The sequence below is a fragment of the Aegilops tauschii genome, chromosome 5 (assembly GCF_002575655.3).
Source record: "Aegilops tauschii subsp. strangulata cultivar AL8/78 chromosome 5, Aet v6.0, whole genome shotgun sequence".
Lineage (NCBI taxonomy): Eukaryota > Viridiplantae > Streptophyta > Magnoliopsida > Poales > Poaceae > Aegilops > Aegilops tauschii.
Window position 1 is genome coordinate 572478632 of NC_053039.3, and position 144179 is coordinate 572622810.

Consider the following 144179-nt stretch of genomic DNA (forward strand, 5'->3'; position numbering starts at 1 on the left):
TTAGCTGCCGGCCTATATGGTACCAGCTACCAATATCCTGAACAGTGAGCAGATATAAGCCATGGGATGAAACTAACCTCGATGGAAAACAGCAGTCGTTCTCAAAATTGTCCTGTGTAGGTACATCGAGAAGCATGTTAAGCAGAACAGGCTAAACATCAACCAAAATTATCCATGGCAGACAAAATAATCTCCAAAAGATAGCTTCAGTGTGCAGGTTTAAGCACGCTAGTAAAGCAAAACAAGTGGAAAGGTGTGCTAACTACAACAGGCCTAACATTTAACAACAAGCAAACATAGTCATTCAAACTGGTATTGTGCCGGTCTAAGTACACTGGTTATTGTTAAATAAAAATGGAAAGGCGTGTTAACTACAAGATGCAGCAACCAAATGTAGTCATTCATAGTGGTATTGTTGAAACTGGTACTGATGAAATTGAACTGCACAGTTCATACTTGCACATATAGAACATCACGTTGTGAATACCTGGAATAAACAAGGCATACTACGAACAACCAAAGATAGCATTTGAAACTGGACATATGCTAACTACAAACAACCAAACAATAAAAAAACTTTAAAAGAGGCATATGCTAGCTATAACAGGCTTAACAGCAAGCAAATATATGCATTCCTATTGGTATGTTTAAAACTGGATTGATGAAATGTACTGCATAGTAAATAATTGCACATATAGAGCATCACATTGTGAACAACTGAAATAAACTAGGCATACTGCAAACAACCAGATATAGCAATTAAAACTGGACATATTCTCACTACACTACAAAAGGGACTCGACAAAACAAATCATGGGTTTCCCCTGTGAAGAGGCACGGCAAAACAAATCATGGGTTTCCTCACTTGTAACAGATGGGCTCGTTCCCGTGGGAACAGCACGGACCCTGGATGCACTCCATGTTGTCGCAGATGGGCTCCTTCCCCTTGGAAGAGCACGGCTGTAGGGTGCCCTCCCTGATGTCGCAAACGGGCGCTTTCCCCTTGGAAGAGCAGATGGGCTCTTTCCCCTTGGAAGAGCCGGAGAGGGTGCCCTCCTCGTGGTCGCCATCGATGAGGTCTGACTTGGAAGTTGTGGCTCCCAAGCCAGCGATGCAGAATGTGTCCTTCAGAAATTTATAAAGGGGCTCGATGGCAATGTAGAATGGCAAATTGTTGACAGCGAGGCAGAGGAGATCAGCGGCGGGGCCATGGATGAGATCGATGGTGGTTGAACCCGAGGGGTTGGGGTGGGGCAGTTAACCTGTGATATGACCCACCTCAGGCCATCGCTGTCGATAACCTCGATGTCATAGCCGGCGGCCGAGACATGCCCGCATACTCTAGCCCACTGCTTGAGTGCCTGCCACTAGTAATGGTCGTCAGCTTCCTCGGCGACGTCGGGCGAAGAGACCGCTATGCACCTCTTTTGGGACAGTCGCTCCTCTAGCTCCACGGGAAGTGTAGCTGGACTTAGGATGCGACGCTCTGGAGTGGGGGATGGGGATCTGTGGGAAAGGGGGCATTTGGCAGGCGTCATCTAGGAAACTCAGGGCGGCCTGGGTATGGAGATCGGTGGGTAAGCTGCACGGGTGAACCGGCAGATATTGAAAATGGAGGCCTTGCGGCGGCGGCGGCGGGGACCTTGCTAGGGTTTCGAGTGAGGGAGGGGGTGTGTGTGTGCGCGCACGCACGCCCGAGGAGGTTTTGGTGTGTGTGTGTGTGTGTGTGTGTGTGTGTGTGTGTGTGTGTGTGTGTGTGGAGGGGGGCAGGGGGTGTTTGAGGAAATGACGCGGGTACTGAAAATTTTACTACGCGGGAGTCAAACGCGGGAGTGAAACGCCGGGGCTATTGAAAATTTTGATGATAGTGCATCGCACACGGTTCGGAGATAACAACCGTGTGTTATGAAACAGAAAAACCCTTGAGGTGGGCAGATATTTTCTAGGGATGCAGGCGGGATTAGGAACAAGAAACATCGCACACGGTCCGAAGATAACAACCGTGTGTTATGAAACAAAAAAACCCTCGAGGCGGGTAGATATTTTCTAGGGATGCAGGCGGGATTGGAAACAAGAAACGTCGCAGACGGTCCGGAGATAACAACCGTGTGTTATGAAACAGAAAAACCCTCGAGGCGGGCAGATATTTTTGAGAGGGGGAGCCTCGTGGAGCCTAATGTACTGTGCGGATGTGTGCGCGACAGGGGCACCGGCGTGGCACACAGTTAGTTTGAGTGAACCGTGTCTGTTGCGTCATCCTACTTGTCTAATGTTCATAAATTTGGCGAAAAATGATGCGGGAGAGGGTCAGAACACGAACACACTTGCATGTGGACCAAATTTATGTATGAAAAGGGTGGTTTGATTCTCAAATACCAAATGCAACTTCGATGTGGCACCTCTCTCGCAAGCGCACGGTATTGCTTGCCCCCACCCCCCTCGTGTCAGCACGAAGAGAATCCTAAGCTATGAATGCATGCCCCCTCCCCCCAACCGAGGTTCACCTAGCAAAGTGCGAAGTAGCTAGCAGCCCCCCTCCTCCCTCGTGTCGGCACGAAGGGAATCCTAAGCTATGAATGCATGCCCCCAACCGAGGTTCACCTAGCAAAGTGCAAAGTAGCTAGCAGCCCCCCTCCTCCCTCGTGTTGGCACGAAGGGAATCCTAAGCTATGAATGCTTGCGCCCCACCAAGCCAGGTTCACCTAGCAAAGCGCGAAGTAGCTAGCAGCCCCCCCTCCCTCGTGTCGGCACGAATGGAATCCTAAGCAATGAATGCATGCCCCCCCCCAACCGAGGTTCACCCTAGCAAAGTGCGAAGTAGCTAGCAGCCCCCTCCCTTGTGTCGGCACAAAGGGAATCCTAAGCTATGAATGCATGCCCCCCCAACCGATGTTCACCTAGCAAAGTGCGAAGTAGCTAGCAGCCCCCCTCCCTCGTGTCGGCACGAAGGGAATCCTAACCTATGAATGCATGCCCCCCAACCGAGGTTCACCTAGCAAAGTGCGAAGTAGCTAGCAGCCCCCCTCCCTCGTGTCGGTACGAAGGGAATCCTAAGCTATGAATGCATGCCCCCCCCCAACCGAGGTTCACCTAGCAAAGTGTGAAGTAGCTAGCAGCCCCCTCGTGTCGCCACGAAGGGAATCCTAAGCTATGAATGCAATGCCCCCCCCAACCGAGGTTCACCTACCAAAGTGCGAAGTAGCAACCCCCCCCCCCCCACACACACACACTTTCAGTCGGCGGGCCAGAGAGGCATATCTCACCAAGATGGATCGTAAAACAGAGCAAGAATAATCCACCTTGGTCGTACAACCTCTCTCTTATTGTTGGTCAAAGTGATGGCCGTCCATGCGACCCCGAAGATGGGCTAGCTCGCCAATAATCACGCAAGTAGCTAGTCCCCGAAGACAACCACAGCATGTGTGTGGCCCAAACATCTGTATGCACTGGTAGAAAATGGGCCTTTAGTCCCGGTTCGCAAAGGCCTTTAGTCCCGGCTGTGCAACCGGGACTAAATATGCGCGACTAAAGACCCCCCCCCCTTTAGTCGCGCCTCTTACGAACCGCGACTAAAGGCCCGTCCACGTGGGCGCCAGGGGTCCGTCGGGGCGGAGGAACTTTAGTCCCGGTTCTCGTGGCTAACTGGGACTAAAGGCCCGTCCATGTGGGCGCCAGGGGTCCGTCGGGGCGGAGGACCTTTAGTCCCGGTTCTCGTGGCTAACCGGGACTAAAGGCCTCCTCCGCAGGTTTAGGGTTTTAGCCCCCCTAAACCTGGTTTCTTTTTAATTTGTAGTGTTTTATTTCTTTTATATTTTATTTTGTGTTTTGTTTTAATTTTGATGAAGTTTCAGTACACATATTCTACGCTACTATATACATGCATATGAAATTTCAAACAAGAAAAATTCAAGAGGAATATATAATATATATTCAATCTCGGGTGACCATATACAACTTCGAACAAGTTTCCATACACAATTAGGATGGATGACCATATACAACTTCGAACAAGTTTCAATCTCGGGTATGCATATAAATGTCTTCGTCCTCGGTATAGTGTTCTCCTTTAGGATTGATGACTTCCCTCATGAAAAATCCTGCTAATTCATCTTGAATTGGTCGGAAGCGAGCTTCTGGACTAAGCCTCCTCCGCAAGTTATCCGTCGCCTTCCGCACGCTATCCGATGCCTTTCGCTCAGAGGTTTGTCTCCGGATGTTCTCACAAACATAGTATCCACATAGATTGGTCCCCGGTGGCTGCTTATCCACATTAACTAACCTTCTAAAATCTAGCTCATGTTTGAATTCACCGACAATTTCTTCTGAGAACCGTCTCCAAACCCTACAGGGCAAAGAAAATTAAATGAACAAGGGAGTTATTAGTTACTTGATATTAGGAAATGAACGAAAGAGACCGATCGATATAGAGCTCAAATGATTGAAAATAATTACTTTTGCAGCATTTTTCTCATGTCGGCCCAACGCTTTGGATCCGAATCCGTAGAGTCCATGATTAGAACTCTGGAGGTGTGAAGTTCAATATTTAGCAGAATCCAGTGGAACCTGCGGACACGTTACATGCACAGTCATGCATAACTCATCGATTAGACATACCATGCATGGAGTAAACAAAAGAGAATGGGCACAAGAGAGAAACACTCACCCAAAATGGTAAGGAAATAGAATATGACTTTTGAGTTGATGCTTTCTAAGAAACTTGTACAAGTCTTTCTCCACGTCTTCGGGGTGATATTGTAACACATGTCCATTAACGATATGTGGGTCAATGGACCCAACATCATGGATGTTTCTTATTTTGCATTCCCAAATCTTCAATCTGCATAATAGCGTACGCAACAATATAGTTAGGACAATATATATATATATATATATATATATATATATATATATATATATATATAGTGCAGGCAATGAAGAACGAGATGAGGTAGAAATAAATCACTTACAGAACGTAGCAACTCATGATAGATTTGTCGAGCTCGCGCAGATTGAACAGCTGGAACAATTCACTCATATGAACTTGTAGAGAGTACCGTTTGGTGTGATGCTCCTCTGTAACATCCGCATAAACATATTCTTTGTTGGCCCATGTTATGAATTGCTTGTACCAACGTAGCAGATTTCGCATTTGTGGTGGTAGACTCTTTTCCCGCGCAGGCTCGACGAGAGGCCCATTCCGCACATATTGTAATGCTATCTCACATACTGGCGCATCCTCAAGGCCTAAGAAGGCATGAAGAGTCAAACCCATCTCGGACGCTTGTTTCATGGCACTCGCTACAGTCAATCCAAGTGTTGCCGCAGCTGCTATGATCTGGGGGTCCTCTTCCGGACCGGCTTTCACTATGAGCGGGGGGATCGATTGTTTATTCTGCATCCCGAGCTGGTCAACTTGTTTCCCGCTTTTTTTACTTTCTTCTTTCTCCTCCTTCAATATTTTTGCTTGCCTACGAAGTTCATGTCCATAGTCGTCAGGCATATTCAGCTCGGCTTGGGACGGTGATGTCAAAAAATCCTTAGCCCACTTCTTTTGCTTCTCAGTGAATACTTGCTTGGGCTCAGGCTCTTTTATCGCCTTCATATCCGCCTTCCATTTCTCATAATGAGCAGACGCGGCCAATTTGGTTTCACCTTCACTAAGTTCCCAAGGCCTTGGGAGGAGAGGCTTCAGTGATGGCTCCGGTACCCTTGTGGTCTTAGGTACATAAGGGTCCGGGTTAATAGTCCAGGAGCGGGTTTCCTTGCTGTCCGCCTGCTTCTGCTTCTTCGCCGGAGGTGGATTGGGGGGCGTCATACCCGCCGGAGGAGGATTGGGGGGCGTTGTACCCGCCGGAGGTTGTGGATCGGGGGACGGCGTCGAATGGCGTGAAGGAGGTGTAGGTGAACCACCACGACCACCACCACCGCCACCACCACCACCAGCAGCAGCATCGGAGGGGGGTGGACTTGTTAGCCTTGGCGCCTCGCCTGGAAACACTATGTACTTATTTTTCCATAGAATGATCTGGCGCTTGACATCTCCAAGTCTTCTCTCCCCTTCGGGTGTAGCTTTGTCAATCTCCAGGTCCTCAAACCCTTGGACTATGTCTTCCACCGTGACACGAGCATAGCCATATGCAATGGGGTTGTTGTGGTGGAGTGCTCCAGGTGTACAGGGTAAAGCACTGCCGCTAGCTACCTTCGTGGAAACGTTCCCCACGGGATAATGCAGATCACATTCTTTCATCTCCTTTACATCATCCACGGGGTAGTGAGGCTCCAGTGCACGAATCTCGATCATCGGTGCACTAGCACCAGGCGGGGCATCCGTGGAAGCCACGCTGCTTCTCCGCTGCTGGCTTCCGCGATCCGCCTCATGATCTTCATGCGGCCCTGCAGCCGATTTTTCTTTTACTAGTTCATGCACGGTCTGCTTCAACTCATGGAGTTCCGATGCAAACTTCGCCATAAGATCTGCATCCCGGTCCGTCTTTCTCTTACGGCTTCTGTAACAGTACGGGTCATTGTCCTGGGAAACCCCTACTTTCCACGGGACTTGGCCTTTGCCTCGTACACGTCCTCCGTGTTCATCATTCCCGAGGGCTGTTGTCAGTGCGTCTTTCTCTCTGTTGAACTTGATCAAGCCCTCTTGAGCTTGGGTCATTGCGTCAATAAGGGCTTGGGTGGGAGCAAACTTTTTCTTCCGGTGAACACACACCCCTGTCTCCGGGTCTAGCGATCCCCAATGCCCGTACCACCAGCTTTTGGCCCTTGGGTCCCATCCCTCTGTACCTAGAGGGATTCCTCGCACCCTCAGGTCCTCCTCCATCTTCTGCCACTTAGGCTCCGAAAGGCGGTATCCTCCTGGCCCCATAATATGATGGAACTTTTTCTTACTCGCATTATCCTTATTTTTTCGATATTTCCTTGAAATGGTCCGATTGCTTTTGCCTCACAAATTCTGGCCAATCATATTTCAGTTTCTCATGTTGTCCATTGAAATCCGGAGTCTTGCCCTTGTTGACATAGTCACGGGTTAAATTTTTCTTGAAGTTCCGGAATGCTTCGCCCATCTTCTGAAGAGCGAACTCTTTAACTAGCCTCCTCCTCTCACGTCCACCCGGAACCTCGTTACCGAATTCATCGACTTTGTTGTATTCCGGAGGTAGAATGAAATGTTCCATAAGCTTTCTCCAGCAATCCTTTTTCGTTCTCTTGTCGACAAAACTGAAACCAAGACGTGCCTTCTTTGGCTCCTTCCATTCCTGGACGGTGATCGGGACGTTGTCTCTAACAACGACTCCGCATTGGTTGATAAACTTTGAGGTGTGCTGTAGGGGCTTGCCGGTTTCACTGACAAACTCAATGGCATATGTTTCTCCTGTTTTCATCGCCTTGGATTTGCCACGCTTTGTCGTACTCGATCCGGCCGAGGGCTAAAAAAAGAAAGAGAGTCGCGCGCGTTAATACATATGTATTCACATTTCAGTAAGTTTGTATCACGAGAGGCTCAATGTATATATATACCTCGCCGGAGGTGGTTGCTACTTGCAATTCGAGATCGTCGTTTGTTGACGGTTGACCTCCGTCGACAATGTCCGTTCCTTCACCTTCTTGATCATCGACAATGTCTGTTCCACCATCAAGGTTCAGAAAAGAAGAGACTACATCCTCTTCTTGCTCATATTCTGAGCCCGGCACATAAGGAATCTCGTTGTTGATGATGCCCATTAAATAACGTTCAGCCTCCGGATCCCTAAGCGGCTCGGCTCTATCGTCTGCCATATGTCACTCCTGCATGTAGTAAAAATTCTTTAAGTATAAAGAAATTAAAAAATAAGATTAAGGGGACATAGAGGAGGAGGAATTAAAAAATAAGATTATTGAGCACTAATTTGCATAGAAGTTTTTGTTTTGCCCTTTTCTTCTTCCTTTTCTTCTTCCTTTTCTTCTTCCTTTTCTTTTTCCTTTTCTTCTTCCTTTTCTTCTTCCTTTTCTTCTTCCTTTTCTTATTTTGTTTTTCCTTTTCTTCTTCCTTTTCTTTTTCCTTTTCTTATTTTCTTTTTCCTTTTCTTCTTCCTTTTCTTTTTCCTTTTCTTATTCTGTTTTTCCTTTTCTTATTTTCTTTTTCCTTTTCTTATTTTCTTTTTCCTTTTCTTATTCTGTTTTTCCTTTTCTTATTCTGTTTTTCCTTTTCTTATTTTCTTTTTCCTTTTCTTATTCTGTTTTTCCTTTTCTTATTTTCTTTTTCCTTTTCTTATTCTGTTTTTCCTTTTCTTATTTTTCCTTTTCCTTTTCTTATTCTGTTTTTCCTGTTCTTCCTTTTGTTCTTCCTTTTCTTTGTTTCAGGAGGACGGCGGCGGGCGGGCGGCGGGAGGCAGGCGGCGGCAGGGGCAGGGGCAGCGGCGGGAGGCAGGCGGCGGCGGCGGCGGCAGGGGCAGGGGCAGCGGCGGGCGTTGGCGACGGCGAGGAAGAGCGGGCGGCGACGGGGCAGGGCGCGGCAACGGCGACAGCGACGAGGAGCAGCCTGGCGGCGTCGAAGCGCAGGGGCGTTGGCGTCGGGAGAGAATGTGGAAAAATCCTAAGTGCCACACTTATATAGGAAAAGCATTAGTCCCGGTTGGGGACACCAACCGCGACTAAAGGTACCCTTTAGTCCCGGTTGGGGACACCAACCGCGACTAAAGGTACCCTTTAGTCACGGTTGGTGTCCCCAACCGGGACTAAAGGTTCTTTCGCGCCGCTTTCGTTCCCGCGCGGAAAGAGCCTTTAGTCGCGGTTCGTGTCACGAACCGCGACTAAAGGTCCTTTTTCATATAAAATAAAACTAATTCATTTTAAAATCTTAAAAATACAAATAATATATCAAAAAAATCAGAAAAATAAAACTAATTCATTTTAAAATCTTGAAAATACAAATAATATATCAAAAAAATCAGAAAAATAAAACTAATTCATTTTAAAATCTTGAAAATACAAATAATATATCAAAAAAATCAGAAAAATAAAACTAATTCATTTTAAAATCTTAAAAATACAATTATATATCAAAAAATCAGAAAAATATAACTAATTCATTTTAAAATCTTAAAAATACAAATAATATATCAAAAAATCAGAAAAATAAAACTAATTCATTTTAAAATCTTAAAAATACAATTATATATCAAAAAAATCAGAAAAATAAAACTAATTCATTTTAAAATCTTAAAAATACAATTATATATCAAAAAATCAGAAAAATAAAACTAATTCATTTTAAAATCTTAAAAATACAAATAATATATCAAAAAAATCAGAAAAATATAACTAATTCATTTTAAAATCTTAAAAATACAAATAATATATCAAAAAATTCAGTTCATCGATCCCTTGAAGGTTTGACAAAAGGTTTGATACATCATTCAGTTCATCGACCAAATACAAATCATCCGGATTCGCCATCGTACGTTTTAATTCACATGATCCATTCAACAAAGTTTGGTACAATAAATTATTACACATCAATTTTTCCCTTGTGTCCCTGCTTGCTTACGATTGTGCCGTATCCATGGAGCATCCTCATCATTTAACTTAATGCTTGGGTCAGTGTTCACTTTGAAGGGCGGAATTTCACCAAACATATTATAATCTTCTGACATGTCTGTCTTGTCCTCCACTCCCACGATGTTTCTTTTCCCTGAAAGAACAATGTGGCGCTTTGGATCATCGCATGATGTACTGATCGTTTTCTTATCTTTCCGTTTCCTCGGTTTGCTACTCATGTCCTTCAAATAAAAAACCTGAGCGACATCTTTGGCAAGGACGAATGGTTCGTCAAGGTAACCAAGATTGTTGAAATCCACCATTGTCATTCCGTATTGCTCGTCCACCTTTACCCCACCTCCTGTTAGCTTGAACCATTTGCACCGGAACAAAGGGACCTTAAAGGAGGGTCCATAGTCAAGTTCCCATACCTCCTCTATGTAACCATAATATGTGACCTTTTTCCCATTCTCGGTTGCTGCATCAAAGCGGACACCACTGTTTTGGTTGGTGCTCTTTTTATCTTGGGCGATGGTGTAAAATGTATTCCCATTTATCTCGTACCCTTGGAAAATCGTTATAGTCGAAGATGGTTTCTTGGCCAACATGTACAGCTGATCTCCAACATCATTGTCATTCATTAAATGTTTTCGCAACCAACTGCCGAAAGTCTCCATGTGGGCCTTTCTAATCCAGGATTCAGGCTTCCCCGGGTTGTCCGAGCGTAAAATATTCTTGTGTTGCTCGAAGAACGGAGCCACCAAGCTGGAATTTTGCAGAACTGTGTGGTGTGCTTCAGTCATAGAATGACCGTCCATACATATCGTTGATTTCCTTCCGATCTTGCCTTTTCCACTTAGTCTCCCCTCGTGCCGCGATTGAGGAATACCAATCGGCTTAAGGTCAGGAACATAGTCAATACAGAACTCAATTACCTCCTCATTTCCATAGCCCTTGACGATGCTTCCTTCTGGCCTAGCACAGTTACGAACATATTTCTTTAATACTCCCATGAACCACTCAAAGGGGAACATATTGTGTAGAAATACAGGACCGAGAATGGAAATCTCTTCGACTAGGTGGAGCAGGAGGTGCGTCATAATATCGAAGAAGGATGGTGGGAACACCAACTCGAAACTGACAAGGCATTGGACCACATCGTTCTGTAACCGTGGTAGATCTTCTGGATTGATTACCTTCTGAGAGATTGCATTGAGGAATGCACATAGCTTCACAATGGCTACTCGAACATTTTCCGGTAGGAGCCCCCTCAAAGCAATCGGAAGCAATTGCGTCATAATCACGTGGCAGTCGTGAGACTTCAAGTTTTGGAACTTTTTCTCTGCCATGTTTATTATTCCCTTTATATTCGACGAGAAGCCAAACGGGACCTTCATACTGCTCAGGCATTCAAAAAAATGACCTTCTCTTCTTTGGTAAGAGCGTAGCTGGCACGACCTTGAAACCATTCCGGATGCCGGTCATCTGGGTCTTTCAAAAGTTGCTGGTCCTGCCGTGCTTCCTTTGTATCATTTGTCTTCCCATACACGCCCAAGAAGCTTAGCAGGTTCACGCAAATATTCTTCGTAACATGCATCACGTCGATTGCAGAGCGGACATCTAGGACTTTCCAATATTCTAGCTCCCAAAATATAGATTTCTTCTTCCACATGGGTGCGTGCCCGTCAAATCCCCGCGGAACTGATTGTCCGCCAGGACCCTTTCCAAAGATGACTTTCAAATCCTTGACCATATCAAATATCTCAGCACCAGTACGTTCCGCAGGCTTCGGCCGGTGATCTGCCTTGCCATCGAAATGCTTGCCTTTCTTTCTTACGTTATGATTTTGGGGAAGAAATCGACGATGACCCAGGTACACGTTCTTCTTACAATTAACCAAACGTACACTTTCAGTCTCATGTAAGCAGTGCGTGCATGCATTGTATCCCTTATTTGTCTGTCCCGAAAGGTTACTGAGAGCAGGCCAATCATTGATGGTTACAAAAAGCAACGCTCGTAGGTCAAATTCCTCTCCTTTGTGCTCATCCTAGACACGTACACCAGGTCTGGCCCACAACCGTAAAAGTTCATCAACTAATGGCCTTAGGTACACATCGATGTCGTTCCCGGGTTGCTTTGGACCTTGGATGAGCACTGGCATCATAATGAACTTCCGCTTCATGCACAACCAAGGAGGAAGGTTGTAGATGCATAGAGTCACGGGCCAGGTGCTATGGCTGGAGCTCTGCTCGCCAAAAGGATTCATGCCATCAGTACTTAGACCAAATCTTATGTTCCTTGCGTCAGCTGCAAAATCTTTGAACACTCTGTCGATCTTTCTCCATTGCGTTCCATCAGCGGTGTGTCTCAACTCCCCGTCGGACTTACGGTCCTCTTTGTGCCATCGCAACGACTTGGCATGCTTTTTGTTCCTGAACAGACGTTTCAACCGTGGTATTATAGGAGCATACCACATCACCTTGGCGGGAACCCTCTTCCTGGGTTTCTCGCCCTCAACATCGTCACCAGGGTCATCGCCTCTGATCTTATAACGCAATGCAGTGCATACAGGGCATTCATTCAAATTCTCGTATTCACCGCGGTAGAGGATGCAGTCGTTAATGCATGCATGTATCTTCAGAACCTCTAAACCTAGAGGGCAGACAACCTTCTTTGCTTCGTACGTACTGGCGGGCAACTCGTTATTCTTCGGAAACATATTCTTCAACATTTTCAGCAAATTTTCAAATGATGAGTCACCTACACCTTCCTGTGCCTTCCATTTTAGCAAATCCAGTGTGCAGCCCAGCTTTTTCAGACTATTATCGCATCCTGGATACAACGACTTTTTGTGATCCTCTAACATGCGATCCAAATTCTCCCTATCCTTGTCAGTTTCGCAGCGTCTCCGCGCATCAGCAATGGTCCGACCAAGATCATCAGCGGGCTCATCATGTGCCTCTTCTTCACCTTCACCTAACCCTTCCCCACCTTCAGCATCATCCTCCATGAAAGTATCACCGAAATGATCATGATAGTTGTCATCGATATCATCCCCTTCTTCATCTTCTTCCATTCTAACCCATCTTTCTCCATGCTTGGTCCAACAATTATAGCTTCGCTTGAAACCGTGCCGAAGCAGGTGCATGTGAACGTCTCTTGAGGAGGAGTAACCCTTCTGATTCTTACAGACAGCACATGGACAGATAATAAAACCTTGCTGCTTGTTCGCATTTGCCACTACGAGGAAATCTTTCAAACCCGTAGTGAACTCACCGGAGAGTCGGGGACCGTACATCCATTGCCGATTCATCTGCATTATTATTATATAAAGTATATAATTAACCATCATGCATTTGTTAAACTAACTAGCTAGAAATAATACAAATTAAAAAATGAACTACACACATGCATATTTTATCAATGACACATGAAAGGTTCAAGTTGCTAACCGCGATCGCGGAGGAAAAATAAATGAGAAAGCTCAAGTGTGGCTCGGACACTTCATATCATGTTTGTTTCAGGCTCTCGGGCATTTCATCGAACACCTTGTGTGCATAGGAGGAACCAAAAGCAAACCCACCACCCCCTTCTGAATATTGTGAAGTGAGCTGAGTGAAGTGAAGTGAGCTGAGTCCTATATATAGGGATGGGCCTTTAGTCCCGGTTGGCCTGGCCAACCGCGACTAAAGGTCGCCTTTAGTCCCGGTTGGCCAGGCCAACCGCGACTAAAGCCCCTCCCGTCCGCCAGCTGTCGACCGAGCGCGCTGGGCCCAGATAGTTGGTCGCGGGTCTCCTCCCGAACCGCGACTAAAGACCCCTTTTGTCGCGGTTCGATTATTTTGGGGACTAATGGGGGCGTATGGAAGCCTCTTTTTCTACTAGTGATGGAGAGGTGTGTTTTTGAGTAACAATGGAACAACTTTGATGTGGCACCGTGATTTCGAACTAGAAATCCCCGCATTGAGTGAGGGTTAGGTTGACGATGCATATGTATGTTACACCACACTTCAAGCCAACGACGGGGATTCATGCATGCGTGCATAGTATGTGCGCTCAAACTTAAGGTCTGAATCTCACCATGACCTATACTACGATAACACGAACCAAATGAAGAATCCGCCATGGTAACATATCTTGTTGTTGGTCAAGGTGATCATGGATGTCCACGCGGGCCCACGAATATATAGGCTTGTCGCCAATAACCACGTGAGGGAGTGTACCGTTCGAAAGCAACCACTACATGCATATGTATGGAGGTGATGTGTGCATGCATGTTTGAATACCATTTCACAACATTGATGTGGCGCGTGCGTCAAAAATCATACACTAGCTCCCCACATAGAGCGAGATCGGTTCATGACGTGTCGTTGTACTAGCCACTAGCTCCCCACATATATATATATATACCGTATTACAAGCAAAAATAATAATCCCCTCCTAAGTCAAATTAACCTCTCTTGTTGTGAGGCAAAAAGTAGTGATGGACCAAGAGGGCCCACAGATGGAAAGCATCGATATCGCTGATAACCACTTAAGTGGGTGTGAGAGGACAACCACCTCCGCTTTGCATGTGGGCCAAACATATATATGTTGAATACCCAAAATGCACAACTTTGATGTGCCACATGCCTCAAAAACCGTAAACCATGCACCCACATAGAGCGAGGTTCATGAAGCGTACTACATATGATGGTCCCCTTCCCCCTCTTCACCGCATACTATATGCTCCTGTCGTAATATGTAGAACCCAAAAGAATCCTCATCGATGGTGAAATTAATTAACCTCTCCCGATGTAGGTTAAAGTGATGCATGCATGCATCGACGATGGCCTCGTGGGCCCACAGATGGAAGCGTCACACGTGTGTCCTAGCTAGGATAACCACCGCGTGCATGCATGTGGCCCAAAAAGGTGTTGTGTGATGTTTGAATAGCCAATTTCAGAATTTTGATGTGGCACGTGCCTCGGAAAACGAAAAGTCCCGACACTAAGTGAGGTGTACTTGTTCACGGATGCGTACGTATAGTATATATGCTAGTCCCCTCCCACCTCTTCGACGCGTACTATATACCACCATAACACAAACAAAAAAGATTCTACCTTGCTGGTCAAATTAACCTCACTGCCGGCTGTTCGTCAAAGTGATGGACGATGACCTCGCGGGCCCACAGAAAGTGTCACACGCGAGTATCGAGTGTTGTGTAGGACAACCATCGACTGCATGTGGCCAAAACATGTATGTATGAAAGGGTTGTGTAATGTTTTAAATAACGATTTCACGACTCTGATGTGGCATTGGCCTGCCTAACAAAACGGCCAACCCACACGGTGGCTCACAACTCGTAGTGTACTGCGAGCCACCCGCCACCCCCAAACGCACACACCCCCACACACACCGCGAATCCACCGCAACTACGATGCATGTTAAATTAATTATCCCGCGGTGAACATATGTTACCAAAGGAGGGACGTTTTAATTTCAAAATACCACAGAGATCATAAAGACGTTTTAGTACATTAATTGATTGATTTTCTACGGGTATAATGTGCAAAAATGTAATTTGAGCTACATGCACACGTGACAGTGCACCTAAATGGATTGCAAAAACACATGTGTCTCACTGGGTGCATGTACTCCCCGTGCAACAAATTTCAAACATTGAGAATCTTGATAAATTCTACTACATCCAAAACTTATTTGAAGTTCATGAAACTTATCGTGTTGTCATATGGACACCAATACAAAGTGGCATTGTACTTTTTTTGTCAAATTTGAGACTAGTTTTGATGTAATCTTTATCTAATTAAAAACGGGAGATTATTAATAATTGGGAACCAATATCCCAAACAGATTATTTATTCGAACCGTGAGCGTTAGACCAACAATGGATACGTGCCATGCTTCGGTTAAGCAATAAAGCGGCATCATAAATCATCCAAATAGAAAAACAATATACGTTCTGCCGCGCAACCCGTGTGCCGTGCGAGCAGGCGTGAGTTGACGGGTCGCATGCGAGCAGTCCGCCGCGCAGGCAGACAGGGAGGCGTGCTTGCAGGTGTGTGAATTGACGGAGGCGTGCTCGCTGCGCAGTGTCATCGGGAGGCGTGCGAGTAGCTGTGTGAAACTTTGGTAGGCATGCCAGTAGTCTAGTGCGCAGGCTCACCGGGAGGCGAGCCATCGGTTTGACCGCCGCCCGCCTCTCTCCCACAACTCCCAGTACTCCATATTAATGGTGCGCCCGAGCGGCCGCACCCCCATCCTCGCCACACACACACACACAATCCTCTCTCTCCGCTTGCATCCTCGACGCCGCTCTCTGTCCTCAAAGCCGTCAGTGTATGAGGATGCCGCCGAAGCGCCCCATCGGAGGGAGTGGCGACGCCGGGGCTGCTAAAGCACCGGATCACGGCGTGGAGATGGAGACAGAGGTTGCCGTCACCACCGGCGAGTTATCGCTGCACCCTGACGTCGTCGACGGCGTCGAGCTTCCACAGCCAGAGGTGGAGTTCCACATCGACTCTGGTGACGACCCCAGCGACGCCTCCGACAACGCCTCCGACGACGACGACAAAGACTAGTTTTGTTAGATCCGTGTAGTGTATTGATTGTTTGAATGGTACAAGTGATAAGTGATTAGTTGTTTCATCTGTGCAAATGATTTCTGCTAGTAATCCGACTAGGGTTAGTGTTCGTGCTAATAATTCCTAGCCAGGACTTGCCAATTGATTTTGAATGACCTACATATGTTTGTGCCATTATTTTCTCCAAGATTGGTCTGTACATAGACGATTGTGCTTAAAAATCAAACCATAATCTCTGGATATGTATAAATAAGCCATAAATTCCTAATCCTACTTCACAACATGTAATAATTGATTTGATGCCAAATTTGTTTTACTATTTGTATAGGTGCTGTCTGGTGATGTGGACAGCGAGAATGAAGATGGCCAGAGGAGGTACAAGAGGCAAATCCTGAGGGAGCTTTATGCGGGAATGCATAACAGGCGTATTAGGACCTGGAACGGTGGCTATCGATGGTCATTTTGCAACCACAAGCTTCATGACGCGTATCTAAGTGTTCTGGCGCATGCAAGAGGACAGGTCGTTGGCTCCTTCAAGCAGAAGCATTCTCGCAGGGTGGCGCACGGCGCGTACGCCGAGTACCTGGAGAAGCTTTAGGATCGTGCCGGCATGTGAGATGAGATGTGGGATGAATCGAACTATGCATGCTTGAGTATGCTTAATGACGGTTGAACTATGTACTTATGGTTGAAATATGCTTATGTATGTGTACGCTTGTTATCTATGTTTGAGTATGTTAAATATTTGGTCAAAATTTGGTAAAAATTACAAAGGGGGGCCAATAAACCAGGACGGAGGTAGTACGTCAATCACACACGGTTCCCAAAATTGGAACCGTGTGCAATGACTTTCATTTTGCCTGTTGCGTCAATCACACATGGTTCGCTCTAGCAAACCATCGCCCCCAAAATTCTTTGTGGGACAGAAAACCCTCACCACCCAATTCAAGAAAGAAAAAAGAAAACCCTCACCATCCCCACGTCACAAAAACCCTCACCCCATCTGCCACCCCTCCGGTACGGTCCCCATTCACACCTACACAAGCTCCTCCGCGTCTATGCCATGGCACCATCTATCACGGCGGTAAATGTTGGCGATCGTAGCAGAAATTTAAAATTTTCTACGCATCACCAAGATCAATCTATGGAGTCATCTAGCAACGAGAGAGAGGAGTGCATCTACATACCCTTGTAGATCGCGAGCGGAAGCGTTCAAGAGAACGGGGATGATGGAGTCGTACTCGTCGTGATCCAAATCACCGATGATCCTAGCGCCGAACGGACGGCACCTCCGCGTTCAACACACGTACGGAGCAGCGACGTCTCCTCCTTCTAGATCCAGCAAGGGGAAAGGAGAGGTTGATGGAGATCCAGCAGCACGACGGCGTGGTGGTGGAAGTAGCAGGGATCTCGGCAGGGCTTCGCCAAGCTCAGCGAGAGGAGGAGGTGTCACGGGAGGGAGAAGGAGGCGCCAGGGCTTAGGGTGCGGCTGCCCTCCCTCCCCCCCACTATATATAGGGCCCCTGGGGGGCGCCGGCCCTAGGAGATCCAATCTCCAAGGGGGGCGGCGGCCAAGGGGGTGGCTTGCCCCCCAAGCCAAGTGGGGCGCCCCCCACCCCTAGGGTTTCCAACCCTAGGCGCAGGGGGAGGCCCAAGGGGGGCGCCCCAGCCCACCAGGGGCTGATTCCCCTCCCACTTCAGCCCATGGGGCCCTCCGGGATAGGTGGCCCCACTCGGTGGACCCCCCGGGACCCTTCCGGTGGTCCCGGTACAATACCTGTGACCCCCGAAACTTTCCCGGTGGCCGAAACTGGACTTCCTATATACAATTCTTTACCTCCAGACCATTCCGGAACTCCTCGTGACGTCCGAGATCTCATCCAGGACTCCGAACAACTTTCGGGTTACCACATACTAATATCTCTACAACCCTAGCGTCACCGAACCTTAACTGTGTAGACCCTACGGGTTCGGGAGACATGCAGACATGACCGAGACGACTCTCCGGTCAATAACCAACAGCGGGATCTGGATACCCATGTTGGCTCCCACATGTTCCTCGATGATCTCATCAGATGAACCAAGATGTCGAGGATTCAAGTAATGTCGTATACAATTCCCTTTGTCAATCGGTACTTTACTTACCCGAGATTCGATCGTCGATATCCCAATACCTCGTTCAATCTCGTTACCGGTAAGTCACTTTACTCGTTCCATAATGCATGATCCCGTGACTAACTACTTAGTCACATTGAGCTCATTATGATGATGCAATACCGAGTGGGCCCAGAGATACCTCTCCGTCCTACGGAGTGACAAATCCCAGTCTCGATCTGTGCCAACCCAACAGACACTTTCGGAGATACCTGTAGTGCACCTTTATAACCACCCAGTTATGTTCTGAAGTTTGGTACACCCAAATCATTCCTACGGTATCCGGGAGTTGCACGATCTCATGGTCTAAGGAAATGATACTTGACATTAGAAAAGCTTTAGCAAACGAACTACACGATCTAGTGCTATGCTTAGGATTGGGTCTTGTCCATCACATCATTCTCCCAATGATGTTATCCCGTTATCAATGACATCCAATGTCCATGGTCAGGAAACCGTAACCATCTATTGATCAACGAGCTAGTTAACTAGAGGCTCACTAGGGACATGTTATGGTCTATGTGTTCACACATGTATTACGATTTCCGGATAACACAATTATAGCATGAACAATAGACAATTATCATGAACAAGGAAATATAATAATAACCATTTTATTATTGCCTCTAGGGTATATTTCCAACAGTCTCCCACTTGCACTAGAGTCAATAATCTAGTTACATTGTGATGAATCGTACACCCATAGCGTCCTGGTGTTGATCATGTTTCGCTCGTGGAAGAGGTTTAGCCAACGGATCTGCGACATTCAAATCTGTATGCACTTTACAAATATCTATGTCTCCATTTTGAACATTTTCGTGAATGGAGTTGAAGCGACGCTTGATGTGCCTAGTCTTCTTGTGAAACCTGGGCTCCTTGGCAAGGGCAATAGCTCCAGTGTTGTCATAGAAGAGAGTCATCGGCCCCGATGCATTGGGAATAACTCCTAGGTCCGCAATGAACTCCTTCATCCAGATTGCTTCATGTGCTGCCTCCGAGGCTGCCATGTACTCCGCTTCACATGTAGTTCCCGCCACGACGATTTGCTTGCAACTGCACCAGCTGACTGCCCCACCATTCAAAATATACATGTATCCGGTTTGTGACTTAGAGTCATCCAGATCTGTGTCGAAGCTAGCATCGACGTAACCCTTTACGACGAGCTCTTCGTCACCTCCATAAACGAGAAACATATCCTTAGTCCTTTTCAGGTACTTCAGGATATTCTTGACCGCTGTCCAGTGTTCCATGCCGGGATTACTTCGGTACCTTCCTACCAAACTTACGGCAAGGTTTACATCAGGTCTGGTACACAGCATGGCATACATAATAGACCCTATGGCCGAGGCATAGGGGACGACACTCATCTTTTCTCTATCTTCTGCCGTGGTCGGGCATTGAGCCGTGCTCAATCTCACACCTTGCAATACAGGCAAGAACCCCTTCTTGGACTGATCCATATTGAACTTCTTCAATATCTTGTCAAGGTCTGTGCTTTGTGAAATACCTATGAGGCGTCTCGATCTATCTCTATAGATCTTGATGCCTAATATGTAAGCAGATTCTCCAAGGTCCTTCATTGAAAAACACTTATTCAAGTAGGCCTTTATACTTTCCAAGAATTCTATATCATTTCCCATCAATAGTATGTCATCCACATATAATATGAGAAATGCTACAGAGCTTCCACTCACTTTCTTGTAAACACAGGCTTCTCCATAAGTCTGCGTAAACCAAAACGCTTTGATCATCTCATCAAAGCGAATGTTCCAACTCCGAGATGCATGCACCAGCCCATAGATTGAGCGCTGGAGCTTGCATACTTTGTTAGCATTCTTAGGATCGACAAAACCTTTTGGCTGCATCATATACAATTCTTCCTTAAGGAAGCCGTTAAGGAATGCCGTTTTGACGTCCATTTGCCATATCTCATAATCGTAGAATGCGGCAATTGCTAACATGATTTGGACGGACTTCAGCTTCGCTACGGGTGAGAAGGTCTCATCGTAGTCAACACCTTGAACGTGTCGATAACCCTTAGCGACAAGTCGAGCTTTATAGATGGTAACATTTCCATCCGCGTCCGTCTTCTTCTTAAAGATCCATTTATTTTCTATCGCTCGCCGATCATCGGGCAAGTCTGTCAAAGTCCATACTTTGTTTTCATACATGGATCCTATCTCGGATTACATGGCTTCAAGCCATTTGTTGGAATCTGGACCCGCCATTGCTTCTTCATAGTTCGAAGGTTCACCGTTGTCCAACAACATGATTTCCAGAACAGGGTTGCCGTACCATTCTGGTGCGGAATGTGTCCTTGTGGACCTACGAAGTTCAGTGGCAACTTGATCATGATCGTCATCATTAACTTCCTCTCTAGTCGGTGCAGGCACCACAGAAACATTTTCTTGTGCTGCGCTACTTTCTGGTTCGAGAGGGGTCATCTCATCAAGTTCCACTTTCCTCCCACTTACTTCTTTCGAGAGAAACTCTTTCTCCAGAAAGGACCCATTCTTGGCAACGAAGATCTTGCCTTCGGATCTGAGGTAGAAGGTATACCCAATGGTTTCCTTAGGGTATCCTATGAAGACGCAGTTTTCTGACTTGGGTTCAAGCTTTTCAGGTTGAAGTTTCTTGACATAAGCATCGCATCCCCAAACTTTAAGAAACGACAGCTTAGGTTTCTTTCCAAACCATAATTCATACGGTGTCGTCTCAACGGATTTAGACGGAGCCCTATTTAAAGTGAATGCGGCAGTCTCTAAAGCATAACCCCAGAATGATAGCGGTAGATCGGTAAGAGACATCATAGATCGCACCATATCCAATAGAGTGCGATTACGACGTTCGGACACACCATTACACTGAGGTGTTCCAGGCGGCGTGAGTTGTGAAACAATTCCATATTTCCTTAAGTGTGTGCCAAATTCGTGACTCAAATATTCCCCTCCACTATCTGATTGTAAGAACTTTATTTTCCTGTCACGTTGATTCTCAACCTCACTCTGAAATTCCTTGAACTTTTCAAAGGTCTCAGACTTGTGTTTCATTAAGTAGACATACCCATATCTACTCAAGTCATCAGTGAGGGTGAGAACATAATGATAGCCACCGCGAGCCTCAACGTTCATTGGACCGCACACATCAGTATGTATAATTTCCAATAAGTTGGTTGCTCGCTCCATTGTTCCGGAGAACGGAGTCTTGGTCATTTTTCCCATGAGGCATGGTTCGCACGTGTCAAATGATTCATAATCAAGAGACTCCAAAAGTCCATCTGCATGGAGTTTCTTCATGCGTTTGACACCAATGTGACCAAGCCGGCAGTGCCACAAATATGTGGGACTATCATTATCAACCTTACATTTCTTGGCATTCACACTATGAATATGTGTAACATCACGTTCGAGATTCATCAAGAATAAACCATTGACCAGCGGGGCATGACCATAAAACATATCTCTCATATAAATAGAACAACCATTATTGTCGGATTTAAATGAGTAGCCATCTCGTATTAAACGAGATCCAGATACAATGTTCATGCTCAAAGCTGGCACTAAATAATAATTATTGAGGTTTAAAACTAATCCCGTAGGTAAATGTAGAGGTAGCGTGCCGATGGCGATCACATCGACCTTGGAACCATTCCCGACGCGCATCGTCACCTCGTCCTTCGCCAGTCTCCGCTTATTCCGTAGCTCCTGCTTTGAGTTACAAATATGAGCAACCGCACCGGTATCAAATACCCAGGAGCTACTACGAGCGCTGGTTAGGTACACATCAATAACATGTATATCACATATACCTTTGGTATTGCCGGCCTTCTTATCCGCTAAGTACTTGGGGCAGTTCCGCTTCCAGTGACCGTTTCCCTTGCAATAAAAGCACTCAGTCTCAGGCTTAGGTCCATTCTTTGTCTTCTTCCCGGCAACTGGCTTACCGGGCGCGGCAACTCCTTTGCCGTCCTTCTTGAAGTTCTTCTTACCCTTGCCTTTCTTGAACTTAGTGGTTTTATTCACCATCAACACTTGATGTTCCTTTTTGATCTCCACCTCCGCTGATTTCAGCATTGAATATACCTCAAGGATGGTCTTTTCCATCCCCTGCATATTGAAGTTCATTACAAAGCTCTTGTAGCTAGGTGGGAGCGACTGAAGGATTCTGTCAACGACCGCGTCATCCGGGAGATTAACTCCCAGCTGAGACAAGCGGTTGTGCAACCCAGACATTTTGAGTATGTGTTCACTGACGGAACTATTCTCCTCCATCTTACAACTGTAGAACTTGTCGGAGACTTCATATCTCTCGACCCGGGCATGAGCTTGGAAAACCATTTTCAGCTCTTGGAACATCTCATATGCTCCGTGCTGCTCAAAACGCTTTTGGAGCCCCGGTTCTAAGCTGTAAAGCATGCCGCACTGAACCAGGGAGTAATCATCAACACGTGCTTGCCAGGCGTTCATAACGTCTGGGTGTGCTGGGACGGGTGCTTCACCTAGCGATGCTTCAAGGACATATGCTTTCTTGGCAGCTATGAGGATGATCCTCAAGCGTATAGTTGCTACCATCGTCTTTCAGCTTGGTTTTCTCTAGGAACGCGTTAGAGTTGAGGTTGACATTAGCGTGGGTCATTTGATCTACAAGACATATTGTAAAGATTTTAGACTAAGTTCATGATAATTAAGTTATTCTAATTAAATTATTTAATGAACTCCCACTCAGACAGACATCCCTCTAGTCATCTAAGTGATACAAGACCCGAGTCAACTAGGCCGTGTCCGATCATCACGTGAGACGGACTAGTCATCATCGGTGAACATCTCCATGTTGATCGTATCTTCCATACGACTCATGTTCGACCTTTCGGTCTCTTGTGTTCTGAGGCCATGTCTGTACATGCTAGGCTCGTCAAGTCAACCTAAGTGTTTTGCATGTGTAAATCTGTCTTACACCCGTTGTATGTGAACGTTGGAATCTATCACACCCGATCATCACGTGGTGCTTCGAAACAACGAACTTTCGCAACGGTGCACGGTTAGGGGGAACACTTTCTTGAAATTATTATAAGGGATCATCTTATTTACTACCGTCGTACTAAGCAAATAAGAAGTAAAACATGATAAACATCACATGCAATCAAATAGTGACATGATATGGCCAACATCATTTTGCTCCTTTTGATCTCCATCTTCGGGGCGCCATGATCATCTTCGTCACCGGCATGACACCATGATCTCCATCATCATGATCTCCATCATCGTGTCTTCATGAAGTTGTCACGCCAATGATTACTTCTACTTCTATGGCTAACGTGTTTAGCAATAAAGTAAAGTAATTTACATGGCGTTATTCAATGACACATAGGTCATACAAAAAATAAAGACAACTCCTATGGCTCCTGCCGGTTGTCATACTCATCGACATGCAAGTCGTGATTCCTATTACAAGAACATGATCAATCTCATACATCACATATATCATTCATCACATCTTCTGGCCATATCACATCACAAGGCATATGCTGCAAAAACAAGTTAGACGTCCTCTAATTGTTGTTGCATGTTTTTATGTGGCTTCTATAGGTTTCTAGCAAGAACGTTTCTTACCTACGTAAAACCACAACGTGATATGCCAATTACTATTTACCCTTCATAAGGACCCTTTTCATCGAATCCGATCCGACTAAAGTGGGAGAGACAGACACCCGCTAGCCACCTTATGCAACTAGTGCATGTCAGTCGGTGGAACCTGTCTCACGTAAGCGTACGTGTAAGGTCGGTCCGGGCCGCTTCATCCCACGATGCCGCCGAATCAAGATAAGACTAGTAGCGCCAAGTAAATTGACATGATCTACGCCCACAACAATCTTGTGTTCTACTCGTGCATAGTAACTCCGCATAGACCTGGCTCATGATGCCACTGTTGGGGATCGTAGCAGAAATTTAAAATTTTCTACGCATCACCAAGATCAATCTATGGAGTCATCTAGCAACGAGAGAGAGGAGTGCATCTACATACCCTTGTAGTTCGCGAGCGGAAGCGTTCAAGAGAACGGGGATGATGGAGTCGTACTCGCCGTGATCCAAATCACCGATGATCCTAGCGCCGAACGGACGGCACCTCCGCGTTCAACACACGTACGGAGCAGCGACGTCTCCTCCTTCTTGATCCATCAAGGGGGAAGGAGAGGTTGATGGAGATCCAGCAGCACGACGGCATGGTGGTGGAAGTAGCGGGGATCTCGGCAGGGCTTCACCAAGCTCAGCGAGAGGAGGAGGTGTCACGGGAGGGAGAAGGAGGCGCCAGGGCTTAGGGTGCGGCTGCCCTCCCTCCCTCCCCCCCCCCACTATGTATAGGGCCCCTGGGGGGCGCCGGCCCTAGGAGATCCAATCTCCAAGGGGGGCGGCGGCCAAGGGGGTGGCTTGCCCCCCAAGCCAAGTGGGGCGCCCCCCACCCCTAGGGTTTCCAACCCTAGGCGCAGGGGGAGGCCTAAGGGGGCGCACCAGCCCACCAAGGGCTGGTTCCCCTCCCACTTCAGCCCATGGGGCCCTCCGGGATAGGTGGCCCCACCCGATGGACCCCCCGGGACCCTTCCGGTGGTCCCGGTACAATACCGGTGACCCCCGAAACTTTCCCGGTGGCCGAAACTGGACTTCCTATATACAATTCTTTACCTCCGGACCATTCTGGAACTCCTCGTGACATCCGGGATCTCATCCGGGACTCCGAACAACTTTCAGGTTACCGCATACTAATATCTCTACAACCCTAGCGTCACCGAACCTTAAGTGTGTAGACCCTACGGGTTCGGGAGACATGCAGACATGACCGAGACGACTCTCCGGTCAATAACCAACAGCGGGATCTGGATACCCATGTTGGCTCCCACATGTTCCTCGATGAACTCATCGGATGAACCACGATGTCGAGGATTCAAGTAATCCCGTATACAATTCCCTTTGTCAATCGGTACTTTACTTACCCGAGATTCGATCGTCGGTATCCCAATACCTCGTTCAATCTCGTTACCGGTAAGTCACTTTACTCGTTCCGTAATGCATGATCCCGTGACTAACTACTTAGTCACATTGAGCTCATTATGATGATGCAATACCGAGTGGGCCCAGAGATACCTCTCCGTCATACGGAGTGACAAATCCCAGTCTCGATCCGTGCCAACCCAACAGACACTTTCGGAGATACCTGTAGTGCACCTTTATAGCCACCCAGTTACGTTGTGACGTTTGGTACACCCAAAGCATTCCTACGGTATCCGGGAGTTGCACGATCTCATGGTCTAAGGAAATGATACTTGACATTAGAAAAGCTTTAGCAAACGAACTACACGATCTAGTGCTATGCTTAGGATTGGGTCTTGTCCATCACATCATTCTCCCAATGATGTGATCCCATTATCAATGACATCCAATGTCCATGGTCAGGAAACCGTGACCATCTATTGATCAACGAGCTAGTTAACTAGAGGCTCGCTAGGGACATGTTATCGTCTATGTGTTCACACATGTATTACGATTTCCGGATAACACAATTATAGCATGAACAATAGACAATTATCATGAACAAGGAAATATAATAATAACCATTTTATTATTGCCTCTAGGGCATATTTCCAACAGTAAACACTTAGCTCGACGCATGCCGCCGTTGCCAGGCTGCCGGCAAAGCCCACCACATTTCGCCACTTCCGCTTGCCGCCGCCTATCGCCATCGACTTTCTCGACGTTGCTCGTGGTCGACCTAGCTCCGCTCGGTTGAGGAATCTGTCATACTGAGGGTTCTTTCTCATGGACGACAAGGTAACTAATTTAATGAGATATTATCTCATCTCTTATCCCAGTTCATCTGCCTCCTTTAATCACCCGGCGGAAATCGCCGTGAATTCATTGTTATTCGAGCTGATTTGAGGGTTTTCTTTCATTGATAGAATGTATAGTGCGCCGACACTTCAGGACTTTGCGACCTCCGCCAGAGATTCCATCTCACCATACCAGATAACTTGAGGACGTGCGCGGTATGTTCAATCTCACCCTAAATCGGTTGGCATGGCCTACTTTCCTGAACATATTCGAAATATTGCTACATTTGGATAAAAGGTGCCACATGCACCATATACGTCAAAGGGGATTTTCCCCTCTTCTTTCTATATTAGGCAAATTAATGATGTATGGTTCTTTTGATTACTCTCATATTTCCATGACATCATGTTTACCCTATCTGTCTAATTATAGATTTTTGTCCTTCGATTTCAACTGTTGTACAGTTCTTTCAATTTGGGCCCATATTTGCATGTTACCATATTTTCTTTAACAATCCTACCATTTTCTGCAGCACATCCCTTGCTATGCAACAGATTATGTAGTGCACAATCTTTCCCTTTAGATAGATCAAGACTGCACGGATGTCATACTGCACACAAACCATGGATTGACAATCGTTGCTACTGTAAGACTTGATGAACGTGGTGATTCCTATTTTGGCACTGGCTTTTGGAAAGAAATTTCTAAGTTTTATGTACTGAAAGCTGGCATTAAAATTGCACTACACATCAAAAGGGCCTGGTCATGAGATATATGCTAACTTCCCCGACAAAATCATCCGTCCAGACTTTGTTCGAAGTAAGTTTTCTTTTCAACTATCTGCATGTGGACTTACCCAGCAATGTCAAATGAATTGTGTAGTATTTAAGCAACCAATTGTTATTCCCTTTTCTTACTATATTCCTACCTAAGAACTTCTAGTTACCAATACACTTTTCTATTGCTCTGTTTTAACTAAATATTCCCTGTACTCCCATTTCTATCAGAAAGCGCCGCTGACAAGGAGACTCCGGAGGTGGGGAATGGGGCTGCCAGAAAGCGGAGGCGGGGCAAGCTAAAACCGCAAGCGACTCCAGCAGGCCTAGACTTCATCAGGAGCCTCCCCGATGATATGTTGACAGTCATCATCTCCCTCCTCCCAATAAAATATGGGGCGCGTACAACCGTCCTTTCCCGGTGGTGGCGCCCCCTATGGAACTCCAGCCCTCTCGACCTCATCGACACCCACAAGCTCTGCCATGGCTATCACAAAAGTTTGGATGCGTTCTCCAAGATCCTCGGCAGTCACCTTGGCCCAATCAGAGGCCTTAGAATGGGCAAGTTCCATTCCAACGGCAAGGACCGAGCCAAGCTTGACGATTGGTTCCGATCCCTCGCCCTAGATCAGCTCGAGGAGCTCACTTTTGATGATGGGCATATGCGGTCGCTGCCAACGTCCGCACTCCGCCTCGCACCCACACCGCGCGTCGCCAAGTTCAGGAACTGCCATCCCCCCTCATTGATGTGCCCGCTCTTATTCTACCACGACTGAAGCACCTCGAGCTCGTCGTCGTCCGCCTCTCAAACGGTGACATGGAGCGCCTGCGCCATGGCTGTACTGCACTCGAGTACCTTTATCTTCAGGCGATCAATGGGTTGAGTACCTTCCACATCACCTCCATGACTCTCCGGACTATTTATGTGTGTTGCTGGTGCGGCAGGAAGACATCACAAGATGTGTACCACAGTATGGTCATTGAGGACACACCTGCACTTGAGAGATTACTTGTAGTTGATCAAGAAGGTCCAACAAGAATCAATGTAATTTCTGCGCCGAAATTGATAGTGGTGGGCTACTCGTCTCACAAATACTCCGAACTTGTTATTGGATGCACACCCGTTCAGGTACAACAGCCGCATTCTACCTCTCCTTCTACAAATTAACATTATTTCTAATTTTGAAGATGTTTGTTCGTCTGTCATTCAGAAAATGATTCTGACAAACTTGACCCTGAAACTGCGCACAGTGAAGGTCTTGGCACTAGAATCTATCGGCCCCAACCTGGAGCAAGTTGTCAGTTTCCTGAGATGCTTTCTGTGCCTGAAGAAGCTATATATCGAGGTGATGTTCCTTTCCTGTTAAATGTTAACCATAAGGGAGTTCAATTTGTGACACCTTTTTCCATGTTTACAATGACAATGTAGTACGATTTCGGAAGGTTCTTTTGGAGGATTTCAGTACATTCATGTCCCCCCCATATTGGTTGCTTGATCCATATGGTTACAATCAATAAGCATTTCTCCTTTGGATTCATCTGTACTAGTTTTCTTAGGGAACTTTTCATCCACTCCAACCTCTTGTGAAGAAGGCTACATTTTTCTAGAATGTAATCAAATGCCCATGTTAATCATGTCAGATCAAAGATGGCATGTTAGTGCATTTTACAAATCCTAAAAACCAAATAGGCCTGCAGTAATGTTCAAAACTGCATGTAGGCACTAACACGTTTTCTTCTTTTGCAGATAAGATTAGGCCCAGTGGTGGATAATGTGATACAACATAACAATCACGTCGAATGCCTAGATCTGCATCTCTCATAAATTACTTTGAACTCCTACCGACGAACCTTACCGGAGATCATATTCGCCAGGTTCTTTGTTCTCAGAGCAAGGGTGCTGAAGGAAATGAGGTTTGCCCTACATTTATTTCGCAAAAATGAATGGTTTGTTGATCAGCGCCAGCGCCTGCGGCAGAATGGAATAGGCTCCAAAAATGTTGAATTTCATTTTGGAACTTCAGATGACAGTGTAACCGGAAGTCATCGTGTCAACCCCATACACGACTTCTCAGTGGCTGACCCCTTTGCAAAAATTGTGAGGTTTCGAAACTAGACTTAGAAGCTGTGATATTAGTTTGAACCTCTCTGATATCCATGTTCAGCGGATCAGCGCGAGCGTTTGCAGCCGATGAGCTAAATTTCATTTTTAATATCAGTTTGAACCTTGTAATCTTCGAATTTGAGCCATATAACTCTGGAATTTGAACCTTGTAATATTTCGAGCTTTTGTGGTACAATCGTTGAAATGGCATCGTATGAGACTCGTATATTGCTAGCACTATTTTGACCTTAATATGCAATGGTCTTAGATTTTATTAACCATTCTTGAATCTGTTTACCTTGTCGATCTCACAGCACACGATCTGTATAGCTAACTCGACTGCGATCTTCGACATTATTGCACACAGTTGGTTTCTTCCACCGTGTGCACTGTAGAGCATAGAATTAATTATCGCACTCGAGTGTCCATCATCACCCTTCTGTGTAACTTTGACCTCACAACCCAAGGGTAAACTTATGACCGAAGTCATTCCACACACTTCGTTTTTACAAAGCTTTTTACCAATAAACGCCCATGATTTGTCCCTCCTCTAGCCGACGCGTGGCCAAACTAGTCGGGCGGGAAGCTTGCGCGGTAAACATCGCGGTAGCGCGGGAACAGGCTCGCCGACGATACATTTGGCGCCTCTTCGAGCCCACGCGTGCGGTGCGGTGTTGTCAAGCGTGCACTGGAATCCTCCGCTATGAACGCCGTGACAAGACCTGACGATTACAGGCCGGCCGGCCCCCATTTATTACAGCAGCCATTTAACCCTTGTGTCTCTTCAACCTTTCGATCGCGCCCCACCATTGCAAGAAGCACACCCACCACGATAAATTCTTAGAGGGTATCCTGCGCAGCTCCAACGGTGCTCCGAGCGGCTGCCTACGATGAGCAACCGTTCACCATGCGTGCCGTGGTGGACACCCACAGAAGGTTCATGGACCTCTCGGTGGTGTACACCAACGACCCGGTCTGGGTGGAGCACTCCATCCACATCATGGAGAAGTACAAGGTGGTCGGGTTCGACCTCGAGTACACCCGCGCTCGTGCCGGGTCTCGTCCCAAGGTCGCCGTCGCCCAGATGTGCATGCGCCACCACGTCCTCGTCTACCACTACTGCCTGGCCACAAGGCCTTGCGAGCGTTTCGCCAGGTTTGTCAACAGCCCCCACTACATGTTCGCTATGGTGGACATCACCAACGATGTAAAGGCGCTCGAGAATTCGGGCATCGCCTGCCAGAATCTTGTCGACATCCAGGGCCAATACAAGATTTGGGGCAGCAAGGAGCATGAGAGGGACTCACTGGTTCACCTCGCCGAGGCCATCATCGACCCCTACTACAGAGACATGAAGGATTCATGCAACAAGGACAAGCGTGCCTGGCACTCGGCCTGGATGGAGAAACTCGACAAAGCTCATGTCATGTACGCGGCCAAGGAGGCGTACATGAGCTACGACATGTACATGCGGATCGTTGACATGAGGAAGTGCATCCTTCCCCAAAACGGCTAGGGATCCAGCCGGAAGCAGAGCAATAGCAAGCGTCGTCGTAACAATAAGTAGATGATTAGATCCTCGTTTCTCCTACTTTAGTATGCATGTAATTGCTTACTTTGGTGTGTGGAAATGTTATATGTGTAGTCACTTGTGTAATCGTATGCTTAATTTGGTTATGCAATGCTGTCTTTTTAAGTATATATGTTGATGCTCTACAGACAGAGCGTGGATGTTGTGCGGACAAAGAAAATCACATCGCACACAGACTAAACAATGGAACCCGTCGGTGATGTTTTCATCAATCACTCACAATTATATACCAGCAATCGTTTGCTCACAACACACACGGCTTGTTAGCAGTAATCGTCTGTGTTGTTATCGGTCTTCACACATGTTTCCGATTACAGACCTGTTTGCTGGGTATCACAACACACACATCTTGTTAAGTTGAACGCTTATGTTCTCATGTCTCAACGCAAACAGTTCATCCGAGTGAACGGCATGCCATATATTGCACACACCTTGATCTGGCTGACCGTTTCTTTTGTGTTGCCTAATCATAAACAGTTCATCCGAGTGAACTGTATGTTGTATATCGCACACACCTTCATCTGGCTACCCGTTTCTTTTGTTCCTCCTCATCGCAAACAGTTAATTGAGCTGAACCGTATGCCCTGCATCGCACACGCAACTAAAATCTGAACCGTGTGTGATGCATCCTCCATCGCAAACATTTTGCACCTTTTTGACGGTTTTTTACACCACCGTTTGCGATTATGGCATCGCACACAGTTTCGTCGAAGGGTCTCTGATCGTAGTGTCGCGTTAGCAGCATCCTGCAGTAGTGTCTAACCTGAGTTTAAACTGATATATTTCATTAAAACCGAGATATCCGCTCTGATATTGCCACTCATGACTAATGAATGCATGGGATTCCAAATATCCTATCTTTATTTTGTTTCCACGGGAAATGGGCTATTTATGGACGAAATCAAGCCAATATATGGAAAGCAGTAAAGTGGAGACAAAGGAGATCAAGTGGGAGGCTCGCCAAAAGAAACATAGCAAAATACGGTGTTTCATACGACTGCGCTCGCTCGTATGAGCAGTCGTATCGCGTGGAAACCAAGGTGTATGATCCACCTGAACAACCTTTATAAAGGGGCCGATGCCAAATGAGCAACAAAACATTGCAGAAGAAGCTAGTCTTCATCATCATCACCATAGCCATCTCCATCAACCCTAGACACCACCATTCCCATCTCCATAGCCACAACCTTCTCCACCAGCATAGTTCTCAACAATCTAGTCATACTTGTAATCGTTTATCACACACGACATCCATTGTGAAACATATTATCAACCAATCAATCTTCATGATACGTTATTCGATGTGTTCTTCATGTGATCTGATCTCCATGTGTGAGTAGTTCGGTAAGGTTATGGGTTGAGGCAAGAGCCTTGCAACCTTATGTATTTGTTGGAGGGATCAACGGAAGTACATTGAATTAACATCTCGTATGTGTAACATAAAATTGTTCTGTAGTTGTCTCTTGTCTTGTTCGCGTTCTTCGTCCCTGCATATACCCAGGATCATGGAGAGTGAGCCATGGAGAGGCTAAGACCAGGGAGACCGTGAAGTGTTATTTTGAACAAAAGTGACAGAAAGGTTTAGTATAGTAATATAGACCCTATCTCTGGGGATTTAAGAGGTGTGGTCATTAAAAGCCAAATGCTTTTGTGTGAATATTGCAATCTTAATTATTGGGGCAACCCAGCTCGACAGATAGGGCCTTCAGTTGGACAACTGACTCTTGATGCTGGACGCGTGTCGGTCAAGACATAATTTGGACACATCCCTACTTCGATACATGAGAAGCACATCTTATGGATGACTTCCAGAGCACAAATCAATATCATTTTTTGTCCTGGCACGAATATATGATTCTAATCATAAGTCCTCATACACATGCCTATTTTTATTATCGTCCTGGCACATCTTAAGGGTTCTTTCCGTGTCATCTTGATTTACGATCCAGTTAAAAGCTAGAATTAATTCTAGAAAAAGCTTGTTTGAGGCCTTAACTTAAAGGGCACCGTCCTCTCATGGGTTCGATAACTCAGGGTCACCTCTGGGGGGAAAAAGGCGAGAATTAATTCTAGCAAAAGCTTGTTTGAGACCTTAACTTAAAGGGCATCGTCCTCTCGTGGGTTCGATAACTCAGGTCACCTCTGGGGAAAAAGGCGAGAATCCTTCCTGCTCCATTTCCGGATCACCAAAGGAAGTAATCAGTTCGAAGAACACAAGTGCTCCCTCTCACTCTCTCTCACACTCAATCTTAGATCCTGAAGTGATTCGAGAGAGTTCTTTAGAGTAAATGCACCAAGTGATAGATCCACTCCTTCCCCTTCTCTTGACCAAAGAAATTTTTGACTTGAGCAACACTTGAGCTTCCCCCATTGATCTTGTTATTCTTGGAGGTTGGAGACTCCTAGGCGGTAGGAGTGCTCCAGTGAGGAATCTGTTGTTGTGATTGACCCCGAAAAGTTTGTGAATATTTGGAGGCCGCCTCAAGGCCTACTATTAGTAGCTGAGAATTGCATTCACTGCGATATCTCAAGGAGAATAGGATAAGTCTCCATGGTGTTGAAGTGACTTCATGGGAATACCCATCCCTCCAATGTTGATTAGCTTCCCTCCAAGGAAGTGAACATGGGGATACATCATCGTCTCCAGAGTTTTGGTTATCCCTGACCCTAGCTCCTTACACGTGGTTATTTCCCTCTTGAGTTTACTTGTTAAATCATATTGTGCTTTCTTGTCTTCGAATTAGTTGTTGTTGATTATATCGCTAGCGCTAGAATCACCTTTGCAGTTGTTAGGCTCACTTTAAACTGCTAAGTAAGAATTACAATTTGTAAATGTACCTATTCACCCCCTCTAGGTCCATTTCAATCCTTTCACTACACGGAAGAACAAATCTTTTCTCATCCGGAAGCGATGTTGAAAGAAATCTTCATAGTATGTTGGGTCCAGTTTGAAGTAGTAATTATAGAGAAGCCTTGCGCCAGTGATCCTACCATGCAAGAAAACTATCACACCCTTTCTTGAACCCTTGAGCTTGAACACATTCTTCTCCCGCTTCTCCAATTCTTCCTGGATGCTCACCCATCATCATCATCATTTCATCATCCGAATCCGACTAATCAACGAACTCTCTGTATATGAATTCCTCAAGGTCCTTGTTTCCGTACTCATTATTCGACGAAGAATACATAGATGAACTACAAATGATCAAGAGAATAAAAACAAATGCTTAGACATTTTATCAAACACACAACGCGTGGGGTGTATGTCCGAAAGAGTTGCTCCTACTAGGGTGGCGTCCGGTCACGGTGACCTTGTCAAGTGGCGACACGGTCGACGACATTGTGGTCTTGGGTCTGGTGGCGACGCTGTGTGTTCAGGACGACGACAGAGCTTGGGTGGAAGTTGTGCGAACAAGACAAAAAGAGGAGAGGAAGAGGGCAAGTTGGGATAGGTTAGGGACGTCTTGGGGAGATTCATCTTGGGCCCCACCCGTTAGTCCGATATAGCAGACGCTTCCCGGCGTCCCCATATTTGCCCCACATATTGGATGGGTATGAGGGTGCTGGTCAGCCCGGACATATGGGCTGAGTTTGCCAGGTCTGGTTTGTTGACCTTTTTCTGTCCGGGCAGTGGTTGGGCAGGCCGCCTATATGTTTGGGGAGGATATGGGCCCTCTAGTTGTAGATGCTCTAACTCTTGAAACCAAGGGACACTTGATCACATTCTCGCTATAAGACTGTTAGTAGTTGATTGATATGGTTATAGTTATCAAAGTGATAGAAATATGTTGAAAAAGAAGACATGGATGAGATAAAACAGAATGCAATCGTGTGGTCTTTTTTATATTTCAAGTCATTTAATTTTGTGTTCTACGTACACCTTGTGTCCTTTGATAATCACAAACACATTATTATTGGCCCCAAAATGAAAGAATATAGACATTGTGAACCACTATTTGTGCAAATTCAACCAAAGCGGCCTTGAATGATCTAGGAGAACTAGGTGAAGCATATGCCGTTTGTGACAAGAATGACATTTTCCAAGATGAGAAGATGAAAGATCGTGGATGTCGCCTCGGGGGTGAATAAGCGCTTTAAAATAATTACGGTTTAGGCTTGAACAAATGTGCAATAAAACTAGCATTTAAATTTTCAAGCACAAAACCTAAAACAACTAGGCTCACCTATGTGCACCAACAACTTATGCTAAGCAAGATAAACGACTATGTGATAACAAGTTATATAACATGAAACACTATGGCTATCACAAAGTAAAGTGCATAAGTAAAGGGCTTGGGTAAGAGATAACCGAGGCACGCGGAGACGATGATGTATCCCGAAGTTCACACCCTTGCGGATGCTAATCTCCATTTGGAGCGGTGTAGAGGCACAATGCCCCCCAAGAAGCCACTAGGGCCACCGTAATCTCCTCACGCTCTCGCACAATGCAAGATGTTGCGATTCCACTAAGGGACCCTTGAGGGCGGTCACCGAACCCGTACAAATGGCAACCCTTGGGGGCGGTCACCAAATCCGTACACTTTGGCAACCCTTGGGGGTGATCACCGGATCCGTACACTTTGGCAACCCTTGGGGGCGGTCACCGGAACCCATACAAATCGCTCGGGGAAATCTCGACAACTTAATTGGAGACCCTGAAGCTTGTCCCGGAGCTTTTCACCACAATGATTGAGCTCCGTGGCACTAACCTTCGTGTACCAAAGCACCCAAGAGGAACAAGCTCTAGGGTGCCCAAACACCCAAGAGAAATAAACTTCTCACCATCACTTCCACGTATCACCATGGAGAACTCAAACCTATGCACCAAATGCAATGGCAAGGGCACACGGAGTGCCCAAGTCCTTCTCTCCCAAATCTCACCACAACAACAAATGCTACGAAGGAAAATGAGAGAATAATGAAGAAGAGAACACAAAGAACTCCAAGATTTAGATCCAAGGGGTTCCCCTCACAAAGAGGAGAAAGTGATTGGTGGAAACGTAGATCTAGATCTCCTTTCTCTTTTCCCTTAAGAACTAGAAAGAATCATTGGAGGGATTGAGAGATAGCAAGCTTGAAGAAGGTCAACAATGGGGGCAAAACACGAGCTCGAGGGATAAGGTCCATTGGGGAAGAAGACCCCCTTCCAAATCCAACGGTTATGCCCACAACACGCTTAGGAGAGCGGTACTACTGCTCCGACGGTAGTACTCGCGGAGCATTGCAATGGCGAGGAGCCACAAGGTGGTAATGCTGCCGGAGCGGTACTACCACCGGGGTTGCAGCTTAGGGGCCTATGGAGATAGGGCAGGCCAGTGGAGTGCGTCAATACCGCAACAGCGGTACTACCGCCTAGTGTGAGCGGTACTACCTCTCATAAGTTGTAGTACCGCGCACCCACTGCCGCCCTACTACCGTTGAGAGTGCGACAGAACCAGAAGCAACTAGATAATCGGAAGTGGAGCGGTAGTTGGGCGGGCGGTACTACCGGTTATAAGCGGTACTAGCGCTCCCACACCGTTCTACTATCGTGCAACCCGACACAAAAAGTCAAGTCCCTAGAAGCAACGGTAATGGCCGCGATACTGGACAGCAGAAGTACCGCTTATAAGCGGTACTACCGCGGAAGTGCAAAAAAAGAAGCCCAAGCAAAACAGATGGAAACAGTAAAACCTGAACTACCATAACTTCTACAAACGAGCTCCGAATAGAGCAAACTCAAGCTTGTTGGATAGATGACGACATGTACTTTCCAACAACAACTGGTTATAGTAAGAAGTGGAAGGGGAGTATGCCTATGATATATAGGTGTGAAATCTCCATCGGTGAAGAACCGGCATAAACTCCATCATCGAAAAGCATCATAGAAGATGCATATGTGAACTCCGTTTTCGATGAACTCAAGCTTGTCATGAAGATGACCATAAGCTCAGAAAATCACAAAGAGAAACACCAAACAAGAACCAAGAAAGATGATGCAAGGTTGCAATGGTTTGAGCTCTCTACGAACGATACGATCAAGCTACTCACTTGAGATCCCCCCTTGATAGTACAACAATTGACCCTATAACCCGGTCTCCCAACTACCACCATGAGACCCGTAAAATAGAAAACCTATCAAGGGCAAACCTTTCCCTTGCACATTCCACTTGAGCTAGACGATGATGATCTTAACTTCCTCAAGTTGGACCACCTTTCTTGATTGTGTTGGCTCGATGAAGACTAGTTAATTACTCCCTCATACTCCATTATGGGTGAGCCACTCTTCCACACATCTTCACAAGTCCATTGTCACCACAATGGACGGCAAGCTTCAAGCATGATCTCTCCGTGATGCTCCACTTGAACTTGCACACCGCAATCTTGATGACAATCACCACTTGATGTCATCCCCCCATCGGTTGCATGAGATCTTCCTCTTGACGCAAGCCCATGGAAACATACCTAACCCCACATAGAACTCTCACGTAGACTATGGGTTAGTACACGAAGCATAATGGACAATGCTTACCATACCATGGGATCAGTTGATCCCACTCGGTACATCTTGTACGCTTTGTGTGTTGATCAACTTGGTTCACTCTTTGACTTAGTCTTGATCAACCTTGTATCATGTCTTCTCTGTGAACAATTTTTGGATAATTCCTTGAATAGCACCTTGGTCAACACATAAACTCGTTGAAACCAACAAATGGACTTCAAGAAATGCCTATGGACAAATCCTATGAATATAACTCAAGGCAACCATTAGTCCGTAGAGAATGTCATCAATTACCAAAACCACACATGGGGGCACCATGCTCTCTCAAATGAAATACCAATACGTGAATCCAATAAAGCCACGCCCAAAAAAAGCACATACCACCGACAAGCATCATTATGAAATTGATTTCTGTAATGATGTCATTGGTTGGTTGGTTGAAGAACTTGATAGTTGCTTCAGTGATTTTCTGTGAACTACTTATCTGCTTGATAGCTCCGAACTAAAAAATCATTGTGTGATAATAATCTAGAGCATTTGATAAGTGTAGCTAAACTTTATCCAAACTATTTTGATGATGGAAGCGTGAGGGACCTTAAACATCACATTCATCTTTAAATTGTTGAAGTCTGAGTAGATGATTGCTTCTCTGTTTAAGTAATATTCACGAGCTCTCTCATAAAAATGGTGCACACAAGAAACACACATTTGCTCTCCCTTGGTTTGTCCACTTTTTGAATCTACCATTAGTATTGTCTGTTGCCACTGCTATAGTTGCAAGAGCGTTTTCATGTGGATAAAGACGAAATGAGGAATGTTACCAATGATGATATAATTGATCGCTTTTTAGGGCATTAAAGAAGCGTTGGAAACAATTTGAGAAAGTTAAAGGTCCTGACTTATTTATTACTACACAATTTGTACTTGATATGTTACTAATTAAGTGTTTTTTTGTGTGTGAGCAGTCAAGGTCTAGTTCTGAATTCGGTCACTTTGATGCTCCATTGTTATTATTTCCCATGTTCAACTGAAATTTCAAGTGAGACTCTTAATTTTGGATTTCACTGTTCCATCATGTTGTGTTTATATTGTGCTTACTAGATAATTGTCCGTGATTTTCTTGCTCATATTAGTATGATAATGTAAGAAAATTTAATTTCATTTGGTAAACTTGTGAAAGAAAATACAGTAGTTTTGTTTTATTTTTTTGCGGGGATTTCCCCGGCGGACGGAGCTAAAGCATCATCAAAGTAAGTAAGTAACCGGACGCGTGAGCACCACAGTCGGTCCATCCAGGAATATTAGTCTACGCCCGGCGGAGCTAAAGCATCAATCAAACTAAGTAGCCTGATGTGCAGCACTGGAACGGTTTCAGACCTGAGTGCACCAAGGAAACGGTAAAGGTTCCCGGTTGTCATGGCCGTCCCATTTGGCGTCCCGTCCCGTCCCTGCTCACCGTCCCGTCCCACGCGTGTTAAGTAGACGCCTCCCGTCGGCCATCCCGTTCTCCCAAGTCCCACAAGTCCCAAATCCAAAGCCCAAATCCCAAGGCCCAAATCCTCTCGTCTCTCTCCCCAACCCCATCCTGCGTGCCTGCGCCAAGATGTTCTTCCAGTTCATCGCCGTCGTCCTGGGCTGGATGGCGGATGCATGGACCATCCCGGAGAAGCTGCCGCGCGCTCTGTTCATGACGGGCGGCGTGGAGGTTCTGCTGGGGCTCATGGTGTGCATCTTCCGCCGGCCACAAGGTATGTTCCTCAGCCACCCCGTGGGGTACCACGCCGCCCTCATCTGCGCCACCGCCTGGGGCGCCGTCCCCATACTGGCGGGCATCTGGTTCTCCCTGACCGAGCTCCGTCCTCGCGTCGCGGTGGCGCTCCTGATCCTCACCGTGTTCCCGCTTCTGCTCGTGATTGCGCTCGCATTCGGAGGCTTTCTGGCGACGGCGCCCCCCAAGTAGCTGCACGCACTGCACACACTGCTCTCGATCGATAGGTGATGTAACCTGTACATACATGCTCGGGCGTTGGATTAACCTAGTGGTACGTATTTAGCGCTTACGGATTGTAGGTTTTGTGAAATAATGAATCTGTAAGCGTCATGTGTTCCTATTCTATGGACTCTGGAGTGCGGAGGTAGGTAGCAGCAGGAGTATCTCTGATCTGATGTGTGGGAGGATCGAAACTAGCTCTAGTGTATCCGAAGACGAGGTCCTTCTCCGTCAGTGAGTTCCGTGCTACTCATTATTATGTAACTGTATATGGAATGAATGAAATGACAAGAAAAATCCTCTCCGTGCTCCCATCTGTGAAGGGTTTTTTTTTTTTCTTTTCTTTGAGGCAATGGATGAGATTGGGCTCTGTTTGGAGGCCCGGCCCAAGACAAGGACTTTTTCCTATACTACAGCACGACGACAAACTCTCTCAGTTCACACCACTCTGCATTCCTCTCTGTGACTCTGTCTCTTCTCAGACAGAAGAAAAAGAAACTCTTGATATAAAAAAGAAACAAGTACTATGAGTGTTCTTCCCCTCCTCTACATCTACGAGTAGTTGGAGCGAGAATCAATGGAGGGGGCGACTGAGTGGCTGGCGCAGACCATCCTGGGAACCCTGTCCATCCCGCAGCTGCAGGCGTGGATTCGCCGGCAGGGGCTTGGCCATGACATCCAGCTGCTCGAGTCGGAGGTCGAGATGGTGGACATGGTGTGCGCTGCCGTCAGGGACAGGGCCGCCGGGAACAAGCCGCTCGCCCGCCTCGAGGGCGCGCTCTACGACGCCGACGACTTGGTGGACGAGCTTGACTACCACCGCCTCCTTGACCTCAACCTTGACAGCCCGCCCGCTACAGCTTCATTAGGTAAGCCTACTGCCTTCCTGCCTGCAGATCTACTTTGTGTTAAATCCATGCTATTTTCTAGTTTTCCCAACAGAAGCGCTATCAATCACACGCCGACGAGGCCTGATCTCAACTGCTCACCCCCGCCTTTCTAAATCCAACATTTTTCTTTAGTGCTCGTGTGAGCTCCTCCGTTTATGAGATTATTAGCAGCCAGCAGACACGGTTCTAAGTCAATGGTTTATCTTTCTTCTCTAGTCGTCGGGCGCAACGACACGGCAGTACAATCTGCACACGCCGGCATGTTGGTCCAATCCTCTACTGCAGATTCGCCGGGTAATCCTACTCTCTGCTCTGCAGCTGAAACTGTGTTTTAATTCAGACAAAAAGGGTAGGGCCTTGTACTAGTATTGATACGACTTTTTATGGCACAGGTAATGGCTTGAGTCAGCATGATGACATATATGGGGCAGTGGTGGTGGATAATAACAAGGATAACAAGTCAAGGACAGATGGAGATATACGGAGTAGGCAGCGTGCCAAGACTCGATCTGCTGTATGGCAATACTTTGAGGTCTCGGAAGCAGATGAATTCGAAAGGCCCGCGAAAGCTAAATGCGTGAAATGTGGCTCAGAGCTCAACTGTGGATCCAAATACGGGACATCAGGCTTGAAACGCCATATCCGTACTGAGGCTTGTGGCAAGAAGAAAGAAGCAGCTGAGCAGGCGCTTATTCCTTCAAGGTATTGCTTGCACTTGGTCACTTGATGTCATGACAGATCCCCTTTCTCCATCTTCATTCGGTTTTTTCTTCTTCTTTTTTTTTGTGCCTGATCATGCATCAAAATGCGTATTTTGTGTTAGAAGAGGACACCAAGATGGGGGGTGTGCTAAAGTTTTGCAGCCAACAGTGAAAGGCAAAGCAAAGAGAAAAAACAAGAGAGAGGGAGAGCGAAAATAAAATAAAAAATGTAGAGTCTAGCCTATGCGGTGCGCCTTGGCTCCACCAAGCATCCACGGCAGTATACAAAATGCAATCATTTCCTAGTCTCCAGAGCCACCACATGGTCTCCGCCCCTTTCGCTGCTTTGCCTCAACTCGGTACCAGGAAAGGGGGATTTGGTTGCTGAGGATGGATGAATTCTTCTTCTTCTTTTTTTTCTTTTTTTTGAGGGAGTGGATGGATGAATGAATTCTATAATGCTCATCCTGCTGAAAGATTCCATGTAGATGGACGTTTAGCTTAGCGTGCCGGTGATGTCCTTGGCCACAAAAGGAGAGAGGGATTATGAAATCGGTTGGTGATGTCTTGGCCACAGGAATTTGATGTTTTTTTTTTTTTTGAGGACGTCTGATGAATACTTTGGATGTGGCTGTGAATTTTTGTTCATTTCAGCATCTGTACAATTTCGATAACCAACAATTATTTTTATATTTTCTGGCAGCAGCACTGGTGGTACAGGAAATGGTGAAACTGTTGCACTTGGTGATTCACGCCACACAAAAAGGAAGAGAATGGATGACGAGTCAACACACGCGACCAAAGCTAAAACACAATTTTGGAACAAGGTTGAATATTCGCATAGGATACGAGTAATAACTCGCCTGTTACAAGGCATATCAAGGGTTCTGAGTAAGGTTCTCAAGTTACATGGAACAGGCTTTGTTGCAAGCTCAAATCAGTATCCAAGTAAAACATCGAATCAACACCTACGAACATCAAGTGTTGTTCCAAGGAAAGTTTATGGAAGAGTTGCAGAGAAGGACTACATCATAAATTTCATGAGAGAATACAAACCCGATGGTCTATATGTTCTTCCTATTGTAGGCAGTGCAGGAATTGGGAAGACTACTCTTGCTCAGCTTGTATACAATGATCCAACCATGGCAGAGCGCTTTGACCAAAGGATATGGGTTTCGGTGTCTAACAACTTCGATGAAGTGAGACTCTCAAAAGAGATCTTAGATTGTGTCTCTCAGCAAACACATGAAGGACTATGCAGCTTTTCCAAGCTTCAGGAGGTCTTGAAGATGCATATCACATCAAAGAGGATTCTGCTTATTTTTGATGATGTCTGGGATGACTTCAACCTCTGCAGATGGAGCCAACTATTAGCTCCTTTGCAGTCTAACACTAAGGGCACTGTGATTCTTTTGACAACTCGAAACTTGTCTGTTGCACAAACTGTCTGTACAGTTGAACCATTCAAGTTATGTGATTTAGCATATGAGGAATTTTGGTCATTATTTAAATCATGTGCATTTGGTGATGAGAACTATGGCAGCAATCAAAATCTAAGCAGCATTGGACTGCGAATAGCAGAGAAGTTAAAGGGAAACCCATTAGCAGCTGTAACAGTAGGCGGGCTATTAAGGATGAACCTTACCATTGATCACTGGAATAACATTCTGAAGAACGAAGATTGGAAATCTCTGCAACTAAATGGAGGCATAATGACTTCTTTGAAGCGTAGCTATGATCAGCTCCCCTACCATTTACAACAATGCTTCTTATTTTGTTCTATATTCCCCGAGAGGTATCAGTTCCTTGATGAGGAATTGGTCCAAATTTGGATTTCAATGGGATATGTGAAGTGTGACAATTCAAGTAAGAGGCTTGAGGAGAAAGGAATGGACTATTTGGCTGATCTTGTGAACTTGGGCTTCTTTGAGCAAGTTGAAAGAGAAGACACCTATCCAGGTAGTCAAACTTGCTATGTTATTTGCGGTCTTATGCATGATTTTGCGAGGGTTGTCTCAAGAACTGAGTGTGCAACTATAGATGGCCTGCAGTGCTGTGAGATGCTGCCAACTATACGCCATTTGTCAGTAGTAAGTGATCCTGGATATAGCACAGATCAACATGCAAGCATACCTAGCAATAAGAAGTCTGAGAAGAACATGTTCGCCGGATGTACATCGCTGTGGAAATTGAGGACATTGGTATTCATTGGGCAGTATGACATGTTCTTCTTCAAATCCTCTCCAGATATATTCCAAGGGGCACATAATTTGCGCCTGCTGCAAATTTCTGCAGCACCTGCTGGTTTAAACCCTTTACTGTGCAGTTTGGTGAATTTGAAACATCTTCGCTACTTAGACATCAAAGCTGCTGATGGGCTTGGGGCTTTGCCTCAAATTTTGAGCAAGTTTTGCCATCTTGAAGTATTACATGTTGGCTCATACACCAATCCTACTATGCCTGTCAGGATTGACCATATTTTCAGGTTGCGGCATCTTGTTACAGAAGAGGAGGCATACTCTTCCATTGCTAACATTGGTAACCTGACTTCTCTTCAGGAGCTACCCAATTTTGTGGTTCAAACTTCCAGTGGCTATGAGATAAGACAACTCCAGTCCATGAAAGAGCTTGTACAACTTGGGGTGTCTCAACTTGAAAATGTTAAAACTCGAGAGGAGGCTTACGGGGCAGGACTCAGAGACAAAAACCACTTGGAAAAACTGCACTTGTCCTGGAAAGGTGCCTCGCCAGATGATGAATATGATAGTGACCTGAGCTCTGGTAATGATTGGTTGTCAGTAGAGGTTCTTGAGGGCCTTCAACCACCCACTAACCTAAAGCATCTGCAGATATCTGGGTACAGTGGGCAACTCTTCCCAACTTGGCTTGCCGACAGTATCTCAGTTACTTCTTTGCAGACTCTTCATATAGAGAGTTGTGGAAAATTGGAAATATTTCCTTCTCTTGTACAGCTTCCGTTTCTCAGAACGTTGAAGTTGATGGCAATGATTAGTGTTACAGAAGTATCATTTCCTTCGTTGGAGGAGCTGGTATTAATTCAAATGCCAAAGTTGGTTCGGTGTTCCTGCATTTCCACTCTGGACTTGAGCTCCAATTTAAGGTTTCTGCACATCAAGAGGTGTCCTGCACTGAAGATATTTCCTCTATTTGAGGTTTCCCAGAAATTTATAATCAAGCAGAAATCTTGGTTGCCCAGTATTAGGGAACTCATTATCCATGGATGTCCTAACTTATTGGTGCCACGTCCCCTTCCTCCTTCAATTACCATTTCCAAACTATCCATCGTCGATGTCCCAACACTCCCAAGGATAGAGGTGTCATCTGGTGACACACTAACAATTGGATCCAGGAGTGAGGGCTATGATAATTTTGATAGTTCTTCGGACATGATGACTGTACTGGATCGTGAAATTTTGGCATTCCACAACCTGAGGGGCCTCAGATACTTGCGTATAGACGGCTGCCAAAATCTAGTGTATATTTCATTCACAGAATTAGTGCAACTTATTTCTTTAAAGAGTTTGGAAATATGCTGCTGTCGAAAACTTTTCTCCTCAAAAGTTATGCCAGAGCATACCCGTGAAGATGTGACAGCTGCAGATCGCAAGCCCCTCCCATCTCTTGTCACTCTCAGAATTAAGTGTTGTGGAATAGTAGGGAAGTGGCTGTCTTTGATGCTGGGATATGTGCTGGCCCTAGCAGAATTGCTTTTAGAGGATTGTCCAGGAATAACACAGTTAGCGATAGAAGAGGAAGAAAACATTCAATCTTATTGTACCTCAGTTCCAGTGGATTCATCATCAGGAGGTTTAAATGACACATTTTTTACAAGCTCTGCTCAAGATGGACTCTTAAGCCTTCCACCGAATCTCATGTCCTCTCTCAAGAGGATGTCGATTCGGGAGTGCCCTCGTCTAGTATTTTGCGGGAACAACAAAGGCTTGTCTAGATTTACCTGCCTTGAGAAGCTAACAATCTGGGGATGCCCCGGGCTGCTCTCATCTTTGGTGGATAAAGATGGAAATGATGATGAGATGAACGGAAGATGGCTCCTGCCGAAATCACTTGTAGAACTTGAGATCCGTGGTGATTCACCAGAAATGCTGCAGCCCTGTTTTCCAGAGAATGTGAGCTGCCTCAAAAAAATGGAGGTGTGGTTCAGCCCAAGTCTGAGATCTCTACAGCTGCGTACCTGCATGGCACTGGAAGAGTTGATAATTGTAAACTGTAGATCACTCGCTGCACTAGAGAGCTTGCAATTGCTTGACAGCCTTAGGCATTTCAAAGTATTCAGATCCCCTGGCATGCTTCCATGTTTGGAGAATTTGTCTTTATGCCCTGGACTAGAAAGGCTTGTGATTGATGACCCTTCTGTCTTTACTGTGTCAATCTGCAAGCAACTCACCTCCCTCCAACGCCTAGAACTTGAAAAATGTGAATTTGTGACCAGACTAACAGAGCAGCAAGAGAGAGGGCTTCAGCTCCTGACATCCTTGCAAGAGCTGGAATTCCGGGATTGCCATGATCTCAAATATCTCCCAGGGGCATTGCACCGGCTTCCTTCGCTCAAGAAGTTGAAGATCAATGGTTGTTTGGGAATCTCAAGGCTGCCTGAACAGGGCCTTCCACTCTCGCTGCAGGAACTGGATATCAGCAACTGCAGCAAGGTGTTTAATGATCACTGCAAGTCTCTAGCAGCAGGGAAGCTAAAGGTCAAAATTGTTGGAAATACAGAAACTGTTTAATGGCTGGGGTGCCGAGCACACTTCTTACCAGTGCTTTATAAGGTATTCTACTATTAATCATGTTATCTTCAGAGTTGACACGCCGTCAATGTGATGCTAATGTAAGCAGGCCCTCTGCAGGCATATTCTATGGTTGCTTCAGTGATGGGCCGTCTTCGGGATGAGGGCAACCCCTGTGGATCACCAGTTTATGCTTGCAGGCCAAGCGTAAATCATATGTTTGTTCCTTCTGTCATCACCATCAGTGGAGAACCACATCTTTCAGTTGATTACGGTGTCAATGGTGCTTCTCTCTGAACTTGCTGGGATTTCTGGAAGGTAAACCAGCCTGCTTCATTGTCTGTTATTTTCTCAATCGTTAATTCAACATGATTGTTTGTCAGGTCCTTGACTCACTCGTTTAAACATGATTGTTTGTCATCCCCTTGACTATAGAAGGAACTGCGTGGCGGGGATTGTTCATTACAAGGTGCTGTGATGAAGCTTCACCAAAATTTTGTTGCGACACCATATGCACCGCCATGTTGTAAAATAGACCAGACCGATCTATCGAACTCGTAGCTCGCCATGTTATGAACAGCTTTGTTTCTTTTGTGTATCCCAGACTATATTATTTGGATAATGGAATTTCATTGATACCAACGGCGGTCACCCCAGAGAACTCATGCATACAGTTCAACGGTATTCAAATTCAAAATTTAAGTTCCGCAATTCAAATTCATTTTTAACACAGAAATATCAAATTATAGCAAATGTTCATCAAAACGCATAGTCCACCTCAACGTGATTAAAAAAATGAAATAGAAAAAACTACATAGAGCCAATGAGGTGGCAACTCCATCATCTTCCCCAGCAGCCAAATTAATATTCCATCAATTTCAAAATATAAGGGGTATCAGTTTTTTGAAAAGTCAAATTTCTCTAACTTTGACCAAGTTCAGAGCAAAAAATATCAACATCCACAATATTGAACAAAAAAGTATGGAAATTCATTTCATGATGAATCTAATCGTACTAATTTGATATTATGGATTTTGATATGTTTCTCTACAAATTTGATCAAATTTAAAAGGTTTGATTTTTCAAAAAAATAATACACCGTATAATTTGAAACAGAGTGAGTATTTTTTTTTAAGAAACCCAACAACACTAACGGCGTAGCAAAGCGCGCTCAACCCCTCTAGCATATCATGATGCCCTCTTTGTGTCACTCTGTGCTCAGTAAATCATACAGTCTATCATTTCCTCGTGAGATCTCCTATTGTCATAGATCTTGACACAAATGGGAATCCAATAAACTGGATATTTAGGAAGTAGTAACTAACAATTATAAACCCTCACCAATGCACATGAATATAATCTAACTTTGTGGCAGTCATTGGACAAAAACTATATGGACACCGCTAGCCTAAATTTCCTTTTTCTTTTATCAAGGCAGCAAAATAAATATTTGGTGCTGAGGTGTGTAAGCAAAATCATATGATAGGACATATACAGCCAGCCGTCATCTACCTCACCAAAACCTCAGATAACTGCTAGGATTCCCTTTGATACCAATTGTTGGCGCTGCATCTCGCAACCCCTCTTCTTCTTCCTCGGTGTTGCCTCTCACGAACTCACTTGTGTCTCTCTTTGTTTCTCTCAAGGACACACACATGCACGCATACACCAAGGAGAAGACACAATATCTTTGCCGAGAGTCATTTCCTTGATGCCCACCGTGGCTACATTGTTTCTTCTGCCCACACACCTTTCATTACTCAGTAGAAGTATTTATGCACAAGCTTAGGCAATCCTGCCATGCAACTCACGCCACTACTCCTATCCACTCTCTGCATGCAATAACCACTAACAAGTTATCCACGTCCCAAGCCATGCAACGCCTCCTGTAATCTCTCCACATCCACTTGACTATGACTGCTATCTGCTAACAACCTCATTGACTTAAGCAAAAATAAACGCGGCAAATTAAGGAAACGGCTGCATGCATGCTGACTGCTTCTAAGGCTGGCTATAGTGGAAGTAACATAACCGGTAACATGCACTTGGGACTAGCAAACATGCTTATGTGGCACACAATTAAAAAAGAGAGAGGGGGTTAGAGTAACATAGGTAGATACCGTATCATGTTAAATGTTATACTACTTTGTGTCATGCATGACAATAAATATGATCATCTATGATACTACTTTATGATACTATGCACTATGAGGTAGTATCATACACTATTATCATATGCATGATACTAGTATATGATACTCCCCACTAACTACTCATGCATCCTCACCATGCACATTTTGCTACTCTAACTGTCTAACCAACTTGGCCAAATTAAATCACTCGGCCACTAACCCATGCATTACACACGCATCATCCACACATGCATGTGTGTGGTACATGTCAAGATTAATTCCAACAGTCTGCAGGATCAAACAACTTGCAATCTTCTCTCGTCATTGATATGTTCAGAGGGATGCTAAAAACATATCAATTACTCCCAAAATTAAGCTAAATGGACCAATCACTACTGGGATTTTCGTATATGCCAGGTGTTTGGCTCTCGACCCCTTTTCGAAGAGTCGCGCTCGTGAAAGTGAGTGTTTCGGAGTGTTGCTCTCGGAAATATGTCCCATTGCTTCTATTGTGAAGCTGTCTCTTATATATCTAATCCCTGCAACTAAAAACAACTAGATACATTTTCTGTCTATATCTTCAGTACAACAAATGTTACCATATCAAATGAATGTGGGAGCTAGGAACTCCCTAGAAATTCCTCGAGCAATACATCACACACATAGTCATAATTTAAACTAGTTCACATAAGGTAACAATACTAGTTCACATAGGCCATTGTTTCATACAAGTTCATAGAGCAAAAAAATTGCTCGAGCACATCACACACAACTTAACATATTCATACATAGGGTTAATTCATTGAAGTTCACATATTGCAAAACACATGCACATCACACAGAAGTTCACATCTTCATACACCGCCTTGAGGAGGAGGAGGGGCATCATTTCCACCGCCTTGAGATTGCATAAGAGCATATAAGAGTAGAGTCATGTGAGCATTGTTTATCGCTATATAATGAATGGGGCTAAATTTAGAGAATGGTCTACCTCTAGTTTTTGCTTGAGCAGCTTGAACCTTTCGTTCGTTTCTTCTCGTTCCTTCTCTCTTCTCTCCTCTTCAGCCTGCCGCCTTTGCTCCTCTTCAGCATCCCGCTTGTCCAAAAAAAATTGAAATGGATATTTTAAAATTACCGAAATAGGTAATTTTCAGTAATTTAAATGTCTTTAAAAAATGTGAAATGGGTTTTCTGAAAATAATTGAAATGGATATTTTGAAAATAATTGAATTTAAAATGAAACATGACTTTTGAATAATATGAAATGGTCATTTGAAAGTAAATTAAATTGATCTTCTAAAAATGAAATTAGTATCTCAAAATAATTGAAATGGAGAGGTCACTTTGATGCGCCGAGACATGGGCCTCGCTCAGGCTCACACTTGCGCCCCTTCCCCACCGTGCTTGCCCCTACTCCACCAATTTGACCCACGTATCCGCTCCATTGCCAGCGAGCCCGGGCGCCTATCTACGCCATCGAGGCGCGAGAACTCCCTGCCTTATCACACCCTCTCGCCACAGTCATTTGTAGGGCTTGGTCTGGTGATTGGGGAGTCGCTATTGAGAAGAGAACTATATATATTTATTTTGCACCCTAAGGTCCAAAATATGCGTGTACCGGCATGAGCGCGTCTTATGTTTAAGTCATGTTTCTAAGTATGAAAACAAAAAACACATGGAAGCGCCAGGTCTCATATAATCATTGTGAAGCGAGAATCAAACATCGCCGCCGTGTTCGTGGTGGATATCTCCTCATAGCATGACCGGAGAAATGCATCGTGTAGCATGATCTAAAAAAGATATAGATCGATACTATCATAATAAAACATATGGATATGACACTTTAACGATTGCAGTTTATGGAACATATATAGCATCATACATTCTACTCCCTCTGTATCAAAATATAAGACATCTTCTGGCACTATGACAATGTCAAAAACGCTTATAATTTGATACAGAGAGAGTATTTGGTTAGAGAGGATATGACCGGACAATGTGTTGACCACTCATAGGGAGTAGGCACCGATTCTCCAAAGGATGACGGAAATGATGGTCCTCCGGGACGGCCTGATTCTTGCTCGGCAAAGCCAGCATTAAATGTGTTAGTATATTTTTTATTAAGCTACACATGAACCATAAAACTATTCTCTGCTCCTTCAACCAATTTCAATCATATCCCACTTTGGCCATTAACGATGGACTGAGACACACATCATCTCGTCATATCAATGTGGTTTTGCCACCATCATCGATCTACACAAGCTTTTCTTCCTCCATAGCTCTTAAGGCACACTTTCTTGTCCTTTCTCTCCTCCCATTGTTCCTAAGCCTAGTTGGCATTACAGAAGTTCCCACGGAAAAGTCAGACCTAATTGATTTGCTCCACATCAGCCCGTAAGATGAATTATGTAGAAACTGTACGTAGGTGTAACATTGCTCTTTACTTATTCATGTTTCCTACCAAGACATCAATGAGAAGGCATCAACTCATGTAGCAAAACATGGTGTCATGGGTACTAACTCATTCCTTACTAGGCGACACAAGACCATTGTTTGCACCCTCTACCATTACGCTTTATCCTCAGACAATAGGCGTGAGCATCATTACTTGCTGTGTTCACACATCACACGAGAGACGATGCCACCTACATCCCCCACTACGCCACTCGTCCTTCTCGTCGAAAGAAGGAGGACTCGTGAACCTATACCCCTCGTCGCTACCTATATCTCCTCCGAGTCCCCTCCATCTCATTGAGCGAGGAACAAGCAAATCAAAAACCAACGACACATGTGGCGCCAAATCACCATGTGGCACATGTGGTAAGTTATCCAAACTATTTAAAAACAAAAATAAGCACCAAATGCAATTCTAAAGTAGAAAAAAAGACTACTCCATCTGATCGTTATTACTTGTTACTCAAATGGATGTATCTAGACGGAGGGGGTAGTAAGGACAATGGTTTTAAGCAAGTTACATGAAAAAGTTAAGATTTTAAAGAACTAAATGTGATCTTGGATCACTAAAATGAAAATGCAAAATCTTTGACTTGTCTAACACTTGTTCTTAAGCTTTTTAGGGGTCACCTTCCATTTCAATGTTGTAACTACAAGAAATTTTTCTAAAATATACTTTAAGATATCATTAACTTTTTGAGATATATTGACATGAATTACCAAAATCCACCTTGGGGTTTAGATGCACTTTCAGCATCATCCCTTACCACGTTTTCACATCACGCAAGAGACGACACAACCACCAACATCTCCCGCTACCCCACTCCTCCTTCTCTCGAGAGAGGGAGGGCTAGTGAACATACCCTCGTCGCCACCTATATCCCTTTTCAACCCCTCTCTGCAAAAAAGAGCCAATGGTTAAATGATGTACATGTCATCTCATTGTTTCCGACAGGAAACACTGCATGCAATTGTAAAGTTGGAAAAATAGAGTAGTAATAACAAGTTTTTTTAGGATTAAGAACAAGGCTCTAAGGAAATAGAGATTTGAACCCTTGCAGAAACTAAGGGAGAGCGCCAATGTTGGACTTGAGTGGTTGCTGGAGGTCTTGCACCCACTGGGAGAGCTGGGACGGGCCATGGTGTTGTTCACTTTCTAGAGGAGCTGGCATAACCGAAACGAAGTAGTACATGAGAAAGCCCCAACACCGATGGTTGTGTCCCACTGATTCTTATGCAGCTACTTGGATTCGATGATTGCTATCGCTCAAGATTCCATTTGTGATAGTGAAAGGCAAAGTAGTAATATCATATGCCCCACTACCCCCTCGTGATCCAACTTTGGGAGTGCATGAGTAAGATTTGGCCCTTGCCGAAACTAAGGGAGATATCCTATGTTGGAGTTGAGTGGTTGCTGGAGGTCTTGCACCCACTGGGAGAGTTGGAATGGGCCATGGTGTTGTTCACTTTCTGGAGGAGTTGGCATACCGTAATCAAGTAGTACATGAGAAAGCCCCAACACCGATGGTTGTGTCCCGCTGATTCTTATGCAGTTACTTGGATTCGATGATTGCTATCGCTCAAGATTCCATTTGTGATCTAGTGAAAGGCAAAGCAGTAATATCATATGCCCCACTACCCCCTCGTGATCCAACTTTGGGAGTGCATGAGTAAGATTTGGCCCTTGCCGAAACTAAGGGAGATATCCTATGTTGGAGTTGAGTGGTTGCTAGAGGTCTTGCACCCACTGGGAGAGTTGGAATGGGCCATGGTGTTGTTCACTTTCTGGAGGAGCTGGCATACCGTAATCAAGTAGTACATGAGAAAGCCCCAACACCGATGGCTGTGTCCCGCTGATTCTTATGCAGCTACTTGGATTCGATGATTGCTATCGCTCAAGATTCCATTTGTGATCTAGTGAAAGGCAAAGCAGTAATATCATATGCCCCACTACCCCCTCGTGATCCAACTTTGGGAGTGCATGAGTAAGATTTGGCCCTTGCCGAAACTAAGGGAGATATCCTATGTTGGAGTTGAGTGGTTGCTGGAGGTCTTGCACCCACTGGGAGAGTTGGAATGGGCCATGGTGTTGTTCACTTTCTGGAGGAGCTGGCATACCGTAATCAAGTAGTACATGAGAAAGCCCCATCACCCATGACTGTGTCCCGCTGATTCCTATGCAGCTCCTTGTTTTCGATGATTGCTATCGACCAAGATTCCATTTGTGATCCAGTGAAAGGCAAAGCAGTAATTCATATGCCCCGCTGCCCCCTCGTGGTCCAACTTTGGGAGTGCATGATTGAGATTTTGCCCTTGCTGAAACTAAGGGAGATATCCTATATTGGAGTTGAGTAGTTGCTTGAGGTTTTGCGCCCACTTGTACAGTTTGAACGGGCCATGGTGTTGTTCACTTTCTGGAGGAGCTGGCATAACCGAAATGAAGTAGTACATGAGAAAGCCCCTGCACCGATGCATGTGTCCTGCCGATTCCTTTGCAGCTACTTGGCTTCGATGATTGCTATCGCCTAAAATTCCATTTGTGATCAGTGAAAGGCAAAGCATTAATATCATATGCCCCGCTAGCCAAGAGTTCACATGAAATACCAAAACCAAAGTCTTCGGTGAGGTGGTTCCCACCTCCGTCAGGATGGCTGAAGCTTAATACCGACGGATCTAGGGATGATGGCAAAACAGGAGCTGGCAGGGTTCTTCAGGATACAAATGGCACAATCATTTATTCTTCCTACATGGAATTACTTAACTTCATAGATGGCCTTGAAGCAGAATTAAGTGCGTGCATGGAGGGATTGTCTCTCGCTATCCAACGTAAAGATCTTCCCATTATTGTTGAGATGGATTCACTATCAGCGGTGAACATTTTATGTGACAATGACATAAGAGAGCATCTCCAGCCGCGCCCCAACAGGCCCCCCAGGCGCATTTTTACGCGCCAGCACCGAAAAAAACCCCACTCGCGCCCCCAAGACGCCGAAAGCCGCCGACTCGGGCCGGTTTTTGGCCCGGCGATCGCAGGCCGAACCCAGCGCACTGGAGGCCGCTCGGGGGCTCCGGCGCAAGGGAAAAACACGCCTGGGCCACACTATCAGGCGAAAAGTTAAGCCAATCGTCCAGATTCGCCCCCCCCCCCCCCCCCCCCCCCCCCGCGCTCGGCCACCACCTTGCCGATCCCGGCACCGCCCACCGCCCAGCACCGCTTGATAGGCCATTCCTCGCCGGAAAAGAGAGAAGGTTTCGCCGCGGCAGCCTTCCCACCACCGTCCGGGCGAGTTTTCCGGCGCTCCGGCCGCGCGGGGCGGTATACCGGTGGGTGTGCGCCCACCAAACCCGCCAGGTGTTCGGCGTTTTGTTTGCTCGGCGATGTACTTGGACGACGAGAAGCGCTCGCGGCGCTGCTGTAGGAGGAAGCCGATGCCGACGTCCAGGACGAGGAACACCTCATGGTCCTCGCCGCCCTCGCCGGTCTGCTCGCGAGCAATGAAAAGCCGCGGCGAGGTGGCTCGGCGCCTGGGCAGCTGAAAGCAAAGAACCGACATCATCTGGAAGGCTATTGCATGCTCTACTCCGACTACTTCGCCGCCCTCCACTGCACGGCGACAAAGTGTTTCGGCGCCGTTATCGGATGAGCCGAAAGCCGTTATGTGATAAAAAAATTACTTATGTTGAATTCACGCCGAACCACGGCAAATATGGGCCGATTCGCGCCGATACCGGGCCATTTTTTGCCGTAAGTGGGCCGAAAAGTGGCGCCTGGGGCCGGCGGCTGGGTACCCAACCGCCCCCAGAGCCGATTATACCGCCGGCTCGATGCTCTAAACAGGTTGGTCTATGCATTTTTGGTGGGAGAGATAAAGCTTCTAAAGTCGCTTCGTATGACTCGTGTTATTCATACCAACCGTGAACACAATATAGTTAGTGAATTTTTAGCTAAGTTTGAACTCAGAGTAGAACTGTTGTCTGATTAGGCTCGGGCCTCCCAAAAGTTATTATTGAATCATGTAAGGAAGATTGTATGGTTGATGGTTGAGTAATACTCGGTTTGAAATTGCTTGCCGCAGAAATATATAACAATGAATGTATTTAGAACTAAAATACGTCTAGATACATCCATTTTCCCAACAAGTATTTTCGAAAGGAGGAAGTATAAGTTTTTACTAAAAAAGGAACGCAGGTTTAAGAAAGGATTTATTACATGATAAGGATTGCTAAGAAACGCAAAGCGATTAGACACGCGTTCCTTCCTTCGTTGGTTGGCTGGAGGCTGTCAACTTGTCTAGCAGTGAGGCGATCCCAGCCTGCCCGACCGGCGACTCCTCCCCGTCTCTCCCCCATGCTGCCGCCGCCGCCGCCTCCTCCCGCCGTTCCTGCCACCAGCGCCGCCGCGGCCTATGCGTCTCTCGCCGCCATTGCGAGCTCCGTCGAGGGCCTCGCCTCCTTCAACGAGGTGCTCGTCGAGTTCCTCGACGAGTGGCGCGAATTCCACCTCGACGCCAACTCCATCGCCGCCGCCCTGCCCCCGCTCGCCGACGACGATGCCGACCCCGACCCCAAGCCCAGCCCCGTGGGACAGCTCGGGGCCCTCCTCGGCCAGTGGAACCCCGTCCTCCCCGCCGCCGCCGCCTCCCCCCTCGCCGCCGACCGCGTAGCGGAGGGATCCAACCCTAGATTACCCGACCGCGGCGCCGAGCGCCGCGAGCACAGTCCCGTGCCTCAGGACCCCCTCCACCAGCGGGACGAATCCATCCCTAAACCCGACCCGGTGGTCGAGCGCCGCGAGCGCAATCCCCTGCCTGCGCCCCAGCCGCACACCTCCGCCGCCGCCGCCGCCGCCGGGTTCCCGGTCGCCGACCCCGTCCCGGAGCCCGAGCCGAAACCCGTCCTCCCGGCCGAGGTCGGGCCCGTTCGCGCGCCCAAGCCCGCACCCAAGCCCGCCCCCGGCCGCGAGCGCAGGGCCAGCGAGCAGGAGGCGGAGATGCTGGGGGGCATCTGCGAGCAGATGGGGTCGCGGTCGCTGCGCGGCTTCGTCACCACCCACCTGCGGGACCGCGCCTGGCTGCGCCGCGTGGGCCCGGCCGCGCTGCGCCGCGCCCCGGACCCCGCCGTGCTCGTGATCCGCGCCGTCAGCCGCAGCTACATCTGCGCCGAGAGCGAGAACGCCGAGACCGCCTGCGTGCTCCTGCTGGAGCTCTACGTGCGCGCGGGCTGCCCCCGCCGGCCGGAGGGGGAGGGGGAGGCCGAGGTGCGGGCCGAGGCGCGCGTGTCCGCGCTGTCGTGGCGCAGCCGAATCGTGCGGGAGAAGGGCCGGGTCGCCGACGCCAGCGCCAGGGACGCCCGCGGCCTCATCCTCCTCATGGCCGCCTTCGGTGTGCCCCTCGAGTTCCCTCTGCAGGAGCTCTACCAGCTGCTGCTTGCCGGTGGCTGCTTGACCTGCGTCGACGTGCTCAGATGCTCCCAGCCCTTCATGAAGAAGCTGCGTGGTGAGGGCACCATTACCACACCTTTTGCTTCGGCAATTCGGCACCGCCTAATTATCCCTGCTTCCTGACTAATCAAGACTGTTCTTGTGTTGCAGATGTTGTTGCTGATATGCTGAACAGGGGAAGTTATCGTGAAGCGATTGGTGTGATCCTTGCATTTGACCTGCAGGAGGCATTCCCGCTCGATGGCGTACTGTCTTACATCGTTGACAAGGTTGTGCGCAATAGGAAGGAGCAAGAGAGCGAGGTGGAGTGTGATTTGGCGGGATCGGTATGTTTGTCGTTTTATCATGCAATCAGTTTATCACTGCTGAATAGAGAGTTAACTGTTGTATGTGGTCAGAAGGATTTAATGACTGACCTGGCAAATTCTTTCCACTATTGCGTAGAGTCGATAGCCGTTATAGATGTCAGATATAATCTTTCAACACCTTCGTATGTCGCGATATATTCGATAACTGCTATTTCAGATGTTACATATAATTTTCAGCACCTTCTTTATGTTGTGATATATTCAGTAACCTTGTATGATATGTTAAATATAGTCTTCAGCACCTTCTGTATATCGTGATAACACGATATATTCGATAACCATTATGTATCCTGTGCTATATTTAATCGTTGCGATATATTCTAGAACCATTATATATCCTGTGCTATATTTAATGACTGACATGGCAAATTCTTTCCACTATTGCGTTGATTGGATAACTGTTATAGATGTCAGATATAATCTTCAACACCTTCATATGTCACGATATATTCAATAACTGTTATATCCTATGTTACATTTAATCTTCAGAACCTTCTGCATCTTGCGATATATTCGATAAGCATTTTATGATATGTTAAATATATTCTTCACCACCTTCTATATATCGTGATATATTCGTTAACGATTATATATCCTTATGCACGTCTATGTCGCGATATATTTGATATCCATTATTAATGCTATCATGTATTTAATCATAAACACATTCCATCTTAAATGCTTCATCTCTAATGAGCACATCCTGCTTGTTTTCTGTGCAGAAAAAACGTGATGAAGAGGAGTTGCTTCTTTGGAGATCAATATCGAAATATGTGGAGGAGCGCACACCATGTTTTTCAGAAATGTCTTGTCCCAGTTTGGCTGAGAGGATTAAGGTGCTAGAAGAACGCGTCGGAAAGCCAAACCAAACCTTTCTGAGTGAAGAGAGTCGCGAACCAAGCTTTTCCGAGCGAAGAGAGCCAAACCAAGCCTTTCTAATGATCTAACATAAATCATGAACTGCAGAAGTAACGCCGCTACGAGCGAGGAGAGCTTAACATACCAGTTCTGCAGTTCAAATACTGCAGCTCTACGAATTTTGACATGGATCCAGCCGTACTGTACCGTATGGACTAGTAGGAAGTCTTTCTGGGCTCCTCAAGTATCCATTATACACCTGATAGAATTATACTCAGCCTAGTAAGGCACACAGTATGACAATATGTTGTGGTTGAACTTAAACCTGCTTGTAGCAACCTTGGCCTGTTTCCCCCAAACAGCAAGCTCGGTAATATTTCCATGTTTGGAAGGGATGGATTTTGGGGATTGTTCTGAATCCCGCATCATCCTTCCATTCCCACCCCTTTCAGAACATCCGTTTGAGACTCTGTGTGGTGGCCTGTTTTGAAAGCTCACATTTACTTTGGCCCAAGATGAATGAATCATGAAATCTCTAGTCAATTCATTCCGTGATGTCGAGTTATAGTTTCTGTAATCTTTTTTATTAAATTGTTCTAGTATTTGGCCATGCTTTTGTGGAATTCACTCAAGATGGGTTTTGTTGAACATGGTATATCTTGGTTTGCCTGTTGTATGCAGCATCACAAAATTTGGTCACTAAAAATGCCAAAATTGCCTTTCGGTCTGTAGAGGAGGAAATGGGGTGTGCGCATTCCTAAGGCATAATCATGACATGTTTTCCTTGTGATTCTTTGCACTTGGTACAGTGTTGGGTGAACGTCTAGGCAGAGCTTCAGGAAATGAACTTGCTTGATGGAGCACTTTATAAAACTTGCTTCTTACAGTTCTTTTCTCCCTACTAATCTCCTTTTGTTTTTATTTCTTGGTATTATCTACTCCCTTGTCCAGAATTACTTGTTGTAGAAATGGATGTATCTAGACGTATTTTTAGTTCTAGGTACATACATTTGTATCCATTTCTGCGACAAGTAATCCGGGACGGACGGAGAGAGTATTATATTATATATGGGGAACGTCGAGTTCTAGGTTGTAAAAATATTTGTATTAACTTCCTGTATGGTTTGACCCTGCTCTCTATCAGTTTAATTGGCTTTTGTTTCCACCACGGCGCATCTTGTTCTGTGCAGCATGGAGTGCAACCACAGAAGATGACTATAGGCCTTCACCAAATATATCAAACCTACCTTTTCGTGTGCAACTAGTGCACATGTAGGATGTTGCCTTTGTGATTCTTGGCACTTGTGCTATCTGCATAGTTTGAACTTTGAAGAGATGGCTGCATTTCTTTCTCACAAGTTCTTCCTTGTTTGGACGCTCGATTGGAATTTTTTTAAGCATTTTAGAGCCAGCCGTGTGAATCCCCCGCAAAAAAGAAGAAGATTGTAAATAGTACTCCCTCCGTCCAAAAAAGCTTGTCCCAAGCTTGTTTTTCAAATAGATGTAGATACATCTATTTGAGGGACAAGTTTTTTCGGACCGAGGGAGTTGATCTGGCGTAGGTCATGGATACTTTGACCGGCTGGCGTGGCGAGTTGACCTCTGCCACATCGGATGATGATAGTCACACGTAGGATAACATTTTTTTTTAACTTTTCCACGTATAGCTGGCTGAATCGAATACTACTAGATGCAACCACTTCGATCGTCACTGTGATCCCACCACCTACCTACCTACCTCCTGCTGCCACCTTCCTCCGCTCCGCTCCGCTCCGATCCGATCCCCATGGAAGCCACCGCCGCCTGCTCGGCCTCCCTCGCCTCCTCGCCGCTCCCCCACCGCCGCAGCCGCGTGCGCGTGGTCGTCGCGGCGGCCCGACGGAAGGGGCCGTCGGGCGCGGTGGCCGCGGCGGCCTCCACGGGCAACTACGTGGTGCCGCTGGACGCCGCGCCGTCGGGGATCACGCGGCCGCTCGTCGAGATCCTGCGCGACCTCAACAAGCGCGTCCCGGAGACCATCGTCCTCCCCGCCTCCCGCCGCGCCTCCGCCTCCGACCCCGTCATCCCATGGTACTTTGCTCCACCTGCCCGTGTCGTGTGCTAGCTCGAGATCCAGTCGAATGCGCGTGTCATCCCACACATCTCACTGCGAAACTCAGGCCGATCCACCAACCCATAGGCCGGAGCGCACGGATCCTCGTACCCTCTCTCTCACCGCGCGCATTCTCCTGGATCTCTGACCACTCACGGATTTCCATTTCTCTGTCTGTCAGGTACCATGCCAACCGGATGCTCAGCTTCTACGCCCCCGGTGAGCCTCCCCCCCATTTGCCCAATTCCAAAACTGCTCACATATGGTTTGTGATCTCATCCGAGTGGGTCGATTCATGCTAATTTGTGTATTTATGGCTTCTACTACTTGTATATCTAATCTGAGCAGTTGATTTCACGTATATATAGCGTTTCTACTAGAAATATGATGATCGGCGTGCTAACCGTTTGCTCTTTATGGTGTTCTTGGATTATGCCCTGTTTCCAGGCTGGTGTGGAGAGGTCCGTGATGTTATTTACAATGACAATGGAAAGGTGACCGTGGTGTATCGTGTCACAATACGAGGAATAGATGGAGAGGTACCTAACTACTGTCTCTTGTTCGTGATGACGGTCAACATATCGCAAAGCTAACATCATATGAATTAGTTTATTAATGGGTCAGTCAATCATCAAGCTCCTAATTTTATAAATCTCTTATAGTTCAGGATTCAACCTTACAAGGCATACATGCATTGGAAGAGCTATTAAGACTTCAAGTTGCTAGCATTGGAACAAATCTCCTAGAAAATATCAAATTTCAGAAATTCACTTGGTTGGCAGAATCATTGTTTAGGTTGGCCTGTAAACCGGATGACTTGGGTAGCGTTGGGACAAATTCAGATACATTTGTGAGTTCACCCCATATGCTTGTGGCATCCAATGTCAAGTTGCAGGAGCCCCTGCCTATCTGTCTCTGCCCATCCAAGGCGTAAATCAATTATTTTCTGTTTGTTCCAGGCATTAGCTATAACTTGGAACCGACTACAGCTGTCATTTCCCAGCTGTGTCTGTATCCAAAGTACAGAGTATATGCTCCCCTGCTTCACCAAACAGATATTATTTCAGTTTATGAATCCAGTTTGCTGTTATACTATTAATTAGAGAGGAGATAAATGACATTTTCAACTTTCAGCGTGTTAATCGGGTTCATAACCACAATGTGCAATTCAAATCAGCACTACACGGCTAATAATCCATAACCACAATTGCACCCGTTAGTATCTACTCCCTCCGTTCGGAATTACTTGTCACCAAAATGGATGTATCTAGAACTAAAATACATCTAGATACATCCATTTCAATGACGAGTATTTCCGAACGGAGGGAGTATTAATGAATTCAGGTTCTACCCTCGTGATCTGAAGTCTCTGTGGAGACATTGTAGTATAGTACTCTGTTTACATTTTTCTCGTAATGAGTGTGTTTACCTTGTGATGTTTCAAACTGATTATTTCCACATACAAACTTCACTTCCAGTTTTCCCCCAAAAGAAATATGGGTTCAGTTACATAAGCAGACATACTTTGCAAGTTTGCCTGGTTGTGCAGGCAGCAAACCAGATGCAGTCACCTGCATTTTTGTTGTTGTATATTGCCTTTGCTGTTGTGTACTATCTATTTATGAAAACTCCTGTGATTAATAACACTTGCAAACATACATAGCAGTGTGGCAACTTCTTGAGTCAAGAAAAGCGCAGCTATGGACAATATCTATATCTAACATTGAAACAGCACTTATTTCTAAAAAATTCAACAACGAACAAAGTCAATGTTTGGTAATCTTCACTGGAACTCTGCTTTCGTCTGTGCAGGTTCATCGGGAGGCTGCTGGAACAGCATCACTGAGCGACGCACGGCTCGACGACCCCGTGGCGGCCGCGGAAGAGGCGGCGTTCTGCAAGGCCTGCGCGAGGTTCGGCTTCGGGCTGTACCTGTACCACGAAGACGAGGTGCTGTGAAGGACGTCATCATATCTTGTCTCACCCTATCCATGTTCAGAAGGTCAGACGCCAAGCTTGGCAGAGCTTGTATGTAGCGCTGCAAGATATCACCCCACATGTACCATTCACGATGAGCTGTAAATATGAGGCGTATCTTGTTTACATTTGTGTTTGTTGGCACATCAGTTGTTGTAATCTCTGTGTGATAAGAGTGTCACTCGTTTCCTAAAGTGATAATTTCAGTTGCATTTGGTACAAATACAGCATGACCCAGTTCAGTTGTTAGGATTGAAACCATTACTTCCATCAGAACATTTGAACAACTTATGTAATGGAAACTCCTGATCTTTGTGCTTGCTTAGATCACTGCATTGTACTACCTCTGTTCCTAAAATATAAGTCGTTTTTGCAGTTCAGTTTAAACTGCAAAAACGTCTTATATTTAGGAACAGAGGTAATACCTACTACTTAGAGATCTGAATAGAGTTGCCCACAATTGTGCTCAACGGGTTCTAAACAAAAAAAAATGGTGAACCTGTTTTCGTGTATCAAACTAGCTCACAGGCAAAGCAGATGTCATTCTCTAGCTGCACTTTCTGATCTGGTTTGCTCGGATTTTGTAATCCATGTTGTATCTGGTTTGCCCAGACTCTGTAATTCATTAAGTAAATATAGATGAGTTTGATTACTTAAACTTCAAAGAAGTGGGCGTAGTACATATGCGCAATTAAAATGCATATGGAAACAACTGCAATAGCATAATATATACACTTAATTAACTAGATGAGTACCTAAAGTATATGCAATGTTAGAGCTTCATCGCATGTTCATTATTTCTACTCTTCATTTCATATAGGGTCGGATACGCATTATAAAAGGTTTTTCATGTAATAAAGAAAGAAATGAAAAATATTTTTTGTTTGTTTGTGATCAGTAACTAAAATTGAGTTTTAGTCAAAGTTAAATGTCAATGAAAATGGCATGATACATATATACAATAAGATGTGGTTGCCGAGAACTACTTTTACGAGCTTATCGAATAAAGCATGGTCTAGCCAGTGACATGTTGTGTGATGGCAAGATCGTTTCTGCTGAGTTCATGACATGGTGCTTGAAATTATTATATCAAAATAGGTTGAAGATCATTTTATCTCTATGGTTGGAAAAGGCCAAACATGTTTCACAAATCAACATGGTTTTATTCGGGGACTATCACTTTGGCACACTGACGAGGAGTTGGCATCTGCGTTGTCAAATGAAGATATAACGTAATCGATCTCTAATAGTAGTATCACTAGGTTGTCAAGGGTTAAAAGAGCATGAACATATGGACAAATTATTCCAGCTAAAGTATCTAAGCCTCAGGGCCGCGTCCATATCAAAGCTACCACCAAAGATTCGATGCTACATAATCTAGAGGCCCAAGATGTTAAGGAACGTACATAGAAGAGTTGGTACCTGGAATTGTTCATCTCACCGAACTGCAATATCTACCCACTGTAACATTCCACAAGGCACCTAACGGGATCAGGAATATGAGATGCTTACGTGTGATCCCAAGTTTGATATTATCATGAGTTCATTAGATGGTGTGGACAGGCTCGAGGACCTGGGCAGCTTGAATGAACTCAGATTATTGTTGGACAACGACGACGAGGACAAAAGTGTATAAACACAATTAATTTTATCATTCTTGGATGGGTGGGTGGCGGGGGGGGGGGGGGGGGGGGGGGGGAGCATGGCCCCCTTTCCTGGATCATCACTAAACATATTATATTTTTATTCAATTTTTAATATTGTGTACTTTGAAAATATAAACATAAACTTTTCTAAAATTGATATGGATTTAAATAGTTGAACCTATATTAAAAATTATTGTGTAAATATGTATCTTCATTCAAGACCACAAGCACGCACAATTATAGTGTATCTTCATTGTATTTTTGAAATAAACAATTATTAAAAACTGATAATATTGTATTTTTAGAAACTGTTGAACTTTTTAAAAATTATTGTGTAATAATAATAAATACACAAGAAATACATGTTGTTAAGTTTTTAATGCATGACATACATTTTTTTCAATTTTTTAATACAGGTGACATAAACACGCTGTTCAAGTTCATGTTCATTCATTTTGATATACAGGTTGTTAAATTTTTTAATGCATGACAAACATTTTTGAATAACACGTTTACAAATTTTTAATAATCGTGAAACATTTTTCTAAATCCACTAACACTTTCTTTGAATCTTGTGGCAGTTGTAATTTTTCTTAGATTTCTTTTATTTTTCAAATGGGAAAAACCAATACCAAAATGAAAAATGAACATGAACTGGAACGTGTATTCCAAGAAATGCTCATCGTGTTTATGGAAAATGTTCAATGTGTATTAATAAAATATTGTGTAAAATTATTCTTACATTTATACTAACACGCTTAACATGTTAGTACATTTCTAGAATTTATAATTATTACACTCGAGATCTGAAGTCTCTGTGGAGACATTGTAGTATAGCACTCCCTTCGTCCCACAATATTAGACGTTTTTGCGAGCTAACATAGCTTGCAAAAACGTCTTATATTATGGGACAGAGGGAGTACTCTGTTAACATTTTACTATTAATGAGAGTATTTATCTTGTGATGTTTGAAACTGATCATTTCAACATACAAACTCCAGTTCCAGTTTTCCCCAAAAGAAATATGGGCTCTGTTACATAAGCAGCCAGTCTTTGCAAGGTGATCTTGAATTGCCTGGCTGTGCAGGCAGCACATAAGATGCAATCACTGCATTATTGTTGTTGTATATTACGGAAATCTATTTTGGCTCTAGGGAGCACATGCTCCTGCGTGCCAAAAATGGATTTTACAAATGTCACAAAAAATTGAAAAAGATTAGATGTGTTCATTGTGGCAAAGTTCATATTATCTATTAATGCAAACACCTGTGCTCGATATTTTTTTTTTTTGCGGGTGACATCATTGCAAACAGACATAGCATTGTGGCAAAGTTCTTGAGTCAACAAAATCACAGGTACCGACAATATCTAACATCGAAACAGCACTATTTTCTAAAGAATTCCACCACAATCAAAATCGATGTTTGATAATCTTCATCTGAGGCTAAACTCTGCTTTCGTCCATGCAGGTTCATCGGGAGGCCGCTGGAACAGCATCACTGAGCGACGCACGGCTCGACGACCCCGTGGCGGCTGCAGAAGAGGCGGCGTTCTGCAAGGCCTGCGCGAGGCTCGGTTTCGGGCTGTACCTGTACTACGAAGACGAGGTGCTGTGAAGGACGTCATCTCTTCTCTCACCCTATCCACGTTCAGAAGGTCAGATGAACTGTAAATATGAGGCGTATCTTGTTACTTTGTGTTTGTTGGCACATGAGCTGTTGTGATCTCTCTGCGATAAGAGTGCCACTCGTTTTCTGAACAGTAGAGAACCCCTGTGGTAATTCCAGTTACATTTGGTATAAATTAGTACTTCCACCAGAACATTTACAAAGAACTCGTGTAATGGAAGCTCCTGATCTTTGTGCTGGCTCTGATGATTGCAGACTTGCAGTATATCTACTCCTTGTAAACACTGTTAAAATCAGTTAGGGGAAAGCCAAACTGTTTCAACTTGGCGATTTTGTGATGTACTCCCTCCGTCCCAAAATAAGTGTCTTGGACACGCTCCTCTTTGCAATTCAGTATAGTCGCTCGCCGGAGTTGCAACGACAATCGGTCAGGTTGGGAAGAGCTTGGATTGGGCCCACTAGTCAGGCTGACGTGGCGCCGCCAAAGTAACGGCTACGTTGACTAACGTTATCATCAAGTGTGGCCCTGTGAGGTCCACCTATCATTGAAAGAAAAGAGAGAAAGAAAAGAGAGAAGAAGAAAAAAAATCCGATGCTCGTTCACGGCGGTGGCCATTGTTTAGCTATACGCGTACACCAACGGACCAACTTGGATGTTGCTGCTCGCCTCTCGCGCCGCCCGCTGCTGCCCCACCTCACTGCTCGCCGCACCCACTGCTGGTAGCCGCGCCCGCTCCGCGCCGTGCCTCGCTGCTCCCCGCGTCTGTCACGCGTCGTGCCTCACGGCTCGCCGCGTCTGCCGCGCGCTGCGCCCGTTGCCACCGCGCCTCGCCGCTGGCCGCACTCGCTGCTCGCCGCGCCCGCCGCCTGCGACGCCTGCTGCTCGCCGTGCCAGCCGCTGCTGCGGCTCGAGCCGCCATGGCCTCGTCCTGCCCCTGGCCGAGGCAGAGGCCGCCGCCGGCCCCGCTGCCTGCTGCTCACTGCCGCTACTCACCGCGCGTGCTGTTTCTGCGGCTTGAGCCGCCATGGCCTAGTCCCGCTTCCGACCGAGGCAGAGGCCGCCGCCCCCGCTCGAGCCTGCTGCTCGCCCCGCGTGCTGTTGCTGCCGCTCGAGCCGCCATGGCCTCGTCCCGCCCCTGGCCGAGGCAGAGGCCGCCGCCAGGATGTGATTTTATTTTATTTGCTCGTGCGGTACCCCTTATCTGGACCAAAATTTTGCACTGAGATTTGTCCTCTCTTCATATATTTTTTTGAGGGGTTGGCCTCTCTTCATATAGAAGGTGCTATTTTTGTTTCTCTCAAAGAAGAAAACATTTGCCGTGCGGCACACACCGTAAGCAGTTTTAAATAGGATAGTCAACAAATAAGAAAATATTTGAACTTAAAACTTTGTATGTAGGCCAACACCGCACAAGTATATATGTAATACTCTGCAGAAATTGTTTCTTATTCCTCGGTGCAGCATAAAATTCTTAAGTTATAGAATTTGGGATAAGCTTCGTAGTTTGTGCACTCGACCACTCCTTGGAAAATAAAAAATGCTATTGGAAAATATTCGATGGACTACATGCCATCACTCAGCAGAATCAATTATTCTTTCGGAACAGGGGAAGCCCAGCCCCATTGTTCATATATGGTGGTATTAATTATATGGAAACACAGAGAAACAACAGCTGTGCTGCTTGCTCAGCCATACAGCGACCAGGCAAGCAAACAAGTAATCGACACTACACCTAAGTCCATCAGCAAGTATACTATATACATCCAGCAGAAATAACCAACCCCGTACAAACGTAATTACATAGCTGAAACACTATACGAGCGTTTGACGTGAATTATCATCCACTATATACTATACGAGGGTTCGACGCAAATTTTTCGTCAGCTATAAGGAATGCAAACTGTGTTGATCACCCAATGTAATTAGCGGAAACTATCGTTCTAGTTCCACAATGTATATGTGTAGCAAGTGGCAATTGAGACCGCTGATCCTCTTTCAGCTTCTGTTTCCCGTCTTCACATCTCAACATTGATCAGCGGGTTTGGAATATAAGAGATGGATTAAATTTGAAGAACAAACCTACAGGAGTATGTTTTCAGTGCCTCTTGCGGCTGAGGACCATCTCATCCGGAAGGATGACCATTTTAATTCCCCTACTCCAAGTTCATTTCCTCGTTATTACCGGCCTCTTCATTGCCTTCTTCATTTAGATCCCCAAATAGGGGGAAACAATTTTAGGACGGTTCGGATGGGCACCAACTTTGGTACTGATCACAGCTGTTGCAGGCATGTATTCCAATGGTGTGAGCTTTTCGCTCAACTGGTTGGTCACTACTAGGAAAAACCCTAGTACGTAGTAGCGCGGGTTTTGAGGCTATCAGCAGCGCGGGCAGCCGCGCTACCAATAAGGCGCTACAGCTAACTGTTAATAGTAGCGCTATCTGTACCCGCGCTACTACTATTGACTATATCAGCAGCGCGTTTTCGGAACGCGCTACTATTAATTAGCTGTAGCGATTTCCTGACCCCGCGCTACTGCTATATCTTTCATCATTTCCCCCCGGCTTCCTATCTCGTTTCAGCTTAATAAACTACAATTTGCAGATACTAGGTACTACTAGATATCAATTTCATAAAGCATTATAGGTACTCGGTAGTACTCCCTCGGTTCTAAATTACTCGTCGATATCAAATTTGAACTAAAACCACGACGAGTAATTTGGAACGGAGGGAGTACTAGATAACAATTTCGTATATACTCAACATGCATCCTCAAGCAGTAGTAGGTGATATCGACGACGATCATCATATGTAGTTCTAGATGATATCGACGACGATCATCATATATAGTTCTACATGATATCGACGACGATCATCATATGTAGTTCTAGATGATATAGCCACACACACATATGTAGTTCTAGATGATATCGACGACGATCATCATCCTCAAGCCTGGGTGGTGGGTGTTCCTGATAATAATTAGGATGGCCTGTCCAACACGAACATTCTTGCCAACGAGGAATCTCTTCCACGCAACCGAGTTTAAGTGTGTGCGACCGTCTGTGTCCATGCGGTAAGTACAGGTGGTGACGGAGCCCCTTGCGGTAAGGCGTAGTCCAGCTGAGCCTTCTTCATCAGGCTCGATACCACAACTCACAGATAGGTTCTTTGGCAATTTCTGAATAAGAAAAACATATCAATTAATAAATGGTCTCGCACATACTCTTGCAAATATATTTCTATTAAGTCTAGATTTCTACACTATCAAAAGACACAGTACTACGCATTTGTACTAATTAATCATGAATTCTACTAATAAGTATATATGGATTATCTACACTATTAATAGTTCCTTGGATTCTACACTAATAAGCATGTGATTAGACTCTACACTAAAGCATATCATCGACTAGATTCCACAAAGCATATCATTGGACTCTACACTAAGCATATCATCGGATTCACTAAGCATATCATCGGATAATTTGCGTTTGTAAGTATAACAATAAAGCATATATATATCATGAAATTACTACAGTCAGTACGTATAACATACCATTTCATGCCGATCGACCATGGTACTTGTTAGGCGGGTCATGAATGGCACCCCGACAAAGTCATCACGTGGCGGAATTATGCCCCATAGGTTGCACACCTCCTCCTCGCTCAGCCTCATTCTTTGAGCTACGATGGCTTCATGAAGTGGGTTCTCATCATCTTCATCGAGTGGGTCCTCATTATCTTCATCATCTTCGTCATCTTCATCATCTTCCACCAGGTTGAGATAAATGACAACCAGCTTGGGTCTTTCTGCTCTGAAGGAGAAGCTGGTCAACTCACCACCAGTAAGACGCACGCGGGCGAGGAAACGGGCCCATCCATCTCCTCCAATTTGCGACATATTGCGTCCTTTCTCGACCTCCATAGTGTACGGCCCCCCAGGAGCCTCAAATGTCACAGTGTCTCCTGTCAGCTTGTTGAATTTCAACCGCACATTGCATGGGACGATCTGTGTAAAAAAGCAAAATGACACAATGCAGTAATGCCAACACAAAAAATAAAATAGTTGTTACATTTCATCTAATTTCTTACCGCCGCATTACGAAAACTCGGCTAGAAGTAGATGCCGAACAGCTTGCCAGTTGCAAGGCTGCTGGCGCACCTTGACTTGCACAGTCGACATAGTGGTGGTGGTGGTGGTGCCATTTTCCTAAAACAATATGAGCAAAGGATTAACGATTCACTTCACAGGAAAGAAAAACAATAGCATGTGATATTTTTGGTTCTTCCGCAAGAAGCAATTTTATGGACAATTATAATCCTAAGATCTAGTAACATATTAGATGACAAGGTACCACCTACCAAAGCATTTCGGTGGCACCTATTGCCGAAAAAACTTTTCACAAATATCTACCAAATAAGGGTACCACCTACCAAGACATTTCATCTAATTTGGCCCCTATTGCCTAAGATAATTGATTAAAAAACAAGTGGCAAATTTAACTAAATTGGCACCTACATTTTGCCAAAAAATAACTTATTACAAAAAAACAAAAAGCATCTACCTATCCATGTACAGAAAAAATAACAATAAAATGGTGCATACTAAATCAACTAAATCAACTAGCATACTAAATCCACTAGCATACTAAATCAACTAAATCAAAATGTTCTAAATAACCTAAATCAACTAAATCAACTAGCCTACTAAATCAACTAAATCAAAATGTTCTAAATCAACCAGCCTACTAAATCAACTAAATCAAAATGTTCTAAATCAACTAGCCTACTAAATCAACTAAATCAACTAGCCTACTAAATCAACTAAATCAAAATGTTCTAAATCAACTAAATCAACTAGCCTACTAAATCAACTAAATCATATCAACTAAATCAAAATGTTGCATATGAACTAGCCTACTAAATCAAAATGTAGCAGGGAGGAGGGAGAAGGAGGGGCGACTCGAGGAGGGAGAAGAGAGTAGGACGGAGGAGGAAGGCGGAGCGAGGAGGGGCCGGCCAGCGGCGAGTGGAGGAAGGACGGAGGAGGAGGCCGGTACCGAGTCCAGCGAGGAGGAGGAGGTGACGGCGGCGCAGATCGGAGGAGGGGTGACGGGGGAGGACCGGCGCGGGGGGTTGTGGGGGAGATCGAGTGAGTGTGAGTGTGATCTGGATCGGATAGAGGAGAGTGGGGGTGGGAGATGGAATGGTTTAGCAGTAGCGCGCTGTAGCAAAAGGCGCTACTGCTAAACGACCTATCAGCAGCGCCTTTCACAAAGAACGCGCTACTGCTATGTGTCAGTAAAAATAGACATAAAAAATACATTGATCATCAATGGTCTTTTTGTGTACAATCTGATATGTCAATAGGAATCCTCACCGGTTGGTTTAAGAACCGGCGAGGATTCCTATTGCGGCCACATATCCTACACATAGAGTTCAATGAAGACCAAGTGCTTGTGAAAATTGTAGAAGTAACATATTTAAGGTGGTACAAACTCTCTTCACGGAGCGAGGTGGGACTAAATTTTTATAGTAAACTTAGCAGTAGCGGTTATTGTGTAAATGCGCTACTGTTATGATCCATAACAGTAGCGTTCTTTATGTTAACGCGCTGCTGCTAGAACTAGCCTCGCGGCAACGTCGTGGCAGCAGTAGCGCGTCTTTGAGAGGGCGCGCTACTGATACATTTGTTTCAGCAGCGAGTTTTGTGCGCGCGCTACTGCTACTTAGCAGCAGCGCCTTATTTTAAAGCGCGCTGCTGGTAAGATTCTGTGTATAGGGTTTTCCCTAATAGTGGGGGCATGCAGTTCTACAACTTTCGGGCATGAGAGATGCTCGATGCCTAAATAGAAGCGATAGGTTCTCGCCACTGACATGTTATATGACATCTCAAGATTATCAAGCTTCGGTGTAGCCCCTTCCGTGAACGTTATGTATGCGCCATCCATAGAAGTGAGGTAAAACTTCTTCAAGAATTGGAATCCAATAACAATAAGCTTTTTTTGGCTCTTGTAAGCAAGCGCAACTGTAGCACAACTAATGATGAGAGCTCACCATGAGTGTGCAAATCCTCCTCCCTTAATTCAGCTACAATGATTTCCAGACGAGCAAGACTTGTGAGAGATGAAGAAATCCACTTTGGAATGTTCGTAAAACAGATATTGCCATCCATATCAAATACCTGAAGGTAAGATGGTGGGGGTGACCAAGGATCTAGGAAGTTGACGGAACCATCATAATCATCCCATATAGATGAATGGCATATACATAAAGATTGGAGTTTGCAGCTACCAAGTTTGCATAGCGAGGAGAGTAGCATTTCCTGATAACTCCTGTCCATGTTCTCACTATCCAACAATAACTTGAGTTCATTCAATCTGGCCAGGCTCCCGAGCTCCTCCAAAGCATCCAATGAACTCCTCGTAATATCAAACATTGGGGGCACCCTTATGCTTCTCATATTGTCGATCCTATTACGTACCATGCAGAATTTTTGGGTGGGTAGATACTGTAGTTTACTGAGACAGACAATTCCAGCCGGCAACTCTACTATGTGTGTCCCTAAGATCTAGGGTCTCTAGATCATGTAGTGCCACGACACTTGGTGGTAGCTTTGATATGCTGGTGCCCTGAGGCTTAGAAACTTTAGCTAGTATGATTTGTCCATATTGTTCATGTCGTACTCTTCCAAACCCTCACAACCTTCAAAGTCCAATACACGTAAAGCTTCAAATTCAGGAAGACTAGGAAATTGTTCCATGTAACCTGATGATGTTACTGTTAAAGATCAAACATGACTTATATCTTCATTTGCCAATGAGGATGCCAACTTCTAGTCAATGTGCTGAATTGATAGTCACCGAATAGAACCATGACGATTTGTCAAACTTGTTTGGCCTCTGCCTACAACAGTGAATTTTTTTTCTTCAATTGCTTTTGAGCTAATACTTTCAAGCATCATATCGTGAACTTGGCAGGCACGAACCTTACCATCATACCCAGTGTCCACTGGTTGTACCGTGCTTTCGTTGATAAGATCGTAAAAATAGTTCTTTGCGACCTCTTGATGACTCTGTCCACGCCCTTACCTGATAAAGCCTTCTGCTATCCATCTCCTCACTAATCTCTCGCTGTCAATCTCACAATCCTTGGGAAATACACTTAAATACAACAGACAAGTTTGAGATTAGGTGGAAGATCATTATAGCTAAGGGATAGTATGCTATTCATTCCCTATAGACTCTGGTTATTTTCCAGTGTAGAACCAGTCGACCTTTTAACCTTCTCCCACTCCTCCTTGGTAGCTGATCAGTTTGCCAACAAACTAGATATAGTGGCAATTGCCAATGGCAGGCCTCCACACTTCTTCAGTACTTCATCTGAAACTTCCTTGAGCATATCAGGACAAGACCATCAGAGCCAAATATCCTTTTGAAAAACAAGCCTCTAGAGCTAACATCACTTAGGGGTTCCATTGCATACATGCGTCATCAGTATTCAGACAACATGACTTGGCTACATCAACAATGCATGTAGTGGTTATAATTCTGGTACATAAATTATCCTCTGCAAAAGCACACTTAATATGTTCCATACTTGTGTGGACCATACATCATCTATGCCAAAACATGAACAACTAAGAGGGCAAATAGTTGACCTTTTCCTTATCTAAGGCCCACGCAGTATATTTTCTTCACTATTTTGCCTGGGTGGGGGGGGGGGGGGGGTGGGGGGCTATGCCCCCCTCAGACCTTCACTAATTAAGCTCCACCACTGACGAGATATCTATCGAGAAAGATGACATGAAATTGAACCACTTTCATACATAGCTTTTATTCATATGATGCAAGGCTGAATTACTATGGATTTAACAAAATGCAACTTTGTAACAACATGAATCCACTTATATCAGCCAAAGCACTTGGATGCAAGATATCAACATGCTAGTGGGGTATACCATGGCATACATGGGCATATTATGGAAGTAAGCATAATGTAGACCATAAATCATATAAAGATCATTTCCAAACGAACCATGGATCCCAAGTTATGCATATACAAAGTTGCAAAGTGAAAGATCGTGGATGTTGCCTAGAGGGGGGGGGGGTGAATAGGCGCTTTAAAATAATTACGGTTTAGGCTTGAACAAATGCGGAATAAACCTAACGGTTAATTTGTCAAGCACAAAACCTAAAACAACTAGGCTCACCTATGTGCACCAACAAGTTATGCTAAGCAAGATAAACAACTATGTGATAGCAAGATATATAACAAGGAACACTACGGCTATCACAAAGTAAAGTGCATAAGTAAAGGGGCTCGGGTAAGAGATAACCGAGGCACACAGAGACGACGATGTATCCCGAAGTTCACACCCTTGCGGATGCTAATCTCCGTTTGGAGCGGTGTGGAGGCACAATGCTCCCCAAGAAGCCACTAGGGCCACCGTAATGTCCTCACGCCCTCGTACAATGCAAGATGTCGTGATTCCACTAAGGGACCCTTGAGGGCGGTCACCGAACCCGTACAAATGGCAACCCTTGGGGGCGGTCACCGAACCCGTACACTTTGGCAACCCTTGGGGGCGGTCACCGGAACCCGTCAAATTGCTCGGGGCGATCTCCACAACCTAATTGGAGACCCCGATGCTTGCCCGGAGCTTTACACCACAATGATTGAGCTCCGAACACCACCAACCGTCTAGGGCGCCCAAGCACCCAAGAGGAACAAGCTCAAGGGTACCAAGCACCCAAGAGTAATAAGCTTCTCAACTTGTAACTTCCATGTATCACCGTGGAGAACTCAAACCGATGCACCAAATGCAATGGCAAGGGCACACGGAGTGCCCAAGTCCTTCTCTCTCAAATCCCACCGAACCAACTAATGCTAGGGAGGAAAATGAGAGGAAGAACAAGAAGGAGAACACCAAGAACTCCAAGATCTAGATCCAAGGGGTTCCCCTCACATAGAGGAGAAAGTGATTGGTGGAAATGTGGATCTAGATCTCCTCTCTCTTTTCCCTCAAAAACTAGCAAGAATCCATGGAGGGATTGAGAGTTAGCAAGCTCGAAGAAGGTCAACAATGGGGGAAGAATATGAGCTCAAAGGATACGGTTCATTGGGGAAAAAGACCCCCTTTTATAGGTGGGGAAAAATCCAACCGCCATGGTCACAGCCCGCACCGAGCGGTACTACCGCTCCAAGGAGCGGTACTACCGCTAGGGCGGTAGTAGCCCTTTGAAACACAACAGCAAGGAGGCAAAAAAGCCAGAAGAACCGTCGGAGCGGTAGTACCGCTTGACCTCACGGTACTACCGCTAGGGGTAGCGGTACTACTGCTAAGGGTAGCGGTACTACTGCTTGTGAGCGGTACTAAAAAATTACATCCGTGCCTACCACCGCTGGACTTGTGACGAGTTTTTGGTCCCGAGCGGAAGTAGCCGCGGTAGTACTGCTCCAAGCGGTAGTACCGCGCCCAAGAGCGGTAGTAAAAAATTACATCCGCTCCTGTCCGCGGTAGTACCGCTGCAGCCTTTTCAGAACAGCAAAACTGACACAACTTCTGCAAATGGACTCCGAATTCGACTAAACCAAGTTTGTTGGAAAGCTAGCGACAAGGGCTAACACAATCTTGATAGAAATACCAATAAGAAGAAAATGAGAAAAGGCCCAAAAGAAAATGGTGAGAACCCTTCCTCGGATAAGACCGGTAAAACCTCCAACATCGAAAACATCATAGAAGACGCATGCAAACTCCGTTTTCGATGAACTAAAGCTTGTCATCAAGATGACCATAAGCTCTAAGACTCACAAAGAGAACCAAACAAGAACCAAGAAACATGATGCAAGGATGCAATGGTTTGAGCTCTCGACGAACGATACGATCAAGCTACTCACTTGAGAGCCCCCCTTGATAGTACGGCTATCGATCCTATAACCCGGTCTCCCAACTACCACCATGAGACCGGTAAAATAGAAAACCTATCAAGGGAAAACCTTTGCCTTGCACATGGTCCACTTGAGCTAGATGATGACGATCTTGACTCCCTCAAGTTGGACCACCTTTCTTGATTGCGTTGGCTCGATGAAGACTAGATGATTACTCCCCCATAGTCCACTATGGGTGAGCCACTCTTCGGCACATCTTCACAAGTCCATTGTCACCACAATGGACGGCAAGCTTCAAGCACTTGATCTCTTCGTGATGCTCCACTTGAACTTGCACATGGCAATCTTGATGACGATCACCACTTGAACCACAAGATATATTGGGATTCAAAGTGGGAGATACCTTTGAAGCCTTGGCCATAAGGCAAAAAGCAATAGATGATGATGTGGGATCCCTTGAAGCACCATTCAAGACCACATCTTGTTCCATGGAGTGTTGGGTTTCCTCTACATTGTTAGCACAACAACTCGAGGAAATACATGCATTTTTATCATGCCAACAAGACATAGCAAGCATATCATCATGAGATTTAGTCAAGCAATTTGTACATGATATGCAAGGACTATCAACACAAGCATGTGAAACATTTGGAGTGCTCGAAGTGCTAGAGTCCAAAGATGAAGCATCGCAACAAGAAAGTGATGAAGGATTATCAAAACTAAGCCCACTATCATCATTGCAATGAACACCACTACTCACCATGTCATTACCTTGTGGCAAACCACATGTAGGTGAAGTAGAAGAAGTTGAGAACACAACACGACCGGAGGTGGAGGGAGAACAATCATCCCCACAAAACTTGGACACGCCATATTTATCTTGAAGCTTTGTCCACAACTCATGAGCATCCCGGAAAGGCATGAGTTGAAATATAACTACATTGCTCAAAGCATCAAAAAGCACATTAGAAGCTTGAGCATTGAGATAAGAGTTTTTCTCATCCTCTAAAGATAATCTTTGTGGATCCTTTGGAGGAGAAAAACCCATATCTACAATTCGCTCTAAATTTGGGTCCATGACCCTAAAGAGATTAAGCATGCGAATTACCCAAACATCAAAATTTGTGCCATCGAAACTAAGAGTGTCAGAGAATCCTAAACCCCTAGTCGACATCCTTACTCTCTAGGCGGTTAAGCCCTATAAAGAGAGACGAGGCTCTGATACCAATTGAAAGATCGTGCATGTCGCCTAGAGGGGGGGGGGTGAATAGACACTTTAAAATAATTACGGTTTAGGCTTGAACAAATGCGGAATAAACCTAACAGTTAATTTGTCAAGCACAAAACCTAAAACAACTAGGCTCACCTATGTGCACCAACAAGTTATGCTAAGCAAGATAAACAACTATGTGATAGCAAGATATATAACAAGGAACACTACAGCTATCACAAAGTAAAGTGCATAAGTAAAGGGGCCCGGGTAAGAGATAACCGAGGCACACGGAGACGACGATGTATCCCGAAGTTCACACCCTTGCGGATGCTAATCTCCGTTTGGAGCGGTGTTGAGGCACAATGCTCCCCAAGAAGCCACTAGGGCCACCGTAATCTCCTCACGCCCTCGCACAATGCAAGATGCCGTGATTCCACTAAGGGACCCTTGAGGGCGGTCACCGAACCCGTACAAATGGCAACCCTTGGGGTCGGTCACCGAACCCGTACACTTTGGCAACCCTTGGGGGCGGTCACCGGAACCCGTCAAATTGCTCGGGGCGATCTCCACAACCTAATTGGAGACCCCGACGCTTGCCCAGAGCTTTACACCACAATGATTGAGCTCCGAACATCACCAACCGTCTAGGGAGCCCAAGCACCCACGAGGAGCAAGCTCAAGGGTACCAAGCACCCAAGAGTAATAAGCTTCTCAACTTGTAACTTCCACGTATCACCGTGGAGAACTCAAACCAATGCACCAAATGCAATGGCAAGGGCACACGGAGTGCCCAAGTCCTTCTCTCTCAAATTCCACCGAAGCAACTAAAGCTAGGGAGGAAAATGAGAGGAAGAACAAGAAGGAGAACACCAAGAACTCCAAGATCTAGATCCAAGGGGTTCCCCTCACATAGAGGAGAAAGTGATTGGTGGAAATGTGGATCTAGATCTCCTCTCTCTTTTCCCTCAAAAACTAGCAAGAATCCATGGAGGGATTGAGAGTTAGCAAGCTCGAAGGAGGTCAACAATGGGGGAAGAACACGAGCTCAAAGGATAAGGTTCATTGGGGAAGAAGACCCCCTTTTATAGGTGGGGAAAAATCCAACCGTTATGGTCACAGCCCGCACCGAGCGGTACTACCGCTCCAAGGAGCGGTACTACCGCTAGGGCGGTAGTAGCCCTTTGAAACACAACAGCAAGGAGGCAAAAAAGCCAGAAGAACCATCGGAGCGGTAGTACCGCTTGACCTCACGGTACTACCGCTAGGGGTAGCAGTACTACTGCTAAGGGTAGTGGTACTACTGCTTGCGAGCGGTACTAAAAAATTACATCCGTGCCTACCACCGCTGGACTTGTGACGAGTTTTTGGTCCCGAGCGGAAGTAGCCACGGAAGTAGCCGCGGTAGTACTGCTCCAAGCGGTAGTACCGCTCCCAAGAGCGGTAGTAAAAAATTACATCCGCTCTTGTCCGCGGTAGTACCGCTGCAGCCTTTTCAGAACACCAAAACTGACACAACTTCTGCAAACGGACTCCGAATTCGACGAAACCAAGTTTGTTGGAAAGCTAGCGACAAGGGCTAACACAATCTTGATAGAAATACCAATAAGAAGCAAATGAGAAAAGGCCCAAAAGAAAATGGTGAGAACCCTTCCTCGGATAAGACCGGTAAAACCTCCAACATCGAAAACATCATAGAAGACACATGCAAACTCTGTTTTCGATGAACTCAAGCTTGTCATCAAGATGACCATAAGATCTAAGACTCACAAAGAGAACCAAACAAGAACCAAGAAACATGATGCAAGGATGCAATGGTTTGAGCTCTCGACGAACGATACGATCAAGCTACTCACTTGAGAGCTCCCCTTGATAGTACGGCTATCGATCCTATAACCCGGTCTCCCAACTACCACCATGAGACCTGTAAAATAGAAAACCTATCAAGGGAAAACCTTTGCCTTGCACATGGTCCACTTGAGCTAGATGATGACGATCTTGACTCCCTCAAGTTGGACCACCTTTCTTGATTGCGTTGGCTCGATGAAGACTAGATGATTACTCCCCCATAGTCCACTATGGGTGAGCCACTCTTCGGCACATCTTCACAAGTCCATTGTCACCACAATGGACGGCAAGCTTCAAGCACTTGATCTCTTCGTGATGCTCCACTTGAACTTGCACACGGCAATCTTGATGACGATCACCACTTGATGTCATCCTCTCCATGGGTTGAGTGATATCTTCCTCTTGACGCAAGCCCATGAACACGTACCTAACCCCACATAGAACTCTCACATAGACCATGGGTTAGTACACAAAGCACAATGGACAATGCTTACCATACCATGGGATCACTTGATCCCTCTCGGTACATCTTCTACGCTTTGTGAGTTGATCAACTTGATTCACTCTTGACTTAGTCTTGATCAACCTAGAATCTTTCCAACTCTCTTCATTTGGATGATGTCTTGAAGGTAAACATGAATGATCACACAATCTTCTTCTTCAAGACATGCTTGCAATAAGCTCAACTCTCACATGACCAATCTTTGGATAATTCCTTAATAGCACCTTGGTCAACACAAACTCTCCTTGAAACCAACACATGTACTCCAAGAAAAGCCTATGGACAAAACCTTCAAATATAACTCAAGGCAACCATTAGTCCATAGAGATTGTCGTCAATTACCAAAACCAAACATGGGGGCACCACATGTTCTTTCACAAAGTTTTAACAGTTTCTGTGATTTATATCATGATGCACTTTTCAAACAGAGATGGCAACATGCTGGCAGATTTGAACATGGATGAACATGCTATCAGGAAATGCTACTCTCCTCACTATGTAAGCTTGGGAGCTGCAAACACCATCTTCCCTTCAAAGTTATTACTTGGATGGTGTAATCTGTTTTGCTAATGTCCCTAAATGGATATCTCCAACACTCACAAGCCTTTCTTATCTATAAATCATTTTTTTGAATTAAGGGATGAAGGAGCTGCCATCATTAGTTGTGCTACACTTGAGTTTGCACATAGAACCAAGAAAAAAGCTTAAAATAATTGGATTTCCATGTCTGAAGATGTTTGGTATCTCTTGTACGGATGGGGCATACGTAACCTTCATGAAAGGGAGTATGGCGAAGCTTGAGGATCTTATGTTGTCATATGATGTGTCAGTAGCAAGAACTTACGACTTTTATTTAGGTATTAAGCATCTCCCACTTCTAAAAGTAATATGATTACAAAGCTGGAAAGAGTAACCCACACCATCAAAAGTCAAGTCTGCATTAGTTGTGATCAAGAAGGAAGCTGGTGCCCATCCCAACCATACTGAAGTTGATATAGGTCTTCTGATTTGGGATATGGACAAAGAGGACAGTGATGAGACCGGTAACGGCGAGCAAAAGAACAAGGAGGGGAATTAAAATGGTACAAGCAGTACCCCTATATCACATAGTCCGAGGTAACCCCAATGCTATGCGCTGCGATATTTTTGTGATGATTTCATTTTGTGTAATCGTGTAGATGGAGGAACCAATGTGCTACCATGTGCACTGATTAACCTAAAACGAGTCTCTCTCTTTTGAAGTCACTTTTTGTATTGGTTTATCAGTGTATGGCTTCAGTTCTTTTGGGGGGTGGAGTGGGGGGGGGGGGGGGGGGGGCGTAGCCCCCCCTGCATTTTAGGTTTTTATCAGTCTTAGTTATGCTACAGTCACTTTAGACATTCATCAATATTTTTCTTTGTATTTTGTTTTGTGCGAGCTAGTAGGTTTTTCGTTCCCTCAGGTCATTATTTGTTTTTTTAGTCAATGTGACTCTATCTTGACTCTGAATTCTCGTTTCTTTTTCTGTTGTGGCATGCAGAAAATCTCAAAGGAAGTAGCCACAAACTTGGACATCCCGGAGAGTGGATCAGCGACACTAATGATGGGTGAATGCTGCTACACAACGGCTGAGTACGACACACGACAGCCAAATGTCGAACATCATTTCGGACCTAAGATGCAGATGTATTCCTCTTCTCTTTCTTTTCTGTGCATGACTTGGAGCAGATGTTAAAATAAATTTATGCATGTATTTCTGGTAAACTTTCATAATAGATTTGGATCATTTAAAAAATCACCCTAAAATACCTCTAGAACAATGATGTCACAATGGATCCTGTATTTTTCTTATTCATGCATGTCGCATGCTTCCCCAAAAGTTAGACCGTGCATGTGAAAGTTACCATATGACATCACGAATGGTGATGCACTGTTGAGATTGTATTGAATAATATGTGCACGTATTGTGCTACAATTGAACTTGTAATTATCAAGAGTTAGGTGCTAGCACTAACAAAGATTTTGCTAGTCAAAGTACATGATCAAATGTTAACCCAAAGTACAAGAGGGCCTTACATATTTGTACAGAGGGAGTACTTGTTATGTACCATGATTGTGGTTTGATTTGTTACATAATTGCAATAATTAGCCGTTCTATAATAACTATAGGCTTGACCGTTAGCGGAGCCATGGTACACGCTAAACATCGAGTCATTTTGGATCATCATGCGTGAATGGTTTGACAGTTGAAATGTTTCGGAACCAACCACACCCAGTGTGTTTTTTTACCAGAGGAAATGCGTCTTTTGGGCATCCAGCATATATCAAACATTCACCGTCAGTTTTCTTTTGTTCACATGCGATTCAGTGGCTAGGTTAGGCAAACTAAGCATGTGATTGTCTAGTGAAAGTTGCATCGTGCATTTGTGAAAGTTACTGCCTCGTACGAGCGCTCTGGTTGGCTCCTCGTGCCTATAAATACCGTGAGACATCATGAATGAACGACCACGGCTCGCCACCTTCCTCTTCTCCCGTTCTCCTCCTAGCTGCAACTCTTGCGCTGCTGCTGCTTCTTCCCATGGGAATAAACGACCGCCTTCCTGGGGCTAGCCACAGTTCTGGGGACAACAATAGGCTTGGGAAGGAGCCGTGGCCATATCCGCATACGGATCCAGCTAGACCACGGCCAGACCTAGACCCACGGCTACTGCCAGGTCCAGAGGTGTCACGACGCCCATGTCATGACCCAAACCCCCATGACCCGAACATCCAGTTTGAGCCTGGCAGTCAACCTGGCCGGTCTGCCAGCTCAAATCGACACAACAACCCTAGGTCCCCGAGCAGCCACCATCTTCCTGGTAATGAGCCTGGCCAAGCCGTCAGCTCAAGTGGGAGCAGCAACCCCTAACAGACCCACAGAATCGGCCCATAGCCATCTCTGCCAACGGGAGGAGGAGCAGCCCCCTAGAGCCGAGAGGCACTGGCTGGCGCCGAGTATTTACACTGTTCGTAAGCATGTACTTCACGCGAAGGAGACACCTCATGTAGGGGTGAATAGTGCCTAAATAAGACTATGAATGGTATACCTCATGGAGCTACATAGACTACAAAGGTGATGTGAATAATGTCCACAAAGACTATCTATAATAATAATGGAAGAGAAGGCCCACTAAGCCTTCTCTCATGCCTATAAGAGGAGACACCATCCATGGAGGGGTGGGATCAAGCATTGGCATAGCAGGGAGCTAGAGCATCCAATGAGAAGACTCCCTGCCTAGTCTCCGTAGCATAAGTTGTTGTACAATGTAATATAGCAAGTATATTAAACGTATTGTAATGCAATCGTTGGAGGTAATATTAAGACAATCTTTATTTTATCTTTGTTGCAAGGTTCCCGAAGGAAAACCATATGTGAGCTAAGTTGAAATAGTTCTGTAACTCCCTTGTGCCTTTTCTTTTTTAGATCATATTCCTCTGCAGAATAATCAAATAGAGAAGATCCACTTGGGACGAAGATAGAACTTCAATTAATTTGAAACGAATTTAACCAAATATAACTAAATAGGTGGTACACACTAATATATTTCTCTTAGCATGTAAACATGCTAGCTTAATATGCAACCATGTATGGAAAAGGACACATCTCAATAGATATAGGATCGGGCGATGATGGTACGTGTGCACTGTTTTCTTCTTGTAGGCGTCGCTTTTGAAGAATTTGGACTTCGGGTGGTGTCTAGGTGGTGGTTCGTGTTGCAGCTACAAGGAGTTGATCACTCTAGCGGGGTCTTTTTTTTTTTCTTCTTCTTCCTTTTGTCTTTTGATTGTGTGCATCCATAATGTCTTTACGACAGTGTGTTGTTGCAAAGGCTGGGTATAATTGGTATCTCCGCGATATTAATATATTCTCCTTGTAAAAAGAAATTATAAATATTTTTATTTAAATTGTATCTTTTTATCTAAACAGTGGTATGTTGTCATTACATGCTCCCTCTGTTCAAGAATATAAGGTGTATTGATTTTCGTGGAAGTCAACCATTTGAATGTTTGACCAAGATTATAGAATAAAATAACAACATTTACAATACCTAATAGATAAAAATATGAAACTACTTTTCGTGATGGATCAAATGATATAAATTTCATATTGTGGATATTGATGTATTTTTCTGAGAACTCGATCAAAAATGCATTTGTTTGACTTTTGAAAAAACAAATCTTTCCCTAATAATAATGCACGGATTGACTCCGTGGGTTCACCGTCACAATATTTCTTCCCGTGAATTTACGCTTTCAATTTTTTTTCTTCAATATATTTATTTTCTATATCCAAGGTGATACTAATCTATCTATATATCCCCCGCTGCGTTGTTGGTTTCGTCTGCCCCGTTTAGGTGATTTTTTTGGGTCCTATATATGTTGCCCATTTGGAGTCTTTTCGTTCGCAAGCACTCCCGGTCTCCCCGCTCGTGTTTGTTGCCTACACGAGACACCAATCTCCACAACCCTGGCTGCCGCCTCTAACCCTCCAATAAATACTGGCTCATGAAAGAGAAGGCAAAAGGTGGATTCGGCGGTAGAGGCGGACTCGCAGATGGAGCCATCGGAAGAGAGGAGGCATACGATGAGGCAAATTCCACAGGGTGCTTCGTCCCTCCTGCCGACCGTGAGCGAAAAGGATGGAAGAGGAGGGCTAGGCGGCAAACCTTCGGAACCAGTTGAGAAGCGAGTCCCAGAGCCCCGTGGCGCTTTCTGGCAACGCTCGAGACCGTCCCTCGCCTACGCGCCCGCCAAATCTATCGAGGGAATTAGCAGTTCCCGATTGGAGAGGAGGAAGGAGGGAACACGATGATGAGACGGCCGAGACGTCCATTGTCTAGCAGCAGACGGTGGGTTTGAGGAGGACAACGGCTGTGCTGGTGTGCCGCGTGCGTACGGTAACTGTGTCCGGCGAGCGTGACGTGCGATGCACGCTCATGTGCACCACTCGTGCGGCAAAGCATGCTGGCCGGCTGCATGCGTCTCCGACGTCATGTGCGTGGCATGTGTCCAGCGTGCTGGGCTTGTTGTGCGTAATTTTCTGATGGTCTGCTTTCTACACAAGCCACGGTCCTTCGGCATCAAGAACAAACATGCATCAGGAAGGAAACATCCCTGGTTTTTTTTATCGCTTCAGTGCTCTGGTACGCATCTTTAATTGTGTGGTTGCATAGTAGGAGACGAGGGGTGGGCTGTGACTTGAACATATGATATGGTCATCTTGGTGTCATTTGTGAACTAAATTGGCTATATTTCTTTGAGTTAAAAGAAGCACGGAGTAGATATAGATAATAAACATAGGAAGTAACATGAGGGAGAATTCAGTCATAGCTTCAATTCAGGGTATCGGGCATATATTTTACAAATTCTTTTTTTCATGGAATATATTTACAGATTCAATTCAAACCCAGGAAGCATCAAACATGTTAATATGAATTCCTCCAAGAAAAGATAAGTGTCTATAATTTTTTCTAATAAAATACGTTTTGATGCGAGTTCCACACAAAAAATATATTTCTTAACTAAACAATATGAGCAGATTATGCTTGCTGCATTATTATATTTGAATAGATGCTTACCGCAACTATCACACTCGATTGGTTAGCTTGCTGCTGCTATTACTTCAGATTTGTTGATATTGCTATTTATTTCATGTTCTACTTTTAAATTTTAGAATGTACCAATAGTCATTTAAATAATTAATTAACAATAAAGTTACGCTCTTCAGTCAAATCAATTTACTAGGAATCATACCCATGCATGTCCTGATCAGTGATCCATCCATTGTCTTATGGCATAGTTGCTCGACCTGGCCCATTCATAGGAACCGTCGTTTTTTTCCTGTTGCAACGCACGGGCATTTGTGCTAGTACACCTTATATAAAGAGGCGGAGGGAGTAAGAAATATCTAGATAATTACGGAGGCATGACTGGAGATGCGCCACTACATGAGACGTCCCCGGTTAATTTACATGTATTTTATGTACTATTCATGCAACTCTAATCTATCCAGGTGTATGGTTAGGCAACATGCACTAATTAGGTGCCGATCTAGCCAGCTGGCTGGTGCCGATCTCGAGTGAAAGTTGGATCATGCATGTGAAAAGTACTGCCTAGTACTAGCACTTTGGTTGGCTCGTCGCACCTAAAAATACCATGTGACATCATGAATGATGATACCATACCAACATACCTGTGAAGACTGAAAGATAGTAGCGATGATGATGACAAGGCGTCGCCGCTCAGCACCATCCTCTTCATGTTCGCTTCCTGGCATCAGCTCTTGCTCTGTTATTTCTTCTTGCCTGTTAGATAATAACGAGAAATAAACGAGACAAAGAGACATGGATTTTTACGTGGAAACCCTTGCGGGAGAAAACCACGGACGCACGAAGGCACAATCATTATGATGAAGGAATATTACAAGCACGAGACGATAGACCGTCTTAGGTGCGACTACATGGGGTATATATGAGGGCAATACATGAGAGTCCTTGTAGGACAAGTAAACGGGTTGTACTCGTACGCGTCGGTACCAACGCAAAGGCCCACACCGTATGTACTACGTCTAGTCCAATACGGTACTAGAATTTGGATCATAATTTAACAATCTCCACCTTGAGCCAAATTCCCTCCAGTAGTCGAAAAAAATAAATAACTCCATCCAAATCAGCATAAACACCTTGTGCGTCAAAGTCCATAGGACTAGTGAGAAATACCAACTAAGCCTGAGTAAAGCTCAAACTTATTGGTCGATACTGGCTTTGTCATCATATCAGCAGGATTATCATGAGTACTTATCTTGCATACCTTCAAATCGCCTTCAGCAACAACATCTCGAATATAATGAAATCTGACATCAATGTGCTTTGTTCTCTCATGATACATTGGATTCTTTGTAAGATATATGGCACTTTGACTGTCAGAAAATATGGTAGGGCAAGATGAATCTCCACAAAGCTCAGTGTACAAACCTCTCAACCAGATAGCTTCTTTGCATGGCTCAGAAATAGCCATATACTCGCATCAGTAGTGGAACATGCCACAATAGTCTGCAAAGTTGCTCTCCAACTCACAGCACAACCACCAATGGTGAAAACATAACCTGTGAGTGATCTCCTCTTATCCAAATCACCAGCAAAATCAGAATCAACAAAACCAACAAGTCCATCTCCAGTTTTCCCAAACTGTAAATAAGCATTAGAAGTACCACGTAGGTATCTGAAAATCCATTGAACTGCTTTCCAATGCTCTTTTCCAGGATTAGCCATGTATCTACTGACAACACTCAGTGCATAAGATAAATCCGGACGAGAACAAACCATGGCATACATAAGTGAACCAACTGCACTCGAATAGGAAACTCTAGACATGTACTCAATATCTGCATCTGACTTAGGACATAAGGCTGATGATAACTTGAAGTGTGCAGCTAGTACTTACTGGCTTGGCATTATGCATATTAAAACGACGAAGAACTTTATCAATATATCCCTTCTGACTTAGATATACTTTTCCAGACGGTCTATCTCTGGATATTTCCATGCCAAGTATTTTCTTTGCTGCACCCAAATCCTTCATCTCAAATTCATTACTCAATTGCTTTTTTAGTTCATTAATCTCTGACATACTTTTTACAGCAATTAGCATATCATCAACATAAAGGAGCAAACAAATAGTTGAACCTTTGACAGTTTTCAAATAAACACAACTATCATAATTAGACCTTTTGAAACCTTGACAGAGCATAAAGGTGTCAAATCTCTTGTACCACTGTCTAGGGGATTGCTTCAATCCATACAGAGATTTCTTTAACTTACAGACAAGCTTTTCTTTTCCAGGAATAACAAAACCTTCAGGTTGTTCCATATAAATATCCTCTTCTAATTCTCCATGTAGAAATGCAGTTTTAACATCCAATTGTTCAAGCTCAAGATCATGCATGGCAACAATACTGAGTAAAGTGCGAATAGAGCTACGCTTCACAACAGGAGAAAAGACTTCGTTATAGTCAATACCTGGAATCTGACTGTAACCTTTAGCAACTAACCTTGCTTTATATCTTGTCTCATCATTAGGAGAAACACCTTCTTTCCTCTTGAAAACCCACTTGCAACGAATAGGTTTCTTCTCTCTAGGTAATTTTACTAAATCCCAAGTGCCATTCTTTTCAAGTGATTCCATCTCATCATGCATAGCGGTCATCCACTTATTACTATCACCAAAAATAATAGCCTCGGAATATGAAGAAGGCTCAGCATTACCTTCAATTTCTTCTGCAACAGATAAAGCAAAAGAAACAATATTGCACTCTTCAATTAACCTGTCAGGTTTATGAGTACCTCGCCTAACCTGTCACGTGCGAGATTCCAACTGGGTGGAACAATATGCTGATTTGGAGTAGGAGTGACATGTTCATCATCAACGACGGGTTCATCATGTGCATCAACAATTTCATCACCAGATGTATCACCTGAATCAATAACATGCTCCACCTGAACAGTAGGCTCCTGAACAATAGGCTGTTGTTCACTCTCAACGGGAACATTAGTAGATGAAACATCATGTAACATAGCAGATTCATTAAAGATAACATTTCTGCTAATAACCACCTTCTGGGTTTCAGGATTCCACAATTTAAAACCTTTAACACCAGACTTATAACCAAGAAAGATGCACTTAACAGCCCTAGGCTCCAGTTTTCCATTATTAACATGAGCATAAGAAGTGCAACCAAAAACTCTCAACTGTGAATAATCAGCAGGTGAACCAGACCATACCTCAATTGGAGTTTTCTTATTAAGAGCAATAGATGGTGAACGGTTAATAAGATAACAAGCAGTGGAAGCAGCCTCAGCCCAAAAACGCCTATGCAAACCTGCATTGGACAACATGCAACGAGCTCTGGAAATAATGGTCATGTTCATACGCTCAGCAACACCGTTTTGTTGAGGAGTATAAGGAACGGTGTAATGTCTGACAATGCCTTCAGACTTGCAATAATTCTTAAATTGCTTAGAACAGAATTCCATACTGTTATCAGTGCGAAGTATCTTTACCTTCTTTTCAGTTTGTCTTTCAATCATAATCTTCCACTCCTTCAATGCTGAGAATGCTTCATATTTATGCTTCAAGAAATAAGGCCAAACTTTTCTCGAATAATCATCAATAATAGTCAGCATGTAACTAGCACCACCTAGTGACTTTCTACGAGATGGTCCCCATAAATCAGAATGAACATAATCAAGAATACCTTCAGTTGTATGAACCGAAGTGTTGAACTTCACCCTCTTGTGTTTGCCGAAGATACAATGCTCACAAAATTTCAATTTACCAGGTTCATATCCATCAAGAAGACCTCTCTTATTTAATTCTGCCAAACCAAGTTCACTCATATGTCCAAGACGCATATGCCAAAGGTTAGCAACATCACAATCAGAATTCTTTGAAATAGCTGGAGTAGCGTTACCTGAAACGGTAGAACCTCGAAGGTAATAAAGACCATTGGTCGAACTCAAATCACCTTTCATCACAATAAGGGAACCTTTGGTGACTTTCAAAACACTATCTCCACCTGAATACTTGTACCCCTTTGCATCAAGGGCACTCACAGAGATAAGATTTCTCTTCATCTTCGGAATATACCGAACATCTGTCAAAGTTCTGATTGTACCATCAAACATCTTGATTCGAACGGAACCTATGCCTTCAATCTTGCTTGGTGAATTATCAAAAACCCAAAACGGAACCAGCGGACGTAGTGGAATCAAAAGTATTAAACCAATCTCTATGTGGACACATATGAAAAGTGCATGCAGTGTCAAGTACCCACTCATCATTGGCCTCAGCACATCCAGCAATAACGACAAGAGCATCATCAGAACTATCATCACGAGCAACGTTAGCAGAATTTTCACCTTGTTTGTTACCTTTTCTCTTTTCTTTATTCTGCAACTTGAAACACTCAGAGATGTCATGCCCGTCTCTCTTGCAATACCTGCAATATTTCTTGTCTCTGGATTGCGACCGGCCCCTGTGGCCGTTCTTACTTTTGCCTCTGTTTCCATTATTAGAGTTCTTCTCCTTTGTCCTGCCACGAACAGATAATCCCTTGGCTTGGGATGAACTCGAACCATCATGAGGCATCATTAATTTCATCTTCTCCTTAGAGTTCAAAGCTTCATAAACTTCATTAAGTGTGAGAGTATCACGACTGTATAATATGGTGTCTCTAAAATTGGTATAAGAACTTGGCAGTGAACAAAGTAACATTAAAGCAGTATCTTCCTCTTCATACTTAACCTCCATTGCAGCTAGATCAGATATGATCTCTTTAAATTCTGAAATATGATTCAAAACATTACCTCCCTCGGGTAACCTATGCAGGAATAATTTTTGCTTCAGATGCATCTTGCTGGTGAGATCTTTAGTCATGCAAATCCCTTCTAGCTTTAACCATAGAGCGGCGGCAGTTTTCTCGCTCAAAACTTCCTGCAAAATATTATTATGCAAATGGAGTTGAATTTGTGACAAAGCCTTACAATCAATTCTTTTCTCCTCATCAGTCCAGTCCTGAATTCTATTCTTCCCAAAACTATCCAGTGCTTCAACATAGTCGGTCTGTGCCAACAACGCCCGCATCTTGACTTGCCATGGGGTAAACCTTGTGTCACGGTCCAGTGGCGGAAGATCGTACTTCATGGAAGCCATGAGTAGATAAATTTGTGTACACAAAGTAGTACAAGCCCGTAGAAAAATTCTTGACAAAATTTAATATGCGAAGGAAAAAAAGAGTAAAATAGATAGCACCTGATACGCTGGGTGGACGTAGCACACCGAAGACCAAAAAATCTTGAACTGTAACTTGACGTGACGAATAGTACTAGTAGCTAGCTGATCTGACCTTGTACTATTTCTTGATCCTTCACGTGAAGGGAGAGGCCAGCTAATCTGAAGTCTCGGGACTTGATCCTTGTACACAGCGGCGAAGGAACCCGGTGCCTTACAATTTGATGCGACGGCGCGGCGGAAGTTTGTGTCGGCCTTGGACAACTGCTTGCGTATGAAATCCTGTCGATCTCGGATTCTGCGTAGGGCGACGCAGCGGAAGTCGATCCGGTGGATCGCTGGCTCGTGTGCGGCGGCGCACACGACGAAACCCTAACTCTCTCGTCTCAAATCTCGTATACGAACCTCAACTCTGTATACCACTTGTTAGATAATAACAAGAAATAAACGAGACAAAGAGACATGGATTTTTACGTAAAAACCCTTGCGGGAGAAAACCACGGATGCACGAAGGCACAATCATTATGATGGAGGAGTATTACAAGCACGAGACGACAGACCGTTTTAGGTGCGACTACATGAGGTATATATGAGGGCAATACATGAGAGTTCTTGTAGGACAAGTAAACAAGCTGTACTCGTACGCGTCGGTACCAACGCAAAGACCCACACCGTATGTATACGTCTAATCCAATACGGTACTAGAATTTGGATCATAATTTAACATTGCCACCGTATAAACAGACGGTCTTCCTGGGCCTAGTCGTAGTCAGCGTGGCCGGGCCAGCGGCTGAACAACAAGCCATATTTGACACAAGAGAATCAGCCCGTAGGCCGTAGCTACCTAGAAGGAGACACCTGGTGTAGAGGTGAATAATGCCTAACTAAGGTATGGTGTAGAGGTGAATAATGCCTAACTAAGGTGGTATAGCTCTACATGAGTATATATACTGCCTACAAAGACTACGAGGATGATGTCTAAAAAGATTATTCGTAATAAATACTGAAAGAAAAACCCCACGAAGACTTCCATTGTGCCAATAGAAGGAGACACCACCCGTGGAGGGGTGGGATCGAGCATTGAAGAAGCAGAGAGCTAGATCACCTAGCGAGAACACTCCCTGCTCTGTCTCCATAGCAGCAGCAACTACACACTGTCATATAGTCAGTATATCAAATTTTATGACTTAGTTAAGAATTTATTTGAAGTAGAGTACCACATATTAAGAATGTTTATGTGGCTCAATCAAAAAGTTTTTCCAGTTCAATTAAGAATGTTTATGTGGATCAATCAAAAAGTTTGTTAAGCCACCTAGGCCCTAGCGATAGCATGCCTTATGTTGAATTAATTAAGAATAATATGTGGCTCAATAAAAAAAATCATCAAAGGAAAAATTAACACAAGGCATGCTATCTGTTTTTTTCTAGAGGAGGAGGACCCCCGGCTTCTGCATCTGGACGATGCATGCAGCCACTTTATTAATTATTCACACAAGACCTTACAAAGTCATACAACAGTAAGACTAAAGCCACCGTCTAGGCAACATCTGTCGCTACTCCTATCCAATTGATGTAGGATGCTGATAGTCTGGGCCTAATACCAAACAGACCTCGCAGCCAAACCTAACATCTAAGACCTGAGGTGCCAACCAGGACGCCTGCCGGGTATGGGGCACCCACCAGTCCGGCGCACTCCTCAACCAGGACGCCTGCTGGGTATGAGGCCGCCGCAGCCACCTGCCATCAATCCATCTTCAGTGATGTATTGCTGCATCTACCTTGCCCGGTCTAACTGCCGTCGACGCCACCAAGACGCCAGACAACGCTACCATCCTGCGCTCGTCCATCCTCACACGCCCACCGGCGAGACCCCGCTGCTCCATGCCGCCGAGACCCGCAGTCGTCGACGCGAGAGAAGGCACACCACACCACCTCACGCCTCTTCCATCCGGCGCCGCTCCACAAACGATGCCCCCAATAGGGAACACGACACCGCAGCGCCGCCATCGTCCGATCCGATGATCTTTGGATTTATGATTTCTCCCGGAGCGGCACGAGCAGGTTGACGATAGTTGCTTGACGATGCCTTCATCAAGGTAACGACGTAGACGCCGCCATCGCCCGCCATGACCGGAGTCGGCTCGAATTTCACCGGCGACTATGTCTCCCCAACTCGCCGCCGGTGCTAATAGTGGCATCCAAGATCCGTCACTACTAGCCTGGCCAACCGCCTTCGGTGGAGAAGGCAGCCACCACCACCATGCCGGGGCCAAGAGACCCGGGCGTCCTCGTGCCGCGAAGATTACCCGGGGGGTCTCCTCTTGCTGTTGTCGAGATGAGCGCAGCCGCAGTGGATCTTGGTCTAAGCCCTTCGGGCCCAGATCAGATCTCATCGCAGCCAAAATCTCATCCGCCAAACGGCCGCCGGAGATCTCCTGGCCACCGCCAACCCGCTGCGCACTGCCGTTGGAGGAGGAGGGAGATGGACGCCGCTGCCCCGACGCGTTACCGCCGGCTGAGGACTGCACCGCCGCCGCCTCACAACAGGGGCTTCGCCCCGCGGCGTCCTCAGCGACGGCGGCGGTGTGGGAGGCGATGGAGGGGGAGGGCTGAGGGTGGTATGCTCGGGGACTCCCGGGGGCGGCGCGGCGCCGCCGCCTCGGGGGAGAGAGGTCGCGGGAGAGGGGTCGGGGGAGCAAGTTCACTACCTCATTGAGATTAAAGCTCACTGGCTAAACCATGAGTTTTCTAGCTTCCAATAATGACATATAGGATCTTGGTGTTGTCTCGTGCATTAATTGTATGGAGATTCATCGAAACATGGGTCCAAAAAGAGTATAAGTTCTATTATGATGACATACATGGACAGCGTGTAAAAGAAATACATTATACACTAGTACTGTACCTCACCCGCTCCTGAGGAGTAAACTATGATCCTTTCCACGTGCACTCAGCAACCACTTCGCCGCGTAGAAACTACAGGTGCTCGGCACATAAAGGCTTGTGACAGCCAACAGACTAAACGGGAGGGTCCATGTGGAGCCTCTGTAAGCCAAGTGTCCAGCTTAGTTTCCTTCGCTGCGAAGGCCAACCATAGATCGTCACGTGCCCGCTCAACTAGCCAAGCGTCTTCTCAAGGCACACGGCGTAGGTATAAGCCGTGTTTATTTCCACGCCAGGGACAACCACGGGCAGCCCCGTGTCTAAATTACACTTGGCCTACGTCAAAACACTAGACAACTTGTGATTTTCCTATAGTGCAAGGTACCATATGCAACTCTTCTGATCAACAATCAACAAAGCCATTCTCGATCTTCTTACCAGAAACAAGTTATCGTAAACCAAAGCATTTTGTGCCTAGGAGTTCTCACTAAAAAAAAGATATCACGTCACATCTGATAACAACCAAGCAAATATGAAAAATATCCATGACACAATACATGAAGTTACACAGTTTTTGACTCAGGGCTGCATTCTGTGGTAGTGCCCCTAATTTTAATTAACTAGCTACATGTACATAACTGCAGGCTCATCATTTCATCACACTCGTCATAGAGAAAAATGGCTTGAACGTCAGCGAGAGCCCGATTACTGACACCATGTTCAGCATGAAGAACAAGATATGATCACCTGCATATTGGATGATAAATAAATCAGTATATGCTCTAATATGTGTGCCTGTTCCATTCAAGTTAAAGCAAAGCATCAATATAAATGCAATTAGCATGGGTTGGACGACCAATGTGTTTACCTGGTAAGAACAATCCAGTTATGTTCTTTTGAGCCCATGAAAACCTGCAGAAAGGCAAGAGATTAGCTAACTATGAAGCACACTAGCGGCCAAGCAAAAACTTAGGGCAATTACTACACAAAAAGCAAAAGAAACAATGTACTTACAAAATTCCTCCTGCTGCTGGAGCTACTGCTTTAAATATTGACATCAGAGTCACAGAGATACCATTGGCAACACCCCTTTGTTCTTGTATCTGTCCATGTTTTCACGAAAGATGTTCGGACATAGCAAAAATAACTCAAAGAAAATGGAACCAGACAGATGATACATACCACTGCTGTGTTTTGTAGAATGTTGCACGCAACAGTAATCGTAGCCTGTTCCATTTTAGATGATGCATTAGAATACTCAAATTGCCTATTAAAATCACTATCTATGGAGCTTGTTTTCTCCGGATACTAAACGTTTAATTTTACTTCATCTGCACAAGTAGTGCTCAAACATGATCTCTCTATACCGCCCAAAAACCTTCATCATTATATTTATATTTCTAAATGGAAGATTTTATTGCTCTTCCGGCCTATACACCAAGATGATAAAAATGTTCGTATAGGATGATTACTAATGTAAGCAATGAGGTGTAACTTTTTTTGTATTGAATGAATTCTAGCTTTTTTTTGAACTCCTGATGAACACCCCCAATTTCTATTAGTTCACTTTTACCAAAGCAACAAAAGAATATGCGAGACTTTCCGCAAACATATTCTTCAGAAGTGAAGCTATGTTGATGAGTACTTTGAGCTCCACACCATATAGGTTGCTCAGGAATGGATATGTTGTAAGCAGAAGTATAGATAATACCTGAAAAAATAAACTTGCGTTCAGTATTGTGCAATAGAATCATCGTATTGAGCAATTACTTTGACATTATATGGTATTCACACATACCGCTGCAAAACGGAATGGCTTGATTAACCCAGCATACTTGGCAAGGAGTGGGTAAATCACAAGTTGATACACCAAAACACCAAAACCTACAAGATTAAAGGGAGTCAAAACTAGAGTTACATGTAATAGGTAACGAAGCGATACTACATATGAGTTGATCAAGGTTGGAGAAGGCGGCAGGCGTAAGCGAGGCGGTTGGCATTCGCCTAGTGCCTAGGCGGTGCTTAAGCGCCCTAGGCGCAGCATAGGCGGTAATATAGTTTTACTATCAGGGTGTATTTGTGAGTATTATATGTGTGTCGATATTAATTTAAGGCATATAAATAAGTTAACTGCCAGCCACTGCAATTGGAATATGGCCCGTTTGGCATATCAGTGCAATATGACATGATTCCTCGCTTGGGTAGACAATTCCTTGCTTGCCCTGTCTAGACTTCCATTTATGCCCTAGGCGAGGCGTTTGGCCATCGCCTAGCGCCTAGGCGTGCTTAAGTGCCGGCACTGCGTTTTCCAACAGAGGTTGATTTCATTCATTTTGGGTTAACTATGTTTAACTTGCACAATAATCATATTATGAAATTAGAAGGAACACCACATACCTGAGATAGCTAGCGCGGTGCCAACATCTTGAGATGTCAAACTTAGTCCCCGATATTTTCTACTGCTCACAGCCCAGAGTGAGAATATCTGAAGATGAAATTTACAAAACACATGAAAAGTTGCTTTAGTTCCTTACTAAAAAAAATGGTTTGGTTCCGAATCTGATTGTTCCCTATATGATAGATATGATGAATACAAGCATCTTTTCATACTATGTTACTTAATCTATTTTAGATACCTAAATATTGAATTACCTCGAGATAAGCTGTATCATGAAGAGAGAAGACACAGTAGAGGGTTATTGCTGACATCAACTGACGGTTCTTTAGCAGGCTCTTCGTAGATGCCATTCTGTCGGATCCCAATTGGTTAGCTTTCCCATCTTCTATGTTCAAATCGGTGACTTGTGCACCCATTGCATCAATAGCTTCCATTTTCTCATCATGGTACATGTGCAGAGTTTCCTAAAAAACATTATTCAAGAATAGGAATTCAATGGTGATAAAAGAATCACATGGAGATTTGGGGGGGGGGGGGGGGGCAATACCGGAAGCCAAATGCATGCAACACCCGCTGCTGCCGCTAGAGCTGATATGACGAGGCAAGGGAGGAAATATGGAAACCTATAAGTAGATGTAATTTGACAGGTTTATCTTACATTCCCAATGATGCAAAATTTATAACACTGAAACAGTATGAGTGATAATTTACCTTCCAAATATGGATTCCTCAGAGAAAAGATTTGGGTACTTCTTTGCAGGCTGATAGAGGACAGAGAATACACAATGTTAGCGAAAGCCATTCATATAAGATCACTAATCACTCTCCAAAGGGACATTATATGTTCATCATGCGGAAAAAAAGTTATGCTTATCACTTTTAATGATTAAAATATAAATATATGGAAATTCCCTTGGAACAAACCATTTCTAAACTTTCGTTGAAATGACATGATAGAAAAGTTCTAGCTATTGGTCAAGCCTTGCGTTTTTGCATCAATTATGGTAGATGATACATTATTCTCAAGCTCTACACCATGGTTAAATATAATTATGGGCATTTAATGAGTTATTGCAATAATGGCTTTGATGGACTACCATATGCAACATCTTTTCCATGCACCTGGAAGCTACTTACCCTTAGTTTGGTAAACTGGTTAAAAATACAACTTTAGTTCTTCAGGGTTAGTTATGTATTTCTTTAACTCTATATCAAAGTTGACTGATCCTTACTCGTGCAAGAAATCCTCCAATGGCTGGACCAATAATAAGAGCTATTGATCGCGAAGATGTAACCTGCGACATAATGGTAAACATAATTATCAGCTAATAACCGAGTCTGAAACACTAAACATAAAGTTGAATTGTTCTTACAAGAGAAATTCCTAGAGCTTGGTGCTCTTTCCTGCAGACTTCTGAAGCATAGGCCTAAGGAATGCAAACACACCCATGGGTGTTAAACAACTAAGTACTTCTTAATTCATCTAGTCACTAAGACTAGCAAATTACCTTGATTGGTCCTAATATACCACAGAGTAACCCAAGTAGCCCCCTAGTAATAATTGCCATCCAGTAAGTGGTGCTAAGGCCGAAGAGTGTGTTAAATACAATCCTGAAAAGAAAGATGTATAATAGGGCTTACTTTGATTTAATTGAACAGAGAACAAAATAACTTTTCATGTGTAACTGAATCTGCCATACACTGAGAGGATACTAATCATAATGCAAGGCTTCCTCCCATATTTGTCAGCAAACATGCCCCATGGCACAGCACTAGTGGTTCTTCCAAGGAAATACGCAGCCCCTTAAGACACATAGTTTACAGTCAGTAACTAGGTATTGATATAAAAACACCGTGGACACATTTATAGTATACTCAATGTACTTTATTGTAGGCTTTTCTTCCCGTGTTTTCACCAAAAATTGTCAATTGGTCTGAGGGAACAATTAATGCTTACCGACAAAACCAGCATAGAACCCAATGTCTTCTTCTTGCTTTGCGACTTTCAAGTCCCTAATCTATTGCATCATAACAAAGGTGAATACATAATTAATCACCATTTAGTTTGTAATAATTCATAAAAGCAAACAGTAACTTGCATGCACACAGTCAGAATATATAGATGCCCAAGTTTTGCAACATCGCTACATACCATGAAGTATAAGTAGGGAAACAGAGACTGGATCGGTAGTGCTGGAAAGATAACAGACCAAGGTGTTAGTTACCAAGCCCTAAATCTTATAAGATATAGCTGATCTAATCATCTAAATCAACCTACAGATATGTTCACCTAAAAAAACCTTAAGATATGTAAACTTTTTATTTTCCTTACAAATTAATTCAGGTGACAAAAGAAAATTGGAGTTTCGTAAGGCTGGTCACAATGAGCAAGAACATAAGCTAGTAACCTACACACTTTTCTAGACTATGTTACTACCTTCATAGTGGGTAGGAACATGTATGTAGTGTCATGCAACGATGTATTTATTAGGTCATAGACTCATTGTTTCTTGGAGTGTGTGATGTTCCGGTTACTTAGGCTGCTCCCAATGCATGAGTGCTTAGATGAGGTGCTAAGCACATTAAATAGCTTAGCAACTATACTCCCCAATGCATAGGTGCTTAGCTTATGGTTGCTAAGCTTGCTTCATTTAATGATTTAGCAACTAAAGCTCTTCATGTATTGGTGGGCTTTCTTCCTTTAAATGTTTTGCCTAGGTTCACGCGCTTAGCATTGTTTCTTCCTGGGGTCACCACACTCATCTCTCTCCTCTTAAATAACTTGCCACATCAGATTTTTTGCCTACGTGCAAGGCTTAGCACTTGTACAAGGTGGAGCATTGGGAGGGGCCTTAGCTAGTTACCACAAGCAGCTCTCTCTTCATTAAATATGTGCCACATAAGCAAAGTTGCATTGGAGTGTGTGATGTTACTCCTAAGTTCCTGCCCATTGTGACCAGCCTAAACAAATCGCATGGCTAATGAATAAATGCAGAAAGACGCATACATGTTTGGGGCCATGCATGTCAAGATGTTGCGAAGTCCGGAATGGTCATGGGAGTATATATTGATTGAAATCGACTGGATCGAGTGCCGCTAGTTATCATCCTGAATGGCATATATAGACGTACACTAGACAATCTGGATGTTAGGACATACTCCCTCTGTCCCTCAATTCCACAATGTAGCAGATATTTTGTTTTCTGAAAGCCAAATACGTCTATACTTGACCAAGTTTAAAGAAAAATATATCAACATCCATAGTACAATATTCAGTAGTATTACGTTCATCAGGAAATGTACTTTTATATTTTCTACATCGTCCGGATAATACCACTAGTATCAGGGAGGATGCATCATGCATGGCCTGGCCGGCGCCCACGTTCGTACGAGTAGAGTAGGCACCCACCCGATCTACTCGTCGCCACCGTGTAGTGTAGTCCATGCCATATGATATGATACGACCTACCTACCTCGCTCCTAGATGTGCTCGCGTATGCTTGAAATTGAATTGTGACGTGTTTGGTTGGCTGCACCAAGCCTAACCAGGCTCTAGCGGGTTAAAGTACTGAGCTGTTAATTTGATTGCCTGACTTGCACATAGAAACTGGCCCACACGAAACTTAAAGCTCCCAGCCAGGTCCGCCAAGAACGCTTAGATCGACCGTTTTCCTAGATGCAGGCTCGACCTAGTGCAATTTACACTACGGGAAGGATGCGAACTGGGATAACTGCAGGCGACCAAACAACGTGCAAAATATGACCTAGAGCGTGCATACCCTTAAACAGGAGCCGATCGAGACAGACCGGAGCCACTGGAGTACATGGTATACCACGTGAGAAACATGTACAACTAGACAAACAACTGACACTTCTGTCATGCTATTTCCATTTTCCATCGCCCAGCCGATGGATCATTTCTTAAAACTCAGTATAGAGACAGATGCTCATATACACACATGCGCACACACCCTTCAAAAGGCTGGCGTGAAAAGGCACGTCCTTCGCATGGAGCTAAATATCACCTAGCCGATGGACTGGAGGGGGGGGGGGGGGGGGGGGGGGGGGTGTCATATATTATATTGATTTCTTTGTCTGTTAGGCAATGCCATGGTTATTTATTCTATCTATCTAGTCTTGTGAAACTCCCATGCTTGCCGACCGTAACATGCAGGTTTTGAGTGCGAGGTTCGTGCCCCATCAAGGAGGAAGAAGACGACTGATTCCATCTAAAAAAGGGAGGAGGAAGAAGAAGAGGTAACTAATGAGCTGTAGCTGGTGATTTAACCAGCAGATCATCTTAATGGAATAGCATATGATCATTTCAATTTTCAAAGAAAATGAAAAACGAAACCAAACACTCACCGGCGCAGAGGCAGACGACCCAGACGTAGAAGAAGTTGAGGTAGGGGACGCCGGTGTTGGTCTTGTTGATCTGGTCCAGCCTGCACCCGGGGCACCCCTCCTTGCACACCCTCCTCCCCTTCGCCAGCAACGGAGCAGCCACCGCCCCCGCCGCCATTACCTCCGTTGGCTGTGCTCGCTGAACAGCAGAATGGCTCTAACAAAATGTGGTGGATCAGAAGGGCCGGCCGACAAGTGAACAAGAAGGGAATGTGGTGGATCAGATCGGATCTCCTCTGCTCGGCTCAGCTCAGCTCGCTCTCGGCCGGGCCGTCCGACAAGTGCATCAGTAAAAAATAGCGGCCACGACTCTAGTTCCTAGTCTTGTGTTATAAGCGATCGACTCGAATCCCGTCCGTCCATCCTCCATAGGGATATGCATTCCTACTGAGTGAAATCCGGTGTGTTCCATCATTACCACGGCAGCGTGCAACGTTTGATTCTCCTACTCACGTGACAAAAGATTCCGCAGCAAGCACTTATCTGTACCTAACGTGCTGTATACCCAGTCTGTGACTAGTGGGCCTCCCAATAGAGCTGCTGGCCCCCCAAAAAGGATTATGATGCTTCCTTGATTTGATTGAGTCAAGTTGCTCACGTGTTGTGTTTTATTCCAATGCAGGAAGGTTGGCTTCTACACTCATTTTTCAACACAATACAATCGCAGATTCTTGCATACACTCGTCTTTATGAACGCACGCACATCATATCTTAATGAGCACCTCTGAAATGCTGAGCTATCACAATATCTTGAGATTGATGAAGTCAACATAAACATCCTGTAATTAATGAGAGCGTCTCCTCCCACTGAACATCGCCCGAAAGACTGAAATAATCCAGAAAATGCGAGCATCAGTGCAAAATTTAGGACGTGGACCCTGATGGGCATACCCGCACACGAATCCAGCTGGACCGCGGCCGAAATCACTGTTCTGACCTTGTCAGAGTTTATTCTCACAAACTGAACCCGGCGTGAAAGTATTTCACGATTTGATCCTTTTAGAAACGCCAGGGCCCGCGGCGTTTCTGGTCAACTACGAAACGCCGAGGCAGCTAGCGTTTCTGACCTGGCCCACTGCCAGGCCGAGGACGCGTTGTTTGCTGACGTGGCGTGGTGGAAACGCCTAGCAAGCTAGCGTTTCTAGAAACGCCACTGTCCTTGGCGTTTCTGGTGCAGATATTTTAGGTGGTCGTGGGGCTTTCACCCACCACTCACCTTTCACTCTCTTCTCCCCATTGGCCTATCCCGAGCTCTTGCCCTTTTTCCCCTTTGTGTCCCTCACTTAGCCCCTCTCAAATCCTTGCAAATCGATTGGGTTGGTCCGTGGATCCGGTGTCATTTCCGTTCGTTGAGGTAACCTCCTTCATCTCACAAATTTTTATTGGTTGGATTTGTCCATTTGGATTGATTTGTTCTTGTTGTTCCTAACCCTAGTTTTGAACATGAATCTATAATGTGATGTTTTGAGTATTGTTGTTCCAATAGTGTTGCATTGTGATGTTGTTGAGCATACCTTATTGTTTGGGTTATGGCTAATGTTAAGATTTAGGGTTAGGGTTATGGCTAATGTTAAGATTTAGGGTTAGGGTTAGGGGTTTTGTTTGCAATGTGGTATATTTAGCATTGTTCGAACTGACTGTGGGCCAGGGCAGAAACACTAGCTACCACGGCGTTTCCGTGTTGGCCAGGAACGCTAGCTGGCTCGGCGTTTCGGTGTTGGGTGGAAACGCCGCCGGCTATGGCGTTTCTAAAAGGGTCAAATCGCGAAATACTTTCACGTCGAGTTCAGTTTGTGACGATATAACGTTGACAAGGCCAGAACAGTGATTTCGGCCCTGGACCGCGGCCAGACCAAGACCCACGACCGATTCCAGGACCAGAGGTGTCGCGTTGCCCACGTCATGACCCGAACATCCAGCCTGAGCCTGGTAGTCAACCTGGTCAGGTCGGTAGCTCAAACGGGAGCAACAGCCCTAATTAGGTGATACACACTAATATATTTCTCTTAATTTAGTGTATGACATGCGAGTCAATATAAACGCCATGTAATTACTTTACTTTATTGCTAACCGTTAGCCATAGTAGTAGAAGTAATAGTTGGCGAGACAACTTCATGAAGACACGATGATGGAGATCATGGTGTCATGCTGGTGACGATGGTGATCATGCCGCGCCTCGAAGATGGAGATCAAAGGCGAAAGATGATATTGGCCATATCATGTCACTTTATGATTTGCATGTGATGTTTATCATGTTTACACCTTATCTGCTTAGAACGGCAGTAGCATAAATAAAATGATCCCTCACTAAAATTTCAAGAAATGTGTTCCATCTAAGTGTGCACCGCTGCGAAGGTTCGTTGTTACGAAGCACCACGTGATGATCGGGTGTGATAGATTCTAACGTTCGCATACAACGGGTGTAAGCCAAATATACACATGTGAAACACTTAGGTAGACTTGACGAGCCTAGCATGTACAGACATGGCCTCGGAACACGGGAGACCGAAAGGTCGAACATGAGTCGTATAGTAGATGCGATCAACATGGAGATGTTCACCATTGATGACTAGTCCGTCTCACGTGATGATCGGACACAGCATAGTCGATTTGGATCATGTATCGTTTAGATGACCAGAGGGATGTCTATCTGAGTGGGAGTTCATTAAATAATTTGATTAGATGAACTTAATTATCATGAACTTAGTCTAAAATTGTCTTTACAATCTATCTTGTAGACCCAATGGCACACGCTAATGTTGCCCTCAACTTCAAGCGTTCCTAGAGAAAACCAAGCTGAAAGACGATGGAAGCAACTATACGGACTGGGTCCGTAACTTGAGGATCATCCTCATAGCTTCCAAGAAAGCATATGTCCTTGAAGCACTGCTAGGTGATGCACCCATTTTCCTAGCAAATCAAGACGTTATGAACGCCTGGCAGTCGCGTAGTGATGATTACTCACTGGTTTAGTGTGGCATGCTTTACAGCTTAGAACCGGGGCTCCAAAAGCGTTTTGAGCAACAAAGAGCACATGCGATGTTTGATACGTCTCCAACGTATCTATAATTTATGAAGTATTCATGCTATTATATTATCTGTTTTGGAAGTTTATGGGCTTTGCTAAACACTTTTATATTATTTCTGGGACTAACCTATTAACCGGAGGCCCAGCCCAAATTGCTGTTTTCTTGCCTATTTTAGTGTTTCGAAGAAAAGGAATATCAAACGGAGTCCAAACGGAATGAAACCTTCGGAAGAGTTATTTTCGGAACGGAAGCAATCCAGGAGACTTGGAGTAGACGTCAGGGAAGCTTCGAGGAAGCCACGAGGCAGGGAGGCGCGCCCTACCCCCCTGGGTGCGCCCCCCACCCTCGTGGCTCCCCTGACCGACTTCTTTCGCCTATATATGTCCATATACCCTAAAACATCGGGGAGCAGAATAGATCGGGAGTTCTGCCGCCGCAAACCTCCAGAGCCACCGCAAACCAATCTAGACCCGTTCCGGCACCCTGCCAAAGGGGGGGAATCCCTCTCCGGTGGCCATCTTCATCATCCCGGCGATCTCCATGACGAGGAGGGAGTAGTTCACCCTCGGGGCTGAGGGTATGTACCAGTAGCTATGTGTTTGATCTCTCTCTCTCTCGTGTTCTTGATTTGGACGATCTTGATGTACCGCGAGCTTTGCTATTATAGTTGGATCTTATGATGTTTCTCCCCCTCTACTCTCTTGTAATGGATTGAGTTTTCCCTTTGAAGTTATCTTATCGGATCGAGTCTTTAAGGATTTGAGAACACTTGATGTATGTCTTGCCGTGCTTATCTATGGTGACAATGGGATATTCACGTGATCTACTTGATGTATGTTTTGGTGATCAACTTGCGGGTTCAATGAACTTATGCATAGGGGTTGGCACACGTTTTCGTCTTGACTCTCCGGTAGAAACTTTGGGGCACTCTTTGAAGTACTTTGTGTTGGTTGAATAGATGAATCTGAGATTGTGTGATGCATATCGTATAATCATGCCCACGGATACTTGAGGTGACATTGGAGTATCTAGGTGACATTAGGGTTTTGGTTGATTTGTGTCTTAAGGTGTTATTCTAGTACGAACTCTATGATAGATCGAACGGAAAGAATAGCTTCGTGTTATTTTACTACGGACTCTTGAATAGATCGATCAGAAAGAATAACTTTACCCTACAATAATCTCTTCGTTTGTTCTCCGCTATTAGTGACTTTGGAGTGAATCTTTGTTGCATGTTGAGGGATAGTTATATGATCCAATTATGTTATTATTGTTGAGAGAACTTGCACTAGTGAAAGTATGAACCTTAGGCCTTGTTTCCTAGCATTGCAATATCGTTTACGCTCACTTTTATCACTAGTTACCTTGCTGTTTTTATATTTTCAGATTACAAAAACCTATATCTACCATCCATATTGCAATTGTATCACCATCTCTTCGCCGAACTAGTGCACCTATACAATTTACCATTGTATTGGGTGTGTTGGGGACACAAGAGACTCTTTGTTATTTGGTTGCGGGGTTGCTTGAGAGAGACCATCTTCATCCTACACCTCCCACAGATTGATAAACCTTAGGTCATCCACTTGAGGGAAATTTGCTACTGTCCTACAAACCTCTGCACTTGGAGGCCCAACAACGTCTACAAGGAGAAGGTTGCGTAGTAGACATCAATGTTCCAAGAGCTGAGAATGGTTTTCCAAGCTCATGCCCGGGTCGAGAGATATGAAGTCTCCGACAAGTTCTTCAGTTGTAAGATGGAGGAAAATAGTTCTGTCAGCGAGCACATACTCAAAATGTCTGGGTTGCACAACCGCTTGTCTCAGCTGGGAGTTAATCTTCCAGATGACTCGGTCATTGTCAGAATCCTCTAGTCGCTTCCACCTAGCTACAAGTGCTTTGTGATGAACTTCAATATGCAAGGGATGGAGAAGACCATTCCTGAGTTATATTCGATGCTGAAATCAGCGGAGGTGGAGATCAAAAAGGAACATCAAGTGTTGATGGTGAATAAGGCCACTAGTTTCAAGAAAGGCAGGAGTAAGAAGAACTTCAAGAAGGACGGCAAGGAAGTTGCTGCGCCTGGTAAGTCAGATGCCGGGAAGAAGCCAAAGAATGGACCCAAGCCTGAGACTGAGTGCTTTTATTGCAAGGGAAATGGTCACTGGAAGCGAAACTGCACCAAGTACTCAGCGGATAAGAAGGCCGGCAGCGTCAAAGGTATATATGATATACATGTTATTGATGTGTACCTTACCAGCGCTCGTAGTAGCTCTGGGTATTTGACACCGGTGCGGTTGCTCACATTTGTAACTCAAAATAGGAGCTGCGGAATAAGCGGAGACTAGCGAAGGACGAGGTGACGATGCGCGTCAGGAATGGTTCCAAGGTCGATGTGATCACCGTCGGCACGCTACCTCTACATCTACCTTCGGGATTAGTTTTAAACCTCAATAATTGTTATTTAGTACCAGCTTTGAGCATGAACATTGTATCTGGATCTCGTTTGATGCGAGATGGCTACTCATTTAAATCCGAGAATAATGGTTGTTCTATTTATATGAGAGATATGTTTTATTTAGTACCAAATAGTTGCAAGAAAGCCTAGGTGTTTGCGCTGAAAATTTAAATTTTCTTAGCCATCCTTGTGAACTTTGCAATGAACGTGGTCATTTAAATATCCAATGCAAATTGTTTCATGATCGTATCGTGTCCAAAAATTGTGATGACTTGATTTCCCTTGCGCATCATAATGAACTTAGTTTGCTTTTGGGTTATGAAGAAATGAAATGTATAGCTAAGATTATTCCAGAATTTTCCCTTGAGAGAGTTCTTGAGTTTGATCTAGAAGAAATTTTTATGTATTGTGCGGTGAATTGCATTGAAAATCCTTATATTGCCAATTACATAAAGAAAAGAAAACAAATAGAAGATGAAGAGAATACTAACGAAAGGGAAGAGACTTCCCAATATCCTCCTATTATTTCTTATGATGAATCAGGTAACGAGGAGGAGCTTTCTATTCAACCCATCTCATTAATAAGGAGCTCGAAAGACAGGGTTAAACCCACACATGATGTGAAGAAGAAAAAGAAAAGACGGAGAAGCAAAGGTAAAAAGGTATCCCTCCCAAATGATGTTGCTCCTACTACTCATTGTGATGATGATAATTGCTATAATATTGGTGCTATCCATACTATTAATGATGAGAGTGATTATGCTTATGATATGAAAAGGCCCAAGCTTGGGGATGCTATGTGTGATGAGAATGACATGCTTGAGAATATATTTGCTGCAATTAATGTTTGTCCCAAGCTTGGGGATGCTATGTTAAATGAAGATGATATTTTTAGCCTCCCAAGTTTTGATGAGCAAATTTATTATGATGATAGCATGTCTCCTATTTATGATGATTATTGTGATGACACCTATGCTATAAAGAGTAGTGATGATTATATTTATAAAACTTATCATGATTACCCTTTTTCTGCATTACTCTTTTAACGTGGAAACCATTTATAGTATTCGAGTCTCTTATGATACTCCCACTATTCCAATTGAGAAGAATTTTGCTTATGTGGAGAGTAATAAAAATTCTATGCAAGTAGATCATGAAAAGAATGCCATAGGTGATGGTTATATTGTTGAATTCATTCATGATGCTACTGAAAATTATTATGAGGGAGGAATATATGCTTGTAAGAATTGCAATAATATCAAGTTTCCTCTCTATGTGCTTAAAGTTTTGAAGTTATGCTTGTTTTGCCTTCCTATGCTAGTTGATTATTGTTCCCATAAGTTGTTTGCTCACAAAATCCCTATGCATAGGAAGTGGGTTAGACTTAAATGTGCTAGTCATATGCTTCATGATGCTCCCATTATGTTTCAATTCTTATCTTTTATGAGAGCATCATTGAAATCATCATGCCTAGCTAAAAGGCAATAAAGAAAAGCGCTTGTTGGGAGACAACCCAATATTTACCTTTACTGTTTTTGTGTGTTCACATGATTATGCTACTGTAGTAATCATGTTTTATAGCTTTTGTTTCAATAAAGTGCCAAGTAAAACCTTTAGGATAGCTTACGGTGATAGTTGTGTTGCTCCTGCTGAAAATCAGAAACTTTTGCGCCCAGTAAATTAGTTTTCATAATTCACAGAAACGTGCTTTGGATCTGATTCTTTTTGCTCTGGATTGGTACACAAATTTCTGAGGTTTTCCTAATTTGGTAGGATTTTTGGAGTTCCAGAAGTATACGTTTGATACAGATTACTACAGACTGTTATGTTTTTAACAGATTCTGTTTTCTATGTGTTGTTTGCTTATTTTGATGAATCTATGAGTAGTATCGGAGGGTATGAACCATAGAGAAGTTGGAATACAGTAGATATTACACCAATTTGAATTTAGAATGAGTTCACAACAGTACCTAAGTGGTGATTTATTTTCTTATACTAACGGAGCTTACGAGTTTTCTATTGAGTTTTGTGTTGTGAAGTTTTCAAGTTTTGGGTGAAGTCTCGATGGACTATGGAATAAGGAGTGGCAAGAGCCTAAGCTTGGGGATGCCGAAGGCACCCCAAGGTAATATTCAAGGATAATCAAGAGCCTAAGCTTGGGGATGCCCCGGATGGCATCCCCTCTTTCGTCTTCGTTCATCGATAACTTTACTTGGAGCTATATTTTTATTCACCACATGACATGTGTTTTGCTTGGAGCGTCATTTCCTTTTTCTTTGCTTGCTGTTATTTAGAATAATCTTTTGCATCTCTATTTTCAATAAAAATGTCAAGGATAGCCTTTACCATGCTTATTTTGCAAGTATGCATGTTGCTGTTTCAAAACAGAAAGTTTATCGCTGTTGCAAAAATTCCCTAGAAAAGCCAGATTATGATAAATTGTTGAAACTTTTTGCATATTGAGCACTGATAAATTTTCTACAGTGTGGTAGAATTTCATAATGTTTGGAGTTAGGGAAGTATGATGAATCTTGCATTCTTTACAGACTGTACTATTTTGGCAGATTGCTGTTATGTTTGCATATGTTTGCTTGTTTAATGATTCTATTTGAGGATAGGAGTATTAAATATGCAGAGACATTTAGTATGCAATGTTGAATAATAATTTTTGTGATTTGCTACAGTAGAGAATGATAAGGTTTTTGCATTGGTTTATACTAACTTATCTCACGAGTTCTTGTTGAGTTTTGTGTGGATGAAGCTTTCGAGATTTAGGAAACCGTGATATGAGAGGAATTAAGGAGACACAAAATTTCAAGCTTGGGGATGCCCAAGGCACCCCAAGATAATATTTCAAGAAGTCTCAAGCATCTAAGCTTGGGGATGCCCCGGTTGGCATCCCACCTTTCTTCTTCAACAATTTTTTTTGACTGGTGACTGTAGGGAAAACCCCCCACAACATTCAAAACTTTATTTCAGAAAAAAGTAGCATACAATATACAAGGATTACAAGGGGTAATCAGTATAAGAAAAAACTAAAAACTAAAGCTCTAGAGATACAGAACCTCAAGGAGGAAGAAAGGAAATCCACTTAAGAAGCTCTTCCTTGTACCTAGCCTTAACTCTGTGCTGCATTAGCATAATATCATGGATAAAAGCACTCCTCCACTTGTTGAAACTCTGCCTCTCATGCCTAAACACCTTTGCATTCCTGATTATCCATATGTTCCAGCAAGCAATAAACACAACTTCAGTGAAAAAAGGCTTTGCAAAGTCCTGCTTAGCTTGCAAAACAATATCAGACATGTCATTCCCAGGTGACCATGTGATTTGCAAGTAATTCCATATTCTGACACTAAAGTTGCATTCAAAGAACAGATGATTCCTGGTCTCTCTATTCCTTAAGCTGCAAGGGAGACAAAAAACTCCATCACCCATATGCCAATGCCTTCTCTCCACCATGTCTTTTGTATTTAGCCTGTCCATGATTAACATCCAAGCAAACACCTTTATTTTCATTGTGCAGGATGATCTCCAGATCCACAGAAGGAGAGGGTTAAATGACATGTTTGAATGCATAAGAGAGTAGAACCACTTGGGCTTAAAAGCATTACATGCCCCCTGCCAGAACCAAGAATCCTTGGCCTCCAAGTCTCTACTACAAGAAACCATAAGATTTTGAACTGCCAAAAATTCCTGATATGCTTGTGCAGATAAAGGCAAGTGAAACATGTTAACCATATCCAGAGATTGAAAGGCTTCATAAACAGTGATCCAGGGATCTTTCACATAGGAGAAAAGCCTAGGGAACCTAATCTGCAAGGGTTCAACTGATTCGCCAATCTTCCACTTGTCAGACCAGAACAGAGCAGTGCTCCCACAATTAACTTGAACCCAGGTTGTGTTTCTATAATGATCCATCAACTTGCAAATATCCTTCCACCAAAAAGAACCACAACTGTCAGTACCTTGAGGCACTGAGCAATAATAATATGTGTCCCAAATAAGAGAGACCCAAGGCAAATCCCTCCTATTTAAGAAGTTATGTAAATGCTTGAGCAAAAGTGCCATGTTCTGCACCCCCAGGTTCAAAATTCCCAAACCACCTTTGTTCTTAGGCCTACAAATGAGTTCCCAAGCAGCCGATGATGGAGCTGGCTCATCCCTATGCTTTCTCCATAAACACTGCCTCTGAATTCTCTCCAGTTGCTTTATAATTCCAGCAGGTGCCAGCAAACTACCAAGATAAAAAATTGGCATGGAGGACAATGCAGAATTCAGAAACTGGAGTCTCTCCCCTTGATTAAGAAAGGAGGAGCTAGCTGTCATCCTTCTTTCCATAAAATCCACAAGTGGCATAAAATCCACCATTTTAGGCCTTGTAGTGCCAACAGGTAAGCCAAGATATGTGAATGGCATTTTGCCCACTTGGAAAACCAAAAGCAGCAACCAACTCAATGATAGCACCCTCATCAACATTTATGGGAATCATAGAAGACTTGTGGAAGTTAACAACTAGCCATGTTGATCTTGAGAACACTTGAAGCATGTCCTTCAAAGCCAAGAGTTGCATTCTATCTGCTGGTAAGATAATGAGAGTATCATCAGCATATTGCACAATGGGATAATCCTGGTCATGGCATGGAATTGGCAATTTCAAAATTCCCCTCCTGAACATATCATTTACCACTGTTTGGAGAAGATCAGCAGCAATAACAAAGAGTAAAGGTGAGAGACAGTCACCCTGTCTAACCCCCTTTTTACAAAGGAATTGCCTACCAGGTACACCATTTAGAAGGACTAATGATGTCCCAGTGGAGAGAAGCTGTTTGACCCGGAGAATCCATCTCTAATTGAAGCCTTTGTATTTAACAATCTGCAAAATGGTTTCATGCTCAATTGAGTCAAAAGCCTTTTCAAAATCCAGCTTAAGAATCACAATAGGCCTCTTAGATTGATGGCACTGATGCAAATATTCCAAGGACCAGCCAATGCAATCCTGGATAGTCCTGCTCTTTATAAAGCCATACTGATTCTTATGTATGCATGCCATAATTATCTTTTGGAACCTATTTGCAGCCATCTTAGACAGAAACTTAAGACCCATCCCAGTCAAGGAAATTGGTCTATAATCACTAATCCCTTCAGGGCTCAATTTTTTTGGGAGCAGGGTGATATAAGAGCCATTGATGTTTTCCAAATTTGCAGTACCAGAATGAAAAGCCTCAGCCAACTCATAAAAATCATGACAGATAATGTGCCAGCACTTCTTAAAGAACAAACCATTAAAACCATCAGGACCAGGTGCTTTGTCTATTGGCATAAGTTTGACAGTGTCATCCATTTCCTCCTTAGTGAATGGTTCAGTAAGAAAATCCAATCCTTCAACTGGCTTAAGCAACTTGCTGAGATCAAAACCCATGGCAACTCCATTAGACTCCCATTCTATTCTTGAAAAAGTTCCAAATGATGCCCTCCATCTGAGAGTGATTAGAGACAATTGTCCCATCAGTGTCCTTCAAGGAAGCAATAGAATTTCTTCTATGCCTCTCAGTGGCCATAGCATGGAAGAATTTGGTATTTTCACCAGCAACTTTAATATATCTAATTGTGCACCTCTTTTTCCAATAAACAAACTGAAGATGTAAGAGCTGCTCCACATGCAACTTGACTACCTTCCTGAAATTAAATTCAGGTAATAAAGGCCTTAGCTCCTCAAGGCCATCAAGACACAGAATGACCTCATTGCATTTGGCTATCAAAATTTTCAGCTTGGAAAAGTTTAACTGCCACTTCTTAAGGGCACCTCTTAAACTCTTGAACTTATCAGCAATCCTAGCAGTGATATGAGCTTTATGAAAAGATTTCTGCCATGACTGTTGAACACATTCCATAAATCCCTCAAGCTCAACCCAGAAGTTCTCAAACCGAAATATTTTAGATTTAGGAATGGAGGTTTTAATTGTGACAACACATGGCACATGGTCAGAAGCAGTTCTGGCCAAGGGCAAAACTTCAGTCATGGGGTAAGAAGAAATCCAATCTGCAGAAGTGAAGAACCAATCCAACTGTTCTAAAAGTGGGCTATCTTGCATATTAGACCATGTGTAAGATCTTCCTTTAAGAGGCAGCTCAAGCAAACCCAGATGGGCAATGATTTCATTGAAAATGAAGATATCATTCAGGTCCCCCCTGGCAAATTCCTGTTCTCTAGAGATCTTATAAAGTTAAAATCACCCACCAGGAGCCAATTATCATCCATAGGTATATGCAGGTTATAAAGCCAGCTGACAAAATTATCTCTAGCTTCCCCTTGACAAGGACCATAGACTGAAACTAAGGACCATTTCTCATTATTCTGCTTAGAGAGAAACTCAACTAAAATAGCAAAAGGCTGAATCTCAAGCACAATGCCCCAAAAAATGGACGAATTCCAAACCACCAAGAGGCCCCCAGAAGCTCCCAGAGAAGGGGAGAAAGCAAAGCTATCAAATCTTTTGGGGCAAAAGGATCTAATAGATCTATAATCAAAAGAGCTGCACTTAGTTTCTTGGAAACAAGCAACAGCACATTGACTCTCATCCAGTTTCTGCCTGACAGCCCTTTGCCTTGCATCAGAGTTCAATCCTCTAACATTCCAGCATAAAACATTCCAGCTTTTACATGCATTACTCATTAAAACACCTATGAGGAGATAATAAAGTCTGGTGGCACATAATGCCAACAAAAGTAACCTGAGTGCGACAAGAGACACTTAAAATATTACAGGGACCAAAATAAGACCATATCCCTGACAAAAGAGGACCAAAGAAAGACATGATCCACCCCCACCAGCTAGTATGTCACTACACATTTGCATCATTTTCTGGAGTAGCAGTGGGATCAGCCATAAGCTTCTCCACAGAAAGGAGATCATCTGCAATGCCAAGCTCCTTGCCAATCTGCTGTAGCTTATTGATAGGAGTTGGAGGTGGAAGATCTTCTAGTTGCTCATCCTACAGGTTGTCAGACACTGTGGCAGAGAAAGGCTTGGGCTTTGGCTTCCTCCTCTTGGACTGCATAGGTAGCTCCTGGAAGACTGGCTTGAAACCATCTCTCTGCAAAGACCCCCTGGTGCACCTCCTGACAGAAGTCTCCACAATTGGGATTGGTGCCAATGTTTTCCTTGGCCTTCTAATTTTCCTCTGTGCCTGATCAGAGATATCCACAGATACAGGAGCAATCTCAGACTGTATTTCCTCTGTGTCAGAGATTTCCAACGAAGGAAAAAGTGCCCTTGCCACAGGCATGTGCTCCTGCTCAGAAGTTTGATAGGTAATCATTGGCACCTCAAAAGCCAGATCCCAACTTCTCTTGGTCAGCATGGAAGACCTGACAGGCAGCATCTCAACAGGTTTGGAGAGCTGAAAGTTGAATTCAGACTGCAGTAAGATCTCAAACTTTCTCCTCAGAGCCATCTCTGGTGGCAACTCAGGTCCAAAAAAGACTTTATTATCAGCAATGTTGGCAACCAGAAGCTCCTCAATGGCAATAGGTTCAGCACCAACATGATCAGCAGCAGGAGGAGGGTTGTAGACCACCATGGCCCAGTCCTCAGGGTTATACACAGGCTCCTCCACCAGAGGTTGTTCCTGCCCAGCTGGAGGCTCAGCATTTTGCTCCACATCAAAAACCAGCACAAAGTTTGGCTGAATAGCTTGCTCCACAGATACAGAGAAATCATCAGAGAGATCCAAAACCATGGACTACTGCTCCACTTCCACATTGTCTTGAGCAATCTCCTCATCCTCTCCCCAAGCTGCATTGCCCCAGTTGTTATCCCCCATGTCTGGGTGCTCAGGAGGAGGAGGTGGCACATCATTCCAACCCATAGCAGGGTATGGGGGCAAGATGAAAGGAGGGAGCTCTGGAAAAGGCACCGCAGGTAGAGGACGCGGGTTTCCATTCATAGGCATCCAATCCTCATCATGCGGCATCTGTTCTGCAAAGTTGGCGCCAAGAATGTAGATAGGGGCAGTCCATGACACACGGGCCCCACCCCAAGCAGCATAGTCATTGAAAACCACATCTCGTGGAACAAGAGCATCTTCAGGAAAGGAGGCAAAAACAAGAGTTCTGACTAAATAGGGATCCTGGGTATTCCAATGATGAAACTTGCCAAAGGTATTTACTGCAGCCCTGATATTATCCGTATTGCGTAGATCTAAAGGGATACCCAGCATCATAATCAGTCCCTGACGAAAACCCTAAGCTCCACGGAAACCCTCTCCCTCATCATGCTTCATAAAGCGAACAAATCGGTCGTTTCCAAGGTGCTGCGGAGGTAACTGGAGAAGAGAAAAACGCACTGTCTGGTCTATAACTCTGAACAAACCTACAGCATTGATCCAAGGTTGAACGGACCAAACCTGATATCCATGAGCCTCCAACCAGTCAGCTACTTCCTCACGAGCAGCTCCAATCTCATTGGCCTCCGGCAGAGGCATCACTTCAGCAAGCATGTAATCCTCGTGGCGACGCACAATGGGGACGTGCGGCGTCACATATGTGCGCGGCCAGCGCGCATCTCCAGCATCAATGATATGGTGGCCAGCAGGAACAAACTGCATTGGATCGAGCGGAAAGTTGGCCATGGCAGGCGGTGGCGATGGCGATTCTGGTGGTAGAGGTGGTGTCGCCGGAGGAGGGTCCGGAGGAGTTGAGGGGCCAAGGTGGATGGAATTGGGCGAGGAGGCCGGTGCAATGAAAACCGAAGAGTCCAAGTTAGGTAGATATCGGTTAGTATCGGTTGAGCCTAAGTTTTTGCTTCTTCACATGATAAGTGCTATCCTTGAAATGTCGTTTCATTTTGTTTTGCTTGCTGTTTGAATAATATCACAAGATCTGAAGTTATTAAATGGAAGAGTCTTCACATAGCTAAATAATTATTTAACTACTCATTGATCTTCACTTATATCTTTTTGGAGTAGTTTGTCATTTACTCGTGTGCTTCACTTATATCCTACGAGTAAATGGTTGAATGATTTGAATGTCATAAATCTTAAATTATATATGTTTCATATGCCTTTCCCATGGGGAGTAATACCTTCACATATAACAAGTAGAGGTGGTAAATTTTTTGAAGGTTAGCAAACATGGTATTGGTCACTTGAACAATTCATGAAAGAATATTGAAGGAAGAGAGATTTCACATATAAATATACTATCTTGGACATCTTCTATGATTGTGAGCCCCATTAATTGTTTTCAAACTTGAGCAAATAGTTGAAGTTGGACAAGGAAGACAACATAATGAGTTGTGCTTGGGTATATTTGTAGAGAAGTTATATTGTTATGGATCCTTCAACATGTGGTGCTTGCTATTTAGAATCTTTTGCTAGCCTAAATTTCTATACTAAGAAGGAATACTGCTTGTGCATCCAAAATCCTTGAACCAAGTTTCTTCCATGAGTGTCCACCATATCTACCTATATGCGGTATTTACCTGCCGTTCCAAGTAAATTTGCATGTGCCAAACTCTAAACCTTCAAATAATAATCTGTTTTGTATGCCCGAATCGCTCATGTAGCGACTAGGGGCTGTCAGTATCTTCCATGCTAGGTGGGTTATTCTCACGATGAGTGGACTCCGCTCATCATTCACGAGAAAATGGCTGGTAACTGGGATGCCCAGTCCCATGATCAAAAGATCAAAACCAAAATCGCAAATAATTTAAACAAAACTCCCCCAGGATTGTTGATAAGTTGGACGGCACCGTTGTTTCGGACAAGCCGTGGAGTGTGATTGTTGGTGGAGGGGGAGTAAAATCTTTACCTTTCTGTGAACCGCCTATAATGTATGTAGTATGGAAGATATTGGGAACTCTTGGTCGTTATGTTGACAATGAAACCATACCTCTCAAAATTATTTTCATCTCTGTTTTAAAAGCTTCGAGCTCTGGCACCTATGCAAATCCCTGCTTCCCTCTACGAAGGGCCTATCTTTTACTTTTATGCAAGAGTCAGTAGTATTCCTTCCCATTCCAACCTACTCTTTAGTTTGCAAGCATCATGTGATGGAAGATCTAAGCATATATGGACATTCAAATATATTTGATCATGAATTGTTATTGTTGAAAATTATCTATATGATAAATAAGTTGGGAGGCGAAACATTAAGCCCATATCTTTCTCTGTGTTCGATGGATGCTATTTGTTCTAAAAATATGCTTTGAGTGGTAGCAATCATGGAAGACTATATGATAGTTGAGTATGTGGGATTTGCTAAATCAAAGCTCTTACATAGACCCTTCCTGAAAATAAGATGAATTGCAATTGTTTGATGACTGAGAACATAGTTTGTTAGTTTTCTAGAAGTTTATGGTCTATGCTTTAACATGTGAATAGCTTGTTAATTGATCATGAGAAGTTTTATGAGATGAGCTACTGTTATGACATATAATGATGCTAGAAAAGGTGATTGAAATTATCGTTGATCAAACTTGTGCACCTTCTAGCATTCACACTTCATAAATTATTTCTTTTATCATTTACCTACTCGAGGACGAGCAGGAATTAAGCTTGGGGATGCTGATACGTCTCCAACGTATCTATAATTTATGAAGTATTCATGCTATTATATTATCTGTTCTGGAAGTTTATGGGCTTTGCTAAACACTTCTATATTATTTTTGGGACTAACCTATTAACCGGAGGCCCAGCCCAAATTGTTGTTTCTTGCCTATTTCAGTGTTTCGAAGAAAAGGAATATCAAACGGAGTCCAAACAGAATGAAACCTTCGGGAGAGTTATTTTTGGAGCGGAAGCAATCCAGGAGACTTGGAGTAGACGTCGGGGAAGCTTCGAGGAAGCCACGAGGCAGGGAGGCGCGCCCTACCCCCCTGGGCGCGCCCCCACCCTCGTGGGCCCCTCGTGGCTCCCCTGACCGACTTCTTTCGCCTATATATGTCCATATACCCTAAAAACATCGGGGAGCAGAATAGATCGGGAGTTCCAGCGCCGCAAACCTCCAGAGCCACCGCAAACCAATCTAGACCCGTTCCGGCACCCTGCCAGAGGGGGGAATCCCTCTCCGGTGGCCATCTTCATCATCCCGGCGATCTCCATGACGAGGAGGGAGTAGTTCACCCTCGGGGCTGAGGGGTATGTACCAGTAGCTATGTGCTTGATCTCTCTCTCTCTCTCTCTCGTTCTTGATTTGGCACGATCTTGATGTACCGCGAGCTTTGCTATTATAGTTGGATCTTATGATGTTTCTCCCCCTCTACTCTCTTGTAATGGATTGAGTTTTCCCTTTGAAGTTATCTTATCGGATTGAGTCTTTAAGGATTTGAGAACACTTGATGTATGTCTTGCCGTGCTTATCTGTGGTGATAATGGGATATTCACGTGATCTACTTGATGTATGTTTTGGTGATCAACTTGCGGGTTCAATGAACTTATGCATAGGGGTTGGCACACGTTTTCGTCTAGACTCTCCGGTAGAAACTTTGGGGCACTCTTTGAAGTACTTTGTGTTGGTTGAATAGATGAATCTGAGATTGTGTGATGCATACCGTATAATCATGCCCACGGATACTTGAGGTGACATTGGCGTATCTAGGTGACATTAGGGTTTTGGTTGATTTGTTTCTTAAGGTGTTATTCTAGTACGAACTCTATGATAGATCGAACGGATAGAATAGCTTCGAGTTATTTTACTACGGACTCTTGAATAGATCAATCAGAAAGAATAACTTTGAGGTGGTTCCGTACCCTACAATAATCTCTTCGTTTGTTCTCCGCTATTAGTGACTTTGGAGTGACTCTTTGTTGCATGTTGAGGGATAGTTATATGATCCAATTATGCTATTATTGTTGAGAGAACTTGCACTAGTGAAAGTATGAACCATAGGCCTTGTTTCCTAGCATTGCAATACCGTTTACGCTCACTTTTATCACTAGTTACCTTGCTGTTTTCATATTTTCAGATTACAAAAACCTATATCTACCATCCATATTGCACTTGTATCACCATCTCTTCGCCGAACTAGTGCACCTATACAATTTACCATTGTATTGGGTGTGTTGGGGATACAAGAGACTCTTTGTTATTTGGTTGCAGGGTTGCTTGAGAGAGACCATATTCATCCTACACCTCCCACGGATTGATAAACCTTAGGTCATCCACTTGAGGGAAATTTGCTACTGTCCTACAACCATCTGCACTTGGAGGCCCAACAACGTCTACAAGGATAAGGTTGCGTAGTAGACATCAATGTTCCAAGAGCTGAGAATGGTTTTCCAAGCTCATGCCCGGGTCGAGAGATATGAAGTCTCCGACAAGTTCTTCAGTTGTAAGATGGAGGAAAATAGTTCTGTCAGCGAGCACATACTCAAAATGTCTGGTTTGCACAACCGCTTGTCTCAGCTGGGAGTTAATCTTCCAGATGACTCGGTCATTGACAGAATCCTCCAGTCGCTTCCACCTAGCTACAAGAGCTTTGTGATGAACTTCAATATGCAAGGGATGGAGAAGACCATTCCTGAGTTATATTCGATGCTGAAATCAGCGGAGGTGGAGACCAAAAAGGAACATCAAGTGTTGATGGTGAATAAGACCACTAGTTTCAAGAAAGGCAGGTGTAAGAAGAACTTCAAGAAGGACGGCAAGGGAGTTGCTGCGCCCGGTAAGTCAGATGCTGGGAAGAAGCCAAAGAATGGACCCAAGCCTAAGACTGAGTGCTTTTATTGCAAGGGAAATGGTCACTGGAAGCGGAACTGCACCAAGTACTTAGCGGATAAGAAGGCCGACCGCGTCAAAGGTATATATGATATACATGTTATTGATGTGTACCTTACCAGCGCTCGTAGTAGCTCCTGGGTATTTGATACCGGTGCGGTTGCTCACATATGTAACTCAAAACAGGAGCTGCAGAATAAGCGGAGACTAGCGAAGGACGAGGTGACGATGCGCGTCGGGAATGGTTCCAAGGTCGATGTGATCACCGTCGGCACGCTACCTCTACATCTACCTTCGGGATTAGTTTTAAACCTCAATAATTGTTATTTAGTACCAGCTTTGAGCATGAACATTGTATCTGGATCTCGTTTGATACGAGATGGCTACTCATTTAAATCCGAGAATAATGGTTGTTCTATTTGTATGAGAGATATGTTTTATGGTCATGCCCCGCTGGTCAATGGTTTATTTTTATTGAATCTCGAACGTGATGTTACACATATTCATAGTGTGAATGCCAAAAGATGTGAGGTTGATAATGATAGTCCCACATACTTGTGGCACTACCGCCTTGGTCATATTGGTGTCAAACGCAAGCAGAAACTCCATGCAGATGGACTTTTGGAGTCTCTTGATTATGAATCATTTGACACGTGCGAACCATGCCTCCTGGGCAAGATGACCAAGACTCCGTTCTCCGGAACAATGGAGCGAGCAACCAGCTTGTTTGAAATAATACATACTGATGTATGCGGTCCAATGAGCGTTGAGGCTTGCGGTGGCTATCGTTATGTTCTCACCCTCACTGATGACTTAAGTAGATATGGGTATGTCTACTTAATGAAACACAAGTCTGAGACCTTTGAAAAGTTCAAGGAATTTTAGAGCGAGGTAGAGAATCAACGTGACAGAAAAATAAAGTTCTTACGATCTGATCGTGGAGGAGAATATTTGAGTCACGAGTTTGGCACGCACTTAAGGAAATGTGGAATTGTTTCACAACTCACGCCGCCTGGAACACCTCAGCGTAATGGTGTGTCTGAACGTCGTAATCGCACTCTATTGGATATGGTGCGATCTATGATGTCTCTTACCAATCTACCGCTATCATTTTGGGGTTATGCTTTAGAGACTGCTGCATTCACTTTAAATAGGGCACCGTCTAAATCGGTTGAGACGACACCGTATGTATTATGGTTTGGGAAGAAACCTAAGCTGTCATTTCTGAAAGTTTGGGGATGCGATGCTTATGTCAAGAAACTTCAACCTGAAAAGCTCGAACCCAAATCAGAAAAGTGTGTCTTCATAGGATACCCTAAGGAAACTATTGGGTATACCTTCTACCTCAGATCCAAAGGCAAGATCTTTGTTGCCAAGAATGGATCCTTTTTGAAGAAAGAGTTTCTCTCGAAAGAAGTAAGTGAGAGGAAAGTAGAACTTGATGAGGTACCCCCTCTTGAACCGGAGAGTAGCGCAGCACATGAAAATGTTTCTGTGGTGCCTGCACCGACTAGAGAGGAAGTTAATGATGATGATCATGAATCTTCAGATCAAGCTGCTACTGAACTTCGTAGGTCCACGAGGACACGTTCCACACCAGAGTGGTACGGCAACCCTGTCCTGGAAATCATGTTGTTAGTCAACGGCGAACCTTCGAACTATCAAGAAGTGATGGCGGGCCCCGATTCCAACAAATGGCTTGAAGCCATGAAATCCGAGATAGGATCCATGTATGAGAACAAAGTATGGACTTTGGTGGACTTGCCCGATGATCGGCAAGCCATAGAGAATAAGTGGATCTTTAAGAAGAAGACTGACGTGGATGGTAATGTGACCGTTTATAAGGCTCGGCTTGTCGCTAAGGGTTATCGACAAGTTCAAGGAGTTGACTATGATGAGACCTTCTCACCCGTAGCTAAGCTGAAGTCCGTCCGAATCATGTTAGCAATTGCCGCATTCTATGATTATGAGATCTTGCAAATGGACGTCAAAATGGCATTCCTTCACGGTTTTCTTAAGGAATAATTGTATATGATGCAGCCGGAAGGTTTTGTCGATCCTAAGAATGCTGACAAGGTATGCAAGCTCCAGTGTTTCATCTATGGGCTAGTGCAAGCATCTCGGAGTTGGAACATTCGCTTTGATGAAATGATCAAAGTGTTTGGGTTTATACAGACTTATGGAGAAGCCTGTATTTACAAAAAAGTGAGTGGGAGCTCTGTAGCATTTCTCATATTATATGTGGATGACATATTGTTGATGGGAAATGATATAGAACTTTTGGAAAGCATAAAGGCCTACTTGAATAAGTGTTTTTTGATGAAGGACCTTGGAGAAGTTGCTTACATATTAGGCATCAAGATCTATAGAGATAGATTGAGACACCTCATTGGTCTTTCACAAAGCACATACCTTGACAAGATATTGAAGAAGTTCAATATGGATCAGTCCAAGAAGGGGTTCTTGCCTGTATTGCAAGGTGAGAGATTGAGCGCAGCTCAGTGTCCGACCTTGGCAGAAGAAAGAGAAAAGACGAGTGTCATCCCCTATGCCTCAGCCATAGGATCTATTATGTATGCCATGCTGTGTACCAGACCGGAAGTGAACCTTGCCATAAGTTTGGTAGGGAGGTACCAAAGTGATCCCGGAATGGAACACTGGACAGTGGTCAAGAATATCCTGAAGTACCTGAGAAGGACTAAGGATATGTTTCTCGTTTATGGAGGTGCCGAAGAGCTCGTCGTAAAGGGTTACGTCGATGCTAGCTTTGACATAGATCTGGATGACTCCAAGTCACAAACCTGATACGTGTATATTTTGAATGGTGGGGCAGTCGGCTGGTGCAGTTGCAAGCAAAGCGTCGTGGCGGGATCTACATGTGAAGCGGAGTACATAGCTGCGTCGGAAGCAGCGCAGGAAGGAGTCTGGATGAAGGAGTTTATCACCGACATAGGAGTGATTCCCAATGCGTCGGGTGAGGTAGTCCTGGATTAGGGGGTCCTCGGACAGCCGGACTATAAACTTTGGCCGGAATGTTGGACTATGAAGATACAAGATTGAAGACTTCGTCCCGTGTTAGGATGGGACTCTCCTTTGCGTGGAAGGCAAGCTTGGCAATTCGGATGTGTAGATCTCCTCCCTTGTAACCGACTCTGTGTAACCCTAGCCCCCTCCAGTGTCTATATAAACCGGAGGGTTTAGTCCGTAGGACAAGAACAATCATAATCATAGGCTAGCTTCTAGGGTTTAGCCTCTACGATCTCGTGGTAGATCAACTCTTGTAATACTCATATCATCAAGATCAATCAAGCAGGAAGTAGGGTATTACCTCCATCGAGAGGGCCCGAACCTGGGTAAACATTGTGTCCCCCACCTCCTGTTACCATCCGCCTTAGACGCACAGTTCGGGACCCCCTACCTGAGATCCGCCGATTTTGACACCGACATTGGTGCTTTCATTGAGAGTTCCACTGTGCTGTCACAATAAGGCTTGATGGCTCGTCTTGTTGTCAAGGACAACATTACCTCGGGGGAGCCCTGGCTGTAGGCCAAACTCTCCGATTAGGCGGCTTCGTCATGACCGCCCGTTCGGCCGTTGCGCCGATGATGACTTCTCGGGTCATCAAAAACAGCCTCCACATCGGCTCGGGATTCGCCGAGTAGATGGATCCAATGGAGCTCTCTTCCTTGAATGAGCTCTTGGATTGCATCACCGCCCTGGGAGTCTCGCTAAGGACTATGATCGGATCGGGCTTAAACCCGACCAAAGGGAGATTAACTCTCCGCCGGTCACCCATCAGATAGCGGTGGTGGAGGAGCAACGCAGCGATTCTTCCTCTATCTTGAGGATGAACTATGTCTGGATTCCCGAGCTCTCCAAGTCGGATACCCATTTACGGGAGGACATGGCCCAAGCTTCGAACCTAGAATCGGACAGCAGGCCAGAAAAATTGGGCAACATCCCGGAGCCCGAACTGCCAAGTGATGACCCACAAGTATAGGGGATCTATCGTAGTCCTTTCGATAAGTAAGAGTGTCGAACCCAAAGAGGAGCAGAAGGAAATGATAAGCGGTTTTCAGCAAGGTATTCTGTGCAAGCACTGAAACAATAGGTAACAGATAGTTTTGTGATAGGATAATTTGTAACGCACTAGTAGGAAATGGGGCTTTTACCCCGGTTCATAAGGGCCTTTAGTCCCGGTTCTGGAACCGGGACTAAAGGGTCGTTACTAATGCCCTAGCCCTTTAGTCCCGGTTCTTACACGAACCGGGACTAAAGGCCGTCCACGTGGCCGGTGGGGGGAGCCCAGGCAGGAGGGCCTTTGGTCCCGTTTGGTGCCACCAACCGGGACCAATAGGCATCCACGCGTCAGCACCTGGCAGGAGCTGAGGTTTTTGTTTTTTTGAAAGGGGGTGCTTTAGGGGTTTTGGGGGGTTAATTTAGGTGTTTCATATATTGTGTTAGCTAGCTAATTAATAGAGAGAAGTGTCCTCTCTTATCTCCGTGCTTGGTCCGCTACGTACTATATACGTATGGAGAGGAGTAGACACGCTAGCTAGTAATCAAATGAAGGAAACAGAAGATCGTCATGAACATATGCATACAGAGAGAAGTGCTATCGACCACCTCTCCTTCTCCGAGAGATTGGTCGAACAACAAGTTCTCGTATATCTATCCGACACTACCGGCTACATATATACAATAATTATCTCTTACAATACAATCTCCTAATTAAATTGTATGAACACAGGGTCCACATAGTATTCTCCGTTTTCAGCGATCACGTGGTCAAGGAAGAATGCCGCCAATTCCTCTTGAATTCCTCGCATACGATCTTCTGCTAGGAGTTGATCCCGCTTCCGAAAAATCTAATTTGAAGAAGGGGGTCAATACATATATATATGAATAAATGAAACTCAACACAAATGATGGTAATAAAATAAATTTGTGAATATTATTGCTTACGCACTTCATATTGTTCTTCAGTGTAGCCCCGCTCACAGGTCGTGTAGCGGATGGACTCGCAAACGTAGTATCCACAGTAATTATTCCCGGGTTCCTGCCACAACCACTTTACAAGAAATAGAGGTCAATCTAACTGATAAGCAAGCATGCTAAATGGTATTGATCAAACTAGCGCTTGAATCACTAGGAGATGCGCGGAACATGCTACTATAGTACTTACTTTCGGGTGTTTAAATTGCAGCTTCTTCGGCAGTCCCGGAGCTTTTGAGGTGAATTTTCTCCAAACCCTGCCAGACAAAGAAAACAATTACTTGATATCAGGAAATGAACAAAGTTGCTGATATGGTGGATAATGATCGATTTAACTTACTTCTGGAGCATTTGAGTCATGTTCGCATAGTCCTGGGGATCTTTTCGTTTCGAGTCTAAGACGGTTACTACTCCCGGCTCAAGCTTAATCTCTAGGAGAATATAGTGGAAGCTGCGCATGCATGCATAAGTCATCAATTACATTACCATAACCTGGACTAATAAGGGAAACCGAATATGCACAAGACAGTAACACTCACTTGAAGTTGTAAGGAAAGAGTATTATATCTTTGTTTTGATTTAATACCAACGATTGTAGCAAGTTGGCCTCGGCTTCTTTGGGATTTTTTTCAACCGTATATGCATCTATGAGATTTGTGTTAATGAACCCAATATCACCGATTTGTCTTTTCTTCAATTCGGCGATCTTCAATCTGCATAATATAGTGAGGATAAGTATAAATACATGCAATGAAAGAGCTGACCTATATAGAGAGACTTAATGACAGAAGTAGTACTACTTACAGACAGTAGCAAGTGATCGTTGTTTTATCGAGGGACTTTAGATTGTAAAACTAGAAGAAATCCTCAAATGGAACATTCAGCAGTTCAATTCCAACGAGGTCATGCTCCGGCTTAACTCTCAACGTCAAAGTACTCATCCCATCAGACTCTCTGCAGGTTTTCATGTACCAATCATGTAGTCTTCGCATCATCGTGCTTAGAGATCTGACATCTTTGACGAGAGGCTTCCCGTAATGGTATTTGTGGTTGTCCACCTCCATGATTTCATAATGTACATCGTCGGGCAGGTAATCTCCAAGATTGCTATAACCGGGCACCATACCCGGATCATTAGCGACGATGTCTTTTGACACCTTGAGCGGGGGGCACGATTGGTTCGCTTGTTCGCCGAGCTGGGCAATTTTTTTCCCAGCTCGTCGTTCTTTCATCCTTTTATCACTGACAGTACTTCCCGACCGCTCTGCTTCGGCATATGCCTTTCCAAGAACGCGCTCATAGTTGCCTCTTGGCGGAGACTTTGGTGGTTTTGTCAGGGCATCCAGAGTGCGCTTTGCTTTCACCGGATCTACCTTCTCCTCCTCGACTTTGGTGGTTTTGTCAGGGCAGCCAAAGAAGTTCTTCACTTCGGCTCGCACGATCTTCGCGTTCTCCTCCTCGGTCCTCTCATATGGTAACTTCTCTGGAGTCTTCAGAGAAGGACCGAATCTGTATTGCCTCCCGCCTCTGGCAGCTGTACTGCTAGACGCCGGCAGAGCAGACGGAGCGGCTGTCTTCTTTCCTTGCTTACGAGGCGGAGGAGAAGGACTACGACGCGCCGGAGCAGCCGCAGCGGCGGCGGGTCTCTTCCGCCCTTGCTGACGAGGCGGAGAAGGAGGAGGCTGGCTGCCCTGGCGCGCCGGCGCTGGCGGAGAAGGAGGCGGAGTGCCGCCACGCGCCGGAGAAGGAGGCGGAGTGCCGCCACGCGCCGGAGAAGGAGGCTGAGTGCCCCGATCACTCGCCGGAGGAGGAGGCGGAGGAGGAGGCAGAGGAGGAGGCGGAGTGCCCTTACTCGCCGGAGCCGTCCAGTTCGGAAGCTTGATGAGCTCCTTCCGCCATAGGCATGGAGTCTTCAGAGCTAAACCCAGCCGAGTCTCCCCTTCACCGGTAGGGTGGTCAAGCTGGAGGTCCTCAAATCCCTCCGTTATTTTATCCACCATCACCCTAGCATATCCTTCTGGAATCGGCCGGCAGTGGTAGGTTGCGCCGGGTTCAGTAGGTAAAACAGAGCCAACAGCCGCCTTGACTTTGAAGTTCTGCCATTCCGCTATAAGGTGGCAATGTTGAGACTCCGTGATAGCATCCACGGGGTAGCTAGGAGTAGCCGCATGCTCCAGCTGAGGCAGCTCGGTGGAAGCTACGCTGCTTCTACGCTGAGATGGCGGTGTAGCTTCGGGGGCAGTTTCGGCATCTCTATTGCCGTCTCATTCCTCTAGCACTTGAACCCTTTCGTGCAGACGCTGAATTTGGATCTGCTCCACTTTTTTCCTCCTCTCCTGGGTTTTGTAACCGCCCGCGTCCGGAAAACCAGCCTTCCACGGAACGGAGCCTGGCGTGCCTCGTGTCCGTCTAGGGTGCTCAGGATTCCCGAGGGCCATTGTGAGCTCGTCGTTCTCTCTGTCTGGAACGAACGTCCCTTGCTGCGCTGCATCGATATAGTGCTGAATCTTCTTGACGGGTATTGCAAGTTGCTCGTCCGTCCGACGACACCTCCCTGATACAGGGTCCAAGGTTCCGCCAGCCCCGAAGAACCAAGTCCGGCAACGGTCTGGCCAATTCATTGTCTGTGGTTCGATCCCTTTATCAAGCAGATCATTCTCAGACTTGGCCCACTTAGGCCGGGCTTTGAGGTAGCCACCTGACCCCGTGCGATGGTGAATCTTCTTCTTCGCAGCATTCATCTTGTTTGTCGCTGACATCTTGTTACTCTTTTCCGATGTCTTGTGGGCCACAAATGCGGGCCTGTGATCTCTGATCTTCTCATACCGGCCGATGAATTCAGGTGTCTCTTCTTTGTCGACAAACGTTTTCAGCTCATTCTTCCACCTCCTGAATAGGTCTGCCATCTTCTTAAGAGCATGAGACTTGATTAATTGCTCTATAACTGGCTTCTCCGGATCCTCCTCTAGCGGTAGGGTGAAATTTGCCTTCAACTCAGTCCAAAGATCATCTTTCTGCATATCATTGACATAAGACACCTCAGGGTCTTCCTTCTTAGGCTTATACCATTGGTGGATGCTGATCGGGATCTTGTCCCTAACTAGAACCCCACACTGAGCAGCAAAAGCATCCTTTGTCCAGAGGGGTTCAATCGGTTGGCCGTCGCGCGCGATTGCTGTGATCTCAAACCTTTCATCCGAGCGCAACTTTCTCTTCGGGCCTCGTCTCTTTACCGCAGTTGTGCTCGATCCGGAGGGCTAGAAAAAAGAAGAAAGACGAGTGTTAATTAATATGTGTACATACCAAAACAATGAATGCATCAATTAGCTAGTCAGCACAGGCTTAACTAATATATTTACCTGGCCGGACTCTGTTCGGTCACCGGAGCCGTCACCACGGGCTCCTTCTTGCACCAGCATTGGGTCACCGGAGCCATCATAATCATGTCTTTCCTCCTCCACTCTTCGATCACCGCAGCCAGCTTCTTCACCCTGTTCTTCCAGACCATCATTGTCGTTAAGATACGACAAGATATCACCTCCGGCTAAGATTATGTCCCCCAACACCTCTTCTGCTTGCTCATCTCGTCCGTGCTCCATTGTTTCTGCAAATATTACAACATGGCAATTATTACACAAACATGACAGCAGGTGGATATATTAATTAGTGCAAACGTAGACCTAGCTTATTCCGGGTATTAGTTATCACGGTCGAGAGGGGGTATATATATCGACCGTCCATCATGTCGAAGTTATCTGGGAGGGAGTTATATATATCGACAATGACGACATACATACACGGGAAAATAATGTTATCGAGGAGGGGGTATATATCGACCCCCCCCCCCACGTGTTGAAGTTATCGGGAGGGGGTTTTATATCGACAACGACGACATACATACACGGGAAAATAATGTTATCGAAGAGGGGGTATATCGACCCCCCCCTCGTGTTGAAGTTATCGGGAGGGGGTAATATCGACAACGACAACATACATACACGGGAAAATAATGTTATCGGGGAGGGGGTATATCGACCCCCCCCCCTCGTGTTGATGTTATCGGGAGGGGTATATATCGACGACGACAGACCCGATAAAACATAAGAAAACGAAGAAGAAATAAAAAGAGGAGAGAAGAAGAAAGGAATAGATGAGAGGATTGAAGAAAAAAAGAAGAAAAAAACAGAAGAAAAAAAAAAGAGGAGAAGAAGAAAGGAATAGAGGAGAAGAAGAAAAAATAGAATATTTTCTATTTTTTCTTCTTCTCCTCTATTCCTTTCTTCTTCTCCTCTTCTTTTTCTTCTTTTTTCCTCTTCTTATTTATATCTCCTCTTCTTCCTCTCCTCTTCTTCTTTCTTTCCTCTTCTTATTTTCTTCTTTCCTATCCTTCTTTTTCTTCTTCTTCCCTTCCTAGCTAGATATATAAAACTTTTCTAAAATTGTAACTTTTGCATATATAAAACTTTTCCATGTGGATCATCATTTCTCATATATATCGAATATATATCAATTGTCATATATAAAAACTTTCTATATATGAACAAAAAAACATTTTTGACATATATATTCATACATTTTGAACATCTACATACATACAAATTTTTTTTGTTCACATATACATTATAGCTAGCCACATACACATATACATCACATATGAACAAAAAAATTAAACTAATAAAAATAAAAAAACAGAGCCGGGGCGGCGGCTCTCACTGCGGGGGCGGCTAGGACAATGGCGACGGCGGGGGCGGGGGCGGCGAGGGCGCCGGCGCACGGGGCCGGGACGAGGCGGGGGCGGCGAGGGCGCCGGCGAGCACGCGCGGGCCGGGCAGGGGGGCTCGGGGCGCCCAGGCGGCGCGCGCGAGCAGGGGAGCACGAGGCGGGGCGGCGCGTGGGGGCAGGGCGACGGCGACGAGCACCGGGCGGCGACCCGTCGAGGCAAGGGCGCGGGGCGACGGCGATGAGGAGCGGGCGGCGACGGCGAGCACGGGCAGCCTGGCGGCGTCGGGGGCAACTGGCGCGGTATGTCGAAAATTTCCGAAGTGTGGACTTATATAGGAAAGCCTTTAGTCCCGGTTCGTGGCACCAACCGGGACTAAAGGTGGGCATTAGTCCTGGTTGGTGCCACCAACCGGGACCAAAGGCCTCTTTTCAGCAGCCCAAAGGGCGGGAAGCGGCGGCCTTTGGTCCCGGTTGGTGGCACCAACCGGGACTAAAGGGGGGGCATTGGTCCCGGTTGGTGCCACCAACCGGGACCAAAGGCCTTGCGCTGCCCGCGGCCAAAAGTTTAGTCCCACTGCGGCCTCGCTAGTTGAGAGGGGCTCGGAGTGGTTTATAAGCTCCACTGCGGCTGCCCTCTCGAGCTCCTCTCAAATGCAGGCTTACGGGCCTAATGTCACACTGTGCTGTCTGTTGGCCTATTGGGCCTTCTGCGGGCCTGAATCCTGGCCCAGGTTGGGTTTCTAGTCGTATTCAGGCCGTGGTGGCCCAATAGGTGGCAGTTTTTTAAATTTTTTGCATTATTTATTTCTTTTGTTTTTTGCTTTATTTTTTAATTCTTTTTGCTTTTAGGTCAGCAAAATTATAAACTGTCTCTTAGTGCCATTAGTTTTAGAAAACATATAAACTTTCTATTAGTGCCATTAGTTCTTTATGAAAATTCTTTTTGCTGTATTTAGTTTTTTTATTTTCTTTTTTGCTATATTTATTAGCAGGCTTACGGGCCTAACCTCTCTGCACTCAGGGCTTATAAAGCATTTCAAATAAACTCTGAAAAGGTTGGAAGTTGGCATGGTATCATCATTTCATCCACATAGCATGTGCAAGAAAGTTGAGAGGGTTACGGCAAAAACTAGATGCACTTCTTGTACAAAACGGACAATGGTATCATACTCGTCTATTACAAAGTTGGCATGCTATCATCATAATAGTTGCGGGAGAAAGTCTTCACTTTTTCTTCGCTTGTGTCATTTGCTTATTGCGCCGTAACCATGGATAATCTTCATCGTTTATCAGGATGCTTGGGTCAGCCTTGACTTTGAAGGGAGGAATTTCATGAAACTTTTCATAACCTTCAGACATGTCTGTCTTGCCCTCCACTCCCACAATGTCCCTTTTTCCTGAAAGAACTATGTGCCGCTTTGGCTCATCGTACCGCGATTTAGTGAGACCTATCTTATTAAGGCCAGGAATGAAGTCAACACAAAACCCAATGACATCCTCTGTTTGATGGCCCATGGAGATGCTTCCTTCTGGCCTAGCGCGGTTACGGACATATTTCTTTAGGACTCCCATGAACCTCTCAAAGGGGAACATATTGTGTAGAAATACGGGCCCCAGAATGACAATCTCGTCGACTAGATGAACTAGGATGTGCGTCATGATATTGAAGAAGGATGGTGGGAACACCAGCTCGAAACTGACAAGACATTGCGCCACATCACTCCTTAGCCTTGGTATGATTTCTAGATCGATCACCTTCTGAGAGATTGCATTGAGGAATGCACATAGCTTCACAATGGCTAATCGGACGTTTTCCGGTAGAAGCCCCCTCAATGCAACCGGAAGCAGTTGCGTCATAATCACGTGGCAGTCATGAGACTTTAGGTTCTGGAAATTTTTCTCTGGCATATTTATTATTCCCTTTATATTCGACGAGAAGCCAGTAGGGACCTTCATACTGAGCAGGCATTCAAAGAAGATTTCTTTCTCTTCTTTCGTAAGAGCGTAGCTGGCAGGACCTTCATACTGCTTCGGAGGCATGCCGTCTTTTTCGTGCAAACGTTGCAGGTCCTCCCGTGCCTCAGGTGTATCTTTTGTCTTCCCATACACGCCCAAGAAGCCTAGCAGGTTCACGCAAAGGTTCTTCGTCACGTGCATCACGTCGATTGAAGAGCGGACCTCTAGCTCTTTCCAGTAGGGTAGGTCCCAAAATATAGATTTCTTCTTCCACATGGGTGCGTGTCCCTCAACGTCATTCGGAACAGCTAGTCCGCTGGGACCCTTTCCAAAGATTACGTGTAAATCATTGACCATAGCAAGTACGTGATCACCGGTACGCATGGCGGGCTTCTTCCGGTGATCTGCCTCGCCTTTGAAATGCTTGCCTTTCTTTCGACATTGATGGTTGGTCGGAAGAAATCGACGATGGCCCAGGTACACATTCTTCCTGCTTTTGTCCAGGTATATACTTTCAGTGTCATCTAAACAGTGCGTGCATGCGTGGTATCCCTTGTTTGTCTGTCCTGAAAGGTTACTGAGAGCGGGCCAATCGTTGATGGTTACAAACAGCAACGCGTGCAGGTTAAATTCCTCATGTTTGTGCTCATCCCACGTACGTACACCGTTTCCATTCCACAGCTGTAAAAGTTCTTCAACTAATGGCCTTAGGTACACATCAATGTCGTTGCCGGGTTGCTTAGGGCCTTGGATGAGAACTGGCATCATAATGAACTTCCGCTTCATGCACATCCAAGGAGGAAGGTTATACATACATAGAGTCACGGGCCAGGTGCTGTGATTGCTGCTCTGCTCCCCGAAAGGATTAATGCCATCCACGCTTAAACCAAACCATACGTTCCTTGGGTCAGCTGCAAACTCAGCCCAGTACTTTCTCTCGATTTTTCTCCACTGCGACCCGTCAGCGGGTGCTCTCAACTTCCCGTCTTTCTTACGGTCCTCACTGTGCCATCGCATCAACTTGGCATGCTCTTCGTTTCTGAACAGACGTTTCAACCGTGGTATTATAGGAGCATACCACATCACCTTCGCAGGAACCCTCTTCCTGGGGGGCTCGCCGTCAACATCACCAGGGTCATCTCGTCTGATCTTATACCGCAATGCACCGCATACCGGGCATGCGTTCAGATCCTTGTACGCACCGCGGTAGAGGATGCAGTCATTAGGGCATGCATGTATCTTCTGCACCTCCAATCCTAGAGGGCATACGACCTTCTTTGCTGCGTATGTACTGTCGGGCAATTCGTTATCCTTTGGAAGCTTCTTCTTCAATATTTTCAATAGCTTCTCAAATCCTTTGTCAGGCACATCATTCTCTGCCTTCCACTGCAGCAATTCCAGTACGGTACCGAGCTTTGTGTTGCCATCTTCGCAATTGGGGTACAGCCCTTTTTTGTGATCCTCTAACATGCGATCGAACTTCAGCTTCTCCTTTTGACTTTCGCATTGCGTCCTTGCATCGACAATGACCCGGCGGAGATCATCATCATCGGGCACTGGTTCCTCTTCATCTTCAGCAGCTTCCCCCCTTGGAGCATCATTGGGCACAACGTCTGGTTCCTCTTGATCTTCAGCAGCTTCCCCCGTTGCAGCATCATTGGGCACATCGTCTGGTTCCTCTTGATCTTCAGCAGCTTCCCCCGTTGCAGCATCACCGTATTCAGGGGGCACATAGTTGTCATCGTCCTCTTCTTCTTCGCCGTCTTCCATCATAACCCCCATTTCTCCGTGCCTTCTCCAAACATTATAGTGTGGCATGAAACCCTTGTAAAGCAGGTGGGCATGAAGGATTTTCCGGTCAGAGTAAGACTTCGTATTCCCACATGTAGGGCATGGACAACACATAAAACCATTCTACTTGTTTGCCTCAGCCACTTCGAGAAAATCATGCACGCCCTTAATGTACTCGGAGGTGTGTCTGTCACCGTACATCCATTGCCGGTTCATCTGCGTGCATTATATATAATTAAGTGTGTCAAAAACCATTACAGAACATCATGAATAGATAATTAAGTGACCAAATTAATAGAAGTTCATCATCACATTAGAACCAAAGTACATACATAGTTCTCATCTAACAACATATATATAGCTCTCCAGAGCATCTAATTAATTAAACCATACATTGAAACTATGTAAAACATTTCAATGCGAAAACAAATGCGATCATAATCGCAACAAAGGTAACAATTGATCCAATGGCATAATTATACCAAGCCTCGGTATGAATGGCATATTTTCTAATCTTTCTAATCTTCAAGCGCATTGCATCCATCTTGATCTTGTGATCATCAACGACATCCGCAACATGCAACTCCAATATCATCTTCTCCTCCTCAATTTTTTTTATTTTTTCCTACAAGTAATTGTTTTCTTCTTCAACTAAATTTAACCTCTCGACAATAGGGTCGGTTAGAATTTCCGGTTCAACCACCTCCTAGATAAATAAAATCTATGTCACGCTGGTCGGTATATTTGTCATAAACAATAAATGAATCAAATAGTTATAAAAAGATAATATATACCACATCCGAATCATAGACAGGACGAGGGCCGACGGGGGCGGATACCAAAACCATCGCACTATGTAATAAGAAGGAATAAAATAGTAAGAAAATTAGACAAGTATCTATCTAAAGTAAGAATTTTTTTCTTTCAAAAAGAAGATAAGAACAAGAGGCTCACCACGGTGTTGCCGGCGACGAGATCGGCGCGGGCGGTCGACGGCGGTGAAGACGGGAATGGGACGTGACGGGCCGCTAAACCTAGACAAATCTCGAGGAAAATGGAGCTTTGAGGTCGAGCTTCGAGAGGACAAAGCTTAACTAGTGTGGCTCGGGCATTTCATCGGACACCTCATGTGCATAGGAGGTGAGCTAGAGCACCACAAAGCCCTTCCCTCGCCGGCCAGAGAAAAACAGAGCACTCCAGTGCTCTGCTCGCGGGCGAGGGGTATATATAGGCACCTCATTGGTCCCGGTTCGTGGCATGAACCGGTACTAAATCCGGGCCTTCTGTCTCGGTTCATGCCAAGAACCGGGACAAATGGTTGTGGGCCAGGAGCGAGGACCATTAGTCCCGGTTCGTGGATCGAACCGGGACAAATGGTTCCATACGAACCGGGACCAATGCCAACGAGGCCCCGGCCGGCCCCCTGGGCTCACGAACCGGGACCATTGCTTACATTAGTCCCGGTTCGTGACTGAACCGGGGCTAATGTGAAAACTGCCCTGTGACCAAAGCCCAGTTTTCTACTAGTGACGAGCAACAAGTAACAAAAGTAGATAAAGTGCAGCAAGGTGGCCCAATCCTTTTTGTAGCAAAGTACAAGCTTGGACAAACTCTTATATAGAGAAAAGCGCTCCCGAGGACACATGGGAATTATCGTCAAGCTAGTTTTCATCATGTTCATATGATTCGCGTTCGGTACTTTGATAATTTCATATGTGGGTGGACCGGTGCTTGGGTGCTGCCCTTACTTGGACAAGCATCCCACTTATGATTAACCTCTATTGCAAGCATCCGCAACTACAACAAAAGTATTAAGGTAAACCTAACCATAGCATGAAACATATGGATCCAAATCAGCCCCTTACGAAGCAACGCATAAACTAGGGTTTAAGCTTCTGTCACTCTAGCAACCCATCATCTACTTATTACTTCCCAATGCCTTCCTCTAGGCCCAAATAATGGTGAAGTGTTATGTAGTCGACGTTCACATAACACCACTAGAGGATAGACAACATACATCTCATCAAAATATCGAACGAATACCAAATTCACATGACTACTAATAGCAAGACTTCACCCATGTCCTCAGGAACAAACGTAACTACTCACAAAGCATATTCATGTTCATAAGCAGAGGGGTATTAATATGCATATAGGATCTGACATATGATCTTCCACCAAATAAACCAACTAGCATCAACTACAAGGAGTAATCAACAGTACTAGCAACCTACAGGTACCAATCCCAGACTTGAAGACAAGAATTGGATACAAGAGATGAACTAGGGTTTGAGAGGAGATGGTGCTGATGAAGATGTTGATGGAGATTGCCCTCTACCGATGAGAGGACCGTTGGTGATGACGATGGAGATGATTTCCCCCTCCCGGAGGGAAGTGTCCCCGGCAGAACAGCTCTGCCGGAGCCCTAGATTGGTTGCGCCAAGGTTCCGCCTCGTGGCGGCGGAGTCTCGTCCCGAAAGGTTGCTTATGATTTTTCCTCAGACGAAAGACTTCATATAGCAGAAGCTGGCCACCGGAGGGCCAACAGGGGGCCCACGAGGCAGGGGGCGCGCCCTGGGTGGTAGGGCGCGCCCCCCACCCTCGTGGCCAGGTGGGGCCCCCTGACGTGCTTCTTCCGCTCAATATTTTTTATTATTTCCAAAAATAACTTTTGTGGAGTTTCAGGACTTTTGGAGTTGTGCAGAATAGGTCTCTAATATTTGCTCCTTTTCCAGCCCAGAATTCCAGCTGCCGGCATTCTCCCTCCTTATGTAAACCTTGTAAAATAAGAGAGAATAGGCATAAGTATTGTGACATAATGTGTAATAACAGCCCATAATGCAATAAATATCGATATAAAAGCATGATGCAAAATGGACGTATCAACTCCCCCAAGCTTAGACCTCGCTTGTCCTCAAGCGAAAGCCGATAACGATAAATATGTCCACATGTTTAGAGGTAGAGGTGTCGATAAAATAAAATACGGACATGAGGGCATCATGATTATTCCCATAACAGCAACATATATGGACGTTGTCATATGATTTCTTATGCTCAAGTAATAATCTATTCACAATGCAAAGTATGAATCAGAAACTTTATTGAGAACCAACAAACTATAATCTTGGTCATTGAAGCAATTGCAATTTATCATAACATCAGAAAGAGTCTATGTCAGAGCTATCTAGCAAGTCCACATGCTCAACTATCATTTAGTCTTTCATAATTGCTAACACTCACGCAATACTTGTGGTTATGGATTTTTAATCGGACACAGAGAAAGATAGGGGCTTATAGTTTCGCCTCCCAACCTTTTACCTCAGGGGTAATGTCAACAATAATAACTCATGCTAACCCACATCCAATTAGATATATGTATCAGGATCTTTACAACATCCTGTGCTTGCCAAAGGATAAAATATAAAAAGGAAAGGTGAAGATCACCATGACTCTTGCATAAGGTAGAAGAAAATAGTAAAAGATAGGCCCTTCGCAGAGGGAAGCAGAGGTTGCCATGCGCTTTCAGGGTTGGATGCACAAAATCTTAATGCAAAAGAACGTCACTTTATATTGCCACTTGTGATATGAACCTTTATTATGCATTCCGTCGCTTTTATTTCTTCCACATCACAAGATCGTATAAAGCTTATTTCCTCCACACCAATCAATCATACACATTTAGAAAGCAATTTTTATTGCTTGCACCGATGACAACTTACTTGAAGGATCTTACTCAAACCATAGGTAGGTATGGTGGACTCTCATGGCAACACTGGTTTAAGGGTTTTGGAAGCACAAGTAGTATCTCTACTTGGTGCAAAGAATTTGGCTAGCATGAGGAGGAAAGGCAAGCTCAACATGTTGGATGATCCATGACAATATACTTTATCTCAGATATAAGAAAACATAACTCATTACGTTGTCTTCCTTGTCCAACATCAACTCTTTAGCATGTCATATTTTAATGAGTGCTCCCAATCATAAAAGATGTCCAAGATAGTATATTTATATGTGAAACCTCTCTTTCTTTATTACTTCCTATTAATTGCAACGATGACCAAAGCCACGTTTGTCAACTCTCAACAACTTTTAATCATCATACTCTTTCTATGTGAAGTCATTACTCTCAATAAGATCAATATGATATTTTTATTCCTTTTTATTCTTTTCTCTTTTCTTTTATTCACTCAAGATCATAGCAAGATAATCAAGCCCTTGACTCAACACTAATCTTTATTATATAGCTCACGGACTCGATTACATAGAAGGGATCATAAAGCAAAACTCAAAACTAGATCATACCAAAACTTTATTCTACTAGATCAAGATACTACTAAAAGGATCGAACTAAGAAAAACGGTAAAGATAGGAGTGTGATGGTGATACGATACCGGGACATCTCCCCCAAGCTTGGCAGTTGCCAAGGGGAGTGCCCATACCCATGTGATTATATCTCCTTTGCTGGTGAAGGGATTGTTGATGATGTAGGCTTGTCGTCCATCTTCCAAGGCATAGGCTCACCGTCATAGAAGGATGATCGAGTCTCCGGGATCCTTAAATCTGCAGCCAAACTCATCCTTTTGAATCTATATTCATACTCACAGTTTTGGTTTTGCAGGTCATAGATTTGGGCTTGGAGGTGCTCGATTTTCTCGTGGAGCTTGAAGATGGCCTCCCCAATGTCCTTGGCATCCAGCTTGTGGTTGTTAGTGAACTCAGTGATCATTATGTGATTGGAGTCAAGTCCACGCTCCACCATCTCCTGGCACTTGAAAACTTGTTGCTCCATTGCTTCAAGCCTTGTCTCCACGCTTCCGGTCCTCTGTGGTCCCTCAACATCGCGGATGTGCAGCAACCCATCACACATCTCAATGGTTTGAGGGTGTTGCAGCACCTCCGCGAGGTAGGGGTTGATGACCTTCTCGAAGAACTTGTCCTTGGGGGCACTTGGAGACGTCATGATGATCTAGATCCGTCAGAGAAACAGCTCGAAACAAGAACAGAGGATAATTGCGTGATATGGTGGTCAAAACCATCGGGAGAATATATAATGAATTTTTACCGACCAAAATACGTAACGTGCAAGAAAACGGAGTCCAGAGAGCACACGAGGTGCCCACAAGGTAGGGGGCGTGCCTAGTAGGGTAGGGCGCGCCCTCCACCCTCGTGGAGCCCTCGTGTCCTTCCCGGACTGCTTCTTATTTTTCTATTTTTCTAAATATTCCAAAACAAAGAAATATTGCCTTTAGAACTGTTTTGGAGTCGGTTTACTTACCGTACCACATACCTATTCCTTTTCGGAGTCTGAAACGTTCCGGAAAGTGCCCCTTATGTATTCCTCCGGGGTTACGGTTTCAATAACATTGGTTTCAACATTTATAGGATTACCTGAGATATAATGTTTGATTCTTTGACCGTTCACCACCTTCGGATTTGTGCCTTCAAAGTTGTTGATTTTTATGGCACCGAAACGATAGACCTCCTCGATAACGTAAGGGCCTTCCCATTTAGAGAGAAGTTTTCCTGCAAAAAATCTTAAACGAGAGTTGTATAGCAATACATAATCGCCTATATTAAACTCACGCTTTTGTTTTCTTTTGTCATGCCATCTTTTAACTTTTTCTTTAAATAGCTTGGCATTTTCATAAGCTTGGGTTTTCCATTCATCAAGTGAGCTAATGTCAAATAACCTCTTTTCACCGGCAAGTTTGAAATCATAATTGAGTTCTTTAATAGCCCAATATGCCTTATGTTCTAGTTCGAGAGGTAAGTGACATGCTTTTCCATAAACCATTTTATACGGAGACATACCCATACGATTTTTATATGCAGTTCTGTAGGCCCATAATGCATCATCAAGTTTCTTGGACCAATTCTTTCTAGATCTATTGACAGTCTTTTGCAAAATTAATTTGAGCTCTCTATTACTCAATTCTACTTGGCCACTAGACTGTGGGTGATAAGGAGATGCAATTCTATGATTAACGTCATACTTAGCAAGCATTTTACGAAAAGCACCATGAATAAAATGTGAACCACCATCAGTCATTAAATATCTAGGGACTCCAAACCTCGGAAAAATAACTTCTTTAAGCATTTTAATAGAAGTGTTATGATCAGCACTACTAGTTGGAATAGCTTCTACCCACTTAGTAACGTAATCAACAGCAACTAAAATATGTGTATATCCATTAGAGGCAGGAAAAGGTCCCATATAATCAAAGCCCCAAACATCAAATGGTTCAATAACAAGTGAATAGTTCATAGGCATTTCTTGACGTCTACTAATATTAGCAATTCTTTGACACTCATCACAAGACAGGACAAACTTACGGGCATCCTTCAAGAGAGTAGGCCAATAAAAACCGGATTGCAATACCTTATGTGCAGTTCTGTCTCTAGCGTGGTGTCCTACATATGCCTCGGAGTGACACTTGCGTAGGATCTGTTCCTGTTCATGCTCAGGTACACAACCTCTAATAACACCATCTACTCCCTCTTTATAAAGATGTGGGTCATCCCAAAAGTAATGTCTCAAATCATAGAAGAACCTTTTCTTTTGCTGGTATGTAAAACTAGGTGGTATAAATTTAGCAACAATATAATTAGCATAATCAGCATACCATGGAGCAGTACGAGAAGCATTTATGACATTTAATTGCTCATCAGGAAAGCTATCATCAATAGGTAGTGGGTCATCAAGAACATTTTCTAACCTAGACAAGTTGTCTGCAACGGGGTTCTCAGCTCCCTTTCTATCAACAATATGCAAATCAAATTCTTTTAGCAAGAGAACCCATCTAATAAGTCTAGGTTTAGCATCTTTCTTTTCCATAAGATATTTAATAGCAGCATGATTCATGTGAATAGTTACTTTGGAATCAACAATATAAGGTCTGAACTTATCACATGCAAATACAACTGCTAAGAATTCTTTTTCAGTAGTAGCATAGTTTCCTGGAGCATTGTCTAGAGTTTTACTAGCATATTGAATAACATTTACTTTCTTATGAACTCTTTTCCCTAGAACAGCACCTACAGCATAATCACTAGCATCACACATAATTTCAAAGGGTAAATTCCAATCAGGTGGCTGAACAATAGGTGCAGAGATCAATGCTTTCTTAAGTATTTCAAATGCTTCTACATAGTCATCATCAAAGACAAATGGTATATATTTTTGTAATAAATTAGTTAGAGGCCGAGAATTTTTTGAGAAGTCCTTAATGAACCTCCTATAAAAACCGTCGTGACCAAGGAAACTTCTTATACCTTTGATGTCCTTGGGACATGGCATCTTTTCAATAGCATCAACCTTGGCTTTATCAACTTCAATACCTCTTTCAGAAACTTTATGCCCCAAGACAATACCTTCATTAACCATAAAGTGGCACTTTTCCCAATTCAAGACAAGATTAGTTTCTTCTCATCTCTGCAAAACTCGGTCAAGATTGCTTAAGCAATCATCAAAAGAGGATCCATGGACGGAGAAGTCGTCCATGAAAACCTCACAAATCTTTTCACAAAAGTCAGAGAATATAGCCATCATGCATCTTTGAAAGGTAGCAGGTGCATTACATAAACCAAAAGGCATACGTCTATAAGCAAAAGTACCAAAAGGGCAAGTAAAAGTAGTCTTTGATCGATCATCGGCTGACACGGGTATTTGAGAGAAACCAGAATAACCAGTTAGCAAGCAGAAATGTGTATGTTTAGATAATCTTTCTAGCATTTGATCGATAAAAGGTAGGGGGTAATGATCCTTTTTAGTAGCCTTATTTAATTTGCGGAAATCAATTACCATCCTATATCCTGTAATAATTATTTGCGGAATCAATTCATCTTTATCATTAGGAACGACGGTAATACCTCCCTTCTTAGGGACACAATGGACAGGACTTACCCACTGACTATCAGCAACGGGATAAATTATACCTTCCTCAAGGAGCTTTAGTATTTCCTTTCTTACCACTTCTTTCATCTTAGGATTCAGTCGTCGTTGATGATCACGAACTGGTTTGGCATCTTCCTCCAAATTTATTTTATGTTGACATAGAGTGGGACTAATGCCCTTAAGATCATCAAGAGTATATCCAATAGCAGCACGGTGCTTCTTCAGAGTTTTCAATAATCTCTCTTCTTCATGCTCTGAAAGGTTAGCACTAATAATAACAGGGTATATCTTTTTCTCATCAAGATAAGCATATTTAAGAGTATTAGGTAACGGTTTAAGCTCAAACACGGGATCACCCTTGGGTGGAGGAGGATCCCCTAGGATTTCAACAAGCAAATTGTGTTTCAGGATGGGTTCCTGTTTGAAGAATACTTCATCTATTTCCCTTCTTTCATTCATAAACATATCATTTCATGGTCTAGCAAATATTGTTCTAAAGGATCACTAGGAGGTACGGCAATAGAAGCAAGACCAATAATTTCATCCTTACTAGGCAATTCTTCTTCACGGGGTTGTCTACTAAATTTAGAGAAATTAAACTCATGAGACATATCACCCAAGCCTATAGTAACAACATCCTTTTCGCAGTCTATCTAGCATTAACTGTGTTCAAGAAGGGTCTACCAAATATTATGGGACAAAAGCTATCTTGTGGAGAGCCAAGAACAAGAAAATCAACAGGATATTTAGTTTTCCCACATAAGACTTCAACATCTCTAACAATTCCCATTGGTGAAATAGTATCTCTATTGGCAAGTTTAATTGTGACATCAATATCTTCTATCTCAGCAGGTGCAATATCATGCATAATTTCTTTGTATAAGTCATAAGGTATTGCACTAACACTAGCACCCATATCACACAAGCCATGATAATAATGATCTCCTATTTTAACAGAAATAACGGGCATGCCTACCACAGGTCTATGTTTATCTTTAGCACAAGGTTTGGCAATTCTAGCAGTTTCACCGCAGAAATAAATAACATGCCCATCAATATTATCAGCCAAGAGATCTTTAACAATAGCAATATTAGGTTCAACTTTAACTTGCTCAGGAGGTGTATAAGTTCTAATATTGCTTTTACGAACCACAGTTGAAGCTTTAGCATGATCCTTTATTCTAACAGGGAAAGGTGGTTTCTCAACATAAGAAGTAGGAACAATAGGATCATTATAAGTGATAGTCTTTTCTTCAACTTTAATAGGTGCAGCTACTTTTACTTCTATGGGAGGATGATATTTAAACCACTTCTCCTTATGGGGATCAACATAAGCAGCAAAAGATTCACAGAAAGAGGCTACTATCTCAGAGTCAAGTCCATATTTAGTGCTAAACTTACGGAAAACATCGGTATCCATAAAAGATTTAACACAATCAAACTTAGGTTTCATACCTGCCTCCTTACCTTCGTCGAGGTCCCAATCTTCAGAGTTGCGTTTAATTCTATCCAATAAATCCCATTTGAATTCAATAGTCTTCATCATAAAAGAGCCAGCACAAGAAGTATCGAGCATGGTGCGATTGTTTTCAGAAAGCCGAGCATAAAAACTTTGAATAATTATTTCTCTTGGAAGCTCATGATTGGGGCATGAATATAACATTGATTTAAGCCTCCCCCAAGCTTGAGCGATGCTTTCTCCTTCGTGAGGCCAAAAATTATATATATAATTGCGATCACGATGAACAAGATGCATAGGATAAAATTTCTGGTGAAATTCCAATTTCAATCGTTTGTAGTTCCATGATCCCGTATCATCACATAGCCTATACCATGTCGATGCATCTCCCTTCAAAGATAAAGGGAAGACCTTCTTCTTAATAACATCACCGGGTGTACCTGCAAGCTTAAATAATCCACAAACTTCATCCACATAGATTAGGTGCTCATCAGGATGCTTTGTTCCATCTCCTGCAAAAGCATTAGCTAGCAGTTTTTCTAACATACCCGAAGGAATCTCAAAGTGGACATCTTCATTTTCAGTAGGTTCAGTAGGTTGAGGAGCAACTCTTTGCTCTACTGGCCGGGGTGAAGATACCCCGAACAAGCCCCTCAGAGGATTACTTTCCATAGTAACAAGTGACAGTAAATTTCAGCACACTATATAAATTTTTCCTTACCAAATTCCACCTACCAAAAGCGCTTCACTCCCCGGCAACGGCGCCAGAAAAGAGTCTTGATGACCCACAAGTATAGGGGATCTATCGTAGTCCTTTCGATAAGTAAGAGTGTCGAACCGAACGAGGAGCAGAAGGAAATGATAAGCGGTTTTCAGCAAGCTATTCTCTGCAAGCACTGAAACAATAGGTAACAGATAGTTTTGTGATAGGATAATTTGTAACGAGCAACAAGTAACAAAAGTAAATAAAGTGCAGCAAGGTGGCCCAATCCTTTTTGTAGCAAAGGACAAGCTTGGACAAACTCTTATATAGAGAAAAGCGCTCCCGAGGACACATGGGAATTATCGTCAAGCTAGTTTTCATCACGTTCATATGATTCGCGTTCGGTACTTTGATAATTTGATATGTGGGTGGACCGGTGCTTGGGTGCTGCCCTTACTTGGACAAGCATCCCACTTATGATTAACCTCTATTGCAAGCATCCGCAACTACAACAAAAGTATTAAGGTAGACCTAACCATAGCATGAAACATATGGATCCAAATCAGCCCCTTACGAAGCAACGCATAAACTAGGGTTTAAGCTTCTGTCACTCTAGCAACCCATCATCTACTTATTACTTCCCAATGCCTTCCTCTAGGCCCAAATAATGGTGAAGTGTTATGTAGTCGACGTTCACATAACACCACTAGAGGATAGACAACATACATCTCATCAAAATATCGAACAAATACCAAATTCACATGACTACTAATAGCAAGACTTCTCCCATGTCCTCAGGAACAAACGTAACTACTCACAAAGCATATTCATGTTCATAATCAGAGGGGTATTAATATGCATATAGGATCTGAACATATGATCTTCCACCAAATAAACCAACTAGCATCAACTACAAGGAGTAATCAACACTACGAGCAACCTACAGGTACCAATCCTAGACTTGAAGACAAGAATTGGATACAAGAGATGAACTAGGGTTTGAGAGGAGATGGTGCTGATGAAGATGTTGATGGAGATTGCCCTCTCCCGATGAGAGGACCGTTGGTGATGACGATGGCGATGATTTCCCCCTCCCGGAGGGAAGTGTCCCCGGCAGAACAGCTCTGCCAGAGCCCTAGATTGGTTCCGCCAAGGTTCCGCCTCGTGGCGGCGGAGTCTCGTCCCGAAAGGTTGCTTATGATTTTTCCTCGGACGAAAGACTTCATATAGCAGAAGATGGCCACCGGAGGCCCAACAGGGGGCCCACGAGGCAGGGGGCGCGCCCCCCACCCTCGTGGCCAGGTGGGGCCCCCTGATGTGCTTCTTCCGCTCAATATTTTTTATTATTTCCAAAAATAACTTTCGTGGAGTTTCAGGACTTTTGGAGTTGTGCAGAATAGGTCTCTAATATTTGCTCCTTTTCCAGCCCAGAATTCCAGCTGCCGGCATTCTCCCTCCTTATGTAAACCTTGTAAAATAAGAGAGAATAGGCATAAGTATTGTGACATAATGTGTAATAACAGCCCATAATGCAATAAATATCAATATAAAAGCATGATGCAAAATGGACGTATCACCAAGCTCGGAAACTCCTCTGCCCCTGGGTCGTAGATCGGGTCAGGGTTTGGACCTAAATCTACGCACCCACCCAGACATAAGTGATCTTTCCCACATTAGACAAGAGCCCCAAGAGACAGTACATCACTATTGGGCCAGATTCCTCCTTGTAATGAGCAAGGTCAAGGACTGTCGCGAGGAAGACGCAATTTCATTCTTTTGCAAAAATTGCACGGACAAGGGAATCCTCAACGCCATAAGTCGCCGTGACATAGCACACTTCACTGACTTGGCGGCCATAGTACGGAAGTACTGTGCAATGGAAAGCGCCTGGAAAACCCAAACAAAATTCTGGGATCCTCCGGCTCTCACTAAACCACCCGTCCGAACTAAAAGGGTGTACTCTCGTAAGTCACCCGATCTAATTACAAAGAAACCAAAGCCCACTACAGGGCACATAACAGTATTGGAGGGATGGCTCAATGGGCCATGCAAAATTCACAGTACACCGGATACCATGCCAACACACAGCCTTAGAGCATGTTGGATACTCCAGCAGGTGGCCAAGAGCGGCGAGGATCTCCTCATCAACAATACCACAGAGCATCATCCCATGGAAAATAACAATACAGTATTGACAGTCTTCAAGACTTTCGCCTCAAATAATAGGCGCAAGCGAGCACTCCGCAGCCTCGCCGAAGTCTACCACGTTGCAGCAATAAATCCATGGAACGATACGGCCATAACCTTCAATGCCAGTGACGAACCTCAATTCCGAACAGTCCGAGCACCAGCCGCTTTGGTCCTTAGTCCAATTGTGGACGGCTTCCGGCTTACTAAAGTGCTCATGGACGGTGGCAGCGGATTAAACCTCATCTATGAGGAGACTCTTAGCAAAATGGAAATAGACAAGAGCCGCATTGAGCAAAGCAGCACGACCTTCAGAGGAATCATCCCTAGTCGAGAGGCACAATGTGCGGGAAAAATCACACTAGATGTGGTATTCGGCACGCCCGAGAATTACAGGTCCGAAGAAATCACATTCCAAGTGGCCCCGTTCAGTAGCGGATACCACGCCCTTTTAGGGCGGGAGGCCTTCACGATCTTCCAAGCTATACCCCATTACGGGTACATGAAGCTCAAGATGCTCGGGCCCAATGGAATCATCACTCTAGCTAGTGATCCGGACATAGCACTCCGCACCGAAAATAAAACCGCCGCACTGGCCCTCGAGGTGTTATCTGAAGCCCTCGCGGCCGAAGAACTAACTGCGCTGCGCTCCATAGTGGACAGGGACGACGTGATACTCGACAAAAGACCCAAGTCCACCTCTTTTAAACCAGCGGACGAAATAGTCAAATTCCAGGTCCACCATACGTACCCTACAAAAACAGCATCCATCGGGGCACAGCTGAACCCCACAACAGACGCCGCACTGCGGGAGTTCTTGCGCGAGAATTGGGACATCTTCGTCTGGCATCCTTCAGACATGCCAGGAATCCCACGCAGGCTGGCCGAGCATAGCCTAAACATTCTAAGGGGATACAAGCCGGTCAAGCAGACTCTTCGGCGTTTCTCAGAGCCTAAGCGACAAGCCATGGGAGAGGAGCTAGCCAAGTTACTCGAGGCCGGATTCATTAGAGAAATAAAACATCCGGACTGGCTAGCAAACCTGGTAATGGTACCAAAGAAGGACAAATCCTGGCGCTTATGTGTCGATTTCAAGGACCTTAACAAGGCTTGCCCCAAGGATCCCTTCCCCCTCCCCCGCATCGATCAAATTATCGACGCTACCGCAGGACACGACTCATTGTGTTTCCTCGACGCATACTTCGGATACCATCAAATCAAGATGGCGGAGTCCGATCAAGCCGCAACGGCATTCATCACTCCATACGGCCCCTTCTGTTTTAACACCATGCCTTTCAGGCTCAAAAACGCCGGTGCAACCTATCAACGCATGATTCAGACATGCCTGGAAACACAAATCGGCAAAACAGTGGAGGCATACGTAGACGATGTGGTCATTAAAACCAGACACGTCGAATCCTTAATAGACGACTTGAGGCTCACGTTCGACAATCTCCGAACATATGACATCAAGCTCAATCCGGAAAAATGTGTTTTCGGCGTGCCCGCCGGAAAGCTCTTGGGCTTCATCGTTTCCAATAGAGGAATTGAAGCAAATTCGGCTAAAATCCGAGCTCTGTCACAGTTGGCTATCCCAACAGACCTCAAGCAAATCCAGAAACTAACTGGATGCGTGGCTGCCTTAAGCCGCTTTATCTCCTGATTGGGAGAAAAGGCACTACCTCTTTATCGCCTTCTTCGACGCACCGAACACTTCGAATGGACGGATGCGGCCACGGCCGGATTGGAAGAAATAAAAGCTGTCTTGGCCAGCAACCCAATCTTGGCCGCGCCAAATATCGGCGAACCAATGCTGTTATATATAGCGGCAACACACCAAGTTGTAAGCATAGTGCTTGTCCTCGAACGAGAGACGGACGGACATAAGTTCCCGCTTCAAAAGCCAGTATACTACGTATCCACTGTCCTCACTCCATGCAAATCACGGTACCCACATTATCAAAAGATAGCATACGCGGTCTTCATGGCATCCGGGAAACTACGACACTACTTTCAAGAGTGTTCAATTACGGTGGCTTCTGAAGTACCACTCAATGACATAATAAATAACCACGATGCCACGGGCCGGATTGCTAAATGGGCTATTGAGCTCCTCCCGTTCAACATAACATACAAACCACGGCGAGCCATTAAGTCACAAGTACTGGCTGATTTCGTCGCCGAATGGACAGAAGCCGAACTCCCTAAAGAGTACGGCGCGTACTTCAATTGGATCATGCACTTTGACGGCTCTAAGATGCTGGCTGGTCTGGGGGCAGGCGTCGTCCTGACCTCCCCCACCGGAGATACAGTCCAATACGTACTCCAAATATTATA

At 44.6% G+C, this 144179-nt stretch overlaps 5 protein-coding genes across 8 annotated transcripts; 3 read left to right on the forward strand and 2 right to left on the reverse strand.

Moving 5' to 3' along the window:
• The first annotated feature begins 39481 nt into the window (after window positions 1–39481).
• Window positions 39482–46020, forward strand: LOC109766507 (putative disease resistance protein At3g14460). Of its 4 annotated transcripts, none has more exons than XM_020325281.3 (6): window positions 39482–39894; window positions 40132–40209; window positions 40308–40617; window positions 41320–45424; window positions 45492–45700; window positions 45818–46020. In XM_020325281.3, exons 1-4 carry the CDS (start codon window positions 39603–39605, stop codon window positions 45380–45382), a joined length of 4743 nt encoding a protein of 1580 aa, XP_020180870.1. In that variant the 5' UTR covers window positions 39482–39602; the 3' UTR covers window positions 45383–45424; window positions 45492–45700; window positions 45818–46020. The 4 variants fall into 4 exon arrangements, with proteins under 4 accessions (XP_020180870.1, XP_020180869.1, XP_040247232.1 ...); XM_020325280.3 differs by having other exon boundaries at window positions 45503–45700; XM_040391298.2 differs by having other exon boundaries at window positions 45503–45700; window positions 45821–46020.
• Window positions 46021–53349: 7329 nt separating this feature from the next.
• LOC109766506 (uncharacterized) lies at window positions 53350–57292 on the forward strand. The gene is given in 5 exon segments (XM_020325279.3): window positions 53350–53451; window positions 54217–54326; window positions 54328–55466; window positions 55562–55737; window positions 56502–57292. Coding segments are annotated over 5 exon segments (1752 nt in total). The 3' UTR covers window positions 56727–57292.
• A 1064-nt stretch (window positions 57293–58356) lies between these two features.
• Window positions 58357–61031, forward strand: LOC109766508 (DNA repair RAD52-like protein 2, chloroplastic). Its single transcript, XM_020325283.4, has 4 exons — window positions 58357–58707; window positions 58911–58948; window positions 59177–59268; window positions 60542–61031. Exons 1-4 carry the CDS (start codon window positions 58424–58426, stop codon window positions 60686–60688), a joined length of 561 nt encoding a protein of 186 aa, XP_020180872.1. The 5' UTR covers window positions 58357–58423; the 3' UTR covers window positions 60689–61031.
• A 30525-nt stretch (window positions 61032–91556) lies between these two features.
• LOC109766505 (probable peptide/nitrate transporter At3g43790) lies at window positions 91557–98339 on the reverse strand. The gene is made up of 17 exons (XM_073498470.1): window positions 97889–98339; window positions 95676–95716; window positions 95481–95541; window positions 95224–95326; window positions 95032–95134; window positions 94897–94950; window positions 94756–94818; window positions 94235–94284; window positions 94071–94146; window positions 93778–93987; window positions 93523–93610; window positions 92924–93009; window positions 92728–92836; window positions 92308–92351; window positions 92140–92228; window positions 91994–92037; window positions 91557–91872 (listed from the first exon to the last, which is right to left on the reverse strand). The coding sequence occupies exons 1-17, from the start codon at window positions 98043–98045 to the stop codon at window positions 91775–91777; spliced, it is 1476 nt and encodes a 491-aa protein (XP_073354571.1). The 5' UTR covers window positions 98046–98339; the 3' UTR covers window positions 91557–91774.
• Window positions 98340–108846: 10507 nt separating this feature from the next.
• Window positions 108847–109437, reverse strand: LOC141023206 (uncharacterized). The gene has a single exon (XM_073499550.1). It carries the CDS (start codon window positions 109435–109437, stop codon window positions 108847–108849), a length of 591 nt encoding a protein of 196 aa, XP_073355651.1.
• Window positions 109438–144179: the final 34742 nt, after the last annotated feature.

Excerpts from the sequence above, each read along its gene's own strand:
- LOC109766507 (XM_020325281.3), top strand. The coding sequence starts at position 39,603 with ATGGAGGGGGCGACTGAGTGGCTGGCGCAGACCATCCTGGGAACCCTG. Across the intron at positions 39,895-40,131 it reads GCCCGCTACAGCTTCATTAG|TCGTCGGGCGCAACGACACG; the intron begins GTAAGCCTACTG and ends TTTCTTCTCTAG. Across the intron at positions 40,210-40,307 it reads CTCTACTGCAGATTCGCCGG|GTAATGGCTTGAGTCAGCAT; the intron begins GTAATCCTACTC and ends TTTATGGCACAG.
- LOC109766508 (XM_020325283.4), top strand. The coding sequence starts at position 58,424 with ATGGAAGCCACCGCCGCCTGCTCGGCCTCCCTCGCCTCCTCGCCGCTC. Across the intron at positions 58,949-59,176 it reads GCTCAGCTTCTACGCCCCCG|GCTGGTGTGGAGAGGTCCGT; the intron begins GTGAGCCTCCCC and ends CCCTGTTTCCAG. Across the intron at positions 59,269-60,541 it reads TACGAGGAATAGATGGAGAG|GTTCATCGGGAGGCTGCTGG; the intron begins GTACCTAACTAC and ends TCGTCTGTGCAG.
- LOC109766505 (XM_073498470.1), bottom strand. The coding sequence starts at position 98,045 with ATGGCGGCGGGGGCGGTGGCTGCTCCGTTGCTGGCGAAGGGGAGGAGG. Across the intron at positions 95,542-95,675 it reads TTCCCTACTTATACTTCATG|ATTAGGGACTTGAAAGTCGC; the intron begins GTATGTAGCGAT and ends ATGATGCAATAG. Across the intron at positions 95,135-95,223 it reads ATGATTAGTATCCTCTCAGT|GATTGTATTTAACACACTCT; the intron begins GTATGGCAGATT and ends CTTTCTTTTCAG.
- LOC141023206 (XM_073499550.1), bottom strand. The coding sequence starts at position 109,437 with ATGACTGAAGTTTTGCCCTTGGCCAGAACTGCTTCTGACCATGTGCCA.